The sequence below is a fragment of the Canis lupus genome, chromosome 22, assembly GCF_011100685.1.
Source record: "Canis lupus familiaris isolate Mischka breed German Shepherd chromosome 22, alternate assembly UU_Cfam_GSD_1.0, whole genome shotgun sequence".
Taxonomy (NCBI): domain Eukaryota; kingdom Metazoa; phylum Chordata; class Mammalia; order Carnivora; family Canidae; genus Canis; species Canis lupus.
The window spans coordinates 22799550-22943728 of NC_049243.1; the positions used below are offsets into that span (position 1 = coordinate 22799550).

A 144179-nucleotide genomic window follows, 5' to 3' on the forward strand; every position below is an offset into this window, starting at 1 on the left:
CTAAGTATAAGAAAATGTTTATACTTAAAAAGAATAACCTCTTTGGACACAAAAATGTAAAAATTCAGCACATGACACTGTAAACAAGGTTTATATGTTAAACTAAAAAAAATCACTGTTAGGCACTTGACAATAAATTTATATGCTTGGGTTCTAATATTTTGATAAGAAAATGAGGAATGCCAGAATAGAAAAATAAATGCCCCTGAGGGGGGCACTTGGTGGGATGAGCACTGGCTGTTATGCTATATGTTGGCAAATTGAACTCCAATAAAAAAAATTAAAAAAAAAAAGAAAAATAAATGCCCAATTCATAACAGATATAAATCAACAAATGCACGTCAGTGATAAAAACAAAACATTTTGGAGCACTTGCTTTGCGCCTAAAAATATGTTCAGCAAAATTTTTCTTGAGCAAAATATGCTCACTGCTTTTAATTCTCACCAAACCTCTCCATAAAGCAGACAGAGTCACACCAATTTTTCATATGAGGAAATTGAAGCAGACAAAAGTTAAATAATCTGACAAAAACTATACAACTGGTAAAGATTGTAAAAAAGAAGAAAAACCTATTTGACTTTGGCATTGGCAAATTAAATTACCATGCTTTGTTGAGAGTTAAGAGAAGTCTGTATTTTCAGATACTGTTGCTGGAAGGGTAAGTTATAAGAACACTTTTATGGTTAATATAATACCATATTAAGACATTATATTATATTAACATGTCATTACAATATTAACAATTTTATCAATACTTATATTTTTGATCCAATAATCTGACTTCTAAGATATCTTAACAAAATTAGAACTATAAAATATGTATAAAATGTAAGATTTAGCTTTATTAATAATATTTTAAAATTAAAAGTACGTTAAGATCACAATAATAAGTATTTTGATAAATGTGTTGTTGAATTAAAAGAGAGTTTCAATAATTTCTAATTATATGGAGAAATGTTTGTGATAAGGAGAATAATAGATGTGCATGGGTATAAGTGTGCATATGCATGCATGTATGCATATGTATGTTCACATATATATGATATACAACAAATGTATATATAAGACTATATATACAGTATAAAAATGATAGATATGGATATATAGTACATTCTCAATTTTTTATCATGTAATCACACATGTATAATTTTAAAAATTATTAAAATATTTGTAAGATTCTCATCAATGTGAGTATAGATTAATAAGAAATTTTTCATGTTTTTCATTTCTTGTAATCAGAAAATATAAAATTACTATAATCATGATTTATCCTTTTTCACTGATTAAGAAGGTAGCATGAGTTTAATAATTTATTTTGCTGAACTACAGGTATCTCTCAAAATTCATATAACTCACTATGTGGCATTAATTGTGCCAATTAAAGATCTTCCAACTCTCTTAATACTGTAACTTTTAGTGTCCTCTCATTTTGACTCTGGGCTTATCTATGTGAATCGTTTGGCCAACTGGTTATTATTAGCAAGCATGAAATATGCAAGGGCTTGCAAACTATATGCACTTACCCTGTTGCTGCTCATTGAATGAGTGGGGATGCTTCTTCTTGAACCTCTGCCATAACCATGAGAGTACAGCTAGAATGTTACAAGAATGTAAACACATGGAAAAGAGCCAAGTGTACCGACAGAAACCATTCTACCTGCCAGTGATAGTCAGTAGTCTACTGCCAATCAACCTTAAATGCATGAATAAGCCCAGCTAAATTCTACCCCAAGATGGCCCATATAATCACAACTCCTTACCCACCCATATTTCCCATGAGAAATAATAAACTATTTTTTTTTATTTTAAGTCACTACATTTGGGTTGTTATGCATCATTATGTTAGCAATAGATAATTGATCTTGTTTGCATGGGAAGTCTATTTTGGTCAATATAGTAGAGACAGGGGAAGGATTGGGTTATTTTGTTTATATAAAGCAGACAGAGAAACTGAAAATCTAGGATACTGGAGTTAAATAAATGGAAATATTCACTTCTAGAATATATGCAGATTCCAATATATACACATTGGAATCAATGTGTATTCCAAGAATGTGTAATCTTGCTAAATGGTCAAATAGCTGTATACTGTGAATATTTTTAATTTCCAAGATGTTTTCTATAGTTTATTATATATGTCTAACACTCTTAAGAGTAAATACCTTATTATTTGTGTGGTTGCTTTTTATTTTTCACAAAGAATTGGTTCTCTTAGCCCTAAATGTGATACTCTGTAGAATCAATTCCTTTTGTATCTCAGGTGGATATTTGACCCAAAGAATACTGCATCTATTTTGCACAAATTTATCTTAAGACAAAATTGTTGAGTAAGTCTAATTCCTAAAAAGATAAAATCCTGTGAAGTCATTTGAAGTCATTACTAAAATACAATATCTTGGTGAAAAATCAACATAACAAGAAGATGCTGTAAAAAGTTTTAAAAATAATACATGCCTGAAAGTAAAAGCTTTTAATTTATGTCTATACATTTCCAGACTTGCATTATTTGTCTGATAACTAACGCACACAGACTTGGGTTAATAATTCACCTTGTGGTTTTTAAAACAGTGTTTTAAACTGTATTTTAAATCACTGACCTATATCCATAGTAATAGGAGAAGTATTGCTAATTCATCAAAAACATTGGTTCATACAACACTAGGAGATATTTAATTCAGCTTAACTCTTGTTGTGCCTGGAGTCACACTGTTGGTGCTAGTTTAAAGCTCGGATTACTATTCAGGTCTCTTGGCTACTCATTTGGTGCGTCTTGCACTAATCTTTTCTCACTCATATTATTTACATTTCAGGGCTAACCTAAGGCAATTAAATAATATTTTAAGTGTATCCTCAACAAGAGGTATGGCTATATGTATATGTTAATAGACCACAAGTCAAACAAAAAAATTTTGTAGAGAAGTATAATTGGTATATATATATAGTTATGCTCACTTTATTATGATTGCTTAAGAAAAAAACTGTTTTTTGTTTTGTTTTGTTTTACCTCAAATGATCACAATGAAGAGTTTTCTCTTTATATTATCTAATGGGTAAAAAGAACAATCCTTCCAGAAAGACTACTTTCCTACTCCTCCCTTAGCCATCTGTGATTTATATAGATGTTTTTAATCTATTTGTCCCACATCATCTCCTATAGAGATAGAATGTAAAGTCCTTTCATGTCTTTGGATTGTGGATGATGATTCATGTATTAGAAGGCATGTGTTGAAGTGCTTACAAACTCTTAACTCATTTACTCCTCATAACAACCATATGAAGTAGGTATCGATTTTATCCTAATTTCACTTATGTGAAAACTGAGGTACAAAGAAAGTAAATAACTTGACTGATGTTATACAATTAAGAAATGGGAGAGAATGAGAAAGTCAGACTGTCTGTCTCCAAGGCTAAGCTCTTAACCTTTTTCTCTGTGACCACTGAAACGTTACTCATCTTACCTATCTTTGGCTTGTTTATATTTCTATAGAGCTTCACTTTGCATTTTACTGTGAGGGCTTCAGAATTTTAAGATTGTTTTTCAAAATTATTAAGTGAAGTAAATATTTTCATTTGATGCTGAGTTTGCAATGGTAGGGAAGAGCATGTGCTTAGTTTTCTGGTATTGCTATGTTATTGAGAATTATTATAATCTGTGCCAGATTTTTTTTGTCTCTAGTTGTCAGTATATAGGCAGTTTATTAGATAGTTCTGTTAGAACATTTGTAGAAGCTCAAAGATTAATAAAGGGTAACAGCTTCTTTAGATCATTAGAAACATATTGGTATCCCTGTGCAGATGATTAGTTTCATTGGTTGCAATAGACAAAACAGCCACAACAAACAAAAATCAACTTTCAGTTTAACTACTATAGGTAAACGCTCAGATTGCCATTGTCACCACCTGCGAACAAGCCTATATGAAGGCTGCCTCTAATATTCACTAATGTTACTATACAGCAAAAGGTGAATATAAATTTACTCATATCTCCTGAAAAGTTGTCTTTTTTAAATCATTTTACGTTTTTAGGAAGAGAGAGAGCAAGAGCAAGAAAGAAAGGGAAAAGAAACAGAGCTGATAAACCCTTCCATATTTATGAAGCAACTATAGTAGGTTGAAACTACATATTTTCAAAAAAATCTCACTCTAGTGTTGTAGAGTTTCTATATGAGAAATAGCACTGAGGTTATTTAGGAAAGAAGCTTCAGATGCTTAGCTAAAATAACTTGAGATTTCATTATGGATACTGCTGTAGGGAGACTAAGTTCTGTCAGAAGTTACTAGAAGTCAACTGTAGGGGAGGTGGGTAGGTGGACGGGGTAATTGGATGATGGGCATTAAGGAGGTTACTTGATATAATGAGCATTGGGTGTTATATGCAGCTGATGAATCACTAAATTTGAGCCTGAAATTAATAATACACTATATGTCAACTAACTTGAATTTAAATAAAACAAAACAAGAAGTTAACAACTGTATTGGATAGAGGTAAATTATCCTAAGAATATTGTAAATATGTTAATGAAAACAATGTAATGTTATTTTTATTTTACATCTACATAGAATATCAACAATATACTCAAATATATTTCACTGAATGTAAAGTTTGTTTGGGAAAGTTTGGGTAAATGTAAAAACTGGTATATTGAAACAATTTTGGAATTTTAAATGACTGTAAAGTCTTACTATAGAATTCTTGCAGGTCTATTAGGTTTAGCCAGTGAAAAATTTCTGTTAGAGTAGAAAGAGAGGGATAAGCAGAAAGACATAAGAATTAAAGAAAAACCATGGGGACAGCAGACTCTACGCTTTCTGATAAAGTAATTCATTATTTTTCTAATAAGGTAATCATAATATATGCCAAATATGTAATCGTATTTTGGGCACACACATATAACTTACATTAGTTGCTTTTTTATTTAAAAAATAATTTTATCTATTTTTGTGTTCAAAAAGGGTCAGTACTCTCATACTAAATCTTGATGCTTGATTGTTATTAGGTGAGGAAAGCATACAGTCACATTATTGACTTGGGAATCAGGGCTGTATTTAAAATAGTTTATCAGATTTAGATTACTAATTTAATTACAGTGCGCTCTGTGATAAATAATTACATTGTGTCCCATAAATTATCTCATGAATCATATTGATACCTTTGACATATGTGCAGAGCTCAAACTTCTCCAAGACACTGCTAATTTATAACTACAATATCTTTAAAAAATAAAACCAAAAAGAAGATTTTCTTCACAATCATTAGGATATTCTGGGACTAAGAAATAAAATATTAATATAGAAAGAGAAATTCAGTGTAATATAATCAGGTATGGAATAGGATGTATTATGCAATGACTTCGCCATTGACCTACCTGAGGAAGGTGTTAATTAAGGAAGAGGCCAAAGATTCTTTTTTATTAAGAGGACACAGCAAAGAAAGTATTAAGTGGACTTTATGAATAAGATTAAAATGAAATATATTTTTATTGCAATTTACACTTTAAAATTCTATCAACTTTTATGTCAAACTAAAATTCTTGCAAAACATGATAGAAATTCCTACCTTATCAAATTCTTTTTCCACCAAATTTAATTCCATAAATCCCAGGTGCTCCCAAAGAAAGCAATCTCAATCTCTATGAGATTAATATTTTTCTCAATTTCTACAAGATTAATATTTTTCTCACACTGCTTGAAGTAAGTTGAAAAGACATTAGGTTTGGGAATGAAACTGAAAACGGCTACTTTCCGACTTGTATTATTCAATTTTTTAAAAAAGATTTTATATATTTATTCATGAGACACACAGAGAGAGAGGCAGAGACATAGGCAGAGGGAGAAGCAGGCTCCCCAAGGGGAGCCCAAGGTAGGACTCCATCCTGCAACTCCAGGATCACACTGCTGAGCAGAAAGCAGAACTTAACCGCTGAGCCATCCAGGCATCCCTCAGACTTGTATTAGTTTCCTATTGGTATATATAACAAATTAACACAAATTTAGTACTTAAAAATGACACAAAATTATTATTTTATAGTTCTGGAGGCCAAAACTCTACAATCAGACTCACGGGACTCAAGTCAAGGTGTGGCTAGGATTGATTCCTTCCAGAGTTTTTTTCTTTTTCTTTTTTTTTTTTTTAAAGATTTTATTTATTTATTCATGAGAGACAGAGAGGGAGGCAAGACATAGGCAGAGGGAGAAGCAGACTCCTCAAAGAGAGAAAGAGAACCCAATGCACGATTTGATTCCGGGATCACTCCCTGAGCCAAAGACAGATGCTCAACCGCTGAACCACCCAGGTGTCCCCCTTCCAGAATTTCTTAAGGGTGAATCCATTTTCTATTTTCAGCTTCTAGGAGTTTCTTGAAAATATGTTTTCTCCTCATGTTATTTGAGCTCTCACTGGCAGGGATTTTAATATCCATATTTCTACAAACAGTCTATTTATTTACAATAATCTATTTTTCTCTTAGTAGCATACCTTCTGCTCATTATGTAATTCCAAAATCACTTCCACATTTTGAAGATATTCCTTACAACACTGTTCCATTTCTGATTTAGGATTTAGAACAGATGAATTGGACAAGTGGATTAACAGGATGAATAGGGATAGATAAGCTATTTTTATAATTATATGAATGGAATTGATAAGGCTCTAGCCTGATATCAATGATGAAATAGGATGTCAACGATAGATTGAATGTAAAATTAAGATAGTAATGCTGTCTAAACTTGTAAAAAATATAAATAAGATTAGAAATAATTTATAAAAAGTATCAGGTACTGAGAAGTATTTAATTAATTGTAGTTATAATAATCATTCTACATAGTCTGGAGCAAAATTTTCATTTCTACATAAATCTTAATTTTTAAAATGATAGTATCAGAATTATTATAATAATCATGTTTACATTTAATGAAATAAAAGCAATACCACTTGACTTTAGATTTGTGATTGTAGTTGAAGTCAAACTAGTTTCATTATTTTATAAAAGCTGACATTGGATACACTAAATATAAATCCTTCAAGAAAAGAATTATTACATGTAAGTTATTTAAATATCAGAAGCTGAATTACAATTTTTTTAGAATTTTTGTAGAGAAAAAGCATATTTTATTTAGTCTCCTCAGATTTATAGCAGAGAAGACAGCAAAAAAATGTGCAAGAGAAATTTCGATGTTTTTAAAAGTCTTGTGAATTTGAAACTCCTTAAGCTATTCAATAATGATACAATTAATAATATTTTAATGCGGGATCCCTGGGTGGCACAGCGGTTTGGCGCCTGCCTTTGGCTCAGGGCGCGATCCTGGAGACCTGGGATTGAATCCCACATCGGGCTCCCGGTGTGTGGAGCCTGCTTCTCCCTCTGCCTATGTCTCTGCCTCTCTCTCTCTCTCTGTGTGTGACTATCATAAATAAATAAAAATTTTTTTAAAAATAATATTTTAATGCATTTTACATTGATATGGTGCACAGTTCTGCTATTCCTCTAAAATGTAAATATTACATTACATTATATTACATTATTATGACTATTTCACATAAACTAGTTACAAAAAGGGCTCTAAACAAAAATTTTAAAAAAACTTTGCTTCATAACTAACTTGACATTATTTGAAAAGTTTTTAAATTGAAGGAATGCTTCAGATTAGAAGACTCAGTTTAAAAAGAAGAGAAAACAAAAGAAATGTTTTGCCTTTGCATGTATTCAAATTTTTAAGAAAAAAATATTTAGAATTGGTTCATTGCTTAATTTTTGTATGTATCTTTTCATTTATTTTTCACATTTAGTTTTTTTTTTTTTTTCCCTAGGCAAAGAACTTTATTAACCTTGTTTCAAACTTTATTCCCAGGCTTCTTCAGCTTAATTGGCTGCAAAGAATGAATTGTGTATAAGCAAAAATTGAAAAAAGCTGCAGCATCCAACAGACTTGGGCTTAAAAATATTAGAGATCTAGATTTTATCAGATCCATGAACACAATTTTAAAAAGCAGTCATAATATAAAATAGCAGCTCCCAGTAACTTCTTCAAGCTTTATCTTCTTCAGAAGTTGACTCAATTCAGTTTGCTTCATTCTTGGAAGCTTCATCAAAATTCTCCACAATATCTGGAACTTCATCATCATCATCCTCTCTGGTAGCAAGTGATGCTTTTCCATCCACAGACTGGGCAGAGCTTCAGCCAGTCTTCTTAAACTAGTCAGACTGTCTGCACCAAGCTGCTTTAAGATCCTGGGTAGCATTTCTGTCAGCTGCTTTGTCTCAGTATGGCCTGTAATGGTGAAAGTGTTCTCTGCCAACGATGCCTGAACTTTAGGGTTGTTAAAGTGGATCACTGTTCCTTGGTTTGTGAACATATTCACTTCTTCAATACCAGAAATAATTGTTTACCCTTAACTTCTTTAAGGAGAACTGAAGTTTTTTATCATCTGCTGAGCTGTTCTATGAACCACCTTCTTCTTTTTGGGGAGCAGTTCCTTTCCCACCAATGTGCACTTGTGCTTCAGTTTGGCAAGTTTCTCCTGGTTCATGATAATTTCTTTCATCTTGTTGGAGCGCAAATGGGAGCGCAAGGGACTAGGGTTGGCCCTCAGGGGGTCTCAGGGGGACCAGCTGAGATTAGGTGCACACACGTGGGGACACAAGATACACACATTTAGTTTTAGATTTTATTTTTTTAGAGTAGAGGTTTTTCTGATAGATCCTTTAGGGACCATATTACACTATAAGTGTACTACTGAGACTTAGTATTATACAACTTCACTCAAAAGTATAAGATACCTATATGATGTAACCCATTTACTTCCCATCCATGTGCTCATTTTTAATGGAAATTAACATTGTTTATATTTTAATATAACCCGCAATATGGCTGTTGCTTGCATTTGTCTTATGCTTTCAAAGAAATTAAGATGAAAATGATAATATCTTATACTTAACCCAATATTTACTATTTATTGTGCTGTATACTTGAGGTTCAATCACCTGTCAACTCCTTTTTAATTGAAGAAATTCCTTTAACATTTCCTGTAGTGTTGGACTGTTGCTGTTGAGTCTCTCAGCCTTTTTTTCAAAATATCTGAATTTCAGTCTCATATATAAGTCAGTTTTTTGTTGTTGGATGGAGGATTGGGGTTTACTTTTTTTTTTTTCAACACTTTCAAAAACTTGGTCAATTGTCATTTGACTTCCCTGTTCCTGTTAAAAATTCAGACATCTTTCTTATCACTGTTTTCATATATGTAATGCTGCATTTTTTCTCTAGCTGCTTTCAAGATCTCTTTTTCACCTGTAGTTATCATGAATTAGTTTGGCCCTTAAATGCCTAAATGTGTTAGTTCTTTCTTTCTTTCTTTTTTCTCTCTCTTTCTCTCTCTCTTCCTTCTCTCTCTTTCTTTCTTTTCATGCTACTTGGGGTCAGCTAAGCTTTTTGTACCTTAAGTTGTTGTTTGCCACCAAAATGGAGAAATTTCCCTCGTTATTCTTTAGGTATGTTTCCGCTGCATTTTTACTCTCTTCTCTTTGTGGGAGTCTAATGAACTATGATTAGATAAAGTGATATTGTCCCACAGAAGCATGATGCTATTTTTTTGGTTTTTTTAATCATTTTTTCTTCATTCCTCAGATTAAATAGTATCTTTAAGTCTATATTCAAATTCACTGAACCTTCTATTTTCCTTGGTGCAGTCATTTACTAATTTCAGTTTTCATTTTAGCTACTGTAATTTTTATTCTCAAAATTTCCATTTGTCAACAAAAACCTGCACATAAATATTTGTACTAATTTCATTCATAATTGTCAATAACAGCAAGCAACCAAGACGTCCTCCAATAGGTGAATGAATAAACTTGGTACATCCAGACGAATAAATATTATTCAGTGAGAAAAAGAAATGAGCTTTCAATGCACAAAAACACATAAAGGATCAAAAATGAATATTGTTAAGTGAAAGAAGCCAGTCTGGAATGACTACATAATATACGGTTCTATTTATATAACATTCTAGGAAAGGAAGAACTAATTAAAAGATTGGTGGTTGCCAGGAATTTGGAGGGAGAGGGACATATGAATAGGAGAAAGCAGGGAATGTTTGGTAAGTCATACTATTCTATATGAGACTATAATAGTGAATATATGAAATTATACATTGGTCAAAATCCATAGTACTGTATAACACAAAGAATGGACTCTAGTGTAAACTATGGACTTTGTTAATAGAAATGTATCAATATTGGTTCATCAATTTTAATAAGTGTACAATAGTAAACCAAGACATTAAAAATGGGGAAAACAGAGATGGGAGAATGGGTAGGCATATGGGAACTGTCTTTACTGTCTGCTCAAATTTTTCTGTAAACTTGAAACTGCTCTAAAAATAATCTATTAATGCGAAAATATATTCATTTTGTCTTTTTTTGGTGTTTTCATTGTTCTGTCGAGACTTTAAATATGTTAATTCATTACAAACATTATTTTCTTCAAGTCTTTGAGCATATTTATAATAGGTTCTTTAAATTCATAGATTTGGGGATCCCTGGGTGGCTCAGCGGTTTGGCGCCTGCCTTTGGCCCAGGGTGTGATCCTGGAGTCCAGGGATCGAGTCCCACATCGGGCTCCTGGCATGGAGCCTGCTTCTCCCTCCTCTTGTGTCTCTGCCTCTCTCTCTCTCTCTCTCTATGTCTATCATAAGTAAATAAATAAATATTTAGAAAAATAAATTCATAGTTTAAACATATGAATTATTATGCTGTCAGGTTGTTTTTTTTAACTCTTTTTCTTTGACTGTCAGTCCTAATTTTCATATGTCTAATATTTTATTTTATACTAGCTATTGTGAATGATACATTGCAGATACTGTGGCTTCTTCTATCTTCTGAAGAGTTTTGACTTTTGTTTTATCCAATAGTTAACTTGACCTAACTTACACTCCTAATTCCATTTTCCCTATGATGAGAAGCAGCTGAAACTGTTTACTTCTTTCAAAATTTTGGCTGTTACTCTTTTACTTGGAAGAGAGGAATCTATCCTATGCATGCCCACTTTTGCAGTTAACCAATGGCTAGGGGAATGTTTGAATGCAGATTCTGCAGTTCCTCTTCCCTACCTCAATTTCTTCCTTGATTTTTTTCTCTCACTTTCTAGATGCTGTGGGAATGCCAAATTCTATTCTCTGGATCTTCAAACAAGTCAAAAGGTATTGTTTTCTTGGCCTATCCATGTTGCGCTCCTTGATATGGAGAGTGTACAAGCAAAAGTTGTATAAGAATTTTATCCAGTGTAATTTTTTTTCACAGTAGACTTCTTTCTGATTTCCTCTGCATTTATTCACTCTTACTTCCTCAAAAGGTTGTTACTATATTCTATCCAGAATTTACAGTTGTTTTCTGTAGAAGGGTAAGTACAACACAAAATATATACCTATTATCGGGAGTGAAAATTTAACATCGGTTTAACTGTAGGAATTTATTCTATAAAAACTTTTATTAGTAGTAGTATTAATATCACCTTATTAGCAATTCTTAAAATTTGGAGTCCTGTGAGAAATAAAAAAAGACAGAAAAAGTCAATATATAAATAATTTGGAAATTAAAAGTCACAATCAAGATAAAAATGTGGTATATCAAATCTGCCTCAGAGTAATACATTTGAACTAAGATACAATTAGGTTGCAGCAACTTCACTCCCTAATAAAATATTTTAAAAATTGAATTTCATCCCACCATAAAGACAGGACATATCTGCTCAAAGGTTACAACATGAGAGATGCTGGTGATGAAACAATTAGAAGAGATGGGAAAGATGAGCACAAAACTACAGCCACTATTTTTTTGTTGTGAGAATTTGTTTCCTATTTTCCTTATGTAAGTTTTTGGTGTTTGGTTGGTACCTAAAGCCTCTAAATGAAAAGTTTGGGGAAAACATGACTGGCTTTAATACAGTTCTTCCATATGCTAGCTCTGTGACCTTTGAAATATTGACTCCTGTGAATCTCAATTTCTTCTGAATTCCTGTGAGGACAAAATATCATAACTTAAGTAAAACCCTATAAACATGCAATTAATCAGTGAAAAATGTTAACATTGTTAAATGTCTAGAGCAGTTTCTAACACATAGTGAAATTTCTTTTTCTCTTCCTTTCATCTCTCCAAAATGATGAGCAATTACAAGCAATCTTATAACTTGAAACTACAAACTGCATTTTTCTCTGTTAGCAATAAAATAGAGAAAATCTTCTCATCATAGTTTTTTTCTTGCATTTCTTTAGTAACTATCTTAATTCAAAAGTTCTGTATTTTAGTTGAGACTATGAGGATTAGGAGGAAAGGAAATAATTTCATCTTATTGCGCTGCCATCTTCCTTTTCCCTCTTATAGAGAATATAATCTCATTATGTCATTTTTATCCATATTTCATTTTAAATTTCCTTCCCACATGCCATTCTGTACCTGCTTTTTGACCTACACTTTCAGAGCACTGTCTGAGTCTCTAAAGTCATTCTTTGAAGTGGATCATTGAAGGGACGGAGTGCAATAGGGCAAGGCAGGTAAGGAAAACCAAGAAGATCTCTGTGTTAGTCCTTATCTATTCTGAATTCATATGGTAAACTTTGACAAATAATCTAACCCTAGTTTGACATCTTTGAAAGTTCCCACGTAAGGCTCCCTGCATGGAGCCTGCTTCTCCCTCTGCCTCTCTCTCTCTCTCTCTGTCTCTAATAAATAAATAAAAATCTAAAAAAAAATAAATGTATAAGAAAGTTGTCATAAAAATACTTGTCTCACAAGGTTTATTGCAATGAAAAATTACAAGCCTGTGATATTATTGGATCCTTTCTTCTGTGCATGCAGCAAATTACCAAGTATTTTGAGGAAATGCCAATTTATTATTATTTTTCTAATCTTACTGTTTTAATATGCTGTGAATAATACTGAATTCTATATAGGTAACATAACATGTTACAACTTTAACATAATTTTAGTTTTTAGGTTAGTCCCACATTATAGATGTGTCAAGATAAAGGAAATGCCACAGCATTAAAGTTAGAATTGTTTTAGCTTTATTCTGGACAGTTGTTATCAGAACAATTAATTATATATTTCATCTGGCAGGAATCAAATATTATGAAGGAAAAAAAAAATTAAAAAACATTTTAAAATAAAAAATCTTGTTAAGATATTATTGGATTGTCAACACATACTAAAACAACTTTTTATACCATAAAAGTCAAAGGTAATATTCAAAAATAGTAAAAATGACTGAATTATATTGTAATCCAATTAATTTATTTTGTTCATTATTATAATTTCCTCAAAAGATTGAGATATATATCACTCTAAAAATGTGCACATCAAATATAGGGGTTTGAACTTGGTTAAACCCAATAATTTCAGAAGACAAATACCATGCTTAATTGATTTTATTCTAATATACTTTGACTTCAGTGTGATGTTATGACCTTCAACTGTAGTCTTGTGGCTGTTCCCTATTATCAGTTGGAGGCACTAGATTAAAACATGACCTTTAACAATTACCAAAAGAGATCATCTGTGTTTTCTCTATTCAAAGAGTTATGGGTTCTTTTAACCTTTTGAAGAGAACTTTTATTCATCCAGTGTTATTTAAAAACCCAAATGACTTTTTGAGACCCTTTTAATTCTAAAGATGGGAGATATTTAAAGAAGGACAAGGTAAGTATTAAAATTAAACATTTGGTAATCAGTGTATAGACTCTTGCCTGTGATGTATTCAAAAGCATGGGAACATTCATTGTTACTGCAAATTGATGTCAACCCTACCGAGAGAACCAAAAGCCCTGCAAATCTGTTGAGTTTCTGAATATTATTGAAACCTCTGGTGAAATGTTTGAATTAGAGTTTGTCAGACAGTGTATAAAAGCAAAATACTTGGTTTTACTTCCCATATTAATATCCAGAGACTTTTATTTAACATTTCCAACAGACTAATAAATAGAATATGAGAAAATTTGAGCTATTTAGCACTTGGATTTCATCAGAAATTAACTGGTAAGTGGAGAGAGCTACCTAACTCTAGAAAGGAGCTGGTCTATATATTTGGTTAAATTTTATCATGACTGCAGTAAAGAAGAAACTATTAGCTATCCTAAATAACATGTAAAATAAGACAGTTAAAAATACATTAAAACAAAAAAAATACATTAAAACAAAATGAATAAAGTTTTAAAATATGTGGATGAGCACATAAATACCACATTCTGTGAATACAAAAAATATAACAATATCAGACATAGGAAATTTAAGAACACTAAATAGTACAGAAATAATATTATGTTGTGATAAGAAGTGCAGATTTTAAGAAAATTAGAATATATACCTATATATGCCAAAAATATATAAACCAATTATAGAAAGGAAAATGTTTAGAAATGCAAGATATTAGTAAATATTTCTAAGAATTTGAGAGACCTAGTATGCAAAAAGAAGGGATTGCATTAAGCGTACACTACTCTGGGTAATACAGACATTTTAATAATACTTGTTCTTCCAATGCATGAGTATGGAATGTTTTCCATTTCTTTGTGTCTTTTTCCAATTTCGTTCATAAGTGTTATACAGTTTTCAGAGGACAGATCTTTCACCTCTTTGTTAGGTTTATGCCTAGCTATCTTGTGGGTTTTGGTGTAATTATAAATGAGATTGATTCCTTTTTCTACTGCCTCATTATTGGTGTACAGAAACGCAACAGATTTCTGTACATTGATTTTATATTCTGTGACTTTGCTGAATTCCTGCATCAGTCCTCACAATTTTTTGATGGAGTCTTTTATTTTCTACATGGAGTATCGTGTCATCTGCAAATAGTGAAAGTATAATTTCTTCCTTGCCATTTGTGTGTGTTTTTTAAAGATTTTATCTATTTATTCATGAGAGACACACAGAGAAAGAGAGAGGCAGAGACCTAGGCAGAGAGGGAGAAGCAGACTCCATGCAGGTAACCTGACATGGGACTCGATCCTGGGACTCTGGGATCATGCCCTGAGCCGAAGGCAAACGCTCAACCACTGAGCCGCCCAGGCATTCCTCTTCCTTACCAGTTTGGATGTGTTTTACTTCTTCCTGTTCTCTGATTGCTGAGGTTAGGACTTCTGGTACTTTGTTAAAAACAGTGGTGAGAGTGGACATCCCTGGGTTGTTCCTGACCATAGAGGAAAAGTTCTATGAGGATATTACCTGTGGGTCTTTTATATATGGTTTTTATAATGAGGTATGGTCCCTGTATCCCTACTTTGTTGAGTGTTTTTATCTAGAATGGATACTGTACTTTGTCAAATGCTTTTTTCTGCATCTATTAAGGGGATCATATGGTTCTCATCCTTTTAAAAAATAAATTAATAAATCTGCATGGGAACATATGTTTTATTATTATTTAAAGGTATTTGAGTTTGGAATTACAGGATCATATATATGTTAAGTGTTTAACTTTATAACCAACTTTAAATTGTTTTCCAGAGTTTCTTGACATTTTATAGTCTCATTGTAATGTATTAAGTTCTCTTTGATCTGAATCCTATCAGCACTTGGTATTGTCAATGTTTTTCATTTTAGCCTTTTGTCTTCTTTGAATGGGGAATGGTATCTCATTTACAGCATTTATCAGAATAACTATTGATGATAATAAGCATCTTCTCATGTACTTACTTACCATTTGAGTATTTTCTTTTGTGAAGTGTAGGTTTTAATCTTTCACTCATTTTACTTTGTTGTCTACCTTCATAATTTTTAGTTGTTCTTTTTAATAAATTCTAGATATAAATCCATTGTGATAATATGCATTATGAATATTTTCTCAGTTTCTGGTTTCCTTCTCACTTTCCTTATGCTGTCCTCAGATTAATAAAACTGTTTAATTTTGATGAAAAAAATGATTGATTGATTGATTGATACATTGATTCATTGATTGATTTGCTTATACTGAACCACCCTGTAGCCCAGGAATAAATCCCATTGATCATGATGAATAATTCTTTGAGTGTACTGTTTGACTAGCTAGTATCTTGTCGAGAATTTTTGCATCCATGTTCATTAGGGATATTGGCCTATAATTGCCCTTTTTAGTGGGCTTCTTGTCTGGCTTGGGAATCAGGGTAATACTGGCCTCATAGAATGAATTTGGAAGTTTTCTTTACATTTCTATTGTTTTGAAACAGTTTGAGAATAGGTATTAACACTTCTTTAAAACTTTGGTAGAATTCCCCTCAGAAGCCATCCAGCCCTGAAATCTTGTTTCTTCGGAGATTTTTGATTACAGATTCAATTTCTTTCCTCGTTATGGGTCTGTCCAGATTTTCAACTTTTTCCTGATTCAGTTTTGGTAGTTTACATGTTTCTAGGAATTTATAATTTCTTCCAGATTGCCCATTTTTGGCGTATAATTGTTCATAATATTCTCTTATAATTGTTTGTATTTCTGTAGTGTTGTGATCTCTCCTCTTTCATTCCTGATTTTATTTATTTGGGTCCTTTCCCTTTTCTTTTTGATAAGTCTGACTAGGAGTTTATCAATTTTATTAATTCTTCCAAAGAACCAGTTCCTGATTTCATTGATCTGTTCTATTGGCTTTTTGTTTTGTTTTCCTATATTATTTATTTCTGTTCTAATCTTTATTATTATTTATTTCTGTTCTAATCTTTATTATTTCCCTTCTGTTGTCTGTAGGCTTCATCTGTTGTTCTTTCTCTAGTTCCTCAAATTGTAAGGTTAAGTTATGTATTTGAGATTTTTCTTGTTTCTTTAGGTAGGTACCTGTATTGCCATATACTTTCCTCTTATGACTGCTTCTGTTGCATCTCAAAGGTTTTGGGCTGTTGTGCTTTCATTATCATTTGTTTCCAAGGATTTTTAAATTTCTTCTTTAATTTCCTGGTTGATCCATTCATTTTTTTCAGCAAGATGTTCTTTAACTTGTGGTCTTTCCAGTTTTTCTTATGGTTGATTTTAAGATTCATAGTGTTGTGGTCTGAAAATATGCAGGTATGATTTCAATCATTTTGTACTAATCGAGGCCTGATTTGTGATCTGTTCTGGAGAATGTTTCTTGTGCACTCAAGAAGAATATGTATTCTGCTGCTTTAGGATGAAATGTTCTGAATATATCTGTTAAGTCCATTGGTCTAGTGTGTCATTCAAAGCCATTGTTTCCTTGTTGATATTCTCCTTATATGGTCTGTCCATTGTTGTAAGTAGGGTATTAAAGCCTTGTACTATTATTGCATTATTATTAGTGAGTTTCTCTATGTTTGTTATTGATTTATATATTTGTGTACTTCCATGTTGGGGGTTTAAATATTTATAATTGCTAGATATGGTTGTTGGATAGACTCCTTAATTATGATATAGTGCCCTTCTTCATCATTGTTATAATCTTTGGTCTCACTGCACTGTGGCTGGTGCTGGGTTTGTCCAAAATGGCCATCACACAACTATGCAGGGGCCTGAAGTTTACTACACTTGGTAAAGTGTAGTAAAAAGCTGGTGTTCAGGTTAATTGCACTCAGCAGGGGTCTTTGCTTTTATGCTAATGAATGGAGTAGGTCAATGGTGGCAGCCAGCTCTTTTGTCCCCAGGGAAGCAGTGCCATGTCTCTCAAATGCATTCCAAGAAGGGAGAATGTCTCTCCCATTGTGACCCAGGGGGTCCTCAGAGCATATTGTCTGTCCATTCTACCCTTCTCCTCCATGGGAGCACCTCTATGTCAGCCAGGCTCCACCCTGGCAATGGTGCAGAGTTCTAAAACTTCAGACTTTGAGCTTTGTTGCTTGTAGAAACTTGCAATTATCAGCCCTCTCATTTTTGACACCAATGATCTTGGAGAAGTGTTTTTCTTGTGTAATGCCCTGTGCCCTGCTTGCAAGCATGCTCTCTCTCTCTCTCTCTCTCCTTTCTCCATGAGAATCCCTTCTTTCCACAGAACCTATGATTCTTCTCTCTCCCAAATAATGTCTCTGCACCTCCTACCTTCCACAACATGGTCTTTTTCCCCTTTAGTTGTGCAGTTTGTTTTCTCCATCTTCAGACTGATTTTCTGGGTGTTCAGAATGATTTGATATTTACCTGGCTGTGTTCAAGAGACAAGGCAAGCATAAAGTCCTCCTAATACTCCACCCCTTAAGCTCCGCTCTATCTGATTTTCTTAATCCCTAAATGTATTAAGTGTTTATATGGATTAGTAAACACTGTATGTGTTTTTCTGATAAAACTTACATATAAATGTAGTTTGAAAAAGTGTATTTATGCATTAGGACTTAAAAAAGTAGTCTGACAAAAATGGGGCATGTCTTCTTCATTTTATGTCTGTATTGTGTCTTTCAGTATATTTTCAATAAGTGATGATCAATATTTAATGAAGTAAATGACACTGCCTTGAAACTTTCTTTTGTTGCTTACTGCCAATTTACCTGTGGCTTCACATCTTGTCTGTTATTAAATTTCCATTTTCAAAGAATTTATTTTGTTTATCTGAATTTCCTGACAATTTCACAAAATTTTAAAGTTAATACATTTTTATAGTTACATATTTTTATTTTACAAAAGCTTACAGAATTTTATTTTCTTAAAAATGTGTTTTATTTCAAGTCTCTGTACTAGTTTTGAAAAATATGTAAACTAGATACTTTGTTCTTTTTTTAACCAAGGCAGAAGAATATCAACTGATTAAATACAATTATTTTAACCTGAAATTATTCATTATAGATAATGGTAAATTAAAAATGTGTGGTTTTAATATTTATGTTAAAGAATAAAAATAAAACTTTCTCTAATATGAGGATTAACTAATTAGAATAATTAACTAGTAAGGAAGTCATAAATTATTCTATGACATATTTCATTACAGTACTACTTTGAATACACATATAAAATAGAGAAATTGCATATGAAGCATCTACCAAAAAAAAAAAAAAAGATTTTATAAGATAAGGTGGCAAAGAAATCTAAGGTAAAATAAGTTATTCCTGTTGGAAAGCTGACATCTTCAATTACTTTATTACATATTGATCCATTTAAGTCATAGAAAGTAGACTCGCAACCTAAATAAGCTATACATAAGGAATTACTTAATCAATTATATCAAAGGGATATGTCAAATTACCTAACAATTATTCTATTACAAATGCTTTTTGTAAAGTACTATCCTAAACTATTTGAGAGCAGGGATCATTTAAAAGTAAAGGAGAGGGACGTCTGGGTGGCTCAGTTGTTGAGCATCTGCCTTTGGCTCAGGTCATGATTCTGGGGTCCTGGAATCAAGTCCTGCATTAGACTCCCTGCAGAGAGCTTGCTTCTCCCTCTGCCTATGTCTCTGCCTCTCTCTGTGTCTCTCATGAATAAATAAAGAAAAAATCTTGTAAAGAAGTAAAGGAGAAAATAAGAAAAGATATAAAAGGAAAGATGCATTTCCTTTGTTGGTATTTAACATAACTACTATTTTTCTTATTCTTGACTTTTCACCCATTTCAACAGTTTTCCATGAGCTCCCTGAGAGCACAATTAAAAAAATTAGAACAGTTACTTTTCAGAACAAATTGTCTATTGCTGTCTTTCTAATCTTGATCCTACCCCTCATATATAAGCAGATAGTATGTGTTTATAGCAAGAATTTCTGTAAATATATTACTGAAGATTGAATTAGTTTCTTAAAGAAGGCAGTGAGGCACTTGCTTATATGCATTACTTTCTAGGTAATTTCATTGAAATTTGTATCAGTTACAAATTGTATTCATTTTAAAATATGTCCATGTACTTACAATTGCAAATTTATAAATTAACAAATATTTCAATATTAAAATGATAATATAATATTCAAATTAAAATTGTGAAGAAAACAAGTATTGCATTCAATCCATAATTATCCATATGTGAATCAAAACACATGAGAACAAATAGTAAGAATGCATAATGTCGGGATCCCTGGGTGGCGCAGCGGTTTGGCGCCTGCCTTTGGCCCAGGGCGTGATCCTGGAGACCCGGGATCGAATCCCATATCGGGCTCCCGATGCATGGAGCCTGCTTCTCCCTCTGCCTGTGTCTCTGCCTCTCTCTCTCTCTCTCTGACTATCATAAGTAAATAAATAAAAATTAAAAAAAAAAGAAAAAAAAAAAAAAAAAAAAGAATGCATAATGTCCTAAAATTATTTTGCACTATGCTGGAGTTTTACGATTTTTTTGGTGATCCTTTAAAATGATCTTCAATATTTAAAAACTATCAACTATTTCTGTAGAGTCAACAACACAAATGAAATTTAATGATTGAGTTCATGTTACTACTTAAAGTGCTATATTTATGTGCTTATATTTTAGAAATACTCTCAGGAGAGGTGTTAAAAATAGAATCTAGATATGTGGTAGATTGGTATTGTATTATTTTAAAATTACTTTTTAAAATTTAAAATTATTACCCTAAAATATTGGGAAAATTGTTATATATTTTGTAGAAATCAATGACATTTTTTGAAAATAAAACATACAGTAAATACAAATAAATGTGCTATTTGCCACAAAGTATTTACCATAAAAATATAATATTTTAGAATGAATGGGAAGCAGATTGAATACTTGATTTTATGTTTAGAAATCTTTATCAATGCCAAATTGTTTTTTGACAGAAAAACATCAACTATTTCTTAATAATCTCCTCATACTCAGAAGACACACCAAAAATTATATTACTGAGTATAACTGCTTCATCAAAATTTTTCTAGAACTTGACTAAATGATCTACTACTAACCCATACAAAACTAACCTGAATATTCTTCATTAAATACACTATTTACCCAGATAAATTGCCATCCTACAAAACCTACAAAAGGTTGGGTATACTTGAATGATTATAAGACTGAAAAAAAAAATCCTACCAAAAATAACTTAATAACTTAATAAAACTATATGTAACAGAAATTACATGATGGTCTATTAATATTGTTTTGAAAAGTGACTCAAAATAGAAAACTTTCATGAATACTATTAAAATACTATTGTTTTCACCATTTTAAATCAACTAATATAAACTTAACTTTAGTTTAAGTTCTTCTAAATATTACAAGATTTTTATAATTAGGGATCCCTGGGTGGCGCAGCGGTTTGGAGCCTGCCTTTGGCCCAGGGCGCGATCCTGGAGACCCAGGATCGAATCCCACGTCGGGCTCCCGGTGCATGGAGCCTGCTTCTCCCTCTGCCTGTGTCTCTGCCTCTCTCTCTCTCTCTCTCTCTCTGTGACTATCATAAATAAATAAAGAAAAAAATATTTTAAAAAAAAGATTTTTATAATTAGTGGAAATTCTCTGCTGAATGTTTAGCAATAAATGCAAACCAGAATATCTGTTGATAAATAACATTTATATTACCTTGTTAAAGTTTATGATGTGACTTAGAATTAGACATCTCTCTAATTCTATATGATAAATAAAGAAAATGATTTGATTTAATTTAACATATATGTTTTAAATGAGTATTTTTCTGAATATAAAATTATGTTAAATCAAAATGGCAACACATAAAGATTTCTATTCACTTTAAAGTGTTGGATCCCCTGAAATCACGCACATACATAAAATTATTCATACATGCACACATATGCATATATACACATACATTCACATATACATAGATATGTACACATATACCTATGCATATATACATATAAAGATAACATATAAAAAGTATGTATAAACATTAACTGATGTAGAAAGTAGAGTGCCACAAGTAGATGAAAAAGTTTAACTATTTCCCGCATAGTGGAAGCTAAAAAATGGGAATGACATTTTTTTCAGGGATGGAGGGTAAAGAGTCCATGGTACTGCACCAAAGAATGGAAGGAAAACTTGGTTACAACTAATATGATTATTAATTAGAAAGATCTATTTGGAGAGCTGTCCAAAATAAAAGTGTTTGGGACACTCTTGCTCCTTTTTTCTTAGAAGCTAGATATTCATATTAGTCGGAGCTAGAGCTCAGCCCTAGCTGGATATTGATCCCTTAGGGATCCTCTATACAAAAAAGATAAATTATTGTCAAGTTAAAAATGATTTACTTTTCAGTGAAGGCTTATATATTCTATATCAAAATGCCTTGCGGAGGTTAAAAATAAAAGCTTAAGGGAAAAATTCCTGGCAATTTACAACAGCAAAAAAAGAAAATGATCTAGAAAGGCTATTACATATTTATACAAGATAAAAAGCACTATAAAGACAAATGATTCTAAAAATAAAAATTTACCTAACTTCATGACTTAAAAGTATACAAAACAAGTACTGTTAATCGATGTAAGAAAACATTGACATCTACACAAGTCTAGTGGAATGATTTAACTTTTCTCTCTTACAAATGGATGGAAGAACTTGATGAAAAATTAATTAAGATATGAAGCACCGAATGACAAAAAATAACGAACTTGAGTTAATGGACATGTGAAACATCATTCCTAAGACAGTATAAAACATTTTATTTATATATTCAAGAAGTATTTAGAAGTTTTGATTGGGCATTAGGCATTAAGAAAAAAAATCACAGTTTAAAAAGTCTCAAAATATATATAAAAATCATTACTGTAGGGGATCCCTGGGTGGCGCAGCGGTTTGGCGCCTGCCTTTAGCCCAGGGCGCGATCCTGGAGACCCGGGATCGAATCCCACGTCGGGCTCCCGGTGCATGGAGCCTGCTTCTCCCTCTGCCTGTGTCTCTGCCTCTCTCTCTCTCTCTGTGTGACTATCATAAATAAATAAAAATTTAAAAAAAAAATCATTACTGTAGAAAGATATTCTGTCCAAACCTCCTATTGAAAATAATGGTAATAATAATAAATAATATAATTAGAACCACTAATTAATTAGAACATAAATGTAATAGATCTAATCAAAAAGAGAATTTGTTCTTTGATAAAACTGATAAAATTAACACAAATATGGAAAGATTGATCTAAAAAAGCACAGCTGATCAATATCAGCAATAAAAAATGAATTATACTTGCTATAAGCATTAATATAGTTAGAATAAAAAAATATGCAAATACATCTGAACGATTAAAGGAAAGGAATAAATTTCTAGAAAAAATATTTCTTGATAAATTAGGTACAAAAGAAATAGCAAAAATAACATAAAACTATATAAAAATATATTAACAATTAAAATATTCCGAAAAAGAGCCCCAGATCAGGATGACTTTTCAATGAATTATGTCAAATGTTTAAGACCAATAATTAAATAATTATCAATAATATTATTAATAACATAAAATTATATAATAATAAACAAATATCACATTGTTCCCAAAAATAGAAAAAGAAGGAAGTCTTCCACATAACATTATGAGTTTAAAAAAAATTTTTTTTTAATTTTAAGTGTTTAAAAAACATAACAAGGACAGTAGTAGTAAAATAATTAATAGGCCAATTTCAGAAGGGAAAGAAACTAGATGCAAATACCTTAAAATATTAGCAAATTAAATCCAGCTATATGAAAACTTCAGTTTATTCTTAATTAATAGAATTGAGCTTACTATAAATTAATCTTGGGTTCCCTACAAACTTGGTTTAAAAGCAATTAAAGTAATCAACTACATTAAGAAATTAAAAGAAGAAAAAAAAAAAAAACCCTACAAAATTATTGCCCCAGGAAGCCAACTCTGAGATGGAGTTGTGCTGCAATTCATGCCTAATGGCAGCCTTAATCAATTCCTTTAGAATTGTTCTGGATTATATCATTGCATCAATCCATTATTTGGTATGAGTTACCCTAAGAGGAATGTGCCCTTAGGGGAGTTGTTCTCTGAAGCTGAGGTATCCAGGAAGGAGCTGATAGCTGAAGATTGTCTGCTGACAGCCCTTCCAAACTTGGTTTTTCCATCAAAGCTGAGTAAACTCCACACAGAATCTTTTCCTATCACCTCTATTACCACTGTCTGCTGAAATTTAGGGCTCAAGCATTGAAGGTGCTTTCACTATTACCTGAGCCTGATAAAGAGTCCTTTCCTGCTCTGGACCTCACACAAAGCTAGCAGCAGCACCCAATATATGATATGGAGCAGTGTTCCCAAGTATGTAATATTATGTTATGCCTCCAGTACCTAAAGAGGCCTAGCCAGCATTGTGCTCCTTTTTCATAGTGACAAGTGCAAGATATGCTGTTTTTTCCTTTGGAAAAATGTCTCAACATGCTTCTACTGACCACTGGTCTCCTAAAAATTTTACTGATTTTGTAGTCAAATCTGTAATATCTCCCACTCTCAGAGGCTTGTGTCATAAGATCTCCAACTTGGTACTCCATTCTTCCTCAGCTGGTCTGATTAGCAAGAAGTCAACAATAGAGAGGGTCCAAGTGATATTCTGAGAGATGACCAAGCAATGCAGATCTTTTTTGGACTCAATTAATACAGAGGGTGAGTTAGAACCCCTTGGTGTTAACATGCAATATATACTGTAGTCCATTCCATGTGAATATGAACTGCTTCTTAGCATTTTTTTCAGACAAGAAAGAAGCAAACAAAAACACATTCAACAAACGAAAGGACACATATTATGTACCCATGGTTATGTTAATCTTCTCTTGCAAAAACATCACATCTCTCACACTGGTTGCACCTGGGATATTATTTGGTTATATTTGTGGTAATCTGTCATTCTTCAATAACTCTCTGGAGAATTAAATAAAGACATGACCTAAACTACAATCACTGGATATTTTATACTCAAAAGCAGTCATATATTCTATAATATCCTTAGGAAAAGATACTAGTTTTTATGTATTTGTTTTGTTTTTAAATGTACTCTCTTCACTACCGCTGGAGGAAGAAATTACAGAATCTTCCACCTTCCCATTGCCATAATGGCAGTTCTTACTTATCCCATAGGCTGAAGACCCTATACCAACTACCAATTATGTCTATTCTAGTTATGAATTCATGGGCCAGGAAAATGACCACTGAGTAGATTACAGAACTACTGGGGACAGTGAAAGCTAAATCTTGGACACAATTCCATTTATTACAAGTACTCTGTATGTGCCAAATCTAATAAGGGTGCTATTATAACTACATGTCCTTCGTTATTAAAGGAATTTATCTCTGTGTCCTAGAGTCCTAAAATTGCTTGAGCATTTCCCCTTTTCCAGCACATAGTTATGTAAGTTGTCCATGTGCTCTGGTATTGCAGGATCCTTCCTACTGAGATTCAAACTCTTAAATCACAGAATCCGAGTCCAAAAACAGTCTTAGTTTCAATAACTGGCAAAGAGATGCTAACTTTTGTTTAGGTGATATACCTTAGCTTCCAAGTAAGTCACTTTTTCTTTTACCGAATGTTAAAAAAATAAGTAGTATACATGCAGAGTCCCCAATTATTTTTCTCTGGGGTGTCATATTCTATAATCACAGATGCTTTTTCTAAGACTACCTTTAGGTTAGGCTCCAATGGTTGCTTTTTTGACCTTGCCATATAGCACAGTAATTGCATCCACTTGATTTGTCAATACTTAAGTACCATAAGTTCAGAGTCTTATCATGCTGATTGCTATCAGTAAGCCTACTTCCATAATGGACTCTCATATACTCAGGAGTGACCTATCTGGACAGACATCATCAAATTTTGCTGATGCTAGTGCCCTTCTCACAAACATATTCCTAAGGGACATGATAAATTGTGTACTAACTGTATCTTCAATATAATCGTCACACAAGTTTTAAGCCCTTATATAAAGTAGTCACTCTAGTAAACCCAATTTCTGGATATTTTTATCCTTCTTTTGCTGTATGAAATGTCAGTTTTGACTCTTCAGTGATACTCAGAGTATGCTACCACGACTTTTTTCATGTTTCTATGAAGTTATACTAGTAGCAAGCCTATACTTTGATTTTTTTTTCCAAAGGTATTAAATCCTATATTCCAGATCAGTTCCTAAATCTAAATTCTCCCCAGATTAAGGAACTTGAAAAGTCAATCACATATTCTCCTACTTGCTGGTGGTACATACTAGCTCAGTCTTGCAGATCCTTTAAGTTTCAGTCCTTTTCTCTTTCTTTTCTGATAAGGTCCAGCATATTTTCTGCAGGGTGTATTACAACTTAATACTAGGTATAGGCCTAATGGGAAGTGGGCACAGATCCTGATTAGGAAAGGAGTTATACACCCCTGCAGTAGAAGGAATTCTGCAATATTTTAGGGAAGAAAGGTGTGCTAGTGCAGAATGTGGAATAATGGCCCATTTCTGCAAGACCGGTAAGTTCAGAAGGACTGGGGTATATAAGATTTTCTAAGGAATCAAACCAGATATCTGTACCTCGTGTTAAGGTTCTAATTTCCTAATCAAGGCCTTGACCTTCATATAGAGACCAGCTTTGTTTGGAAGTTTAATTTCCTTTGGAGTTAAGCTATTCTAACAATTAAATCTTATGCACGAGCCTCAGTTTTTTCTGCTTTCCCACTGCAGGACATAAGAGCTTTGCATGCTGCCTATGAGGCTAGCATTAGCAGTTTAAAACCAAGATTCTAACTGGCCTGTTCTCTCAATCTGATAACAATGAAAATAAAAATAACAACAATTGGCATTTACCATATGCTGGATACTATCATAAGTGCTTGGAATGTGGAAAAAGTTAATTCTCACCAAAAAAAAAAAAAAAAAAAAGATTGTCCTGTTGCTAAGCTTCTGGCAAAGGTTCAGAGAATAATCCTGATTGTTCGGTTTATACCTTCTACCCATCCCTGGATTAACCAACTATCTCCAAAGGTCGCATGAGAATATGACTGTTCCGTAATCAGACTTTTATTTTTTTATTTTTTTAAAGATTTATTTATTTATTTATGATAGACATAGAGAGAGAGAGAGGCAGAGACAAAGGAGGAGGTGGAAGCAGGCTCCATGCCGGGATCCCAACGTGGGACTCGATCCCGGGACTCCAGGATCGCGCCCTGGGCCAAAGGGAGGCGCCAAACCGCTGGGCCACCCAGGGATCCCCGTAATCAGACTTTTAATTAGAGTATCAAGTGAAGAGGAAAAGCAGTCCTCAAAGGAGGAGATTGATGCTAGATACAGTTTTAGATGTCCAAGATTAATAAAGGACGATGCAAAGGGTAAGCAACATTGCAAAAAATTATACATTTTAACTACTCATTGTAAATATTTACCAATTTGAATCTTTTAAGAATGTAACTATTCAAACCAAAAAATAGATTCTATAACTCTATAACTATAGAAAAGAAATAGGTGGTTCCCAAAGGGGAAGGGGTGAGGAGGATAGGTGAAATAGGTGAAAGGGATTTAGAATACCCTTATCTTGATGAACACTGAGTAGTATATGGAATTGTTGAATCATTATATTGTGCACCTGAAACTAATATAACACTGTATGTTAACTACACTGGAATAAAAATAAAATTAAAATAAAAAAATTAAAAAGAGAAAAAAAATCTATTTAGACACAATAGGGCTAAATTATACTATAACAGAAATAGTTATATACATTCTAAGAGTATCTACATTTTTAATACTAGAAACTATTATTTTTTTGAAACTATTATTTTTAAAGCATCATGAGTGTTATGTAAATAACATAAATTCTTTAAAATATATTATCTAAAATATTTTAGTTGGTAGCTTTTGTTTTCAGTAAGGGAGCATCATGAATTATATATTTGCATTAATGAGTCTACAAAAATACGCACATATTAAGATACAGTTTTTCACAATTCTAAATTAGTCATCAATTCAAAATTGAGTGTTTAAGAGATTTTATTTTTACATATATTTACAACATATATTTACTTATAAATATAAATATATTTATTTATAAACCAAAGCATCAGAACACATAAATACTAAAGAATTCTGCATTAATTTTGGATGAGTTTGAATCTTTCTATTTCACTATTGATTAGAATATGTGAAACTGTTAAAGTTTTATCTTCTTTCTTTACTCTTCCCATTCATGCTTGTCATATGTAATATGGTCCTGATATTTACAATGAAACTTGGCTAGCAAATGCAGATGATTATCGGATGTGACTTCCATATTAAAAAGTAAACACACTGCTTTTTTTAACCCTTCTATCTACAAGCGTTCTTTAAGATTCTAATACCAATATCATGTCAATTAAAAAGAAAAAGAAAACTTGTAGCTATACATAGCCAAAATAATTGGAGTTTATTGTTGAGTTACTTTTTTTGAGGTATGAACTGCAAGTAACAGATACTAAATGGTAATGTATAACTCTGAATACTATTGATCAATTCGCTTGATATATGATAGACTAACACGTCTTTTTCTATGTGGATACAAATATATACAAAAACATACATGTACACAAATATACACACACAAGAATGTTGCATAAAAATATTTTTTACTGTATTATATGTATTCTAATTTCTTCAACTATATCAACTACTACCTTGAAAAGATTGAAGTTTAATTCATTTATTGTAAATCATGTTAGAATGCAAACAAGTCTATTATTCCTCATAAATATGGCTTATTTTTTATAACTTACTGTTTCTTCTTAGTTCCATGATAGAAAATATACATAAAATAAAACAGTTATTGTATAATTATGAACAACATTTTAGACAATAAAGAGTAGAGTATACAAATAAGCAAACAAAATTCAGTTTTGCTTCTGACCTGTGGATGCAATTAAAAAACCACAATCTTGAAAGCTAACAGAATTGGCAAATACATCAAAATGTGTAAAACATTTGATCATATCACCTAGAGCCCAATTTTTCTAAGCACCCAGCCTTCACCCCAAAGTGCTAAGGTGAGTTAGATAGAAATACCTGATGTCAGTCAAGGGGAATAGCTTGATTGCTCAGCCATCCTTTACAATCTCCCACTGAAACAGGTAGAGGTGAAATGGTGTGTATAGCAAAGTCATGAAGATTGATGGCACCCGCTGCTTCCAAATGTACCCTATCTGCATGCAAACCACTTGACACATGAACTGATGGAAAACAAAGAATGTTTGCCCAGGAAAAGTGCTTCAGCAAGCTTAATTTCCATAGCCATTTGCACAGCAAAAGCGAGATCTAATAGGTCCCAGAGAAATCAGAAAAGCCATGATAAGAATTCAAAGCCACAAACTAAATAAAAAGAGATTATTAGCTACATTGCAGTAGGCAAACAGTAAAGTCTTAAGTGATCAATACTTGACAAGAGACATGCCACAAACTTCATGTATAGGTCAGGCTCACACACCGTTTTTTAAATAAATCGACTGACTCCTGGACAAGGCACATAAAATGTCACTTTTTATCTTTCAGTTGATATTTTCCTCCAAGAGGAAAAAACCTATCTATTCACCTCCCTGAGAGATTTGATCGAAAAGATAGTCACTCCTGATATAAGGTTTAAAGGGGAAAACTGCAACCAAGTGGAAATTTTTGTCAGTACCTTAATCTCTGATTTGTAGAAGGTTTTGCTTTGGGATATTTGGTATGTCTGAGGATTGCCACCAAAGAGCCCTTCTGTTCTTTAATGGCTGCACTAAATCTTAACAAACGTGAGCATGAAAACTATTGTGCTGCACTTGTGAGGCATATATCAAAGTTATATTTTTTAAAGCTTGGGAAGGCGGTTGAATCATGCATGCTCTTTATGGAGCTCTGATCAGGCTGATAAAGGCAGTTCAGCTTCAATAAATGCTTTTTAAGTGAATGTTTTGGAAACTGAATAGGAAATTCAAAGCTCAAACTGTTGCCAAACTGCTCCCACAGCACTTTGATCACTTTGTTTCTGACATTTTGTTGAAAATGTCTTGTTTTTATTAAAATGTTGGCATCTAGAGACCAAGAAAGTTAACTGTAGTCACTGAAAATATAATATACAGTAAATCAGGGGATGACATGACTTATTAAGTACTTTGTACACATTCCTTAAAAAGAAAACTATTTCCCTATGGGGTCACACACAGCATTGCACTTGTCTGAGAAAAAGTTCATATTGTTAAAAGAAAGACAAGTACAGAAGATAAATCAAATACTAGCATTTTGCTTCAGGCAAAAAGTAAAAGAAGTTATACAGCTTCACTATTGAAAGGAATAGGACTACTGTAATACAAAAATTAATAAAATTAAAGAGATATGCTGAATTGAGAAGCATACATTTGTATGCTGCCTTTAAATTATGATCACAGGACATATCTTTAACTCCAAGGACAAAGAAGATGGAATATTATGGCCTTCTCCAATTTACATGCCAGGAGACTGCTTCTGTCATTAGTGATGCTGATTTCTCTGATCTCAGCATCTCGGTTTAAAATGTATGGCATCTGCAATTTAGGTGTTGAGTTTATCTGAAGACTAGGAGATTTGTGAAAACCAAAACCAGTGAGTTGAAAGTCACTCAAATAGAGACACACACATTAGTATGAAATCAAGCGGACAATTTCTTTATACATTCAGATATATGTAAAAGGTATAGAATAGCCTTTTATGTTTCTGTTGCCAGCAAAATAATAATGTTAATTTGAAGAATAAGCACTGTATAGCTTGCTTTCTTATTCTTGTTACAAATATAACCTCTCTAACATTTACTTAGATAACACTAGTTGCAATTTTTAATATCTTTCTTGAATTTTTCATCCCAGTAACTTAACCAATGATATCCCCTTGGCCACTATATTAATTTGTGATAATTTTCTTTTTTTTTAATATTTTTTTAAATTTTTATTTATTTATGATAGTCACAGAGAGAGAGAGAGAGAGAGGCAGAGACACAGGCAGAGGGAGAAGCAGGCTCCATGCACCGGGAGCCCGATGTGGGATTCGATCCCAGGTCTCCAGGATCGCGCCCTGGGCCAAAGGCAGGCGCCAAACCGCTGCGCCACCCAGGGATCCCCCAATTTGTGATAATTTTCATAGTTGTGCTCTGTTGTATCAGAGAACATGAAGAAAGATGATAGTCTGAAGAACTGAGGACAATTGGTATATAGAGATTAAACTCCAAATCAAACTAGCAAGGGCATACCAAAGATAGTATGTGTGAATGTGTGTGTGTGCGTGTGCGTGTGTGTGTGTGTGTGTGTACAGTTCCCATTAAGAACTGGGTATTTAGGATAATCCATTGACATGTGTCACTGTTATATGCAACTTAGATTAATTTTCTGATTAAATAATTATAAAACCAGAAATTTGATTGAAAACTCATAGTCAGTTCTCTCTTTTACAATGAGGAGTAAGTAATTTGAAACAAACCTCACTCAGAGGATTATAGCTTAACAATAACAACAATAATCTTCTTGAGTAATTGAAGACACTAGAGAGTTAAGAAGATATCGAAGAATTACCAAATGTGCTGGAAAGGAGAAAAACCAGGGAGATGAGCCTGGCAATAGAGACTGCTTTTCTCCTGAAGGAATTAAATCATGGAGGTGGTGGTTGGAAGTCAAGAGGCAGAGAGATGTTTTTGACAGCCTCCCAGAGACAGTGGGGAGGATTTAATTCTAAGTCTTACAAAGAAGGGGATGGACTGGGCAGCCCGGGTGGCTCAGCGGTTTAGCGCAGCCTTGGGCCCAGGGCGTGATCCTGGAGACCTGAGATCGAGTCCCACGTCAGACTACCTGCATGGAGCCTGCTTCTCCCTCTGCCTGTGTTTCTGCCTCTGTTTGTCTCTGTGTCTCTCATGAATAAATAAACAAAACTCTTAAAAAAAAAAAAAGAAGGGGATGGCCTGGTATACCCCTTCAACAATGAGTTGAGACACAACAGGCTGAGACTAAAAAAAGAATAAATCAGAATAATACAGACACTACAATGAATTTTCAAATCACATTAATTTCTGATATTGGTTTAAAATGATACTGGGTGATTGCTCTGTTTCCTTGGAATAAAGAAACACATTTTCCCTGGAGGATGATACCATTCTAGTCTTCAAAATATTTCTAGAACAATTTTCAAACTATAACATCTGGACACAAACATAGCCTACACACATGAGGACATAAGACAATTTATAGAAAATCAGTAGAACAAAATGACTCTACATGAATTGCATGTATCGAACTAAATATCAATATAGATTATAAGAAAATATGTAGAATGAATTACTAAAGGACAGGAAATTGAAAAATAATTAAGATATGGCAAGAGATATAAAACACAGTGAAATGATCTACATTATACACAATTAGAGATCCAAAAGGAGAGATGAGGATAGAAGAGATTATGATCAAGAATGTTAATTAAAGATGACCCACAGAGTCAAGATTTGCATACTTCAAACAGGATAAATAAGAAAGAAATCCACATGTAGACACATTATAATAAACTTTTCGATTAATCAAGATAAAAGGAAAATCTTAAAAGCAGTTTTAGAAATATATAGGTTACCTTACAAAAAGTAAAAGTCAGATTGACAATTGATGACTCAACACACACACACACACACACACACACACACACACATTCTCTCCGTCTCTCTAAGCCAGAATGCAAAGCTGCCAGCGTAGAATTCTAGGCTGAATGGAGTGGAAATAAAGACATCTGCAGACATGTCTAATGATTTCTATAGTCCAATAGTTTAAATATTATTCATATGCTGATTACCAAATACTTATCTCCAGCCCAAAACTATATCTAACTGTTTATGTGACATCTTGACTTGAATGATTCATAAACATCTCAAACACTACATCTCATATCAAAACTGAATTCCTGACCTTATTATCTAAACATCCCAAGTGCTTACAGTTGCATATGTCTTGACAATACTCTTTTCCTCATATCCATTAGCCAATCACCATCCATCATCCTATTTACCAAATATGCTCAGTAAACTGCTAAAACAGAAGCTAGAATGATCCTCTTTTAACTTCAGTCACATCACGTCACTTGTTTCCTAAAGCCTTTCAACAGCTTTCTATTTCACTCATTAAAGATATGGTTCCTTCCAGTAGCCTCCACTTCCTTCTCTGACCTCATCTCCTAATACCCCACAGCCACTTTTCACTCTAATTCCCACTGGATTCCCCACTGTTTCTCAAACACACTATACATTTAACAACTGTGCAGGGTCAGAGATTTTACCCTACTGTCAAGCTAACAAGTTAGCCTTCTAGAGTTCTATAGAAGCTGGCTAAAAATCCAAGACTCTTATGTCAGAAACAAACAAAAAAAGTTTATTACAGTGATAGCAATTGCCAAAATAACACATTTTCTTAACTCATTCCCCAAGCCACAAGCCCAGCAAGCAGCATGCCAAAACCAGATGATGCCTGCACATAGAAGGCATTGTGATCTGAAAAAGAAACTCCGAACTTAAAAGATCCTAATTTTTAAAAATGGCTATAAGCCAGATGCTTATTTTTTTTCCAGAGGGAGACACTGACATTATACTGCAAACAAACCTAGACATTTCTATCTTCCAAGGATGTCTGTCATACAAACACTATTGTAAATATAATTCAGAATAAAAATGACTTGCTTATGAGATGCACAAAAACATTGTTGAATCATGAAGAATTGTTTCCTAAAATAAGCATATTATTTTCTTTTGAAAAAGATTTTATTTACTTATGGGGAGGGAGAGCATGCACAAGTGGAGAAAGTGACAGAGGGACTAGCAGACTCCCTAGTGAGCAGGGAGCCTGACGTGGGGGGAGAGAGGACTTGACACAGGGCTTAATCCCTCAGGACCCTGAGATCCTAACTCGAGCCAAAGTTAGATCCTTAATCTACTTAGCCACCCAGGAACCCCTAGGGATTTTCTCTAGGGTGATGTCATCCAAAATGTCAGGGTAGGAAATTCAAGGGGTCTGTTCTTCCACCATAGCAACCAATAAGCTGGAAAGAGATTGGAATCAAATAATTCAGAACTCTGAATCAGACTTATTTGGTCACTTATAACAACTAGGGAAGTTAGGATGAATGGACAGAATGTTATTCCAAGGAAAGAATATGAACATGATCCTTTCATCCATGAACAAGTCACCATATCCCTCAGCCATGCAAAAGCTGGCAGGTAGGAGCTGACTGGGAGGAAGGGCAGGCAGAAGGGCCCTAATTCTCCAAAAATCTGGAGTTGTGTGCTTGTTAGCATAGCAGCACTTTGAGGGACTGGCACAGATGCTTGCCTTGGTTTCAACTCTCTGACCACAGTAGTTGGTAACTAGAGATATGGCTCAAAAAATTGTAAAGAGACAGTGCACTTTTTTTTTCCTTTTTTGGAACCAGACAATTAAAAAACTCTTAGTTAAGTCACTAGCAGACTGCAGAGGTAACAGAACAGAAGCATCAATGACTGCACACAGCAAATCATATATACTATGCAAAAATAGTTTGGAAAAGTCAAAAGTAGATAGCTCCAGTCTTTAACAAATGGAAATCAGAAATCCCTGAGGAGTTAAAAGACTTAGATTTCCAGAGTTACTATAATATCCTGAATATCCAATTCTCAATTCCCATATATATATGATATCATATATGTATGAAACTAGAAAATGTGGCCAACTCATGGAAAAACAGAAATGGCAGAAACCATATCTGAGGAAAGCTAAACATTTGAAATACTAGTCAAAGACATTAAAACAATTCAAATATCTTAAATATGCTCAATGAGCTCAAGAAAAATCACAGACAAAAAGAATTCCAGGGAAATGATGTATAAAAATGAAAATATCGGGATCCCTGGGTGGCGCAGCGGTTTGGCGCCTGCCTTTGGCCCAGGGCGTGATCCTGGAGACCTGGGATCGAATCCCACATCAGGCTCCCGGTGCATGGAGCCTGCTTCTCCCTCTGCCTGTGTCTCTGCCTCTCTCTCTCTCTCTCTCTCTCTCTGTGACTATCATAAATAAGTAAAAATTTAAAAAATGAAAATATCAATAAAGAGGTATAAGTTATAAAAAGGAACCAAACAGAAATTTTGAAACCACAAAGCACAATAACTGTAAAAAAAAAAAAAAAAAAAAAAAGATGTCTTGAGAGGGTTAAGTAGTAGATCTTAGCAGGTATAAAAAAAAAAAAATCAGTGGATTTGAAGACAAGGTAATTGAAATGATTAAGTCTGAGGATTTGAAATAAAAAAGAATGAAGAAAAATAGGCAGAGTTTAAGAGATCTATATGACATAAATATGTATAGCAATATATGTTTCATAAGAGTTCTAAAAGAAAAGAGAGAGGGACAGAATAAATATTTGAAGAAATAATGGCTGAAAAGTCCCCAAATCTGATGAAAAATGTGAATATATACACTCAAGAAACTAAAAGCAACAACAGCAAAGTCCAGTTAGTATGAATCCATTGAAGTGCACACTAAGAAAAACAGTCGAATTGTTAAAACCCAAAAGCAGAGGGATATTTCAGAGCAGCAACAAAAGAAATAATTCATCATATAAAAAGAATAGGTAATCAAATACCTCCTGGTAAACCAGACTTTCAGACCAAGCTGCTTCACTGATGAATTCTACCAAACAATAAAGAATTAACAATTCTTCCCAAACTCTTCTAAATAATTGAAGAGGAGGGGACATATATTAGCTCAGTCTATGTTGCCAGCATCACTTTGATATAAAAGCCAGATAAGGACATTACAAGAAAAGAAAATTGAAGGAAATATTCCTAATGAATATAGATGCAAAAATCCTCAATAAGATGATACCAAACCAGATCCAGCAGCATATTAAAATGATTATGCATGCGGCACCTGGGTGGCTCAGTCAGTTAAATGTCTGCTTTCAGCTCAGTTCATGATCCCAGGGTTCTGGGATCGAGCCCCACATTGGGCTTCCTGCTCACTGGGGAACCTGCTTCTACCTGTCCCTCTGACTGCTGCTCCCCCTGCTTGTACTCTCTCCCTGTCAAATAAAAAAAAAACTTTAAAAAATAAAAAAAGTAAAATGATTACATGATTATGCACCACGATGAAGAGTTTTTTATCCTAGACATTCAAGAGTTGTTCAACATACAAAAACCAATCAATGTAATAATACATTAATAGAATGAAGGGTTGGTATACCCTTAAAACATTTGGCAAAACACAAAACCTCTCCATGATTCAAAAATTCAACAACTAGGACTAGTAGAGAAATTACTCAGTGTGATGAAGGCCATATGTTAAAAACCCACAGCTAATATATAAATGGTGAAAGACTAATAGCATTCCTCTAAGATCAGGAACAAGGCAAGGATGCCCACTATTACCATTTTAATTTAACATAGTGCTCAAAGTTCTAACTAAAGAAGTTAAACAAGAAAAATACACAAAGACATCCAAACTGAAAACAAGTAAAATTTTCTGTCATGCAGATAACATGATCTTACATGTAGAAAATCCTAAAGTACCCACAAAAAAAAAAAAAATCCTGTTAGACCCAAGAAACTAATTCAGCAAAGTATAGAATACAAAATCGACACTCAAAAATCAGTTGTGTACACCAGCAATGAACAATTCAAAAAGAAAATTAAGAAAACAACTTCAGTTACAATAACATTTAGAAGAATAAAATATTTAGAAATAAAATTAGCCAAAGAAGTAAAAGACCTCTATACTTAAACTTATAAAATATTGTTGGAAAATTAAAGAAGGCACAAAGAAATTAGAAATAAAACCCATATTTATGGATTGAAAGACTTAATATTGTTAAGATCTCAATACTTCCCGCAGTGACCTACAAATTCAATGCAATCCCTATTAAAATCTCATTGACAAATTTTTGCAGAAGTAGAAAAATTGATGCTAAAATTTATATGCAGCTTAGTCACAGGCTGCTATACCAGGATAACATTCCTTGGTGATTTAAGCAACAAACATCTACTTCTTATGTCCTAGAAGCTGCAAGTCAGAGACCAACGTGCTGACATGATCAAATTTTTTGTGAGGACCCTCTTCCTGCCTATGTCCTGACACGGCTTTCCTTGGTGTGTGCACTTGGACAGAGCAAGCTTTCATGTCTTTTTTTTTTTTCTTTTTATAAGATCATTAATACTATCATGAGGGTCCCATCTTTATAATCTAATATAACTGTAATTATCTGCCAAAGACCTCACCTCTAACTGCCATCATACTGTGGAGTAGGGTTTCAACATATAAATTTTAAGATACAAAATTCAGTCCATAGCAGTACAAAATCAGAAGGGAGCACAGAAAGCAAATGAAGCAAAGCAAAACAAACAAAACAAACAAACATAAAAAAAATTGAAAAAGACAAAGTTGAAAGACAAATTTCCTAATTTCCCTGATTTCAAAACTAACTACAAAGCTACAGTAATCAAAACTGGCTGGTAGTAGCTTATACACCAATGGATAGAATAGAAACTATAGGAATAAACTCATACATATATCATCAATTGATTTTCAACAAAGATACAAGACTGAATAATTGTGGAAGGACAGACTTTTCAACAAATTAATCTGGATAAACTGCATATCCACATGCCAAAATAAATAAATATGATAAAGTTGGACTCTTATCTTAGAAAAAAGAATGAATTTGAATCCTCACATTATATACAAAAATTAAAATGGATCAAATAACTAAATTTCATAAAACTCTTAGAAGAAGAAGATAAATTTTTCATAATCTTGGCTTTGATGGTTATCTTGAATATGACATCAAAATCACAGACAACAAAAGATAAACTTTATCAAAATTAAAAACTGTGCATCAAGGAGATTATGAAGAGAGTAAAAAAGGTAAACCTACAAAATGGGAGAAAATATGTGCAAATCATATATCTGGTAAGGAATTCATATGCAGCTTTTTAAAAAACTTTTCAGAATTCAACAACAACAAAAAATCTAATTCAAAAATGGACAAAGTTCTTGCATAGATATTTCTCTAAATAAGATATATAAATGGCCAATAAGCACATGAAAAGATGTTAAACATTATGAGTCATCAGGGAACTGCAAATCAAAACCACAATGAGCAATTACTTCACATCCATTAGAATGATTTAAAAAAAAAAAGAAATTACGAAGTCAATTTCACTCCTAGTTATATTCCCCAAAGAACTGATAATGGGGACTCAGATATTTGTACAATAATGTTCAAGATAGAATTATTCAAAATAACCAGAATGTGGAAACAACCCAACTATCCTATCCAACAACAGATAAACAGATAAACAATGGTATATCATTCAACCATAAAAAAATGAAGATCTGATATATTCTGTAATAGGTGAACCTCATAAACATGCTATGTGAAAAAGGACAAATATCACACATCTCCATTTATAATCAAGTATTTAAAATGGGTAAATTCACAAAGACAAAGAGAAATTGAGTTTAACCGGGGCTTCAGATAAGGGTAATTGGAAATATTACTTAGTAGTGATTATAGAGTTTCTGTTTTGGATGATGAAACATTTTGGAAATAGTGGTAATGGCTACACAAAATTGTGAGTATATTTAATTCTTTGAATTTTACATTTAAAAATAATGTATATGGTAAACTTCATTTTGTGTATGTTTTACCACATTAAAAGAATAAGAACTTTGCTTTGGCTCTTTCTTCTATTTGGATTATTCTTTTCCCAATATTTACTTGGCTAACTCTCCTCCATGTCTTTGTTGAAACTATTTCCCACTAAAGCCTACCCTAACCACTCTATGTTTAATTTCAAACTCAAACATAACTACTCCTTTTACTTCCTTATACTCCTTTCCCTATTCCCCCCTTTTAGAGAAATTATTTTCTAATATACATTGTTATCTCATTTTTTTGTTTACTATTTGTGTTAGTTAACTCCACTAGAAATTAAATTTCCACAAATTATCTTTGTTTTATTCAAATGTAAACAACAATGCCTATCACATAGATCATAATCAATAAATATTTGTTGAAAGACTGAATGAATGATTTAAATCTTACACCGAAAGCACTATTTAGAGGAAATATATGAATGATAGTTTTCATTTGGAAATCAAACATGATTGATCGAACTATGGTAATACGATAAAATGTTGGTGTTTTGTGATTATTCATAGTGAAATAAGAGTTTGTTTATACTTAGCTATTTTTAGCTATTGCTTGTGTTACAATTAAATGGCTGAATAATATATGTAAGTCCTGAAGTTCATACTGTGGTTTCATTTACTGGGGATACCCTTGGGAACATAGTATATGAACATATAAAACTGAGAACATTTATTCTTCACTGTTTTTCTTGTCCTATATCATCTGTTATCCTTGCCACATAGGTTGAAAAACACAAATATTGATCTATGTATCTGTAGAGTAATCACACTTCTTCCACACAGTCATTGGCTTTTGGAAAATGTCTTATGATACATCATAGAAGAACAATATTGTGTGAAGGCTAACCTTAAGAAAAGAGACTTACTTGTTTACTGAATCAAAATTAGTCTCTGTGGGTATTGAATTGAAATCAAATTTCTGTTAAATAGAGCCCCACGAAATCAATTGTAACCAGCAGTTAATGACCAGTTTGCTAACAGCTTGAGGCAAGGCCAAGGGCAGTTAACACTCCAACAAATTAGTTGTTAACTGTGCTAATGACTGATTTTGCAGGGATTATTGCTATTATAAACAGTCATCAATCTAATTTTACCACTGAGTCTAGATAAGTTTGCATCCAAAAAATATTTTCATGCCCTCAGTTTGATACTCTGAATTCTAGTTAATATGATAATCCCAAATCATATAATGTTAGATTTCTTGCTTTTACAGGAGTAAAAGTAATAAAAGCTCCTTTTCATTTTCCTTATTTGTAGTATAGATGGATGAATATATAAATTTCTGATAGTTTCTTACAATCAATAGAGAAATATGATAATAGGATAAAGTAAATGTTTTCACATTTGAAATATATATTCATCATCAATTTATTAAAATATGTGTGTTAAGACCATTGGGCACCATAAAAATGATGCTGATTTACCATTTGTAGCAAAATTTCCAATAAAAAAAAAGAAGAACAGGAAGAATAAATTAATAGGATTTATATAGGAACAAACTAAGTTTTGGGAAATTAAGTCCTAAAGCATTTTAAGAACAAAATATATAAGCTTTTGGAAATCAATATTAATCTTAAATTGTGAGTGTTATTTTAAAGTAAATTCCTTTTTTGCTTACCAATAAAACTAAATGAGATTATCTTTATATTCTGAATTTTAAACCAAAAACAAAATATTAGACTTATCTCTCATTTTGTTTTACAGTATTTTGAAATGATTAACTTTAATCAAGCAACTTTTTTTTTTAAAGTGAAACCTTTAATTTTTTTTAAGATTTTATTTATTCATGAGAAAGAGAGAGAGACAGAGAGAGAAAGAGAGGCAGAGACACAGGCAGAGGGAGAGGCAGGCTCAAAGCAGGGAGCCTGATGCGAGACTTGATCCCAGGACCCCAGGGTCATGCACTGGGCTGAAGGTGGCGCTAAACCGCTGAGCCACTTGGGCTGCCCAATCAATCAACTTTTAAGTCTAATTAATTGCTCATATCACTGTTTTTTTAAATATATATTTTTACCATATGGTGGAATAATGTGGTTAAGCAGTCATACTTTTAATTGTTGAATTTCAAGTACAGTTACAGAAATGTCATTATTTAAATGTTTCAACATAGCTTCCTTTAAATATTTCACAAGTACAGATATATCCTCTGGGAATGATAATAATAAGATGTTTTTATTGTTATAAATATATTTTAATTAGAGGTCCATAATAATAAATAAATTATTAGTGCTTTCACTATACTCTCCATAGCCGGGTCTCTGCAGTTAAAATTGCATTTCAAGCTAAGTAATTATTGTAAAATTAAAATGCACATTCTTTGTTTTTCTTATACTACAATGAAAGAAAACTATGGTTACTTTTGAACATACATCCTGCATTTCAAAATATAGTTTTCTATTGAACAAAAATATATATTCTAATTTGGTTATATAAAGACAATGCCTATTAAAATAACGGAATTTTAAAAAGTTATGCTTAAGACCCACATAATTAAGGATAATTATAGAGTATATTTAAGCAATTATTTTACTCTAATTTTTATATGGGCATAAGGAATAAGGAAAATAATGTTCACCTGGAATGAATCTATTTGATTCTCTGCTTTTCAATCTCCTTGAATCTTCTCTGTAATAAAATTAAACCAAAATTTGAAAAGTCATTTGAAAGGTTTTTACAAAATTTCCATTTACTTCAACACTGTTTCATGGATTATGTATTTTTAATATTTTAAGCAATCTTTGTGAACTTTAATAGAAAATACATAATTATTGCCCTAAACCCTTAATTTAGAGTCTCAGCATATTTCTAACTACTTCCATTTAAACTTATTTTCAATTAAACATATTATCCTCGAAGAGAACAACTTTATTCATTTTATACTCTCAACAAAAAACATAATCTTCTTTACACATGATCAATTTTCTTCCCAGGTTTACTGAGATATAATTGGCCTACAATATTATGTAAGTTTAAGGTGTACCAATGGGATGACTTGATGAATGTATATATTAGGAAAAGTTTACCACAATTAAGTTAGTTATCACATTCTTCATCTCACAAAGTTACCATTTGTTGTTGTTGTCATGTTGTTATGGTGAGAACATTGAATATATCCCTTAATACCAACTTTCAAATATACAATACAGTATTGTTAACTACAGTCACCATCCTGTGCATCAGATTCCCAGTGATTTATCATTTTATAACTCAAAGTTTGTACCCTTGATCATACTATATTTATCTTTCTCTGTTGGACTTATTTCACTTAGCATAATGCTCTCAAGTTTCATTCATGTTGTCACAAATGGTAGGATCTCCTTCTTTTACACCTGAATATTTCATTGTATAAATATATATCAAGTCTTATTTGTCCATTTATTTGTAGATGGATACTTAGATTGTTTCCAGTTCTTAGCTATTGTGAATAGTGCCATAAGGAACATGAGAGTGCAGATATCTCTTCAAAATAGTGAGTTCAGGTGAAATAGGACTCTGGACTTACCTCATCCCATGAATACAACTAGATAACTATCAAATCATCCTATATATCCAAGAAATCAAGCTGAAGACTGGCAGAACAAACTCCACAACTAAAGGTAGAGAAGAGGCAGCACTGAAGAAGGTAGGGAGTGCAGAAATTTGGTTTGGGAAAGAAACAGATAGTGGCTACTGCAGTGGGGAGGGAGCTGCGATCATAGAGAAGGATGAGGGAGAGATAGAACAAAATAAGCACACAGGGAAAATGAAACCCCATAGCAATTGGCTTGGAACACAAAAGGGCCTAAATTCCATGAGGTCTTGCAACCTGTAGGACTTAAAGTCTAGAGTTTTAAAGACTCTAAGGGAGTCTTTAAAGGTCAGTGGGATAAATAATAAGTAAGTAAGTAAGTAAATAAATAAATAAATAAGTCAGTGGGCTTGGCTCTAGAAGAGCTCAGAGGACACTGGAGTTGCTCTTGGAAAAAAGGTAGGGCAAATATACTGTGACCATACAGCCTGAAAACAGCAATCTGAAGATCTGGGGAAACATACTGGGGCACACAGTGGGGAGGTTAGTTGCTCATCTTGGATATGTCCCAGAGAGTCAGCATTCTCAGAAGAGATCCCTCAGGCTACAAAGGAACTGGAAGGTACCATTTCCCTCCCCTTCACCTCAGCATAAACACAAGGCTCCCTGCAGAAAACCCACACAGTGCTGACACTCGCTACCTACCTTGCTTACCACAAGCCTGACACCCCAAACTCTGGAATAACTGCCCTTCCCAGTCATACTTCCTTAAGACCCAGCATGGTGGGCTTAGAAGACCAGCCCAAACCCCTACCAACTCTGTATCTCCCAACCTGGGAGTTTTGCAAAGCCTTGGTTCCAATGGTGGCTGCACAGGTCACAAACAGACCAGAGCACACCTAGTTAAAACTCACCACATTCAGGCCTGGGACAAAATACTGCCCACAATAGGCAAAGAGAGCCTCCATAGGCAACTATCTTGAATAATAAAGAGGTAAGGGCCCAACAGCAGAACATGTACACACACACACAGATATACTCCCAGAAGTGCCAGGCCCTGAGGAACAGGGGACACTATATGGCAGTGCACCTCAGGACCTCTTCTTTATAAGGTTGTTACCCTGGAGTACAGGACACATAATGATTTCCTAATACAGAGAAATAGGCACAGAGACTTAAATAAAATGAGAAGACAGGAATTTGTCCCAAATGAAAGAATAGAACAAAGCCATGGCCAGAGATCTAAGTGAGACAGATATAAGTAACATGCCTAATGGATAATTTAAAGCAATGATCATAAGGATACTCACTAGACTAGAGAAAAAAGTGGAGGACATCAGTGAGACCATTAATACAGAGATAAGGTATATTACAGCAGAGACAAAGGGCTCAATAAAATGAGAAACATACTTGATGTAATGAACAGCAGGATGAATCAAAGGAACAATTAATAACCTAAAAGACAAAGTAATGGAAAGTAATTAAGCTGAACAAAAGAGAGAAAAAAGAATTATGCAAAACAAGAACAGACTTAAGGAAATGAACAACTCCATCAAATGTAATAACATTCGTATTATAGAAGTCTCAGAAGAACAAGAGAGAAAAGGGGGCAGATGATTTATTTTAAGTAATAGAACTAAAAATTTCCCAGTCTGGGGAAGGAAACAAATATCCAGATCTAGGAGGTATAGAGAACTTCCAAAAAATTGAACAAAAGCGGATCCACACCAAGACATATTGTAATTAAAATGGCAAATAAATAATTAAATAAATAAGGCACAATGTATTGATGAAGAAAAATATTAAAAGACAGTTGCATACAAAGGAGCCCCGTAAGGCAGATTTTTCAGCAGAAACTATCCAAGTCAAAAAGAAGTGGCATGATATATTCAAAGTGCTGAAAGGGAAAACCTGCAGCCATGACTATTCTATCTAGCAAGGCTATCATTCAAAATAGAAGGAAAGACAAAGAATTTCCCAGAGACAACGTTTTTCCATAAAAACTAAGGAACTTCATGACCACTAAACCAGACATGAAAGAAATATTAAAGGGGACTCTGGGTGGAAAGAAAAGACCAAAAATGATAGTATCAAGGGAGGAAACACAAAAGCAGTAAAAATAAATATTTCTGTTAAAAAAATAAATCAAGGGACTCACAAAATAAAAGGATATACAACATGACAACATATACCTAAAATGTGATGACTAGAGAAGTAAAGAATGGGTTCAAACTTAACCAATAACTTAATATAGTCTGCTCTATGCAGAAGATGTTATATACAAACCTAATGGTAACTGCAAATCAAAAACCACTAATAAATATGCAAAGAATAAAAATAAAGAAATTCAAATATATCATTAAATAAAACTAGCAAACATGAAAAAGAGAATGACAGGAAAGACTCAAGGAAAATATTCAGAAACAACCACAAAACAAATAATAAAATGGCAAAAAATACATATATATCAATGATTACTTTGAATGTAAATGAACTAAATGCTCCAATCAAAAGACATAGATGTCAAATGGATTACGGAACCCAAAAGGACACCAGGGTGGCCCAGTGGTTGAGCATCTGCCTTTGGCCCAAGTCATGATCCTGGAGTCCCGGGATCAAATCGCACATTGGGCTCCCCATGGGGAGCCTGCTTCTCCTTCTGCCTCTCTCTCTCTGTTTCTCATGAGTAAATAAATAAAATCCTTTAAAAAAACCTGAAATCCATCTATATGTTGTCTACAAGAGACTCATTTTTAGACCTAAAGACACGTATACAATTGAAAGTGGCAAGATGGAAAAACATTTATCATGCAAATGCATGTCAAAAGAAGGCCAAAATAGCAATACTTACATCAGACAAAATAAGACTTTAAAACCAAAACTAAGAAAAGGCAAGAAAAAAAAGACACTATATAATAATAAAGGGAACAATCCAACAAGAAAATATAGCAATTATAAATATTCATGCATCTAACAAGGGAGTGCTCAAATACATAAAAAGGTTAGTAACAAACATAAAGGAACTAATCAATAATAATGCAATAGTAGGTGTCTTGAACACCCCACTTACATCAATCAACAGATCATCTAAAGAGAAAATCAACAAAGAAACAATGGCTTTTAATGACACACTGGACAGGATGGCTTTAACAGATATATTCAGAATATTCCAACCTTAAACAGCAAAATACATTCTTTTTCAAGGGCATATGGAACGTTCTCCAAAATAAACAACATATTAAGCCACAAAACAAACCTCAACAAATTAAAAAAGATTGGAATTCATACCCTGCATCTTTTCTGACCACGACAACCGTGAAACTAAAAATCAACTGCAAGAAAAAGTCTGGAAAGACCACAAATACATGGAGGTTAAATAACATGCCATTAACCAATGATGCATCAATCAAGAAATAAAAAAATAAATTAAAAAAATACATGGGAACAAATGAAAACACAATGATATAAAACTATTGAGATGAAGAAAAAGTGGTTCAAAGAAGGAAATTTATAGCAATACAGATCCGCCTCAAGAAGAAAGAAAAATCTCAAATGAATAACCTAACCTAGAGATGGTTCTTTGAAAAAACTAATAAAATTGATAAACCTCTAACCAAACTTAACAAGAATAAAAAGAGAAAGGACCTAAATAAATAAAATCACAAATTAGAGAGGGGAAAAACCCACAAAACACACAGAAATACAAGCAATTATAAGAGAATGTTATGAAACACTATATGAAAAAACAATATGCCAACAGATTAGATAACCTAGAAGAAATAGATAAATTCTTAGACACATAAACTACCAAAACCGAAACAGGAAGAAATGGAAAATTTGAACAGACCCACAATTATGGCAAAGAAATCGAATTAGTAATCAAGGAACTACCAGAAAAAAAAAAAAGAGAAAAAAAAATGCAAAGCCAGATAGCTTCACAGGCAAATTCTACCAATCATTTAAGAGGAGTTAATACCTGTTCTCCTCAAACTATTGTAAAAAAATAGAAAGGGATGAATAACTTCCAAATTCATTCTACAAGGCCAGCATTAGCTTGACACCACAACCAGATAAAGACACCAACAAACCAACAGACAGACAAACAAAATCAAAACAAAAGATCTACAAGTCAATACCTCTGATGATCATAAATGCAAATATAGTCAATAAAATACTAGCAAACCAAATCCAACAACACATTTTAAAAAATCAATCATCATGATGATGTGGCATTTGTTTCTGGGGTTGGGAAGTGGTTTAATATTTGCAAGTAAATCCACAAAATCTCACAGTAAGAGAAAGGATTAGAACCATATGATCATTTCAATAGACACAGAAGAAGCATTTGAAAAGTAAAGCATCCTTTTGTGATAAAACCTTCAAGAAAGCAGGTTTAGGGGGAATTTTTTAAAAAGATTTTATTTATTCATGAGAGACATACACAGAGACGCAGAGACACAGGCAGAGGAGAAGTAGGCTCCCCGCAGGGAACCCAGGACCCCAGAATCTTTACCTGAGCCACCCAGGCTCCCCTGGCTTAGGGGGAATATACCTCAACAAAACAAAGGTTGCATATGAAAACCCACAACTAACATCATCCTTAATCAGGAAAAACTAAGATCCTTTCCCCCTAAGATCAGAAACAAGACAATGATATCCATTCTTACCACTTTTATTCAACATAGTAGTGGAAGTTCTAGCCACAGAAATCAGAGAACAAAAAGATATAAGGCATCCAAATCTGTAAGGAAGTAGTAAAACTTTCACTATTTGCAGATGACATGATACTATATATACAGAACCCTAAAAACTCCACCAAAAAATTGCTAGAATTGATACACAAATTCAGTGGTCACAAAATACAAAATCAAACTGCAAAGATCTGTTGCATTTTGATACCTAAAGATAAAGCAGAAGAAGGAGAAATTAAGAAAACATTCTCATTTACAATTGCACCAAAAATAATAAGATATCTAGGAATATGTCTAATCAAAGAGGTGAAAGACCTGTACTCTGCAAACTATAAAACTGATGAAAAAAATTGAAATGACACAAAGAAATGGGAAAAGCATTCCATGCTCAAGCATTGGAAGAACAAATATTGTTAAAATGTCTATCATACTACCCAAAGCAATGTACACATTTAATGTAATCCTTATTAAAATACCACCAGTGGGGTATGGCTCAGGTGGTTAAGCCACTGACTCTTAATTTTGGCTCAATTCATGATTTCAGGGTCTTGAGCTAGAGCCCCACATTGGGCTCCATGCTCAGTGGGGAGTCTGCTTGAGATTCTCTCTCTTCTTCTCCCTTTGCTCTTCCCCCCTTGTTATCTCTCTCTCTCTAAAATAAATAAATATATTTTTAAAATTCTACAAAAAAAAATACCACCAGGATTTTCCATAGATCTAGAACAAACAATCCTAACATTTGTATGGAACTACAAAACCCTGAATAGCCAAAACAATGTTGAAAAAGAAAAGCAAAGCTGGAGGCATCACAATTCCAGACTTCAAGTTATAGTAATATATATAAAAAAAAAGCTATAGTAATCAAAACACTATGGTACTGGCACAAAACATAACCACATAGATCAGTAGAAAAGAATATAAAATCTAGAAAAAAATCCACAATTCTATGGTCGATTAATCTTTGCAAAAGTAGGAGAGAATATCCAATGGAAAAAGACATTCTCTTCAACAAACAGTGGGGAAAATTGGACAGGAACTTGCAAAAAAATGAAACTAGACCATTTTCTTATACAATACACAAAAATAAATTCAAAATATATTAAACACACAAATATGAGACCTGAAACCACCTAAGTCCTAGAAGACAGCATAGGCAGTAATTTCTCTGACACTGGCCTTAACAACTTTTTCCAAATAGGTCTTCTGAGGCAAGGGCAACAAAAGGAAAAATAAACTATTGGGACTTCATCAAAATAAAATTTTCCTTTAGAGTAAAGGAAATAATAAACAAAAGACAATCTATGGAATTGGAGAAGATATTTGCAAATGACAAATCTGATAAAGGGTTACTATACAATACATGTAAAGACCCAACACCCATAAAACAAAGAATTTAACAATGGGCAGAAGATATGAACAGACATTTCTCCAAAGAAGACACACAGATGGTCAAAAGGCACATGAAAAGCTCCTCATCATCACTTACGTCACTCAAATCAAAACTACAATGAGATACCACCTCACAATTGTCAGAATGGGTATAATCAACAACACAAGAAACAACAGATTTCGGTAAGGATGCAGAGAAAGGGGAAACCTCTTACACTGTTGGTGGGAATGCAAACTAGTGAAGCCACTGTGGAAAACAGTAACAAAGTTCCTCAAAAAGTTAAAAACAAAATTACCCTATATCCAGTAATCATACTGCTGGGTATTTACCAAAGGATACAAAAATATTAATTCAAAGGGACACATGCACTCTGATGTTTACAGTAGCATTATCAACAATAACCAAACTATGGAAAGAGCCCAAATGTGCAAGAGCTGATGAATAGATAAAGAAGATGTGGTTGGTATACACGTATAGTGGAATATTACGCAGCCACAAAAAAAATCTTGACACTTGCAATAACATGGATAGAGCTGCAGAGCATAATGCTAATAGCAATGCCAGTCAGAGAAAGACAAATACCATATAATTTCACTCATGTGGAGTTTAAGAAACAAAATAAATCAGCAAAGGGGGAAAGAAAGGGAGAGAGGTGGGTGGGAGGATGGGTGAAATAGGGGATGGGGTTTAAGGAATGTGCTTTTTGTGATGAGCACCAGGTATTAAAATAAAAACTTAAAATAATACATTTTATACAAAGTGACGGTAAAATACTAAAATGGATAACGACAATAAAAAAGTGATTTCATTTTCTTCAGATATATAGCCTGATACAGGATTGCTGGATCATATGATTGTTCTATTTTTAATTTTTTGAGGAAACTCCATTCTGTTTCAGATAGTGGCTATACCAATTTCTATTCCTACCAATACTGCACAAGAGTTCCCTTTTCTCTACAACCATGCCAGTATTACTTTTTTTTATATACAGGTGGGAGATGATATCTCATTCTTTTGATTTGCATTTCCTTGATGACTGGTGATGTTGAGCATTTTTCCATGAATTTGTTGATTATTTGTATGTCTTCCTTGGAAAAATGTCTTTTTAGTTCCTCTGCCTATTTTATAATTAGATTGTTCTTTAGCCATTAAGTCATATGAGTCTCTTATATATTTTGGATATTAATCTCTTATCAGATATATGGTTTGGAAATATTTTCTCCCATTCCTTGTGTTGCCTTTCCATTTTGTTGGTTGTTTCTTTTTCTTTGTAGAGATTTTTAGTTTGATATAGTCCCAATGGTGATTTTTGCTTCTGTTGCTTGTACTTTTGGTGTCACGTCCAAAAAAATCATTGCCAAGATTACATAAAGAGGCATTTTCCAAATGTCTTCTAGGAGTTTTATGATTTAGGTCAAAACATGTAATTCTTTAATCCATTTTGAGTTATTTTTTATGAGTGGCGTAATAACAGGTTTCCAATTTCACTTTTTTTTTGTATGTGAGTATCCTACTTTCACAAGACAATTTATTAAAGTAACTATCCTTTCCCTATTGAGTATTTTTGGCTCCTTTGTGAAGCATTAGTTGGCCATATGTGTGTGGGTTTATTTCTGTTCCATTGGTCTATGTATTTGTTTTTATGCCAGTTTTATACTGTTTTGATTTTCTACAGATTTGTATTATTATAGTTTGAAATTGGGAAATGTGATGGCTCCGGCTTTGTTCTTTGTCAATGTTGCCTTTGCTTTTTGGTATCTTTTGTGGTTTCATATGAATTTTAGCATTGTTTTTTCTATTTCTTAAAAATTCTGTTGGTATTTTGTAGAGATTCACTGAATCTATAGATAGCTTTGGGTAGTGTGAAAATTTTAATAAAATTAACTCAACTGATCCATGTGCATGGATGTCTTTCCATTTATCTGTTCTTTGATTTCTTTCATCAAAGTTTTGTACTTTTCAATGTAGACATCTTTCACTTCCTTGGTTAAATTTATTCTTAAGTATTCTACTCTTTTTTAATGCTATTGCAAATATTAATGTTTCTTTATGACTTTTTCAGATAGTTCATTGCTAGTGAATAGAAATCCAACTGATTTTTGTATGCTTATTTTGTATTCTTTACTAAAGGATTCCTTTATTAGGTCTAACAGTTTTTAGGCGAATCTTTAGGATTTTCTATATACAAGATTATGTCATCACAAACAGAGACAATTTTCCTTCTTCCTTCTCAATTTGGATATATTTAGTTTATCTTTATTGCCTGATTGCCCTGGGTAGGACTTCTAATACTATGTTGAACAGGAGTGATGAGAATGGAAACTTTGTCTTGTTACTCAAAGTGAGTAACAAGATTGAAGAAGCTTTTGATTTCTCACCATTTAGTATATCATCTATGGGCTTTTCATATGTGGCTTTTACTAAATAAGGTATATTCCTTCAATACACAATTTGTTGTGCTTTTACCGTGAAAGGATGTTGAATTTACTTATCTGCAGATGAAACATCCCAGCGATAAATTCCACTTGATATGGTGTGTGATCCTTTCATTGCACTCTTGAATTCATTTTGCTAGTATTTTGTTGAAAATTTTTGCATTTACATTCATCGGGGATATTTGCCTATGGTTTGCTTTCCTTATGGCATCATATGTGGCTTTGGCATCAGAGAAATTCTGGCCTTGTAAAATGAATTTGGGAGCATTCACTCCTCTGCAATTTTTTGGAAGAGCTTGAGAAGAATTGGCATTATTTCTTTTAAAAATTTGGACAGAATATACCTATGGAGAAAAGACATTCACCTGTGAGTTGGGATATGCTTGAGTGTGCTGTGACTCTGAGTTGATTGTTTAAGGTACCAATTGTGAGGGTGTGAAGTGGCTCTGGGTCCAGGGAGTGTGGTAGCACATCAGCTCAGGTGTCACTGGGTAATGAGAGCATTGACAACTGTGACAACTTCTATACAGGCATTGAAATCAGGCACTCATTTTTCATGTATCCATCAGTAATCTAATTTTTATCAAAATTTTTATCAAAAGTTCTCAAGGGGCACCTGGGAGGCTCAGTAAGTTAAACATCCAACTTTTGATTTCAGCTCAGTGTTGTGAGATTGAACCCTGTATTGAGCTCCATGCTCAGCTGTGACTGAGATTTTCTCTCTCCCTCTCCCTCTGTCCACTACTCTCTCCCTCTTAAATAAATAAATAAATAAATAAATAAATAAATAAATAAATAAATCTATAAAAACAGCTCTCAAGATTCAGTTGGGGAAAAAGATGACATACATCATTATCTTATTTATTATACATATATTAAAGTAATAATGTTACCTTTTCATTGTTATGTCATTTAATTATACAAAAAGGGTCTTGCCTTTTGTGTGTTATATTTGTCCCATTATTAAGTACTTATTCATGATACTTTTCTTGAATTGTCACTTCAGAGACTAAAGCATAGATTTGGGCATCTAGCATCACATCTTGAAAGTAGCACTACTAAAATATTAGGGCAGATCGTCACTATAGAAAAATGGATTATCTATCCAGGTAATAGTGTCATTCATCTAGATTTGAGGTATGTTCAGGTGTTCATGAAATAAAAACTAATTTTTTCTCTCTGAGACATCAAACATCTAGATTAAAATGAGATAAAAAATGGCCACTGATTCAGATGCATTTAAAGGTAGATGTTTATAAACATTTTACAAACTGCAATATTCCCCCTTTAACCAGAATATTTAAATTTCTAAATAATAACTTTATGTTTAGATTTACTCAGAGTTTATAATTCTATTGAACATTTGCGAATTTTAAGGAATTCAAATATTTAAATTAAGCAGAGATAATGGACTTACCTGAGAATAATTGAAATCGTAGTGAAGCATATGCTCTTGTAAATGTTTTCAGTACTATTGTGTCATCATAATAAAAACACATACCATTTCAATCTTAGATTAGAACAAATTGCCAGAGATATGCCAAATTTTGTGTTGATCCTCCCACATGCATTAGCAATTACTATGTCAATAACTGATTTAGATGAGATAGAATGAAAATATGATTACATAACATTTATCTTTACAATTCATGGAGTAGTGGCTAGTCCTAACTTTATAAGAACTAATAATGTGGACTAAAGAGATTTTGCTACCTGATAATCTCTAAATTTACAGTAATTTTTGTCCTGTATTTTAACACGTATCAAAATATAGTATACATTTCATATCTTTTATACAGTTTTTTCCTACTACTCAAAATGTCAATCATCTCCTCCCTTACCCAAATTTAATCCTCACAGATATTCAACCTGTAATCCCCAGAAACTGAATATTTTATCTTACATAGTTAAGGAGAATTAAGGTTGTGTAGAGAATTAAAGTTGCTAATCAGCTGTGCTTTTAACCAGGAGATTACTTTGGGTTACCTATTATTGGATCAATGTAATCAAAGGGTCCTAAAAGTGGAAGTACGAGGCAAAGAGGAAGTGAGAGGGATGTGATGTGAGAAATCAACTCACTGTTTCTGGCTTTGAAGATGAAGGCAAGTGTTATAGAATGTGTGTGACCTCTAGAGCCTGGAAAGGGTGAGGAAACAGATTCTTTCCTTCAGCCTCCAAAGGGAAAGAATACATGCAGCCTTGCTGAAACCTTAGCCCAGTAATACCCGCCTCAAACTTCTGACCTACAGAATTGTAAGATAATAAATTTGTGTTCTTTTAAGCCACAATATTTTGGGTAATGTTACAGCAGCAATAGGACAGTAATATAGTATTTTAATATATAATTGGTAAACTGTGATATTGTTTTCTTATTGCTTTAGATATGTGAATATCTTTTCTCTATGATGTGCTAATCTCTAACAGATTTTTTTCTTCAAAGTTTTTATTTAAATTCAAGTTGGTTAACATATAGTGTAGTATTGGTTTTAGGAGTAGAATTTAGTGATTCATCAATTACATATACCATCCAGTGCTCATCACAAGTTCCCTCCTTAATGGCCATCAACTATTTAGCCCATCCTTCCACCCACCTACCTAAATCAATCCTCAGTTTCTTCTCTATAATTAAGAGCCTTTTATGGCTTGCCTCTCCATCTGTTTTATTTTTCCTTCCCTTCTCCTATGTTCATCTATTTTGTTTCTTAAATTCCACATATGAGTTAAATTACAAGGTATTTGTCTTTCTCTGACTGACTCATTTCACTTAGCATAATACACTCTATCTATATCAATCTTATTATAAATGGCAAGATTTCATTATTTTTGATAGGTAATATTCCATCCAATATATATACCATATCTTCTTTCTACACTCATCAACCGACTTATATTTGTACTCTTTCCATTGTTTGCCTATTGTCGATAATGTTGCTTATAAATATTGAAGTACATGTGCCCCTTCAAATCAGTATTTTTGTATACATTTGGTAAATACCTAGTAGTGCAATTACTGGATTGTAGGGTAGTTCTATTTTAACTTTTTTGGGGAACTTCCGTACTGTTTTCCAGAATGGCTGTACCATTTTGCATTCCTACCAACACTGTAAGCGGGTTCCCCTTTCTCCACATGCTCACCAACATCTGTTGTTTCTTGTGTTGTTAATTTTAGCTATTCTTACAGGTGTAAGGTGGTATTTCATTGTGGTTTTGATTTGTATTTCCCTGATGCTATATGGTATTGAGCATTTTTTCACGTATCTTTTAGCCATTTGTATGTCTTCCTTGGAAAAATGTCTGTTCAGGTTTTCTGTCCATTTCCTTATTGGATTATTTGTTTTTGGTGTGTTGAGTTTGATAAGTTCTTCATAAATATTGGATAGTAACCCTTTATTCAATATGTCATTTGCAAATATCTTCTCCCATTCCTTTTTAGTTTTGTTGATTGTTTCCTTCACTGTGCAGACACCTTTTATCTTGATGATGTCCCAATAGTTCATTTTTGCTTTTGTTTTCCTTGTCTCTGGTGACATATCTAGTAAGAAGTTCGTATGGCCAAGTTCAAAGAGATTACTGCCTGTGTACTCTAGGACTTTGATGGTTTCCTGTATCACATTTAGGTCTTTCATCTACTTTGAATATTTTCATGTATGGTGTAAGAAAGTGGTCCTCGTTTCATTCTTTTGCATGTTGCTGTCCAGTTTTTCCAACATCACTTGATGAAGAGACTGTCTTCTCTCCATTGGATATTCTTTCTGCTTTGTCAAATATTAGTTGACCTTATATGGTTGTGAGCCCATCTCTGGGTTTTCCATTCAGTTCCATTCATCTGTGTGTCTGTGCCAGTACTATACTTTCTTGATGAATACAGCTTAGTAATATAGCTTGAATTTTGGAATTGTGATGCCTCCACTTTACTTTTTTTTTTCAACATTGCTTTGGCTATTCAGGGTATTTGTAGTTCCATATAAATTTTATAATTATTTGTTTTAACTCTGTGAAAAATGCTGGAATTGCATCGAATATATAGATTACTTTGGGTAGTATGGATATTTTAACAATATTTGCTCTTCAAATCCCTGATCATGGAATGTTTTTCAATTTTGTTGTGTCTTCTTCAATTTCTTTCATATGTGTTCTAGAGTTTTCAGAGTACAAATCTTTTACTTCTGTGGTTAACTTTATTTCTAGGTATCTTATGAGTTTAGATGTAATTGTAAGTGGGGCCAATTCCTTGATTTCTCTTTCTGCTGTTTCATTACTGGTGTAGAAATGCAACGGATTTATGCATGTTGATTTTATATCCTGTGACTTTGTTAAATTTATGTATCAATTCTTGCAATTTTTTGGTTCAGTCTTTCAGGTTTCCTATATAGTGTATCATGTTGTTTGTGAACAAAGAAAGTTTGACTTCTTCCTTGCTGATTTGTATGCCTTTTATTTTGTTGTTGTTGTTATTGTTGTTGTTGTCTGATCGCTGAGGCTAGGACTTCCAGTACTATGTTGAACAGCAGTGAGAGTACACATCTCTGTCATGTTCCTGAATTTGGGGGAAGTTCTCAACTTTTCCTCACCGAAGATGACATTAGTTGTGGGTTTTTCATATATTGCCTTTATGATTTTGAGGTATGTTTGTTCTATTCCTACTTTGTTGAGGATTTTATCAATAAAGGATGCTGAATTTTGTCAAATGCTTTTTCTGTATCTATTGAGAGGATCTTATGGTTCTTTTCTTTTATTAATGTGGTGTACCATGTTTATTGATTTGTGGATATTGAATCAGTCGACAACCCAGGATAAATCCCACTTGATCATGGTGAACAATTCTTTTGATGTACTGTTGGATTCAATTAGCTAGTGTCTTGTTGAGAATTTTTGCAACCATGTTAATCAAGAATATTGACTTGCAATTCTCTTTAGTGAAGTCTTTGTTGATTTTAGAAGGTAATGCTGCCCTGAGCATGAGTTTGAAAGTTTTCCTTACATTTTTCTTTTTGAAATAGCTTGAGAAGAATAGATATTAACTCTTAAAGTGTTTTATAGAGTTCCCATGGAAGCCATCCAGCCCTGGACACATTTGTTGGAAGATTTTTGATTACTGATTCAATTTCTTTGCTGGTTATGGGTCTGTTAAAATTTTCTATTTCTTCTTGTATCAGTTTTGGTAGTTTATGTGTTTCTAGGAATTTATCATTTCTTCTAGATTGCTAATTTGTTGGAATGTAATTGCTCATAATATTCTCTTATAATTGTATTTCTGTGGTATTAGCTATGATCTTTTTCATTTGTGGCTTTATTTATTTCAGTCCTTTCTCTTTTATTTTTGGTAAGTATGGCTAAGGGGTTATCAATTTTGTTAATTATTTCAAAGAACCAGCTCCTAATTTTGTTGATCTGTTATACTGTTTTTTTTTAATATTTTATTTATTTATTCATGAGAGACATAGAAAGAGAGAGGCAGAGAGAGAGAGGCAGAGGGAGAAGCAGACCCCATGCAGGGAACCTGATGCAGGGTTCGATCCCAGTACTCCAGGATCATGCACTTAGCCAAAGGCAGACATGCTTAACCACTGAGCCACCCAGGCATCCCTATTATACTTTTTTTAAAATTTCTATGTCATTTATTTCTTCTCTAATCTTTATTATTTCCCTTATTCTGCTGGCTTTAGGCTTAATTTGTTGTTCTTTTTCTAGTTCCTTTAGGGATAAGATTAGATTGTATATTTGAGATTTTTCTAGCTTCATTAGGCAGGAGCCTATAATGCTATATTCTTCCTTGTTAGGACCACCTTTGCTGCATCCCAAAGGTTTTAGACTGTCATATTTTCATTTTCATTTGCTTCCATCTATTTTTTTATTTCCTGCTTAACCCATCATTCTTTAGTAAAACATACTTTAACTTCCATGCATTTGTGGTCTTTCCAAAGTTTTTCTGTAGTTGACTCTAAGTTTCATAGCCTTGTGGTATAAAAATATGCATGTTATGATCTCAATCTTTTTGTAGTAGTTGAGGCCTGTTTCGTGACCAGTATGTGTTCTATTCTGGAGAATGTTCCATGTACACTCAAAAAGAATGTGTATTCTGCTGGTTTAGGATACAATGTTCTGCATACATCTGTTAAGTGAATCTAATGTAGTGTATTAGTCAAAGCCCTTGTTTCCTTATTGATCTTCTGCTTACATAATCTGTCCTTTTTTGTGAGTGGGATGTTAAAGTTCCCTACTATTACTGTATTGTTATCAATAAGCTTTTAAATGTATTTTCTATAAATTGATTTATAAATTTGGGTGCTCCCATGTTGGAGGCATAAATATTTACAATTATTATATCTTCTTGTTGGATAGACACCTTTATTATGATATAGTGTCCTTCATCTCTTTTTCACAATCTTTGGATTAAAGTCTAGCTTGTCTGATATAAGTATGGCTGCTCTGGCCTTCTTTTGATGTTCATTATTGATAGATGTTCTCCATCCCTTCATTTTCTATCTTGAGAGTGTCTTTAGATCAAAATGAGTCTCTTTTACATAGCATGTAAATGGGTCTTGTGTTTTTATCCATTCCAATATCCTGTGTCCTTTGATTGGGGCATTTAGTTCATTCACTTTCAGAATAATTATTGATAGATATGAATTTAGTGCCATTGTATTACCTGCAAAGTCAGTATTTCTGGAGATTTTGTCTGTTCTTTTCTAGTCTTTGTTGCTTTTGGTTTCTCCTTCCCAAAGTGTCCCCTTTAATATTCCTTGCAGAGCTGGTTTAGTGGTCAGGAACTCCTTTAGTTTTTGCTTACGTTGGAAACTCCTTATCCTTCCTTTTATTCTGAATGACAACCTGGCTGGATAAAGTATTTTAGGTGCATATTTTTTCCCATTTCACATGCTGAATATATCATGTTACTCTCTTCAGGCCTGCCCCCTTTTTTTAATTTTTATTTATTTATTATAGTCACAGAGAGAGAGAGAGAGAGAGAGAGAGAGAGGCAGAGACATAGGCAGAGGGAGAAGCAGGCTCCATGCACCGGGAGCCCGACGTGGGATTCGATGCCGGGTCTCCAGGATCGCGCCCTGGGCCAAAGGCAGGCGCCAAACCGCTGCGCCACTCAGGGATCCCTGCACATCTTTAGTAGAATAAGAATACAGTTATTCTTGATGACTTTTACTTCCTGCCTACATTCATGATATTGTAAAATTGTATACAGTATTAGGAGAAGCATGTGTTAGTATTCCAACATACATTTTTTTTTCAGTTCATCCTCTTGAGGTCGGTTGCGTTTCTCCCTAAGTTTATGTGCATAAACATAACTTACTTTTGGCTTAATTGATTTTGCCTCTGCCCAGAAGATAGGCTTTTATGTTGGCCACATGGAAAAAGCTGTTAATGCTAATTAATATCACCAAAATCCTGTATAAATTCTTATTAATCACAATATATAGAACCAGAAAAATAAAATTACAAGAACCCTTTTGGGCTATATGGTCCCTCCTTACTTTATCATTACTTCTCCTTCAATACCTTCCTTCTTTCTTTATAGCTTCTATTTCATCCTAAATATATTACCTCTTTGTGGGATACTTTTCCTATTTTCTGCTGCAAAGTTTTAAGTATATTTAGTCAATTGCACAATGACAGTTATTTCATCTTTTATCTTTCTTATGAAATTATGTCATGATGATATTTACTCTGTCTCTTTAGAGAAGAATTCTATATTCCTTTTTAGAAGAAACTCAATGAGCTCAATTTGGATATTACTGTGTTGCATTGCCTTCTAGAGTAAGGCAAATTTCTAAAAATGTATTTATATACACACTCATGTAGTCTTTCAGGAACTGCTGAGAACATGGAAGTGTTGATCACAAACTCATCAGACCTGAGAACACAAATTGTTTTATAACATCGCCTTCCCTTTTTTATATAAATATTAAAGGAGTCAGTTCTGTTAACTCTTTCATATAAATTTTCATAACCAAAGTTTAGTATATGTATGGAATGAAATTTAAGATTTTTAATCCAAAATACCTCATTATATATTTAGATTAGGCATTTTACTAGTTGTTCCTGTCTTAAAGACATCTACCAAATGTTACTGAGAATACAAATTTCCACTTCAATTGTTTTGATAATAATTGTCATAATAATGGCAGCTTCCATTTTGAGTGTTTTCTATGTTCAACTTTACTTGCATTATGTCATAAGTACATGGACTGTAGTGGCTCTGAGAGACCACGGTTTCTGAGCTTGAACTGTCTGTATTTAGTGGGTTTAAATGCTCCTTCATTTACTTAATATCTACTTCAAATACCTCACTTATAACACAGAGTTAGTAGTGGTTGAATCATCATTATGTAACTTTTACATACCTCTCATCTGCCTTCTGACCACCAAATAACAAAATTCCTTCAGCACAATTCACAATTCTTAAAGACATGGTTGTTTAATCCCAGAGTATACTAAAGTTTTATCTCACCACTATCAACTTCCTCAAATCCCTACTCAATCCTACTAGGTCTAATTATTGGGACTCCTCATGAATTGCCTCCTTCAAATTGGGTAGCATGCCTTCTGCCAAGATGGTATGCCAAAATGTAATTTTTTCACAACCCTTTGTTGTCGTGTAATTTCATAAGGCAGGTTGCTCTACTTGTCTTCATATGGCCCCACAGCTCAGAATTTTAAAACCAAAGAGCTGGCTTCATAGGCATGCAACCTGTGTAATCACAACATTCTTAGTTTAATGCTCTGTCATTACTATTTTGAATTTCTTTTTTTTTAAATAAATTTATTTTTTATTGGTGTTCAATTTACCAACATACAGAATAACACCCAGTGCTCATCCCGTCAAGTGTCCCCTTCAGTGCCCGTCACCCATTCACCCCCACCCCCTGCCCTCCTCCCCTTCCACCACCCCTAGTTCGTTTCCCAGAGTTAGGAGTCTTTATGTTCTGTCTCCCTTTCTGATATTTCCCACACATTTCTTCTCCCTTCCCTTATATTCCCTTTCACTATTGTTTATATTCCCCAAATGAATGAGAACATACACTGTTTGTCCTTCTCCGATTGACTTACTTCACTCAGCATAATACCCTCCAGTTCCATCCACGTCGAAGCAAATGGTGGGTATTTGTCATTTCTAATGGCTGAGGAATATTCCATTGTATACATAAACCACATCTTCTTTATCCCTTCATCTTAGGATGGACACCGAGGCTCCTTCCACAGTTTGGCTATTGTGGCCATTGCTGCTATAAACATCGGGGTGCAGGTGTCCTGGCGTTTCATTGTATCTGAATCTTTGGGGTAAATCCCCAACAGTGCAATAGCTGGGTCGTAGGGCAGGTTTATTTTTAACTGTTTGAGGAACCTCCACACAGTTTTCCAGAGTGGCTGCACCAGGTCACATTCCCACCAACAGTGTAAGAGGGTTCCCTTTTCTACACATCCTCTCCATTTGTGGTTTCCTGCCTTGTTAATTTTCCCCATTCTCACTGGTGTGAGGTGGTATCTCATTGTGGTTTTGATTTGTATTTCCCTGATGGCAAGTGCTGCAGAGCATTTTCTCATGTGCATGTTGGCCATGACTATGTCTTCCTCTGTGAGATTTCTCTTCATGTCTTTTGCCCATTCCATGATTGGATTGTTTGTTTCTTTGCTGTTGAGTTTATTTTTTATTTATTTTTATTTTATTTTATTTTTTTATTTTTTTAAGTTTATTTTATTTTTTATTTTTTTATGCTGTTGAGTTTAAGAAGTTCTTTATAGATCTTGGAAACTAGCCCTTTATCTGATACGTCATTTGCAAATATCTTCTCCCATTCTGTAGGTTGTCTTTTAGTTTTGTTGACTGTATCCTTTGCTGTGCAAAAGCTTCTTATCTTGATGAAGTCTCAATAGTTCAATTTTGCTTTTGTTTCTTTTGCCTTCGTGGATGTATCTTGCAAGAAGTTACTGTGGCCAACTTCAAAAAGGGTGTTGCCTGTGTTCTTCTCTAGGATTTTGATGGAATCTTGTCTCACATATAGATCTTTCATCCATTTTGAGTTTATCTTTGTGTATGGTGAAAGAGAGTGGTCTAGTTTCATTCTTCTGCATGTGGATGTCCAATTTTCCCAGCACCAACTATTGAAGAGACTGTCTTTCTTCCAGTGGATAGTCTTTCCTCCTTTATCGAATATTAGTTGACCATAAAGTTCAGGGTCCACTTCTGGGTTCTCTATTCTGTTCCATTGATCTATGTGTCTGTTTTTGTGCCAGTACCACACTGTCTTGATGACCACAGCTTTGTAGTACAACCTGAAATCTGGCATTGTGATGCCCCCAGATATGGTTTTCTTTTTTAAAATTCCCCTGGCTATTCGGGGTCTTTTCTGATTCCACACAAATCTTAAAATAATTTGTTCTAACTCTCTGAAGAAAGTCCATGGTGTTTTGATAGGGATTGCATTAAACGTGTACATTGCCCTGGGTAACATTGACATTTTCACAATATTAATCTGCCAATCCATGAGCATGGAATATTTTTCCATCTCTTTGTGTCTTCCTCAATTTCTTTCAGAAGTGTTCTATAGTTTTTAGGGTATAAATCCTTTACCTCTTTGGTTAGGTTTATTCCTAGGTATCTTATGCTTCTCAGTGCAATTATAAATGGGATTGACTCCTTAATTTCTCTTTCTTCAGTCTCATTGTTAGTGTATAGAAATGCCACTGATTTCTGGGCATTGATTTTGTATCCTGCCACGCCGCCAAATTGCTGTATGAGTTCTAGCAATCTTGGGGTGGAGGCTTTTGGGTTTTCTATGTAGAGTATCATGTCATCGGCGAAGAGGGAGAGTTTGACTTCTTTGCCAATTTGAATGCCTTTAATGTATTTTTGTCATCTGATTGCTGAGGCTAGGACTTCCAGTACTATGTTGAATAGCAGTGGTGAGAGTGGATATCACTGTCTTGTTCCTGATCTTAGAGGAAAGGCTCCCAGTGCTTCCCCTTTGAGAATGATATTTGCTGTGGGCTTTTCGTAGATGTCTTTTAAGATGTTGAGGAATGTTCCCTCTATTCCTATACTCTGAAGAGTTTTGATTAGGAATGGATGCTGTATTTTGTCAAATGCTTTCTCTGCATCTGATGAGAGGATCATATGGTTCTTGGTTTTTCTCTTGCTGATATGATGAATCACATTGATTGTTTTACGAGTGTTGAACCAGCCTTGTGTCCCAGGGATAAATCCTACTTGGTCATGGTGAATAATTTTCTTAATGTACTGTTGGATCCTATTGGCTAGTATCTTGTTGAGAATTTTTGCATCCATGTTTATCAGGGATATTGGTCTGTAATTCTCCTTTTCGGTGGGGTCTTTGTCTGGTTTTGGAATTAAGGTGATGCTGGCCTCATAGAATGAATTTGGAAGTACTCCATCTCTTTCTATCTTTCCAAACAGCTTTAGTAGGATAGGTATGGTTTCCTCTTTAAACTTTAGATAGAATTCCCCTGGGAAGCCATCTGGCCCTGGACTTTTGTGTCTTGGGAGGTTTTTGATGACTGCTTCAATTTCCTCCCTGGTTATTGGCTTGTTCAGGTTTTCTATTTCTTCCTGTTCCAGTTTTGGTAGTTTGTGGCTTTCCAGGAATGCGTCCATTTCTTCTAGATTGCCTAATTTATTGGCGTATAGCTGTTCATAATATGTTTTTAAAATCGTTTGTATTTCCTTGGTGTTGGTAGTGATCTCTCCTTTCTCATTCATGATTTTATTAATTTGAGTCTTCTCTCTCTTTTTAATAAGGCTGGCTAATGGTTTATCTGTCTTATTAATTCTTTCAAAGAACCAACTCCTGGTTCTGTTGATCTGTTCCACAGTTCTTCTGGTCTCAATTTCGTTGAGTTCTGCTCGAATCTTAATTAACTCTCTTCTTCTGCTGGGTGTAGGATCCATTTGCTGTTTTTTCTCTAGCTCCTTTATGTGTAAGGTTAGCTTTTGTATATGAGTTCTTTCCAGTTTTTGAATGGATGCTTGTATTGTGATGTATTTCCCCCTTAGGACTGCTTTTGCTGCATCCCAAAGATTTTTAACAGTTGTATCTTCATTCTCATTAGTTTCCATGAATCTTTTTAATTCTTCCTTAATTTCCGGGTTGACCCTTTCATCTTTTAGCAGGATGGTCCTTAACCTCCACGTGTTTGAGGTCCTTCCAAACTTCTTGTTGTGATTTAGTTGTAATTTCAAGGCATTATGGTCTGAGAATATGCAGGGGACGATCCCAATCTTTTGGTATCGGTTCAGACCCGATTTGTGACCCAGTATGTGGTCTATTCTGGAGAAAGTTCCATGTGCACTTGAGAAGAATGTGTATTCAGTTGAGTTTGGATGTAAAGTTCTGTAGATATCTGTGAAATCCATCTGGTCCAGTGTATCATTTAAAGCTCTTGTTTCTTTGGAGATGTTGTGCTTAGAAGACCTATCAAGTATAGAAAGAGCTAGATTGAAGTCACCAAGTATAAGTGTATTATTATCTAAGTATTTCTTCACTTTGGTTATTAATTGGTTTAAATATTTGGCAGCTCCCACATTCGGGGCATATATATTGAAGATTGGTAAGTCCTCTTGTTGGATAGATCCTTTAAGTATGAGATAGTGTCCCTCTTCATCTCTCACTACAGTCTTCGGTGTACATTTTAGTTTCTCTGATATAAGGATGGTTACCCCCGCTTTCTTTTGAGGACCATTTGAATGGTAAATTGTTCTCCAACCTTTTATTTTCAGGTTGTAGGTGTCCTTCTGTCTAAAATGAGTCTCTTGTAGACAGCAAATAGATGGGTCCTGCTTTTTTAACCAGTCTGAAACCCTGCGCCTTTTGATGGGGTCATTAAGCCCATTCACATTCAGAGTTACTATTGAAAGATATGAGTTTAGTGTCATCATGATATCTATTCAGTCCTTGTTTTTGTGGATTGTTCCACTGGACTTCTTCTTAAAGGGAAATTTTGTGAGTCCCCCTTAAAATTTCTTGCAGAGTTGGTTTGGAGGTCACATATTCTTTCAGTTCCTGCCTGTCTTGGAAGTTCTTTATCTCTCCTTCCATTTTGAATGAGAGTCCTGCTGGATAAAGTATTCTTGGTTGCATGTTCTTCTCATTTAGGACCCTGAATATATCCTGCCAGCCCTTTCTGGCCTGCCAGGTCTCTGTGGAGAGGTCTGCTGTTACCCTAATATTCCTCCCCATAAAAGTCAGGGCTTTCTTGTCTTTTGCTGCTTTAAGGATCTTCTCTTTATCTTTGGAATTTGCAAGCTTCACTATTAGATGTCGAGGTGTTGAACGGTTTTTATTGATTTTAGGGGGATCTCTCTATTTCCTGGATCTGAATGCCTGTTTCCCTTCCCAGATTAGGAAAGTTTTCAGCTAGGATTTGTTCAAATACATATTCTGGCCCTCTGTCCATTTCAGCGCCCTCAGGAACCCCAATTAAACATAGGTTTTTCTTCCTCAGGCTGTTGTTTATTTCCCTTAATCTGTCTTCATGGTGTTTTAATTGTCTGTCTCTTTTTTCCTCAGTTTCCCTCTTTGCCATCAACTTGTCTTCTATGTCACTGGTTCTTCCACCTCGTTAACCCTCCTCGTTAGGACTTCTAGTTTGGATTGCATCTCATTCAACTGATTTTTAATTTCTGCCTGATTGGATCTAAATTCTGCAGTCATGAAGTCTCTTGAGTCCTTTATGCTTTTTTTCTAGAGCCACCAGTAGTTGTATGATAGTGCTTCTGAATTGGCTTTCTGACATTGAATTGTAATCCAGATTTTGTAACTCTGTGGGAGAGAGGACTGTTGCTGATTCTTTCTTTTGAGGTGAGGTTTTCCTTCTAGTCATTTTGCTCAGTGCAGAGTGGCCAAAAACAAGTTGTATTGGGAAAAGGAGAAAAAGAGAGGAGAGAAAAAGGAAAAAAAAGAGAAAAAGAAAAAAGAAAAAAAGAGAAGAAAAAGAGAAAGAAAAAGAAAGGTGAAAAAAAAAAAAAGGGTGGGAGAAGCAATCAGAAATCAAAAAGAAAAAAACAAAAAATCCACGGGGGAGTATCTTCTGATTCTGTGTACTTTAAGTCACTTGACTTCCCCTGGATCTTGTCCGTTTAGCTGGTCTTCTGGGGGAGGGGCCTGTTATGATTTTCAGGTGTCAGCACTTGGGGGAGCTGCTCAGGCCCCTGCCTGGTGCAGGGCTCAGTGGGGGTTGTTTACCCCGTGAGGCCGCAGGAGGAACAGCCCCAGTGGCGGGGCCAGCTCTACAGCCCTGGAGTCAGCCCCCGCAGTAGCTCCGGAGCTCTCCGTCTGCAGGGCCTGGAGGCTCCGGGGCGGGGCCGCTGATCTGCTCAGCTCCGGGCAGGAGCGTCCTCGCTGTCCTGGGCCCTCCCGGCCTCTGCCTGTCCCGGGGGAGGCCGGATCCTGGGCTGTGTCCCCGCGCCCTGTGCTCCGGGGCCTGCGCTGGTGGATTCGCGCTCCCGCCCCGCAGCCCCCTCCGCGGAGCCGCCCCCGAGCCCCCCAGAGCTGCTCCGGGTCCCGCCGTGCGCGCTGCAGCCCCTTAGGGAGCTCGGCCGCGGGGTGTGGGGCTCTCCCGGGGCGCAGGTGTCTGTTAGTGTCCCCGGGAGCCCGAGGGCATCCCCGCCCTCCTGGGTCCTGCTCCAGCTCCCTGCGAGCCCCTTTCCGCCCGGGAAGGTCGGTGCAGCTCCTGCTCCTCCGGGACGGGGCTCTCCTGTCCTGGGGACACTCGCCCCGGCCTCAGCCCGGCTCCTCCTGGGCCCCTCCCCCTTGGAGGCCTTTGTTTCTTTATTTCTTTTTTCCCGTCTTTCTACCTTGATAGAAGCGCGAACTCTTCTCACTGTAGCGTTCCAGCTGTTCTCTCTTTAAATCTCAGGCCGAATTTGTAGATTTTTCAGGATAATTTGAAGGTTTTCTAGGTAATTTGGTGGAGACAGGTGATTTGGGGACCCTACTCTTTCGCCATCTTGCCCCTCCTCCTATTTTGAATTTCTTAATTCAATTTCAATTCAATGTCCTAATTTCTTTTTTTTTAACCCTTTATTTTTTTATTATTTTTTAAATAATAAATTTATTTTTTATTGGTGTTCAATTGCCAACATACAGAATAACACCCAGTGCTCATCATGTCAAGTGCCCCCCTCAGTGCCCATCACCCATTCACTCCCACCCCCACCCCCCACCCCCCTGCCCTCCTCCCCTTCCACCACCCCTAGTTCGTTTCCCAGAGTTAGGAGTCTTTATGTTCTGTCTCTCTTTCCGATATTTCCTACCCATTTCTTCTCCCTTCCCTTATATTCCCCAAATGAATGAGAACATACATACAGTCCTTCTCCGATTGACTTACTTCACTCAGCATAATACCCTCCAGTTCCATCCACATGGAAGCAAATGGTGGGTATTTGTCGTTTCTAATGGCTGAGAAATATTCCCTTGTATACATATTCCATGCTCATGGATTGGCAGAATTAATATTGTGAAAATGTCAATGCTACCCAGGGCAATGTACACGTTTAATGCAATCCCTATCAAAACACCATGGACTTTCTTCAGAGAGTTAGAACAAATTATTTTAAGATTTGTGTGGAATCAGAAAAGACCCCGAATAGCCAGGGGAATTTTAAAAAAGAAAACCATATCTGGAGGCATCACAATGCCAGATTTCAGGTTGTACTACAAAGCTGTGGTCATCAAGACAGTGTGGTACTGGCACAAAAACAGACACATAGATCAATGGAACAGAATAGAGAACCCAGAAGTGGACCCTGAACTTTATGGTCAACTAATATTCGATAAAGGAGGAAAGACTATCCACTGGAAGAAAGACAGTCTCTTCAATAGTTGGTGCTGGGAAAATTGGACATCCACATGCAGAAGAATGAAACTAGACCACTCTCTTTCACCATACACAAAGATAAACCAAAATGGATGAAAGATCTATATGTGAGACAAAAGTCCATCTAAATCCTAGAGGAGAATGTCTTAATTTCTTAAATGTTTTGTATACAGACAATGGACCATGTGCACGAGCAGAGGAGATACATGTAACATGCATGGCTGCCATTTAATGTGTGGAAATTCAGCAAAACTGAAAGGCAGTACGAGGTCAAAAGAGACTATACTTTTCATTTATACCATAACTTGCTTCAACCAGAGGAAGCAATGGCATTCTAACAAACATGAAGCACCAAGAAATCCTGTCATATCCTTTGTTACTTCCCTGTATTAGCCAAGTACTTATCCAGAATTAAAGACATAAAGGAAAGAGAAAGAGAGGGCAAGCCATAATTACTTTGTTTTTTTTTTCCCCAATCCTTCCTTAATCTTCAGTGAGCTTGAAGTAGAGAGCTGATATACTCTATGATCTATGCATAGATCATGAAGCAAAATGAGAACAGTTCAGTTAATTTACTATAGCATTTTCACTGTTCTGGTAACAATAAAAAACATACGTATATACGAGTTATCATACATAGATGATATATTTTTGGCGATTTTGCATATAAATTAAGTGCTTTTCTATTTGCCTTTTAAAATCACATTTCACAATATAAAAATGAATAGGTAATTATTTTTTTCCTTAGAACAATATTAAGTCACAAATTAAAGACATTCTGACAAATCAAGGAAAAAACACAGAAAAAAGGCAAAAAATATATTTTAATATCCTTAGAAACAGTTTTTTTCCATGCTTGAACAAGGTAACTCCATTTTCAATTTGTTTTGTGCTCTTCAAATTACATAGTTGACCCTGAATGGCAATGTACTCTCACAAATGGAGTTTGATTTTAGAAATATTTAGCCTTAGGTTTGATTTATAGCTTGTGCCTACGGCTGTGGGTACATGGATAAGTTACTGAATCTGAATTTCTGGGTTTCATTTTATTATTCTTGAAGTAGAGACAAGAGCATTTTCTTCTAAGAGTTTTTGTAATGATACAGTAAGATGAGTATATCCCCTAATACAGTGCAGAACAGGTCCTCATTAACTGATATGTTCCATTTCCTCTATTTTGTCTTGCCTTCACTTAAAAACTGACTGAACATAATCAAGTTTTATTCTAATTATATAGTAGACACCTTACCACAAGCAATGATGTGGGAATGATACTTGGGAATAGTCTCATCAACCCAACTTATTTACTCTTTACTCTTAAAAGCAAGAGAGTGCAACTCCTTCTATCATAAAACAAAAACAAGAATAAAAGAGCCAGGTTTTTATTGGGTCTCAAGACTCTTGCTGTATTTGAAAATTTCCATCAGTCCTTTGTAATAAACAAAAATTGTGACGTTTCTCTGTTCTATGCTCCTGGCATTTGATATGGGTAGATGCTAGGGTAAAACTTTTAAGGGCAATGCTTGAGTTTGAAACTTTAAAACCAATTGCACTTAGCCTTGAATAATATGAGGGTTAGAAGCACAAATACCCAATGCAATGAAAAATCCATGCGTCACTTTTGACCCATCAAATCCTAACCAGGACACTATAAAATCATACATGGAATAGTCCAACAAGAAGATATAACAATTCCAAATATTTGACCAAATTCAGAGTGCCCAAATACATAAAACAGCTAATAAAAAACATAAAAGAAGCAATTGATAGTAATACAATAATAGCAAGGAACTTTAACACCTAATTTACGTTAATGGATAGATGACACAATCAGAAATTCAGCAGGGAAGCAATGGTTTTTAATGACACGTTGGACCAGAAATATCTAACAGATATACTAGAACATTCCATCCTAAACAGCGAAATACACATTCTTTTCAAATGCTCATGGAACATTCTCCAGAATAGAGCACATTTTAGGCCCCAAAACAAGCATCAACAAATTAAAAATGACTGAAGTCATACCATGCATCGTTTCCAACTGCAACATTATGAATCAGAAATCAACCACAAGAAAAAGTCTGGAAAGACCACAAATACATGGAGGTTACATAACAGGCACTAAACAGTGAATGGATCAATCAAGGAATCAAAGATGAAGTAAAAACATTTATGGAGGCAAATGAAAATGAAAACAGAAAGTTCTAAAAATCTTTGGAATGTAGCAAAAGTGAATCTAAGATATAAGTTTGTCGCAAAACTGGTCTATCTCAAAAAGCAAGAAAAATCTGAAATAACCTATCTAACCTTACATCTAAAGTAGCTAGAATAGGAAGAACAAACAAAACTCAAAACCAGTAGAAAGAAGGTAATAATAAAGATCAGAGCAGAAATAAATGAGAGAGAAAGGAAAAAATAATAAAACAGGTCAATGAAACCAGAAGCTGGTTCTTCAAAAAGATCAACAAAATTGATAAAACTTTAGGCAGACTCATCAAAAGTGGGGGAGGGGGGTGTTCAGATAAACAAAATCAGAAATAAGAGAATATTATGAAAAATTATATGCCAACAAATTGGACAACCTAGAAGAAATGGATAACTTCCTAATAATATATAACCTCCTAAAACTGAATCAGGAATAAATAGAAAATTTGAACAGACCAATTATCAGCAATGAAATGGAATCAGCAATCAAAAAACTCCCAATAAACAAAAGCCCGGAGTAGAAGGCTTCATAGTGAATTCTACCAAAAATTTAAAGAAGAGTTAATACCTATTTTTCTCAAACCTTAAAAAAAAAAAAAAAAACAGTAGAGGAAGGAAAGTATCTAAATTCATTCTTGAGGCCAGCATTATCTTGATAACAAAACCAGATAAAGGCACCACAAAAGAGAGAGAGAGAGAGAGAGAGACACACACAACTACAGGCCAATATCTCTATCAATAGAAATATAAAAATCCTCAACAAAATATTAGCAAACCAAATCCAAAAATACATTAAAAGAATCATTCACCACAATCAAGAATGGTTCAATATTCACAAATCAATGTGATATAGCACATCAACAAGAGAAAGTATAAAAATCCTATGGTCATCTCAATAAGTGCAGCTAAGGAACTTAACCAAGTACAACATCCACTCATGATTAAAAACCCTTAACAAAGTGTGTTTAGTGGAGATATATCTCAACATTATAAAGGCCATATATGAGAAATACAGCTAACATAACATTAAATGATGAAAAACCATTTTCCTCTATGATCAAGAGCTGAATAAGGACATCTTTCACTACTTTTATTCAACATAGTACTGGAAGTGCCAGCTACAGCATTCAGACAAGACAAAGAAATAAAGGCATCCAAGCTGGTGAGGAAGAAGTAAAATATATTCACTATTTGCAGATGACATAATGCTATCTATACAAAACCCTGAAGACGGGATCCCTGGGTGGCGCAGCGGTTTGGCCCAGGGCGCGATCCTGGAGACCTGGGATCGAATCCCACGTCGGGCTCCCGGTGCATGGAGCCTGCTTCTCCCTCTGCCTGTGTCTCTGCCCCTCTCTCTCTCTCTCTCTCTCTCTCTCTCTCTGAGATTATCATAAATAAAAATTAAAAAAAAAACTCTGAAGATTCTGACAAAAATTACTAGAACTAGGAAATGAATTCGGTAGGGTCACAGGATACAAAATCAATATGCAGAAATCTCCTGCATTTCTATACACTAATAATAAAATAGCAAATAGAAAGATTAAGACAACAGTCCAATTTACAATTACACCAAAAAGAATAAAATATCTAGGAATAATCTTAACCAAAGAGGTGAAAAATCTGTACTATAATGATCTGGAAACTACAAAATATTGATTAAATTAAAGATGACATAAACAAGTGGAAAGATATTCTATGCTTATGGATTAGAAGAAGAAATATTGTTAAAATGTCCATACTACCCAAAGCAATCTACAGATTTAATACGATCCCTATCAAACACCAATAGTATTTTTTCACAGTACTAGAACAAATAATGTTAAAGTTTGTATGGAACCACAAGCAACCATAAATTCCCAAAGCACTCTTGAAAAAGGAGAACAAAACTGGAGGTATCACAATCCCAGAATTCAAGTTATATTATAAAGCTGTAGTAATAAAAATATTATGGTATTGGCACAACAACAGACACATATATCAATAGAATAGAATAGAGAGCCCAGAAGTAAACTCATAATTAAATGATGATGAATCACTGACAAAACAGGAAAGAGTATGCAATAGAAAAAATACAGTCTCTTCAACAAATGGTGTTACAAAACTGGACAGCTACATAAAAAAGAATGAAACTGGGTCACTTTCTTACACCATACACAAAAATAAACTCAAAATGTGTTAACGACCTAAATGTGAGACCTAAAACCATAAAAATCTAGAAGACAGCACAGGCAATAATTTCTCTGACATTAGGTGTAGCAATATTTTTCTAGATATTTCTCTTGAGGCAAGGGGAAAAAGGGTGAAAATAATCCGTCAAGACTACATCAAAATAAAACTTTTCTGTGCAGTAAAGGAAACAACAAAAGTAAAGGATTAGCTAGTGAATGGGTGAAGATATTTGCATATGACATATCCAATAAAGGTTAATATCCAAAATATATAAAGCACTTATACAACTTTACACCAAAAAACCAAATAACCAAAATAAAAAATGAGTAGAAGACATGAACAAACATTTCTCCAAAGCAGACACCCAGATGGCCAACAGACATATGAAGAGATGCTCAACATCACTAATCCTCAGATAAGGGCAAATCAAAACCATGATATCATCTCACACCTATCAAAATGACCAAAATAAAAAACAAAAACAAAAACAAAAAACAATGAATGTTGGAAAGGATGTGGATAAAAAGAAATCCTGCACTCTGTTGATGGGAATGCAAACTGGTCCAGGCACTGAAGAAAAGAATATGGAGGTCCCTCAAAAAATTAGAAATAAAATAAAATCACCACATGATCCAGTAATCCCACTACTAAGTATTTACTGAAATAATATGAAAACACTAATTCAAAAAGTTATATGTGCCCCAATGTTTACTATAGCATTGTTTACAATAGCCAAAATATGGAAGCAACCCAAGTATATCAATAAATAAATAGATAAAGATGTGATATCTGTCTATGGATAGATAGATTTCATATTCCATCAAATATTTTATTGTGTCTGTGTGTGTGTGTGTATATATATATATATATATATATATATATAGTGTGTGTGTGTGTATGTATATATTCCATTGTGTGCAATATATATAGTTTCTGTCATAAAAGAAATGAAATCCTTGCCATTCACAACAATATGGATGGATCTAGTGGGCATAGTAACAAGTGAAATAAGTCAGTCAGAGGAAGAAAAATACTATATGACTTCACTCATATGTGTAATTTAAGAAGCAAAAGAAAGGAACAAAAAAAAGTGACAAACAAACAAAAAACAGACTTTTAAGCATATAGAAACTAATGACCAGAGGCAGGTGGGGTGATGTTTGAAATAGTTGACAGAGACTAAAAGTACACGTATGATGACGAGCACTGAGTAGTGAATAGAATTGCTGAATCACTATATTGTACACCTGAAACTAATATAGCATCATATGTAATTACAGTGGAATTAAAATTCTTAAAATAAAATAACACTATTTAAAGATACATTATGCAAAAATCGATAGAATTCCAGGAAGAAATAATCAATTTAGCAGTAATAGTGGAGATTTCAAAGTCCTACTTTTATGTTTTCCATATTCCACTAACATATATAAAATACTCTACCCAACAGGGGAATATACATTCTTATCAAGAGTTCACTGAATATTTTCTGGAGTAAACTATGCCATCATAACAGTGGCCTGATAAATATAAAAGGATTACAATCATACAAAGTATATTCTGAAACCAGATATATTGGAAATCGATAGAAAGAAGTTTAGGATTCATAATGAATGAAATTATGTCAAAATATACCAAAACTTAGTTGCAGCTAAAGCATCAATAGCAAAATAACTTTATGTCTGTGAATTCATAAACTTAAAAAAAAAAGAAATATTTCACATGCATATTCTCATATTCCACTTTAAGAGCCTGGACAAGTAGAGTACAATAAACCCAAAGCAGCGAATGGAATGAGATATTAAAGATGATAGTGGAAATAAACTGAAAAGAGAAAAATCAATAAAACCAAAGATGTTTCACTGTAAAGATCAGGGAAACTGATAAAACTTCAGATTGACCAAGAAAACTGAAGAAAATTCAAATTATCAAAAGCAATAATGAAGGACAGGAATATCTCTACTGATCTTAGAAAAAGGCTTATAAGGCAAAACTATGAATAATGCAAGGCTAAAAAATTAGATAAATGAAATGAACACAGTTAAAGAAAGACAGAAACCCTTGGAAAGAATTCAGAAAGAAATACAAGATATGAAGGACCTGAAAGATATAAAAAGGTCGAATTAGTCATTTAAAACCTACCCAGAAAGAACCCAGGACAATGTTGTTTCATTGGTGCATTTTATCAAAACTTTAAAGAGTAAATACCAATTGTTCACAAAATTTTCCAAAAAACGGAAGAAGGGCAGCCAGGGTGGCTCAGCGGTTAAGCACTGCCTTCAGCCCAGGGCCTGATCCTGGAGACCTGGGATCCAGTCCAATGTCAGGATCCCTGCGTGGAGACTGCTTCTCCCTCTACCCCTCCCTCTGTCTCTTTCTCTCTCTCTTTCTCTCTGTCTGTCTCTCGGTGTCTCTCATGAATAAATAAATACAATTAAAAAAAAAATACGAAAGAAAACAATTCCCAATTCTTTTAAGAGGCCAGTATTACCCTGATATCTGAATAATAAAAAAGGCTTTCTAAGAAAACTATCAATATCACTATCAATCATAAATACAGATGCAAAATTCTTTAAAAAAAAAGACAGTAAATTGAATCCAGCAACATATACATAAGATTATACATCATGACCAGGTGGGTTTTATCCTGGGGATGTAAGGTTAGCTTAACATCCAAAGTCAGTTAGTATAATGTATCATATCAATTGGATAAAGGGGAAAAGAAACCCTACATGCTCTTGTAAATAGATGCAGAAAATTCATTTGACAATTTCAACATATATTTATGATAAAAGCACTCAATAAAATAGGGAATAGAAGGGAGCTTCCTTAATATAATAAAGTAAATCCACCAAGAAACCCCCCCCCCTCAAAAAAATAAACGGCAAATATACCTAATGGTGAAAGACTGAATGCTTTTTCACTAACACTGGGAACAAGGTCTGTTCTTGCCACTTCTATTCAACACTGAATGAGAGGTCCTAGTCTGGGACATTAGGCAAGATAATTAAATAAAATACATCCAGAGTAGAAATGAAGAAACAAAACTATCTTTATATGCAGATGATTTTATATATATATATTTTATATTTATAAATTTATAAACTATATATTTATTTACTATATAAACTATATATTTATAAACTAATACATAAATATATATTTATAAACCATATATATTTTAACTGTATAATTTAAAATTTATAAATATATATATGTATATATATTACTGAGAGATCCATAAAAATATCAAGAACTAATAACCTAGTTCAACATGGTTACATGCTACAAGATCAATATGCAAACATTAATTGTATTTCTATAAAATAGCAATGAACAATCCAAGAACTAAATTAAGGAAAAAATCCCACTGGCAATAAAAAAGAGTTAACTATCTAGGAATAAATTTAAGCAAGGAAATTTATATATACTACAAAACATTTTGAAAGAAATTAAAGATCTACATAATGAAAAGTCTTTTTATACATATGAATCGGAAGATTTAATATTGTTAATATTGAATCTATAGATTTAAGGAAATTTCTATAAAGATATAAGCTGACATCTTTCTACAAAATGATAGACATATCCTCAAATTCACAGATACTCATAGAACCCAGAATAATTTAAAAAATGTTGAATGGAACAAAGTTGGAGAATGCACTTATTTGATTTCTAAACTTACTCATCAAGTCAGTATGGTATTGATTAAGAATAGACAGATCAATGGAATAGAATAGAATTTCCAGATGTAAATTCTCATATCTATGGTTAACTTATTTTCTTGACAAAGATGACAACACATTCCCATGGGGAAAGAATAGTTAATTCTAACTATTTTAAGAATAGTTAAAATTTTTGAGGAGATCCTATCCTGTATGCTCCTTTTGGCAACTGCAGGGCGGCTCATTTTCACAGCTGCCATAATTATAAGGCTGTTGCTATTCCAGGCTATTGTGGATTTGGTTAGAAGCAGATGTGAATAGAGCAAGTTAAAAAGCCATAAGTTCTGTTGTTCTTACAAGGTTCAGCAGTTCTTCTTGGGTAAGTACTTCTTAGATTATCACAGGCTCTTGGTTAATTTCCTAGACTTCTTAAAAACACAATTTTGAATATTTTTCCAGAATTTTTATTGCTTTTATGAATGGATATCCTTACTCTGTTATCACAAAAATATAAGTCAATTCCTAAAAAGTATATAAATAGCATGCAATTAAAATACAGGAGTTCCATTCTACAAAGTGCTGTAGTGACAGCCTTGATGTGTTAGTGATGACTGTTATAACTCAAATGGATTCAGGTTCGACGTCAAGGAATATGATGATCTTGATAACATTAGTCTAAAGATTAAATAAAGATTATATAAAAAATGGTTAGTACCCAAAAGTATATGTTTAAAGGTTCTCCAGAAAAGAGAAGAAGCTGCTATAAAGTGAAAATCAGACTTGAGCCAGTTGAGTAGCTGTGAAAATTTTGGCAAAGTCATATTAACAATCTAGTAGTTTTTCAAATGTGTTTGGGAAGTCTCAGGTTTGTCTCCTTTAGGTGGGGGAATGGAGAATAAAACAATAGTTTTTACATTTATTATTTCATCCAATAAACATTAAACACATAATGTATGTTAGGCATTATGTTAAGAGCTATATATTCAACAAATATCAGATCTTTTTGTTTTGAAGTCTTAATATCCATTGGATATTATTAGTATCAATTGCATATTGAATATTTGGATGACCTATAATTAAGTCTCAAATCTACTAAAATTTTCTCCCCAAAACTCACTTCTTCTCCTGCAATCTCTATATCTTCTTTAGCTACCGTCTATTCCGTTGTTACATTCACAAACCACATATACTCTCTGGACTCACCTAATTAATCATGAAATATATTTAAATACTTCATTCCAATATGTCCCAATATTGTTCATGTCTTCATCTTTAGCTCATCTTCTTTAGCTCAGGCACTAAAGTCTCTGAATTGGATTCCTTATCTGATGCATTAAATATAGTCTTGCCTATGTCAATTCAAACATACTATCACAGTCAAAGTGGTATAATAGAACAGAAGTATAATTATGTCAAACTTTTTACTCTGTTCTGTTCAAGGTTTCTCAAAAGCCGCTTTATTGACTTTTAGGACTAGATCATCATTCTTTGTGTGTCCTATCTGTTGTAAGATGTTAGCGGCATTCCTGGTTTCTATCTGCTTAATATCAGTAGCACAGTCATCCCAACTGTCTTGAAAAAAAGATCTCTGGATATTGCCCTGCTATAGGCAAAATTGCCCCTCATTAAAAATCACTCCTCCAGAAAATCAGGAAAAATTATTTCATATCCTTGAATATGGTATATATGAGTCTTCTTAATTAGGTGGCATTTGCCAATTAGAGAATTTACTACCTTTCCCTCCTCATTTACTGCATGATTGCTTGTTTGATTTAATGTCCTTAAGGAAAGGGACAATTGGATGACTCACTTATCATAATGTTCCAAATATATAACTTGTGTAGAAATAATCCCAAATCAATCTAGAACTGATTCTCTAGCAAAACAAATAATCTCAGTCTCCATCCATTGGGATGAAACTCCGAATGATTCCCTCCTTCCCATTAAGGAGATCCTCATGCACTGAAAAGCTATGATTTATAGACGTAAAGAGTTTCAACAAGAATGCGAGGCTGATGTCAAACACTTTTCTTAAAGGAGAGGGCAGGTTTACACAGACAATAGATAATACTGAATTAAAATTTTATATCATGGGGCGCCTGGATGGCTCAGTCATTTGAGCCTCTGACTCTTGATTTCAGCTCAGGTCATTAGCTCAGGGTCATGGAATTGAGCTGTTTTAGGGCTCCACACTTAGTGGGGAGTCTGCTTGAGATTCTCTCTCCCTCTCTCTCTGCCCCCTCCAGCCCCTCTCAAATAAAATAAATACATCTTATAAAAGTTTTATATCATATAAGAACAAATTAGTACCTAAAAATATCGGGTAAATTGCTCTATGTCCCGAAATTTTTATTGGACTGTTTGAGGCCCTGTTTATTCAAACAGTAACCTATTACTGTTCAATTAAAACCATTACTATTTCAACTAAATCAAAAAATGTTTTGAGACAATACAGAAATAGTAATTGGGAACTTCTCAATAAAGGAAAATATCTCTGCATGGCTTAAGAGGTCCCCCAAGTTATACTGCATTATAGTGCAACCTGGTAAACCATGGTTTATTCATTAGGAAAGATAAAATAATTTTAAAGTATACTCTGTTTAAAGCAGATAATATTATTTAGAACATTTTGTGTAAAATACTGAGACACCTGGGTGGCTCAGCAGTTAAGTGCCTGCCTTTGGCTCAGGGCATGGTCCTGGAATCCCAGAACTGAGTCCCACATCAGGCTTCCTGCATGGAGCCTGCTTCTCCCCCTGCCTGTGTCTCTACCTTTCTCTCTGTGTGTCTCTCATGAATAAATAAATAAAATCTTAAAAAAAAGAAGAACATTTTGTGTAAAATACTCAATAAATACAAAATGATTTGGCCCTTTTCAGAAAATTAGAAATCAACTTTTATGGAAACTGGCACAAAAACAGACACATAGATCAGTGGAACAGAATAGAGAATCCAGAAGTGGACCCTGAACTTTATGGGCAACTAATATTCGATAAAGGAGGAAAGACTATCCATTGGAAATAGCATCTATAGAGATAATAAGTTTTTCTTTGAGCAAAGGATAAAAAACAAAATTTCATTTACTCCATTGTTAAAATGAACAAGTCTGATTGAGAGTCAACTTTTGGAAATATAAATTATTTAAGTTATGAATTGTGAAAGGAAATAAAGCTTCATATCATAATATAGTAACTTGGAGTAAGTTTATATTGTACATATATACATCTTAAACCATTAAGTATATGTTAAAAATTATAATCTATCTATCATGTAAAATAAGATCTAGTTTTACACAAGTAAATTTATAATACCAGTAGTTATATGAATGCTTGGTTTTAAAAGACAGTACTGACAAAATAGCAAAGTCCTTGCTGAGGCTAATTTATGGATACAAGGTAGGAGGTGTTAAAACTATAAAGCATTTGGAGACTCATGATGCCATGGCAACTCATTTTTTAAAAAATTCACAATAGACCTAATAAAATACTATCCTCACAGGAATTTAGTTGTCTGAAAATTAGGGATCTTTAATTTTAACACTTCTTAACATTCCAATAGGACCCTGCTAATTTTTGCTAATCTCTTTATGAATAATTTCTTAAAATCATAAAGTGATAAATGGTAGTAATTACAATAAAATATCAGTGCTATTTTTTTCAGTTATACCAAGCAATGTTATTTTAACATTTTAAAAATTTCATGTATTAATATTGTGTGTTTTTAGTGTTACATATTAATAGCAGGAACTTATTTTTTGAAAGAATAAAAGATTATATAAATTATTTAATTAACAAACAAACACCACTTAATTAAAAATGTATTTAGGGCAGGCACTGTGCTACGTACTTACAGCGGACATTTGTTGACAAATCTTCTTTGGTACCTGGTGAGTGCTTTATATTAATTATTGTACCCAGTCCTCAGAATAACAGTCTAAGGTGAGTTTAATCATCCTCCTTTTTTTTTCTGAATAAAAAATTGAAATGAGAACCTCAAAAAGACTAAATGATTCCTTACGATTACACAACCTATAAGAAATAAATTAGGATGCAAATTCTATTTTTCCTTCTTCATGACTACTGTATCAGTCTTTTCTACTATAATACATTGTTTCTGAGTGAATAAATGAAAAAATGAATCAATCAATATTCTTGACCTATTAAGGAATACACTTCTAGAACGTCCTTATGTATGAATTAATTAACTTCCTAATTTAGTATGGTAGATAGAATAATGTCCCTCCCCTCCAAAGATGTCTGTGTTTTAATTTTCAGAATCTGTGAATATAATATGTTATATAGATAGGAGAATGGATGCAGATGGAAGTAAGATTACTAATCACCTGAGTTTAAAATAGGGATAATCTTGAATTATCCAGAGAAGACTAATGTAAACAGGTTTCCTTAAAAGTGGAAGAGCTAATTAGAATGTGAGAAGTAATGCAATGTGATAAGAAATCACTCACTGTTGCTGGCTTTGAAGATTGAGGCAAGAGGTGACAAATCAAGGAATGGGTGTGACCTCTAAAAGCTCAAAAAGATCAGGAAGTGGATTCTACTCTAGAACCTTCAGAAAGAATACAGTCTTCCTGACACCTTCATTTTAACCCAATGAGTCCCATGTTCCCTACGGATCTCCCAAGAAAATGAGTTTTTTGCTGTTTTAAACATTCAAATAATTTGTAACAGCAGTAACAGGAGATGAATATAGTTAAGCTTTGTAGATATTAGTTGTTTTGCTTTGATAATGTACATGTTTATTTCTAAAATGAATAAAAACATGTTCTCTCTTTTGTTTAGCTTATTGTCTTTAAAAAAAGCTGGCATATAGTCTAACTTGGTGATTATAAAGCCTGAAAAACAGATAAGAGTTCTGACTCTTTAAAGGGGTCTGGCAGTCCCAGTGATGCTTTTATACCTCAGTTGAACTGATTCTAAGGAAAAAAAAAAGATTATACTCAATGAAAGTATTTATCATTGAATGAGAAGTCCTGAAGTTTCAGACTTGTCTAAGTATGGTACTAAAAAAGATAAAAGCTTGACTTTTATAAGAATATAGAATAAACATATGCCAAATCTGTTTTACAAGTCAGTAATAAGGATCAAAAGCATTTTAAGGGAGTAGAAAATATATGCTTTTAGAAAGAAATATTAGAGTCAGATTACTAGGTTATGTACAAAATTATTGGTAATATCCTACAGAGCAATAAACCTGAAACCTTGGGAGGAGGAGTTAGGTAAGATTGCAGAGCAATTGGGGGACCTTATGCTTACCTCATCTTTTGCAACTAGGTAAATATCAAATCATTCTGAACACCCAAGAAATTGATCTGAATGATGAGAGAATTAACTGCAGAGCTAGAGGGAGAAAAGAAGCCACATCATAGAAGGTAGGAGGTACAGAGACATGATTCCAGGGAGTAAAGAATTGTGGGTGCTGTACACCTACAATTCATTGTACATTGTAGGTGCTGTATTGGAGGGGAAGTAGCTTTGACCTGGGAGCGAGGAGACAGAGAGAGAGACAGAGAGAGAGAGAGAAACATAAAGCTGTGTGTAGGAGATTGCACAAGAGAAACACTTCCCCAAAACCACAGAGTGGAAAAACTAGAGTGGCTGATTATCTCAAGTTTTACAAGCAGTGGAACTCAAAGTTTGAAGTTTCAAAAGTCCACACCTCTGCTAGGTGGCACCTGGGAGGTATAGCAGTGCTCCTGTGGGGAGGAGGGCAGAGGCTTAGGAGCAAACAAAATGGTGTGAAGATCCCCTGGGTGGCCCTGGAGGAAACAATTTCCCTTCTTGGAGTGTATTTGAGGTGGCATGGCCTCTCTGGGGCAAAAGAACTTGTGGGTGCCAACATGCTATCCTGTTTATTAGTAAAGGAACAGATATACCTGCTGAGGGTGGAAAATCTTAGTGTCCACTTTTTGCTGTGCCTTACCATAAACTCTGAACCACTGCGTGGTATGTATAACTGTTTTTCTGAGACAAACTGGCACCAGCCACAGCACAACAAGACCCAGGCTCAGAGGATCAGCATGGTCTACACTGTGTTAGGTCCCTAAAATTTGAGTTTTAAAACCCAGCCATGTGCCTGAGAAAAAAAATACGAGTACTGTGCTGCTGGTAGGCAGACAGCTTAAATGCAGACAGGGTGAGAGCAAGGATCTGATGGAAACCAGAGACATATGAGGGGAGAGATTTTTTGCTCTTCTCTGAGGGCTTCCTGAAGAGTAGTGGGCACAGATTCCCCATTCTGGAGATAAGAGTGTGGAGTGACACCATTTTCCTCCTGCACATATGACTGACCAACTTCAGTGAGCAACACAGTGACCTTAAGTGGAGCCACTTACATGAAGCCCTACCTGCCTGCAGGTGCATCCTTACTTGGGCAAGTCCACCTTAGAACCAGTGCAGCAGGCCTCTTTCCAATAAAACAAGCACAAACGATTCCCATGCACCAGGTTTAATGATCATACAACGCAAAAAAAAAAAAAAAAAAAAAAAAAAAGACAAAGAAAAGAAAGAAAAGAAAGAAAAGAAAAGAAAAGAAAAGAAAAGAAAAAAGGTCATACAATGCTCTAAACCTTCACCTCAAGGTGAAACAAAACAGAGCTTCTTTAATATGCAGACCAAAACACACATAGTTAAAACTTGCTGCACAGTGGACAAGTTCCAATCACTTTCCACTCCATGGAAAGAGAAGTCTAGAGGACTGACCTGAGGGAAGGACCAGCCAAGATGCAACAACAGAGTACACACTCTGAAACTCTTCCTGAAGCACCAAACCCAAGACTGTTTAGGACACTTTCTTAATATAGCCATTACTCTGGGGAGCAGGGTTTTAACAGGCTTTCCTAACACACACACACACACACACACACACACACACACAGAGTGATCTAGACAAAGTGACAAGATGGAGGAATTAACTCCTAAAGAAAGTACAGGAAGAGATCATTGTTAGAGATTTCATCAACACAGATGTAAGTAAGATGCCTGAACCAGAATTTAAAACAACAATCACAGGGATACTAGCTGGGCTTGACAAAAGGACAGAAGATACTAGAGAATCCCTTATTGCAGAGATAAGAGAACTAAAAACTATTCAGGCAGGAAAAAAAAAGGCATAAAACCAAGATGCAAAACTGACTGGATATAATGTCAAGGATGGATGAAACAGAGGAATGAATAAGTGAGATGGAAGACAAAATTATAGAAATAGTGAAGTTGAAAAGAAGAGGAAAAGAAAAGTACTGGATCTCGAAGGTAAACTTAGGGAACCTACTGACTAAATAAAGCATAATAGCATTTGTATCATAGGAGTACCAAAAGAAAAAGAGAGGGAAAGGGGGGCAGAAGGTTTATTTGAGCAAATTTTATAGCTGAAAACTCCCCTAACCTGAGGAAAGAAACAGTTATCCAAATCCAAGAGGCATAGAGAATTCCCACCAAATTCAACAAAAGCTGGTCATCACCAATATATATTGTAGTAAAATTTGCAAAATACAGTGATAAGGCAAGAATCCTGAAAGCAACAAGAGAAAAGAAATTCCTAACCTATAAGGGAAGACAAATCAGGTTAGCAGTAGATCTATCCACAAAAACCTGACAGGCCAGAAGAGAGTGGCATGATATATTCAACAAGCTGAAGGGGAAAAATATGCATCTGAGAATACTTTATCCAGCAACTGTCATTCATAATAGAATGAAAGATAACAAATTTCCTAGACAAACAAAAACTAAAAGAGGTCATGACCACTAAACTAGCCCCATAAGAAATATTAAAGAAGCACCTTTGAGTGGGAAAGAAGACCAAAAGCAACAAAGACTAGAAAGGAACAGAGAAAATCTCCAGAAACACTGACTTTGCAGGTAACACAATGGCACTAAATTCATATCTATCAATAATCACTACAAATGTAAATGGACTAAGGCTCAGATATCAGAATGGATAAAAACCAAAACCCATATATATGCTGCCTGTAAGAGACTCATTTTAGATCCAAAGACATTTCCAGATTGAAAGTGAGGAGATGGAGAAAAATCTATCTATATCAGACAAGCTAGACTTTAAACCAAAGATTGTGAAAAGAGTTGAAGAATGGCACTATATCATAATAAAGGTCTATCCAACAAGAAGATGTAATAATTGTAAACATTTATGCCCCCAACATGGGAGCACCCGAATTTATAAATCAATTAATAGCAAATACATAAAGAAACTCATTGATAGTAATGCAAAAATAGTAGGAGGCATTAACATCCCACTAACCAAAAAAGACAGATGTCTAAGCAGAAGATCAACAAGAAAATAAGGGCTTTGATTGACAAACTACATTAGATCCATTTAGCAGATGTATGCAGAACATTACATCCTAAAATCAGCAGAATATACATTCTTTTTGAGTGTATATGGAACATTCTCCAGAATAGATCATATACTGGTCACAAATCAAGCCTCAACTGATACAAAAAGATGGAGATCATAACATGCATATTATTTTCAGACAACAAGGCTATGAAACTTGAAGTCAACCACAGAAAAACTGTGAAAAGACCACAGATACATGGAGGTTACAGAACATTTTACTAAAGAATGAATGGATTAAGAGGAAATTAAACAAATAAAAAAATTAAATCAAATGAAAATGAAAACATGACAGTCTAAAACCTTTGGGATGCAGTAAAGACAGTTATAAGAGGGAAATATAACGCAATACAGGCCCTCAAGAAGTAAGAAAAATCTCCAACAATACACAACCTAACCTTACATCTAAAGGAGCTAGAAAAGGAACAAGTAAAGCCTAAATCTAGTAGAAAAGAAATAATAAAGATTAGAGCAGAAATAAATGTTATCAAAACAAAAGAGTAGAACAGATCACTGAAACTGAGTTTTTTTTAAACAATTAATAAAATGATAAATCCCTAAACAGACTTTTTAAAGAAAGTGAAAGGACCCAAATATGTAAAATTACCAATGAAAGAAGATATCACAACCAACACCACAGAAATATAAACAATTATGAGAATATTATGATCAATTATACACCAACAAATTGGGCCATCTGAAAGAAATGAATAAATTCCTAGAAACATATAAACTACCAAACTACTGAAACAGCAAGAAATAGAAAATTTGAACAGACTCATAACCAGCAAAGAAATTGAATCAGTAATCAATAAACCTTCCCCAAACAGAAGTCCAGGGCCAGAGGGCTTCCCAGGGGGAATGCTACCAAAATTTAAAGAAGGACTAATGCCTATTTTTCTCAAACTGTTCCAAAAAATAGAAATGGAAGGAAAACATTCAAACTCATTCTATGAGGTCAGCATTACCTTGATCCCAAAACCAGAGAAAGATCTGACTTTAAAAAGAATTATAGACCAATATCCCTGATGAACATGGATGCAAAAATTCTCAACAAGATACTAGTTAATTGAATCCAACAGTACCTTAAAAGAATTATTTACTACTATCAAGTGTGATTTATTCTTGGGATGCAGCAGTGGTTCTATAACCACAAATCAATCACATGATACACCACATTAATAAAAGGAAGGATAAGAATCATATGATCCTTTCAACAGATAAAGTAAAAGCATCCACTCTTGACAAAGTACAGCATCTATTCTTGACAGAAGTTCTCAACAAAGTAGGGATAGAGGAAACATAACTCAACATCATGAAGGCCATATAGGAAAGACCCACAGCTAATATCATCCTCAATAGGGAAAAACTGAGAGCTTTTCCTCTAAAGTCAGGAACAAGATAAGGATATGCACTCTCATCATTGTTATTTAACATAGCATTGGAAGTTTTAGCTCAGCAATCAGATCACAAAAAGAATAAAAAGCATCCAAATCGGCAAGGATGAAGTAAACTTTGACTCTTTGTAGACAACATGATATTCTATGTAGAAAACCATAAAAATCAGTAGAACTAATACATGAATTCAGCAAAGTCACAGGATAAAATCAATGTACAGAAATCCATTGCTTTTCTTACACCAATAATGAAGCAGCAGCAAATCAAAGAATTGATCTCATTCACAATTGCACCAAAATCCATAAAATACCTAGGGATAAACCTAACCAAAGAGATAGATGATCTGTCGTCTGAAAACTATTGAACACTTATGAAAGAAATGGAAGAAGACACAAAGAAATAGAGAAAAATTGTATACTCATGGATTGTAAGAACAAACATTGATAAAATATACTACCCAAAGCAATCTATCCATTTAATGCAATCTCCACCAAAATATCACCAGCATTTTTCACAGAGCTAGCACAAATGATCCTAAAATTTCTATAAAACCACAAAAGAAAAAAAAAAATCCACAAAAGAATCCAACGAGCCAAGCAGTCTTGTAAAAAGAAAAGCTAAGCTGGAGGCATCACGATTCCGGATTTCAAGCTATATTACAAAGCTGTAGTAATCAAGACAGTGTGGTACTAGCACAAAAACAGACACATAGATCAATGGAACAGTATAGAAAGCCCAGACGTGGACCCACAGCTGTATGGTCAACCAATCCTCCACAAAGCAGGAAAGAACATCCAATGGAAAAAAAAGAGTATTTTCAACAAATGGTACTGGTAAAACTAGGCAGAAACATGCAAAAGAAACTAAATGGACCACTTTCTTACACTACACAAAAATAAATTCAAAATGGATGAAAGACCTAAATGTGAGACAGGAAGCCATCAAAATTCTGGAGAACACAGGCATCCATAGCAACTTCTTACTACACATATCTCAAGAGACAAGGGAAACACAGCAAAAATGAACTATTGGGACTTCATCAAGATAAAAATCTTCTGCGCAGTGAAGGAAACAACAAAACTAAAAGGCAACATATGGACAGGGGAGCTATCAACATTAAAAAAAACCCACTTGTAGTGCATGTTTTACAGGGTCTGACATTTAATAAGAACTTTACTGTTAGCTATTATTAATTCTATATCTTAAAAAGGGTGCATGAAGTTAAGATATCCTGAAACATGGAAAATAAGCATTTGAGACTAGAAGTTTTGTGGTGTTTTGTCTGAATGACACCTTCAGTTTTAAAAAAGGCAAATTACTGAAGAAAAAATTTCACAAGCTTTGTTAAGATGGTGTCAGAAGAAAGGGTCTATACATGTACATATGCATCTATATTGGGGGAAAAGTAACAGGGACTGATGAGAGTAGGGAAAAAATTGGTGAGCAAGTGACTCAACAATAAAAATTGAAATAAAAACTCATGTAATAGCTAAGCTTAAGCAAAATTATCTGTGCATTTTTTTCAGAAGTAGTAAGAAGAGAGTAAGAGAATGGGATATTGTGTCAAACACTACTAAAAGATTAAAAAAAAAAAATGGGCCCAGGGATCTACTGCAAAGAAGAAAACAGAAGGCAAGAAATCAGATTGAACCTCTGCAGACTTTAAACTCAGATTTCAAAAATACCACAGACGCTGTACCCCAGCATATTGACATCATGTTCTTAGGGACTTCTGAAATATTTAATCTCCTTAATCTTCCACTTTGTATGGACATCCCTATCCATTTCCTCGACTAAACAGGTACTCAAATTTCTCCAAGGATTCTGTGTTAACTCTTCATAGGACATAACATTTCTCTACTAAAAAACAACAGGTGGTTGGCTACTACAAATTCCTGGATATTAATAATTATCATCAATGACTTCTCATATTCTTTCAAAAGTACTTATTTATGCCACTCTCTCGATTGATCTCTTTCACCAGCTGCCAGGGCACTGCAAAATCTTGCATGAAGGCTTTTTGTTATCATTTCACTTTCTAACCTTGCTCATAGACTTCAGTTTTCTCACTGTTCACCTGTACCAAAAATGGTTTTGTAATTCCTTGAACTCTTATTTAAGTAATTTTTACATTCTCCACATTTTACTTACATGCCTACACAAGGACCGTCTAGTTTACCTCTTCAATAAAAATATGGCTGTTCTAAAATGCAGTGCACATCTGATGTCTGCAGAGTTCAAAGCAAAAACATGCAGACTTGAAATTTTGTTGTAACTCTATAGGTTTTCTATAAGAACAACACAGCATGCCTTTGTTTTACATCATTAAAGCACTCATAAAGGCTTTCCTCATCCTCTCTCTATCCGGCATCAAGGACATATAAGCTCTTGTTTAAAAGGAGTATATAAAGAATCTGTTTAAAGTAAAAATTCTTATCTATTAGTAACAAGTTATAAATTATTAAAAAAAACTACATAGAAAAAATAAGTGCTTTCTCATAGTCAGTCATCCCTTTCTTGGGAATGTGACATTTTTATTTTCTTTCCTGCCTTACTGATTTTCTTCATGTAGGACCATCATTACTTGTGGTTTCAATTACTATAATTTTTAATGAGTCTGACTTTAATTCCTCTATTTTCTAATATGCTTTGAATACCAAAACTTTTGTGACTTCTTACAGTAACTATGATACTATAATTTTCTTGCTAAAATGTTTATAAAAATAATCTTATGTTTATATCATTTATTCATCCAATAACTATTTGATGCTCATTACAGTCTATTTCCTACTCTTCATCACATGAAAACAATAATATATAAGGCATAAAATTAAAAACTTAAAATTTTAGTTTTAAAAAGTAGAGAGTAATATGTAGAGTGATAGTGTAAATGAAGGCATTTCTATAAAGGTGGTCAAGAAAAGGGCTTTTAAGCTGTTACCATTCTAGTTAATTTATCTAAAAGAGACAGCCAAGAAGCAGAATATTCTCGACAAAGTGTAAAAAACAGTGTAGAGACTCCAGGGCAAAAACAAACTTTGGGGCTGTGGAAAGTAAAGATGATCTGTTTTGTCACAAAGAGTGGGGAGGAGACTGGAAGGAGATGAGGTGAGAAAGGAATACAGGACCAGATGGTGTTGGGATACCATAAAAAAAATTTTTGTATTTCATCCTTTTTTTAAGATTTATTTATTTATTCATGAGAGATACAGAGAAAGAGAGGCAGAGACATAGGCAGAGGGAGAAGTAGGCTCTCCACAGGGAGCCCGATCTGGACTCGATCCTAGATCCTGGGATCAGGCCCTGAGCCAAAGGCAGAGGCTCAACCGCTGAGCCACCCAAGCATCCCTTGTATTTCATTCTAAGTACAAGGTGATACTTTTGGAGGTAGGATTCTTCTGATTCCAAGTTAATGAAGGGCAATTTAAACAACTGCTAGGGAAAGACCCCAGGAAATTTAATGAGAGAATATTGGGGTATCTCATAAATGCAACTCTAGCAATAGAGCTGGTCTCAGGAACAGTGTCAGAGATTGGAGATCTGCTATCAAGAGATGATGTAATCTCTCTCCATTTTGCTTCTTTCAATGTGTCTGCTTCATCGTTCTTTCTTTGGAATATGTTTTTTGCTCCTTGTGGAATATGGCCATCAAAAACTCACAGGTGGGGGTGGCCCGGGTGGCCCAGCGGTTTAGTGCTGCCTTCAGCCCAGGGCCTGATCCTGGAGACCCGGGAGGGAGTCCTACATCGGGCTCCCTGCATGGAGCCTGCTTCTCCCTCTGCCTGTGTCTCTGCCTCTCTCTCTCTCTCTCGTGAATTAAAAACAAAACAAAACAAAACAAAACTCACAAGTGCCATAATAACAATACTGGATTTTCCTCTACTTTCTGCCTCTTCCTCTCTTTCTCTCGATCTCTTTTTCTGTTAGTTCTAAAATTTGTAAAAAGAAGTACTACTGTGTTGCACATCCAGCAACTCCTGAAAATGAGGTAGACAAAAAGGCAAATACTTACATATTTTTATTAAAGCAAGTATTTTACCCTTGCATTTAAAGGATTCCATAATATTTTCCCAAACCATTCCTATGTGAACCTTCCAAGAAATTTTTAATGAGTTACTCAGAGGTTCTTTTTTTTTTTTTTTTTTCTCTTTTTTACTCAGAGGTTCTTGAAGGGAAACTGTATTCTACATCTCTACCAAGACTAATTCCATTAGGTCTTGTATTCCTGTTTACTTTAAGGATTACTTAAAGTATAAGTCTCCTTGATAATCAATTGTTATCCACATATGATTCAGTATTGCCATTAACCTCAAAATGCTTGCCCATATACTTGCTGTATACAAACTTCCAGTTCTTTCCTCAGAATTCTCCCTTAGTGAATAGAAAATTCCAAGATCTCCTCATGCAATTCTCATACCTTCTCCTAACACCTTTGTTTAACTGTATGTGGTTACTCTTTGATGATTTTTTCAGTGACACACAAAATTAGAAGACATTTACTTCTCTGACACCATATACTTTTGGGAGGAGAGGAAATGAGAGCTGCCATCTTTCTAAGATATATTTATGGTTTGTAGTCTTCCTATATACTTCTATCACCATTCTTGGTGAATTCAACATCCAGGTTAATGAGCCCCTCGAAACATATTTGCATCCATCTTCCTGTTCAACCACTATGTCTAAGTGACTATTACTATTAGCCATTAAATTAGATTTTCTACTGCCTTATTTTCCCTTCTTCAGTTCATCTATTCATCACAGATCATCTTGAGTATTCCTTTTATATCCCAAACAGATCATACAAATACCTCTCAAATTTTTTACAGGAGTCTTTATATTATGTAGAACAATATTTAATTTTGTGCCGTATTTTAGCCAGGCCTTACAAGATCTGGCAATTCCAAACTCTCAAACTCACCTGGTGTCTCTTAGAGGTCTCTCCATTCTCTTGATTTTTCTTGTCTTAAAAGCCCTCTGGCATTCCTTGGATCATGCCATGTTTTCTTCTTGCTTTAAGGTCTTTACAATAATTTTTCATTCTCATGCTGTCTCTGAAATACAGAATATAGTTCCCAATTTTTCCAATATATAGATAGTGATAAAGTTATACTGCTCATCCTTCAACTTAAATATGAGCCTTTAGAAAAAACTTCACTCATCACCCTGGTAAGTCCTTCTACTCAATGTTTTTATTGCACTCTGTTAATTTATTGTTTTATTCTGTTGTAAACTGCCATAAGACAAAGAGGCACTATATTACTGTTTTTTCATAAATATCTGATCCTTTAATAGTTGGAGGGGATTTTGAAAATATATAATATATACATAAGATATATAAATGTATATGATATATTATATATTTATATATATGTAAGATATATATAAATATAAATATATATAAAATCTCCTAACTTCATGTGCTACAATGAAAATAAGCCACCCAAGTGTCCCTCTACCTGGTATTCTATCATATGGCTATAATTAGCAAAACCCAAACAAATAAACTCAAAATAATTTAGCATTCACTTACAAGACTCTGTAATTTAAAATTGCTCATTGCATAGAAGGTGCACCAGAATCATATTAAACAGTATACTATTTGCGATGACCAATTAACCATACAATAAAGGTAATTATCAATAATATTCTATTCAGTGGCAAATGCATTACTATTTCAGGTTTAAATGTTAAGCTTCAGCTGAAAGAATATAAATAACTAGATTCATCAAATCCTAATATTACTCTTCAGGTAAGGATAGATGTTTCTGTTCAATACTTCCAACTAAAAGGCTTATTTTAAACACCACTCACTTCATTGACAATAATTAATTTCTAACATTGATTATGTTCATCAATAAAATACATTGTGTTGATAATAAATATAGCTGGTGATGTTGGTTCTTGTCTCACGGAGTTGAAAAATGAATCTCGCAGAGAGTGAGCAAAGTGATAGAAGTTTATTAAGCAGAGATACAGAGAAAGCTCTCAGAAGTGAGAGGGGTCCTGACAGAGTTGCCACTGAGGACTTTTATGGTCTTTTACAGGAAGCTTACCAGGGTACTTGGTAAATTTCTAATCAATATCAGGGTAGATATTTAGGAGAAACATGGTTGGCTTATAACTGTCATAATAACAAACAAGATGTTTTTATAAATACCATGAGCCTAAACAAGGGGTTCCCTTCTCTCTGGTTAATATCTCCTCCATAATATTTCTCTACATCTAAGATTTCTGTGATTACTTAGTAGCCATTAAAGGGGGATATTCCCTAATATTTTGGAGCTAGGTAACCAGGTATATTTTGTGTTTTTTACTGTCTTATCTCTGTGTTCTTGGGATGGGTAGGAGCCTGACTCTGCGGCCTTTCCCTTATGTTTCCTTGCCTAGCCCCGTCTGTTCCTAACTTGTTCCTACATCACTGGGACACCTGGGTGGCTCAGTGGTTGAGTATCTGCCTTCTGCTCGGGTTGAGACCTGCATTGAGCTCCCCGTGGGGAGCCTGTTTCTCCCTCTGCTTATGTCTCTGCCTCCCTCTGTGTGTTTCTCATGAATAAATAAATAAAATCTTTTTAAAAAGAGAAATAAATGTAGCTGAATGAAAATATTGTTGTGGTTTCTTCTGGAGTGTTTTGAAGACACTAATAAACAAGGCAGAATGTAATTCTGATCAGGATATTGAACAATTTGGTGTATATTAGACAAAAGTGTGTGTATGTGTGCATATTGCACATATATATACACAAACAGAAACCATTAATATCAGTATGACACAACATACCCTTATATTACCCTTATACCCTGGTACAGATTTTTTTTTTTTTTTTTAGATTTTATTTACTTGAGAGAAAACAAGTGAGAGAGAGCACAAGCTAGGTGGGAGTGGGGCAGAGGGAGAAGGAGAAGCAGACTCCCCACTGAGCAAAGAACCTGACTCCAGGCTCAATCCCAGGATCCTGGGATCATGATCAGAGCTGAAGGCAGACACTTAAGTGACTGAACCACCCAGGTGCCTCTCTACCTGGTATAGAATTGATAGTTGAATAATATTTGGGAAATGAATGCAGACTTAAGTTATTTCTATCTCTTTCATTATACTACCTTCCAGATTTTCTTGTATAATCCAAATTTTATTGTACAATGTTCAAAGTCTACTTGATTCAGAAAGTCTTTCTGGCTTCTACATTCAGAATTTCTTTTATTGAAAAAAAATTCTTTTATTGTTCTACTACATATTGTGGCATTAATTTACCACATGATACATTTTTGTGTTACTATGCTTGCAAGCATGGCATTTATTTAAACAATTATCTATATTAGGAGATTGTTGAGACCAACATTGTCTTTTACACTTCTTGACCTTTACAGCCACAGCGCAGCTTCCATCTCCATGCAATCCTTCAAGAATTTTTGCAATCCCGAGGATCCAAATATTATTTTTTAGAATTTAATTACTGATATTTCATCTTCATTTCCTGCTTGTGATTTGCTCCATCACAATTTCTAATATAAAAACAGTTGAATATATGTATCTTAATTAAATATATCTCTAAATAAATTTCATCTAGTTAACTCAGTTACAGTATCCAGATAATTATCAAGTACTTATGCTCCCAGATATTATTATAGGTGCTCTTGACTTGACATTTATGCTAGGAATGGTTATGAGTGTCAGAAAAATTATTCAAAGTTCATAAATAGACAAAAGAGAATGCTGGATGTATTGTCAGCAGAGTGCTGGGGTTGAAGTGTTAATTGTCTATTACACAACTGTATACAGAAAGAAGTTAACTTGCATATTGTTGTCCAGTAGAGATGGAAGTATTTACTATCCATTGGGACCAATAACAATAAAGATAGTAATTTTTGGCTCTGTCGGACATTAACCAGTTTTATAAATAATCCAAAAATATCTTTCTAATATTTCTTTGTTAAACTAAGTTTTTAAATATTCTTTGGACTGGTTTTCACATCTTATAGGTTCCTTCATTAATTGAGTTAAATAAAATCACTGACATGTCTTTATACACTTGAATTAAAGTCACAATATTACCTTTTTGAAAATTATACTATGAAATTAGGACACTTTTAATGGATACTGGGGTTTTATCAAAGTATATAATCATTTTATAAGCAAGATAAAATACAGACTGCGCAGTAACCTAATTTAACAATGGTGTTAAAGATACCTTCCTCATGCAAGTTGTAAGAATAAGAGAAAGAAAATACTGCTATTTAAAAGGCTCTAGCTGTATGAGACAGAATTCTAAGAAGATTGTGCAATTCATCGTAGGGAGTAAAGAGCTCATTGTTTGGGAAAGCTTTGTTAAAATCTTTTGATTAAACAGAGACAGACAAAATGCAGTTCTTTTAGAAGTGTTTCAGGTGCTTCTCTAGTTTTCCAAACTTTTTTTTTTTTTTTAATTTTTAAAAGATTTTGTTTTGAGAGAGAGAACATGAGCTGGGGGAAGGGCAGAGGCTGAGGGAGAGAGAAAATCTCCTACAGACTCCACTCTGAGTGTGGAGCCTGACTTGGATCTGGAACTCACTACCCTGAGATCATGACCTCATTCAAAAACAAGAGTCAGACACTTAACTAACTGAGCCAGCCAGGCACTCCTCCAAATTTTATATGCAGAAATTCAGCTTGGTATTGTTTGTAAAATCCAGATTCTTGGGTTATGTATTGGAAAAACCCATAGCTCTCTTCCTATATGTCTCCTTTGCTTTCACATAGAACATTTCACTTCGGTCACTTCTGGTGTTTGTGTTTTTTTTCTCTTCCACAACAGGCAATTCTCTGCAATATTACCTGGATGCCCTACAATTTAACCCAACTCTGACACTATCTTCCTCGAGATAAGGGCTCAGTCCCACAAAACTACTCCCTACTTCAGATGCCATGATAACTGGTAGGTCCTGAGGTTACTCAGAACTTCTGTCTGACTTTGCTATTAATTGAAGGTTCCCATGACCTCCTCCCTTTTTGACTTTCTCAGAGTGAATTACAGAACTGAGGTAAACACTTATGTTTACCAATTTATTAAAGGATATAATAAAAGATACTAATGAACAGCTAGATGAAGAAATACATAGGGTGAGGACGGAAAGATTCCCAAACATAGGAGCTTCTGTTGGCATAGCATTTAGGTGCATCACTCTTCCAGTACAGGTATGTGTTCACACATCTGGAAGCTCACTGAACCCCATACTACTGGAATTGTATGGCTGTCTCCTTATGCAGGCATGATCATTTTTTTTCAGGTGGTAACCAAATGGTTATACATTTCCTTTCTTTTTTTTAAGTAGACACACAATATTATTATTTTCAGGTGCACAGCATAGCAATTTGATAATTCTATGCATTACTCAATGCTTACCATGATAAATGTAGTCACCATTTGTTATCATAAAACATTGTTATGATATTATTGATTATATTCCCTATACTGTTTTTCATCTTGATGACTTTTTATAAGTGGAAATTGGTACTTTTTGTCCCCATCACCTATTTCACTCATTTCTCCACAACCCTCCCCTCTGGTAACCACTAGTTTGTTTTGTCTGTTTCTGTTCCTGTTTTTGTTGTTGTTACTTATTTTTTTAAAGATTCTACATGTAAGTAAAATCAGATTGTATTTGTCTGACTTGTTTCACTTAGTATGTTGCAGAAATATATAAATATATATATATATATATATATATATATATATATATATATATAGCATATATTTATTGATTCATCCTGTGGTTCTAAAAATAGCTACACCCCTCTATAACTATAGCTACTAGAAACGGTTTCTGGCTGTTACTAATCCCTGAGTAACTTGAAACCTCCTATGAAATCACTTAATTCCATCCATAACACTATAAATAGTTACTTCAATTAAGGCTTTTAAAAATACAAGATGAATATGCTATCTTTTGAGGTAACCATGACTGATATAAAGAATTGAGTTTCAGGTGACCCTTTCATTTCCTAGGATATGCACTGAGATACCTCTGTATACTTCAGCCAATTTAAAGAGTTCTCTTTTCTCATATCCTTATGCTAGAATGCATAGCCAAGTCATTTTAATTATGGCATCTCCACAATAATGAAATTACTTTAGAGATTACTGGTTCTAAGACTATTGTTGATTTATTATCTTTCATAAGATGATAATCGTATATATTTTACATTATGCACACACACACACATACACACATACACACACACAGAATTTTGCATGAAAGTCTGAAGACGTCAGGTATCTCAGATTAAATAGAAGAACTCTTGCCTAGGATATAGAAATTCAGTCCAGCAGAAAAACAAAAAACAAAAAACAGCAAAGAAACAGCAATCCAGTCATGAAATGGGCAAAAGACATGAACAGAAATCTCACAGAGGAAGACATAGACATGGCCAACATGCATATGAGAAAATGCTCTGCATCACTTGCCATCAGGGAAATACAAATCAAAACCACAATGAGATACCACCTCACACCAGTGAGAATGGGGAAAATTAACAAGGCAGGAAACAACAAATGTTGGAGAGGATGCGGAGAAAAGGGAACCCTCTTACACTGTTGTTGGGAATGTGAACTGGTGCAGCCACTCTGGAAAACTGTGTGGAGGTTCCTCAAACAGTTAAAAAATAGACCTGCCCTACGACCCAGCAATTGCACTGTTGGGGATTTACCCCAAAGATTTAGATACAATGAAACGCCGGGACACCTGCACCCCCATGTTTATAGCAGCAATGTCCACAATAGCCAAACTGTGGAAGGAGCCTCGGTGTCCATCAAAAGATGAATGGATAAAGAAGATGTGGTTTATGTAGACAATGGAATATTCCTCAGCCATTAGAAACGACAAATACCCACCATTTGCTTCGACGTGGATGGAACTGGAGGGTATTATGCTGAGTGAAATAAGTCAATCGGAGAAGGACAAACATTACATGGTCTCATTCATTTGGGAAATATAAAAAATAGTGAAAGGGAATAAAGGGGAAAGGAGAAAAAAATGGGTAGGAAATATCAGAAAGGGAGACAGAACATGAAGACTCCTAACTCTGGGAAACGAACTAGGGGTGGTGGAAGGGGAAGTGGGCGGGGGCTGGGGGTGACTGGGTGATGGGCACTGAGGGGGGCACTTGTGGGATGAACACTGGGTGTTATTCTATATGTTGGCAAATTGAACACCAATAAAAAATAAATCTATAAAAAGAAAAAAAGTGTATACAGATTAATGAAACTTTAAATCCATTTGTGTGTGTATGTAAACTTTAATAATATAAGTTTCATTAAATACATTTAGATAAATATGTTAAGACAAAGATTTTTTATCCACACATATAATAAGCATCTAAGAAATGTCTAGATAAATTGAAAGAGAGGTCATGGTACACTTCTTATCAAATCAGAGACTTCTTTTCTAATAAGAATTTTATGTATCAATTCCTCAAAGTTGCAATTCTAATTACATTAATATAATATTATTATATTTCTTAAGTTCCTCTTTTAAGATAATAAAGTGGTGTAGGAGTTTATTTTTTATTTTTAAATTTTTAATTCCAGTATAGTTAACATACAGTGTGATATTTATTTCAGGTGTACAATATAGTGATTCAACACTTCCATATTTTACTCAATGTTCATCAAGATAAGTGTACTCTTAATCCCCTCCATCTATTTAACCCATTCCCCCACTTACCTCCCCTTTGGTAACCATTCGTTTGTTCTCTATAGTTAAGAGTCTAGTTTTTGGTTTTTCTTTTTTCTTTTTCTGTTTTTGTTTCTTAAATTCCACACATGAGTGAAATCATATGATACTCTCTAGATCCAACTATGTTGTTGCGAATGGCAAAGGTTTCATTCTTTTTTATGGCTAATATTCCAAATATTCCAGTGTGTGTGTGTGTATGTATGTATGTATGTATCATCTCTTCTTTATCCATTCATCTATCAATGGACACTTAGGTTGCTTACATAAGGGGTGCATGTATCCCTTTGAATTAGTGTTTTTGTTTTCTTTGGGCAAATATCCAGTAGTGTCATTACTGGATCATAGGGTAATTCCAATTTTATTTTTTTGAGGAACCTCCATATTTTCTCCTATTGTGGTTGTACTACTTTGTATTCCCACCAACAGTGCATGAGGGTTTCCATTCTCAGTGCAGGAGCATACGGTATAGATATTTTCTCTTTCCTCCTGAACTACCAAATCTGTATTTTATCATATTGATATAATAGAAATCAAGAGAACAATATTTTTCTTAAAAGATTTATTTGAGAGAGAGAGAAAGAGAGAGAGAGAGAGTAGGGGGGTGAGAGACAGAGGGAGAGGGAGAGAGAGAATCTCAAGCAACTTCTCCACTGAGCATGCCCAAATGTGGGTCTTGATCTCACAACCCTGAGATCATAGCTGAGCTGAAATCAAGAGTTGGCTACTTAACTGACAGAACCACTCAGGTGCCTCTCTTTTTTTTTTTTATAAAGATTTTATTTATTTATTCATGAGAGACACAAAGAGAGAGAGAGAGGCAGAGACACAGGCAGAGGGAGAAGCAGGCTCCATGCAGGGAGCCCCAGGTGGGACTCTATCCCAGGTCTCCAGGATTATGCCCTGGGCTGAAGGCAGCACTAAACCGCTGAGCCACGTGGACTATCCTCTTTTTTATGTTTTTAAACAAAACATAATAGTACCTATTAGTTCCCATGTATTCTTTGCTTTTAGGGGAATGTCTTTGGTGTAATCTTGGCTGGAATATCAGCTGTACACACACACACACACACACACACACAAACAAAAACAAACAAACAAAAAAGCCAACAAAACAAAACAACAACATGGCATCCACAATCCTCTTGTCCCTGCAACTTCTGATAAATTCATTAGCAACAATTTGAATTAGTAAATCTCTCTTAATATCCTAACTCTGTTAATATAAATATAAAAGTCATTTAGAAAATATTACTAAAGTGTGAGGTGAGACTGATATAATCTTGCATATTGCAAAATAGTCTCAACTGGGAAAGGATGAGATTGGGGATCTAGGTAGCAAATTAGATTGATGTGCTGTCCTCGACATAATGGCATTTTCATTTCTGAGCCCTACCAAGACCAAAACAAAACCATTTTTTATGGTTGCTCAAAATCCCAGGAGAAATGAGTTCAGGTGGTCTCGACTTAGTTTCTCATGTACAAAGGGACACATCAAAACGCTGTCATACACTGATAGTAATTTATCACTTTCACTTTTAAGAAGCTATGGGATTACAAGCATGAAGCAAATAACAGCAAAAAGAATTATTTCTAGAAGCATTTTTTTTCCTTTTGCCTCAGCTTGGAGTTTCTATTTTATTAGAAGAACGGTCTTATAAAACAAAAATTACATTTGTCATGATGTAGTCATTGAAATTTTCTTTAAATGTTCAATTATTAACACTTATAATATGAAAATTATGTCACTTGTAACCATTGCTCATAATAAATAGAGCAGCCACTAAAGTTATCTTTCATCTTTAAAGTCATTATAAATCAGATAGCAAACAAAACTTAAATCAAATTTTCTTATGCATTTTTATCACTCAGATAAAAAACAGTAGGCCTCTTAAGTATACAAAATTTATAGGTTTAAATGTTCTGAGGAATTCAAAAGTCTGTTATGTTTCAAAGAAAACAAGTGGTTTAAAATAATTATAGTTAATATAAATAATTAAGTAAAACCTTATAGAGTTTGATGCCTTCAGAAGTGCAATAATGTGACATTACAATGTGGATACATTATTTTAGATGTTTGCTGGGGATATTCAACTCTTCGTTCACCCTAAATATTTCCTTGACATATTGGTCTCATGGAAATCTGAAATGTCAACAGTGTGACAGTCAAGAGAAGCATATCAGTATTTGAATCATTACAGAGATGTGGGTCACAAGAAGAGGACACGGTATAATTTATTAAAATATTATTAGGGGCCTTTCTCAGATATTGACTAAGAATATTAAATCAGATAAGAAGTTAGATGAATTTTTGATAATATAAAATCTAAAAGTTCGTATGTATATGATAGTGCATTTCAATTTTGAATACAAGAAATAGAGAACTATATTTAGGTGTCCTTTAAAACAAATTAAAAGAAAGATGGAGAATGTCAGAGCTTATTAAGAAGCAATAGCTATTCTATCCCATTGAAAATGTCATAAAAAAGATAATACAAAAATTAACTCTTGTTAGCTGATATTGAAATAGAGATTTTCAGTAGAAATTCATTATGATTATCAGGCTGATGAGAGTAAATTTTTTTGATCACATAAACATGTTTTCTTATTATGAAAGATGTATGCTAGAGGTAAACTTACAAACATTTATCATATTTTACTCTTACAAAGTTTCAAAAGAGCATGAGGTTGAATAGCTGAACTCCTGTAAAATAAAATGTAGCATTAATACATCTAAATACATCATTTAATAAATGTACATTACAAAGAATGTAGTAATGTTTCATACATTATGGAATTTTTAAAATTCTTTAATTAAATTTTATCAACTTTGCTAAGCAGTTTTATTATTCTTTACAAATAAATAACTCTCACACTTTTTAATTGAGAAATGAGCCATCATTATATTCACAAGAGAATGAGAAAGAAAAGAACCTTATGAAGAAAAAGAATAGGTGATAAGCAGATCTAATGTTTCATTTAAAAATTAGATTTAAAAAAATTTTCACTTCAATCAGTATCCATAAAAATCAGGAAAACTCAAATAAGAGGCAATAAAATGACTTTTTAATTATTTTAATATCCTCCAAATGAGGTAAAAGAATCCCTTTTTCCATTACAGTGGTATAGAACTAAGATAATAAACTTCCACTAATAAATCAGTAATTGTGAAAAGAATCTCTTCATGAATCCTAGAGAACTACGCATTGTTATTGCTCACTGGAAAAGCTAATTTTTAAAATTCAGTAGAGTCCTCTTCATTTTTAAGATTTTTAAAGACTAACACAAAAATGTAAACAAACACATTATTAAATTTAATATTTTATTTAAATTATTTCTCAAAAACTCTTAAGGTATTTCATTGTCTTCACAACTGTCTTTATTTTTTTCACATCTGTTTTTAGATATAATTAACCTCATGACTCAAACATCCTATGATTACTTTCAAAGCTCAATATCCTACTGTATCATTTTTAGTCCCATTCTTTTAGTCTTAGTATTAAATTCAAGTTTATTTGTCCTGTTGCCTCAATTAAACTCAAGAAAGAAATTTAATTGTAAGAATAATTTTAATATAAAAGATAACAAAGGGTATTTACCACAAATCTACATTACTTCACTATTGAGATCAGGAAGTAACATGATTCACATAGTCTCCATCCATCAACACTATAATAATAACTATTTGCAGGGATCCCTGGGTGGCTCAGTGGTTTAGCGCCTGCCTTCAGCCCAGGGTGTGATCCTGGACACCCGGGATCAAGTCCCATGTCAGGTTCCCTGCATGGAGCCTGCTTCTCCCTCTGCCTGTGTCTCTGCCTCTCTCTCTCTCTCTCTCTCTCTCTCTCTCTCTCTCTCTATATATATATATATATATATATATATATATATATATATATATTCTCATGAATAAATAAGTAAAATCTTAAAAAAATAACTATTTGCTCCAGGAAAATCCAGGAAAGTCCAGGACAACAGACTGCCATAGTCACTATCTTTGCTCTTTGCTTCAGGAAATGCTTATAATTTTTCTGGGTTAAAAGTTTGCTCATTAGGGCAAGTTGTTTTATCAAAACAATTTCTCAACTGTATGAAAAGCTCAATTATCAGAACACAGTTTTCTTTACCATATTTAAGACCTGCATCTTTCCATGTAAACCAGTATTCACCTACTGTGTTACAAACTTCACCAAACAGTCACCTGCCTTGGATGATCTATGTTAAATCCATTGAACTCATACCCCAAAACATCATTAATATTTTTCCTAACTTCCCTATTTTGAATCATTACTAAGATTCTGCCAAGGTATATTTCTCCCTTGAGCATAAATTTATACTTTTAGACCATTTGATGAGTAGGCTTTCTTTTCTTTTCTTTCTTTCTTTCTTTCTTTCTTTCTTTCTTTCTTTCTTTCTTTCTTTCTTCTTTCTTTCTTTCTCTTTCTTTCTTTCTTTCTTTGCTAATTTAACTACTCAGCAGTAGACAGCTTGAAGGTCTTGCTAAAACTGGCTATTAAGATTTGATGCTCTTATGGAAAACTGCCCTTAAGTTCCCGTGAGTCTCCTGCTTGGAGTGTCTTTCTGATAATGAGGGTGAAATAGGGTCCCACTTTGAGTCTGAGCCCCTATTTCTTTAAGATCCCAAATTCTGTGATAATTTTGTCTCTTAGAAATAAAAGAAACATTTTTTAAAGTAATCTTCTTATTTCATCAGTTTTAAAAACCTTTTCCTTGGACTCAGGTCAGTAAAAATCTGTCCTTTTACCACAGCATCATTTATCTCTTGGATTGTCCTTTTCATTTTCTGTTGTGAGTTTATAAGAGAAAGTTCATAGACAAGAAGATAAAAATAGACACAATAAATCTGTCTCTTGACTCAGTACTAAGGGCCAACAAGTCCCAAAAGCCTTGTCAGACTGGCATCTTTATAGGACACGGTTTGCCTTTGGCCAACAATCTTTCTAAATTTCAAATTTTCAAAATTACAGTGGCCACTTGGGGAAACTTTTGATGTGAACGCAATGATTCATTTGAGAAGTGTCTCAGCACACAAAAAAATGGACAAAATTTAAAATATCAAAAGGTTTGCCTTATAAAATTTTTTTGAGGAGACCTCCAAAAGAAATCAAAATTACTTTATAAATATACTTCTTAAAGAATAATTTGACAAAGAAGATTTTTTTAAAGTATGAAATTTAATAGTCTTACTCTTTTAGATCCTGTGATAGTTAATTTAATATGTCAACTTGGCTGGGCTATGGAGCCCAGATATGTGGTCAAATATTGTTCTGGATGTTTCTGTTAGGGTGTATTTGGATGATATTACCATTTTAAATTGGTGGATTTTAAGTAAAACAGATTGTTTTGCATAATATGGATGGGCCTCATTCTATCAGTTGAAGGCCTGAACAAAACAAAAAGATTGACTCCTCTGAGCAAGAGCAAATTCTGCAGCAAATGGCTTTTCTACAGAGCTGTGACACTGGCTCTTCCCTGGGTTTTCAGCCTGCTAGCCACTCTGCAGATTTTGAACTTGTCAGCCTCTATAATCACATGAGCTAACTCCTTTAAAAAAATCCATCTTTCTCTCCCTCTTCACACACACACACACACACACACACACACACACACGCCCCTGTTGGTTCTGGTTCTCTGGAGAACTTTGTCTGATGCAGATCCCCACAATTCTGCAGTTGTTCTATGCTAGCCAAGAAATTGAAAAACAAAAAAATAATGTGGGTAAATGATGCAGGTACTCTGAAAAAGAACTAAGCACTTAATCTAGTTTTCTCTTAAACTCCTCAGAATAACTTTGTCTAAATATTAAAGAACAATCAGAGTAAAGATTTTATTGATATCATGTGTTATAATATAATTAACCTTAAATTTTGCCACTATCACAAAATCTCACCCCAGGAAAGAATGACTACTCTGAAAGTAGACATTGTTATAACAAACTTCAGATGTTACCCATTCATTAGCCAATAAAATCTTACCAGTGTGCTTCTAACCAATGAATATTTTTTCTCTTGTGAAACCATGCTTGATGACTTAATAGGCATGAGTTTATGTTGTGAATGTAACTATCTATTGAAATGGAGACCTCTTTCTGGAGATAAACCAAGGACTCTGTTATTCACAATCAAGTCATAGGTAATTTGAATATTGACCTACTAGCTTGCTTGTTTTAAATGAAGCTCCAATTGAAGATATCCAGAAGTTCATGGGCTTTGTATGGTGCAAATATTCTTCTGATATTAATAGACTTATCGATATTGAATATATTAAAGTTTAGATTGTCTCATACATACTTTTACACAACTCACACATTTTCCCCTAAAATGAAAGGCAAAGAAGGATACAACCAATCATTGAAAGCCTAGTAGAAAAAAGACTTACCATATTTGTACCAATCATTGTAATACTTTCATTCTCTAAGTCACAAAACACCCAGAAAAAGATACTGATTTGTTCAGTCCTTCAGGGCCATAAAAAGAAAATAGTAATCTCTTGTTTTTCATGATACCGAACCCAAGTAATATTTCATCTACAGAGCCACCTAAGCCTACACATTTTACAATTGTATACCTGCACTTTTCTTTTTTTTAGTGGCCTCCTCATTAAGTTAATTAAGTAGCTGGCCTTTTCCTGGGAAGGTCTAAAATATACCTGCAGTATTATGTCTTAGCAGTTTACTAAGACACCATTTTTCACAACTAAAACCTTAATCATCTTAAATATTCCTAAGATTCTTTTATCCTGTACATGGATCACCTCTTACTATGTTTTATTGATAATATAATGCCTAAAATTCATTCCATATCTTTCATAAGCTCAAAAAGAACATAATGCTTTTAAGGAAAATTACACTTTGTCAAAACAAAGGACACAACTTATCCCAGGATATATTCCAAGAATCAAATCTTTCAATTATGACCGAATTGACACCATTAAAATTTTTTCATTTTGGTCAAGAGATAATTAGAAGATGCATTGGTCTCATTCATCAGTGCAAGCAAAGGGTTCATTACTTTTCTCAGACCACTATGTATATCTATAATTTAATCAGGTTTTCAATGATTAAACCCCTAAGCAGAAGTAAACATTTTATGATTTAAAATGAGGCCTTCAATAATTTCCCATCCATTCATGAATAAGTGATCTAAACAAGTCTTATATTCTGACTCAACTTCATGGGAATCATCAGACACCAAACATTAACATTTATTTTTATTCTGTGGCAAAAGCCTGCACTGTGTGTCACATCAATAAAAGCTTTAGTTCAAATGATGGAAGATTCTAGGCATTGGGACTTAGATTTTCCTTTAAACTTGATGGTTCCTCACACTGAGCAATCTTTGTTGTTATTTTAAAAATTCAGTATTTATAAACAAGTGGGTTTACTTGCTTGTTAATGAGTCTTATCTTAGGATCAGACAGGAAGTTTTCAGGATTTATTGAAACAGAATCCAACTTATCCATAGAATATGACCCTTTTTACTAGAGACCAAATCCGCCCAGATGGCAGAACACATTGCATACCCTAGATCTTGGCAAACGGGTAGAGATAAGAGAGCTAACATTTATTGTAGTAGCAGACATGTTTTGCATATAGTATGTGATTTTTGTTATGCTTTGGAAACAGCAAGCATTTTCAATAACACCAGGAATTCCAATTCAGAATATCCAATAGATTAAAGAACTCTTTCTGCCCTGATACTTTTGAAGTATAGTCATTATAAATTAGAAGTCTGCACACAAAAGGATAACTTGAAGGCAAAGGGAAATGTCTTAGGTAATCATTATGAAAAATAGGAGCTTTAATTAAGATCTTGGCCCCTTAACACTACAAGCCAATTCTTTAAAGAAGTTTAAAGAAGCTATTGTGGAATACCAGGGATTGATACCAAAATTTAAAAAAAAAAAAAGAAATACTAGGAGAAATCTGGCTTTATATTACATGAAAATAATCTATGGCACTTTCAGATCAGTCACTTGCTTCCCCCCAAAACTTGCAATACTACAGTAAACTAATATTGGACCAGGGGCGTTTACTAAAATTGCTGAGGAATATCTGCTTTGTGTCCCATCTGTCATCACCATTATCCTGGTAAACACATAAAGATGGGGTATGGACAAGAAGCCCAGGCTCAGGGTAACTTCAGACACATTCAGAAGAGTTTCATAAAGTATTCCCTACAAAGAATTTTAAATATGTCTGTTCACTGTTTGCTTACTACCACAATCTTACTTGATAGAGGGTTACTGATTAAATTTTAGCAAAAATATTTGCTTCATTCCCAATCTAGGGAAAAAGAGCATCAATTTAGAGTGAATAATATTAAAAAAATTACAAAACCTTGCTACTTAGAAATATTACTGTTCAAACTATAGTCATCTTCAGAAAAGTTAGGAAGAAGAAATATAATTCTGAAACTAACCTTTGCAAAGCACTTAATGACCTGATATTGTGGGAGAGAAATCAAAGAGCCTGAAACTCCAATGGGAGGGACATTGCCAGTAACTGAGCAAAACTCAAACAGGTTGGTTTTTATAATCACAACTATTTATTTAGGAGACACAAGCCATCCTCCTACTAGTAAAAGGATGTTTTGGCTGGAGACTTTAAATTGTGAATTCTTGGAAATTCTCCAGAAGCAGACACCTTCATGCTCATGTAAGTCATGATGTAAAGCTGAACTTTTTGGCTGAGACCCAGAGAACAAGATACAGATGACTGAAATAACAGACTATCATGTTTTTATGAATGTTAATATTCTTTATTTTTATAACCATTTTATTTTATTTTTACTGGTTTAAGATTTTGGCTACAATAGATCATACTAGCTCTTAACTAGTATAGATAGATATAGATAGATATAGATACAGATATAGATATAGATCATCTAGCCCCATTATAATGAAACAAATAACTTCAAGTTTAATATTATCAACCAGTAAACACAATTTTGAAGCAAATATCACAAAAAGATAGCTAAACACATAAAACTCCATTTAACATCTCACATAGGACTTTTTGTAGGAGCTCTGTTTTGTAAGCAAAGTTTCATAAATGTAGAGCTTGGGAAGACACTATCATGACTGATACTCTTACTTTTATAGACTTTAAAAGGAAGGTTCACCTTTAGGTAAATTTTCTGACTCTGATCTTTAACAGATGATCTCTTATTATCTGGCACCTGACTGCTTTGTTGAATGACATTGAAAATGTAAAATACTAGTCAGCTACCTATGGTATTTTTGCTACACAACCAGAGAGTTAGGTAGCCCTCAACAAGTGATATTTGATTTGTAGCATCAAAGTCTATAGGTTTCTGTAGGCAAAATGGGGCAAGGACTTATCCTGATGGACTATTGCCAGTCTTTCTGATAGTCTTATTTTCAAATAGACCCAGGGTCCATTTGGATACTGATTTCTCCTACCAAAAAAATAAATAAATAAATAAAAGGAGGGAGAGAGATTATTTGATAACATAATTCAAGAAGAAAAGTCACCCTTGGCCTGTGACTCCAAAACTAACAAAAAAGGAATTCCGGATTGTCTTCAACTCTTTGTTTTGCACTTTGTAAGAAGCCCAGAAAATGGGGACAAATTCTTTATTGTGTGATTCAGATCATAACTAAGAAGTCAAAAAAGATCATTAGAGGCTGGATAATTACCTGCCTTAAGGTTAGAAACTTTCAGCTATAAGAAGAATAATGTCTGAGGATCTAGTATATAATATGGTGTCTATACTTAATTATATTGAATCATACAATTGAAATTTTCTCAGAGAGTAGGGCTTAAGTGTTCTCACAAGAACACAAAAAAGTAGATATATGATAGCTGTGTTGATTAATTTGAAGGGGAAATCTTTTTATAATGTTTATGCACATCAAAACATGTTGTATCCTTTAAATATATATGACAATTTTAATTATACCTCTAAAGCTTTAAAAAGGAGAAATTTAATTTAATTCTAGATTGGAATTAGAGCTGATATAAAAACCTTATATTGCCCTAGCAACTGAAACAAGGTGGATAGTGATACCATTAATAAAGGTAAAGCTTATACAATGAACATGTAAATGTTGTGGGGAAATTCTTTCACTTTTGAGATTCTCTGCTTGGAAATATCTGTACTGTGTGCAGTTGGTTTGTCCAGTGGATTGGATGGGTATTGCAAGTTGAGAGTGATCAGTAAAAAAGATGATTATAATGGTAAAGAAAATGAAAAGAGAAGAGAGAAAACACTGTATTCCTCTGGGAACAACAGATTGGTGACTAGGTAGTAGAGGAGAATATTAAAAAAAAAATACTATGCAGGAAAGACTAGTGCAATGAAGTTATAGTCGACTTTGAATGCCAATCAGACTAGTGCCACAGAAACACAGAATTTGAGAAAAAAACTGGTGAGACTTTAATTTGAGCATATAATTGAGTTTAGGGAAAACTAAGCATGCACATGTCCAAGGCAGAAGAAAGAGTGAGAGAAACAAAGACAGGAATTTAGGATGGGAAGCATGCTAGGTATGGGGAAGCAATAATGCAAGGCTACTCTAGAGCAGTAGTCTATGGAAAACAAAGGAGAGATTTGAGTCAGGTTGTTCAATATAGGAACAAGGTTAGATTCTGATGTACTTACTTTACCTGTACAGCCTGTATTCTGCTCCACATTTTCTTAATTCCATTTTCCTGTTTCTCCACTACATTTAGTTGATTTACATTCTTCTTCACATGTTAAGCTTTCATTTAGAGATGAAATAGGTCATTGCCTATGATCTGTTATACTGTAAGCAATAAAACCTCATATAAACATTAACAAATATAAAATACTAATCTTTAATAAAATTATTCATTTACTAGTGAAATATATAATAAGAGAATGAATTTAAATATATTCCTGTATTTTTTAAAAGATTTATCTATTTCTTTTAGAGAGAGAGCAGGGGAAAGGGCAGAAGGAGAGAATCTCCAAGCATAAGTCCCCACTGAGCTGGGAGCCTGATGCAGGCTCTATCCCCTGACCCATGAGATCATAACCATTTTGAAGCAGAAAGAGAATCACATGGATTTGTACCCCTCATTTCTTTTGCTCTGCACCGAGACATGTTAGATACATATCTTTAAAACAGCCAGCAGGTCACCATCTTGGCTAGGAGGCACACCAGGTAGGGCCAGAGTTCTGAAAATATAAGAATTCTGCATGATTCATTCAAACATTGGGGTAAATTCTATAAAGATGCTAAAGGAAGTATTAGCCTAAACTAAAATTATTGATTAGGTCCAAGTATTATTTTGTCTTTTTTTTACTACCTTATTTACTGAAATTCATTAAGGAAAAACAGATTAACAAATAGAAAATCAAATTTTAAGAAAATAATTCTTTGTAATCTGACTGAATTATAAATCCTGCTCTATATTTTTCTTCTTTTGCTTTCATTATAATCCATGCACTTGGTGGAAGGCAGTAGAGATCCCAGTACTTCACTGTTAGAATTACTGTACCAAGGTAGTAAATTGGAAGTAGTAACTGAGCAAAAGAAAGTCTTATTTTTACCCAGTTTCAAGTAGCATTCAATATTGTAATTGTGACCAAATTCATGTTTTTGGCATATTAATATCTCTCTGAAAAGCAGATATAGTGATGGTTCCATCCTTATAAAATTATCTATTCAAGACTGTGCTTTGAAGTTCACAATCTGGGAAAAGGCTAAGGGATAGAAAAAAATGTGAATTTGAATGGCTGTTTTCTTTCTGCTTCAAAAAGAGTAATCTATATGGAACAGTTTAGCTAAGCCAGGTTTTAATCCATTATTGGTAAAGAAGAAACTGTTCATATTTTATTTAACATATCATGAATCATTTGGGTATAAAGTTAATCTGCTTTCTTTGCAAATCTTCAACATCACGAATATCATTCTATTTTATCACTGTCATCTGAGGGAACAATATGATGGGAAGTTACATTTGGCTCTAGAAATTTTTATTAATTTTTAAAATAATGGTATATTTTTGCTCGTTCTAAAAGGTTATTGTTTTTCAAAAGAATAAGGTCTTGTTAGACATTTTAGAGGCATCTTCTGCATGAAAGTAATAAACTGAGATGCATCCAATGTTTACCATTATTTAGATAATGCTTTGGCATACATTTAAAAATTATGGGGTGCCTGGGTGGGTCAGTCAGCTAAATGTCTGACTTTGGTTCAGGTTATGATCCCAGGGTCCTGAGATTGAGCCCTGTGTCAGGCTTTCCACTCAGCAGGGAGTCTGCTTGTCCCTCCCCCTCTGCCCCTCTCCCTGCTGTATTTCTTTGTCTCTCTCAAACAAATAAAATCTTTAAGAAAATTTTAAAAATCATTCTTAGAATGCTATGTGTGTCTAATGGATAATACTTAAACTGTCTCTATACATTTAGTGTTATTTTGTGGCTATTTTTTCCACAAGTTGCTCCAAGCTGACGTTTTGTACAGCTATGTAGAGGAGAAAATATAGAATAGTCTTTCTTAAAGTATCATTTGGGATGACTAAAAAGGTTTTTATAATTCTATAATTTTTGTATTAGAGTACAGCTTCCTGAGAGGAAGCCATGCTCCTTTACATGAGACAAAAATTGAACGTTACCAAGACATCTTCCTCTGAAGCCATATCCCTTTATTTGTATGCTTATCTTAAAATGCCAATTGCCAGAAACTCCAATGATAGATTCAAGTGAAATATGGATGCTTTATTAGCCATGGAAAAATAAATTGTTGTGTTTGAAGGCAAAGATGTAAGGAAAATAATAAAAAAAAAAAAGATGTAAGGAAAATAGTTGAATGGAACATTTGGCAATGCTAATGAAGAAAATCTGGGAATAATGTTATGACTGATATAAATATCATCAATTCCCCATTGTATTGTTGACTTTTTGTGAGCATTGGGTAGTGGAGGGCAGAGTCTCAACAGGTAGTGGAGAACAGAGTCTCAAGACTCTGCAAGACTGAGTCTCCAACTTTGGTCATGTCACAATACCGAATTTGTTTCTAGTGTTAACTAAGCTGTTAACACTCTATCTTTTACAAAATCCTTCAGCTCTGAGATGATAAGATACTATGTATTTTCGTTTTGTTATTTCATTATGTAACTCTTGCCTCACTTTCAAAAATGTTCAAGTGATAGTAAAAGAAAAATTTTAAATGAACCTTAAGATAGCAACATGAAATTTCAAAACTAGGACATATGATTCTGATACTTTTTATTATATTTTTCTTTGAAATGTCTTCCTTGTGTGAACTAGAATTGCTGTTAGAGGCATTCTTTTAATGCCTATTTCATTCATTTTTGCGGAAATAAATGTGACTGTGTGTGTTTGTGTGAGTGTGTTCTACCTTGGTCTAGAAAGTATTTCAGGCAATTTGGTAAGACATAAAGCATTTCAAGAGGAAGACACTAGCTGTGAATAAAGTAGTTCAGGTGTTATTTCAACTCAAATATCCTAACTATTTTAATTTTTTTTTTTTATGATAGTCACAGAGAGAGAGAGAGAGAGAGAGGCAGAGACACAGACAGAGGGAGAAGCAGGCTCCATGCACTGGGAACCTGACGTGGGAATCGATCCCGGGTCTCCAGGATCGCGCCCTGGGCCAAAGGCAGGCGCTAAACCGCTGCGCCACCCAGGGATCCCTATTTTAATTTTTTCCTGCTAGATAAAAGTTAATGTCATTGTCAGTCATATTGGGATAAAATATTGATTGAACCAGTGTATACTTCTTTTCTGCAGTGACTAGATTTAGAGATTTGCAAATAATCAAGAGATTATTAGATCCATTTTATTTCAGATAAGCACAAAAAAGGTCAGCCATTTATAAGAATGCACTGTCAAATTTCCAAACCTTAACATTTATCTGGCTTTAACTTTATTTTAAAAATATTTCTCTTGAAATAACAATTTGTAATGTGCCAAACTGTAAAAATTTGCTAAGTTGTGAGAGAGAGACTATTTGTAGAAATAAATAATGAAATTCATGTCTACCAGGAGCATATAACGTCAATCTGTATGTTTCAGGGTCATATACTTTCTATATACATGTATGTTGTAAGAATTAACAAGGATTCTCTCTCTTTCACGACAAAGATATATATTTATTTATATATGCACATATTATATACATTATATACATATACATGCATATTCATTTATAATATTCAAATATTCGTTTATAATATTCAAATTATGGTCTTTGGTGACCTTAAAAGTTTCAAGTGAAAGCTAGTCAAGACCTATTCAGTCTAGAAGATCTAAAAATCTTTTGAATTTACTTTTAAAATATTAAGCTAAAAGCAAAAAAGAGGAAAGGTAAAGGAAGAAAAGATTTAAGTTCACCTTAAATAATATTTTCCCTTTGCTAATTGCAAATCCTAAGGTATAAAATCAGAACCTATGGCTTATAATAATGAAAGTAAGAACTGACTTTAATTGAGTTCCTACTAGTTACTAATAAGGTTGTGTTAAATTAGGAATGTGAAATGACTCACAATCCTTTAGAGTGCCAACCAAAATAAGCAAAATAGCAAACAGAGATTTAAAGATCAACTTTTTTTTGATAGGAATAGATTAGAGAACAGACTAGAGTACAATGACACAACCAAGATCCCTAACAGTCCTCTGAAATCTTGACTCTTAGATGGAATACCTGATGGGACACTTGTGACTACAACCTCCTGAACGGTCTCTTACACATATTTCTCACATGGGGATGGTTAGAGAATTGGCCTCTAGAGCCCCCCGTAGAATGTTTAGGGTCTGACCACATATCCGTAAAAATGAAACAAGGTCTGAGAATATCATTCCACTCTTTAAATAGGCAGACACAATACAGAGAACATAATTACTTGAGGCATCTGTGCTTTGCTATTTTTCTCCAATTTCCCAAACAGGTAAGTCATTTTTAATTCCATGTGAATAAGAATTTGGAAATTTGAAAAAAAAAACAATTTGGAAATTTGTAATTCTATTTGAAAATTTTGAAAAAAATTACAGAGAGCTGTTGGCTCTTCACAAAAACTCCACTTTAATAGAGTTAAGCACGTACCAAGTAAGAGGTAAGAGGTGATTTACCTTAATACTTTTTTTTTGGTGACAAGATATGAATCTTGGAGGTTTCTACTGAAGTGTTCAAATACCAGATATTGAGTATTAAAGTGGTATGTGTACCAATACAACTTTATTAACACAAACAGGTAGTAGGTTGCATTTGGCTGGCGAACATTACTTTTCTGATTCCTGATCTAGAAAAAAGGAAAATAGCTGGCTAGATGTTTTAGAAATGGAGCTAAGGAAAGTGTCACTGTTTGGGAGTTATCTTTCTTTCCTATAGTTTTTTGGATCAAGATTGAGCCTAAGTAGTGAGATACCACATGAGGGGAAAGCCAACTTGATTCATTTTACATCCTACCAAAGGAACCACTTAAGGGATATGGAATCCAAAAAGACAAAGAATTAGTATTGACTTGATCTCAGGAAAAACCAGTAGCTGAGAAGGTAATAGCCAGCTAGAGGGAAATGCATCATCAGCATTTATAGAAAAAGCAAAATTTATTAAAATATCATAAGAGCATGAGTCTGTTTTAAACGCTTGTCATCTTAAGACAGTACCACCAGAGTAAAATTTTTTGTCACCCTTACTTCTCCCTCTGGCTCTGGCGGAGTCAGAATAACTATTAGCAACATGGAGGTGGAGGAAAAATACTAGTCTGTGAATGAGAGAAAAATCATGTAGCGCATTTGAAAATTCCACTATACAGTGTTAGAGTTACAGTCAGTTCCAATTACTTGGAAATGTTTCTGAATAAACAATAGAACTTTCAAATAAAACTCATTATTGATAGTTTTAATTCTATGGAACTTACTAATAAAATAAGTCCTCAGGCATTTACTCACAGCTTTTTCTTTTTTTTTTCTTTTTAAAGATTTATTTATTTATTCATGAAAGACAGAGAGAGAGAGAGAGAGAGAGAGAGAGAGAGAGAGGCAGAGACATAGCAGAGGGAGAAGCAGGCTCCTTGGAGGGAGTCCGATGCAGGACTCAATCCCGGATCCCGGGATCACACCCTGAGCCAAAGGCAGATGCTCAACTGCTGAGACACCCAGGTGTCCCAACTCACAGCTTTTTCACTTTGTATTTTGTCCATGCCAACAACTTTTACTATAAGGATTTCTTGCCTAGTATAGATTAAAAGTAGGCAATTTAAGGAGGAAGGGAGTAGGAAGTGGGACTGCTAAGAATGAATAATAAATATTCACAGTTTAGCACTTTGGAAGAAGGAAACCCTCAAGCAAGCCAAGTGCCCCCCTCACCTCAGTGCCCATCACTCAGTCACCCCAACCTGCCCCCCCCCCCCGCCCACCTCCCCTACCACTACCCCTTGTTCATTTCCCAGAGTTAGGTGCCAGAAGACAACCTATTAAGATACATTTCAATATTGATTTATTCTGTCAAATATTTTTTTACTTGTTGATATGGTATTTTAGGTAAAGCGCATAACAAAACCTATTTTTCAAGTGTTCTGTAATGAAAGACTAATTTATATCTAATTGAAATATTGACTTACAGTAAAAAACTCAAGTTTTAAATGTCCCTGATTATATATATATATATATATATATATATATATATATATATATATATCCTTTTGCTTAGGATGATAACCATAACTTGTTTTCTTTCCTGCCTTCCTTCCTTCCCTCCCTCCTTCCTTCCTTCTTTCTTTCCCTCCTCCCTCTATTCCTTCCCCTGTCCCTCCCCTCTCCTTTTCTTTTATTCTCAGACTGAAAAAAAAAGTATGTTAGAAGTCAACTGACTACTTGCAAAAAGAACAGTTTTTATGAGAGCTAGGATTACTTAGAAGTTCCCTTTACATCTTGGGGTTACATCAAGGTAAGTAACTGGGACTAATAGAAGATTTTGTCATCCCTTTGTTGTCAATTGGCCACATAGGAGACAGACAATATGACCCTAGATGTTTGCCTCAAATGCCTGCCTCAAAAATGTCCAATAATCTTATTCTTATCAAGAATTATGTGGCTCTTGGACACACTACTATATAATATTCTCCCAAATTAGTTCTTTATCAAATATTTATTTTTATCTTAAAACTGGGCAAGGATGTATGGAAAATTTGCCAAGAAGGCCAAAAGCAATCTCCAATAACTGTGGTGGCAATCATACCCTTTCTCCCTCCCCCCTAGGAGGTTTCCTCCTGTTTTATACTCCGAGGTCTTGTCTAAACTGCAATCTTATCTATCTGTCAACTAGGAAAACTTGGGTTTTACTAGGAATCTTGAAGTTTGTCCTATATAGCTATAGCTAGATAAATACTAAAATTTGATTAAGTCTACATAAAGAAATTTGGGAATCATTCAAAGACAAAAAAATGCAGCTATTTCTTAGTAATTCAATTTAATGGAAAAGGCACTGTTTATAATATTGCCTCATTCAGAATGAATAGTCTGATCCTGGAACAGCTTCAACTTTAGACCCCTAATGCCTAAGTAGCAAGGCCACATTATGTCTGTTATTTTAACTGTGCCTATTCTAAAAAAGCAACTTCTCAAGCCCACAAAAGCAGTAACATTAAGGTAAAGGTAGATCAAATCCTCTCCAATTCTTCCTTTTTTTTTTTTTTTTTCACTATGCCACATTTCCATCTGGATTGGTGACCAATTTTGTAAGCAAAACTTTTATGGAGACCTTAATATATAAACTTATGAAAACAATAATTTAAAACATTCATTTTGTACATTCAAATTTATGTCATTTCTCTAATAAAGTCAATGAGAGAAAAGCTACAACTGTACATACATATACATATGCATATATATGCTACATTGTTTGTAGACTATATTGTTTGTATTGTAAAAGACTACCTTGTTTATATTTGGTAGATGTAAAACTGACTATTACTCACTGAAAAGAATAAGCAATAAGCTTATGCCTCAGCTTTATTTACTATTTAATTGGGTGCACTAGGTGAATACTTCAATAAAGAACTTGCTGGTTAATTTTAAAGGTGTTAAAATGCTCACACAAGAATTAAAAACATTAAAGGATTAGGGCAGAGCTTCAACTTCACTAATCAGTACACATTATAAGACCTTCAAATATATTCACAGAGATAGTAGGGGTAACTTTATTGAGGAATGCACAAAAGTAAATTAACCTTGCAGTTTAAGTTACACATTAGTGGTCTCTGCTGTGTTAAATTTGACCGCACACTTGAGTATTTTTTATCTCCACCACACTACCAAATATTAGCATTATAAGCAATGTTTTAGAACCTCGAATCATTTCAGTGGTATCCAAATCTCCAGGAAAAAAGGTTTGGAAAGTACTGCATTACAGTCTTTTGCTGGTGGGCTTAAAGAAAGCCCTGTGCAAATTGCCCCCGAATTATTTCAGTGAGAGGCAAGAGAAAAAAGGCCAGCTTGGGACAGAGACATATGATGGAAGAGCCAAATATGGATAACTATGTTTATCTTATATGAATATTCATTGGGCATTTCTCTGACATTTTCTAAGATTTTCAGTGTTTATATAATAGAATCTTGATCTGAAAGTGTTGGAGAAACAAATTAGAGATAAAACTAGGTGCCCAGGGAACTTGGAATAACCTTGTAATACTAGGTCAAAGAGGTTTCTTAGACATTTGCCCTTTGAAAAATCCTTCCTTCTTCTGAACATAAGGGATTAATAGACCTTTACTCTAAAAGCATGGTTTAATAAGGCTCAAATTGTTTTATTCCCATGCAATAATTTTTATAATTATAATAAGGGAACAACAAACCTGTGAGCTTTTTCATACTTTTGATGTTGCAATATATCTTGATAATTTTGCATTTTTCCATTTTGTAGTATTTCTGTTAGCAGGTGGAGAAAGTCATCTCCTCAGTATCCCAAAAGAGAAAAACAAAAGAATAATTCAGTGTTTTCACTGTCATTCAGGTAAAGCACAAAAGAAGGCTGGTCACTTAGGGGGAGAAAACAAACAACAAACCAGCAGTGAGTGTCATTTCTACTAAGCTTGATTGCAGATGAAATTGTACTTTTTTCCTCTTCTAAAATAGGGAAGAGTTTCTAATTTTGTTTCCATCAGTTAAAAATGAGAAATCTCACAACCAGACAGTAATGGTTAATTATTTATTATTTTAAGTAGAATGCTAAGGTATTTTAAAGAAAAAAAATTGTCTGCCAACCTCTTAGAACACAGACTTGTTCACCACTGTATTATAAAAGAACCAGAGTTAATTTGGGGTTGGGAAATAAGGAGTTTCTTCTGAGTTTTGGCTAAAAATTCTTTGAAGGTACTCTGTTATTGTGATATCAGGAAATTATCCTGATATATATAAATCCCCATACCTAGCAATTGGCATTATAATGATTATATTATTGAATTGAGACTTTTAGGGAGCAAATTCTTCAGAATCAGATTGTCTGAGTTTTCTGACAAAATTAAAATCCTATGTTCATATATGAGTTCCAACAAGGCTCCAGGTAGAATTCACACTGGAGTAATGTTGTTGATGTTATCAAAAGCCAATTTGCCTCTTTGTTAAGGGTGCATACTAGGGTAGCCAAGGGTGTGCCCAGATACAATGGACGTGGAGAGAATCCACTTTTACATAGGTATGGGCCCAATGTCCTCCTATAGCAATCACCATACAACCTGGGGCAGCACACTGTGGAATACTGTGGCAGAGTGAGGGTAAAACAAGTTGTTTTTTAGGTCTTCTCTTTCCCTTTCCATCACACTCCTATGCCTAAAGAGCAATCATATATTCTTTCAGCAGTAAATTCATATTTGGATTAAGGCACTGATTCCTGATAAAAGCAGCCACTGCTGCAAATACCACTAGAGGTCTTATTCAGGAAGTTGTTTAGAGATGTAGCAAGTCTGTTCTCTAATAACTTATTAGTTATATATATATATATATATATATATATATATATAAAACTAATTTGCATATATATGCAAATTAACCTTGATATATATATATATATATATATATATATATATCACTCCAAGTAACAGGTGTACTAGGGTCAAAGTGTGTTCTAAATATCAATGAATAAACTGTAATTTCATCTTGGATCATTTAAACGTTCAATACTAATGGCATTTGTAAGATTTATTCAGTCACAAATTTCCATGGTATACCAGTACAAAGGAGAAGGAAAGAAAAAAAAAAAGGTGATCTGGTTCTCAAATGTGTTTGGCTCTGATGAAGAAACCTGATGATTACAAGTTAATCTTGAATTTTAGTTTGAGTCAATAAAGGAAAAAAATAGGGAGCACAGTTGGCTTTTATGTTAGATTAGTATAAAGATACAGAAATCATTGAAAAAAGAAACCTAATTGGGTAAAAAGAAAACAGATTTTTACAATTCTATCTCTGAGATATTTAATGACTTTAAGTAAAATAAACCAAAATATCAGTGATAATATGATTTATATTTTTCAAAAGTGTTCTGTATTCCAATCAAATCAGTGTTTGAAATACATCTGTGACATAAATAGAATAGTGACCTGAAGGCATATCAATATTACTTGGCCAGTTCTATTTTCATTGCATGACATCAGCTGTCAAAAGAAAACTAAAGAAAAAGTAGAACACATATACTTGAATTCAAGTGTTTGCAATTTAATTATATATATACAACAAAACTTTAAATATGTCACTGTAGAACTTGAGTATCTTCTAAGGTGGCTAAAGAAAGAAAGAGTTCAAAGACATGGTGTTAATCTTAGCTTCTCTGAAGGTTAGGTAATATGCTTGTGTCACACTGTCTCCATCTTAAAAATGGTAATAATCATATCCACCTGCTGTAGTTCCATGTGAAAAATGCCTGGGAAAATATAAGACAAAATAAAACTTAGTGAAATAGTCTAATATGGCAATAGGCTGTTTTCAGTGATGACAGTAATGGGATGGTAGATAAATATTACATAAAATATATAGAGAATTATATTAAAATAAAAATGAATCATTAAAATAAAAATGAATTAAGACTGATCAGTTTAACCAAGAGTAATTATAGCCCAAAGTAATTGCTTGACGGACTTGTTGATTAGAAACACAGTTCTGGGAAGAATAGTGTCTCTTCAAGAACACTAAATCTATATGAAATAAAGACCGTTGGTAGATAACTTTGACTATTTTTAACATAAATAATTTAATGCCTATTATTTTAGGGAATAATTAATGTTGGCAAGCTTTATTGCTAGATTAATTGGAAAATGTACTTTTTATTATCATTTTAGAACAATTTTTATCATTTAGAAAATAAAACTTATATGAAAGTTTCAACACCCAAGAATGAAGTTTTACCAACATTATTATATTTTTAATTCTTAATTTTTTAGAATTTCTTTCAGTCTAATGCTTTACATTTATTATTTATTTATTTATTTATTTATTTATTTATATTTTTTTAAATTTATTTTTTATTGGTGTTCAATTTACTAACATACAGAATAACCCCCAGTGCCCGTCACCCATTCACTCCCACCCCCCGCCCTCCTCCCCTTCTACCACCCCTAGTTCGTTTCCCAGAGTTAGCAGTCTTTACGTTCTGTCTCCCTTTCTGATATTTCCCACACATTTCTTCTCCCTTCCCTTATATTCCCTTTCACTATTATTTATATTCCCCAAATGAATAAGAACATATAATGTTTGTCCTTCTCCGACTGACTTACTTCACTCAGCATAATACCCTCCAGTTCCATCCACGTTGAAGCAAATGGTGGGTATTTGTCGTTTCTAATGGCTGAGGAATATTCCATTGTATACATAAACCACATCTTCTTTATCCATTCATCTTTCGTTAGACACCGAGGCTCCTTCCACAGTTTGGCTATCGTGGCCATTGCTGCTATAAACATCGGGGTGCAGGTATCCCGGCGTTTCATTGCATTTGTATCTTTGGGGTAAATCCCCAACAGTGCAATTGCTGGGTCGTAGGGCAGGTCTATTTTTAACTGTTTGAGGAACCTCCACACAGTTTTCCAGAGTGGCTGCACCAGTTCACATTCCCACCAACAGTGTAAGAGGGTTCCCTTTTCTCCGCATCCTCTCCAACATTTGTTGTTTCCTGCCTTGTTAATTTTCCCCATTCTCACTGGTGTGAGGTGGTATCTCATTGTGGTTTTGATTTGTATTTCCCTGATGGCAAGTGATGCAGAGCATTTTCTCATGTGCATGTTGGCCATGTCTATGTCTTCCTCTGTGAGATTTCTGTTCATGTCTTTTGCCCATTTCATGATTGGATTGTTTGTTTCTTTGGTGTTGAGTTTAAGAAGTTCTTTATAGATCTTGGAAACTAGCCCTTTATCTGATATGTCATTTGCAAATATCTTCTCCCATTCTGTAGGTTCTCTTTTAGTTTTGTTGACTGTATCCTTTGCTGTGCAAAAGCTTCTTATCTTGGTGAAGTCTCAATAGTTCATTTTTGCTTTTGTTTCTTTTGCCTTCGTGGATGTATCTTGCAAGAAGTTACTATGGCCGAGTTCAAAAAGGGTGTTGCCTGTGTTCTTCTCTAGGATTTTGATGGAATCTTGTCTCACATTTAGATCTTTCATCCATTTTGAGTTTATCTTTGTGTATGGTGAAAGAGAGTGGTCTAGTTCATTCTTCTGCATGTGGATGTCCAATTTTCCCAGCACCAACTATTGAAGAGACTGTCTTTCTTCCAATGGATAGTCTTTCCTCCTTTATCGAATATTAGTTGCACATAAAGTTCAGGGTCCACTTCTGGATTCTCTATTCTGTTCCACTGATCTATGTGTCTGTTTTTGTGCCAGTACCACACTGTCTTGATGACCACAGCTTTGTAGTACAACCTGAAATCTGGCATTGTGATGCCCCCAGATATGGTTTTCTTTTTTAAAATTCCCCTGGCTATTCGGGGTCTTTTCTGATTCCACACAAATCTTAAAATAATTTGTTCTAACTCTCTGAAGAAAGTCCATGGTATTTTGATAGGGATTGCATTAAACGTGTATATTGCCCTGGGTAACATTGACATTTTCACAATATTAATTCTTCCAATCCATGAGCATGGAATATTTTTCCATCTCTTTGTGTCTTCCTCAATTTCTTTCAGAAGTGTTCTATAGTTTTGAGGGTATAGATCCTTTACATCTTTGGTTAGGTTTATTCCTAGGTATCTTATGCTTTTGGGTGGAATTGTAAATGGGATGGACTCCTTAATTTCTCTTTCTTCAGTCTCATTGTTAGTGTATAGAAATGCCACTGATTTCTGGGCATTGATTTTGTATCCTGCCACGCTACCGAATTGCTGTATGAGTTCTAGCAATCTTGGGGTGGAGACTTTTGGGTTTTCTATGTAGAGTATCATGTCATCAGCGAAGAGGGAGAGTTTGACTTCTTCTTTGCCAATTTGAATGCCTTTAATGTCTTTTTGTCTTATTGCTGAGGCTAGGACTTCCAGTACTATGTTGAACAGCAGTGGTGAGAGTGGATATCCCTGTCTTGTTCCTGATCTTAGGGGAAAGGCTCCTAGCGCTTCCCCATTGAGAATGATATTTGCTGTGGGCTTTTCATAGATGGCTTTTAAGATGTCAAGGAATGTTCCCTCTATCCCTACACTCTGAAGAGTTTTGATCAGGAATGGATGCTGTATTTTGTCAAATGCTTTCTCTGCATCTAATGAGAGGATCATATGGTTCTTGGTTTTTCTCTTGCTGATATGATGAATCACATTGATTGTTTTACGGGTGTTGAACCAGCCTTGTGTCCCAGGGATAAATCCTACTTGGTCATGGTGAATAATTTTCTTAATGTACTGTTGGATCCTATTGGCCAGTATCTTGTTGAGAATTTTTGCATCCATGTTCATCAGGGATATTGGTCTGTAATTCTCCTTTTTGGTGGGGTCTTTGTCTGGTTTTGGAATTAAGGTGATGCTGGCCTCATAGAACGAATTTGGAAGTACTCCATCTCTTTCTATCTTTCCAAACAGCTTTAGGAGAATAGGTATGGTTTCTTCTTTAAACGTTTGATAAAATTCCCCTGGGAAGCCATCTGGCCCTGGACTCTTGTGTCTTGGGAGGTTTTTGATGACTGCTTCAATTTCCTCCCTGGTTATTGGCCTGTTAAGGTTTTCTATTTCTTCCTGTTCCAGTTTTGGTAGTTTGTGGTTTTCCAGGAATACGTCCATTTCTCCTAGATTGCCTAATTTATTGGCGTATAGCTGTTCATAATATGTTTTTAAAATCGTTTGTATTTCCTTGGTGTTGGTAGTGATCTCTCCTTTCTCATTCATGATTTTATTCATTTGAGTCTTCTCTCTCTTCTTTTTAATAAGGCTGCCTAATGGTTTATCTATCTTATTAATTCTTTCAAAGAACCAACTCCTGGTTCTGTTGATCTGTTCCACAGTTCTTCTGTTCTCAATTTCGTTGAGTTCTGCTCGAATCTTTATTAACTCCCTTCTTCTCTTGGGTGTAGGATCTATTTGCTGTTTTTTCTCCAGCTCCTTTATGTGTAAGGTTAGCTTTTGTATTTGAGTTCTTTCCAGTTTTTGAATGGATGCTTGTATTGCGATGTATTTCCCCCTTAGGACTGCTTTTGCTGCATCCCAAAGATTTTGGATGGTTGTATCTTCATTCTCATGAGTTTCCATGAATCTTTTTAAATCTTCCTTAATTTCCTGGTTGACCCTTTCACCTGTTAGCAGGATGGTCCTTAACCTCCACGTCTTTGAGGTCCTTCCAAACTTCTTGTTGTGATTTAGTTCTAATTTCAAGGCATTATGGTCTGAGAATCTGCAGGGGACAATCCCAATCTTTTGGTATCGGTTCAGACCCGATTTGTGACCCAGTATGTGGTCTATTCTGGAGAAAGTTCCATGTGCACTTGAGAAGAATGTGTATTCAGTTGAGTTTGGATGTAAAGTTCTGTAGATATCTGTGAAATCCATCTGGTCCAGTGTATCATTTAAAGCTCTCGTTTCTTTGGAGATGTTGTGCTTAGAAGACCTATCGAGTATAGAAAGAGCTAGATTGAAGTCACCAAGTATAAGTGTATTATTATCTAAGTATTTCTTCACTTTGGTTAATAATTGATTTATATATTTGGCAGCTCCCACATTCGGGGCATATATATTGAGGATTGTTAAGTCCTCTTGTTGAATAGATCCTTTAAGTATGATATAGTGTCCCTCTTCATCTCTCACTACAGTCTTTGGGGTAAATTTTAGTTTATCTGATACAAGGATGGCTACCCCTGCTTTCTTTTGAGGACCATTCGAATGGTAAATGGTTCTCCAACCTTTTATTTTCAGGCTGTAGGTGTCCTTCTGTCTAAAATGAGTCTCTTGTAGACAGCAAATAGATGGGTCCTGCTTTTTTATCCAGTCTGAAACCCTGCGCCTTTTGATGGGGTCATTAAGGCCGTTCACATTCAGAGTTACTATTGAGAGATATGAATTTAGTGTCATCATGATAACTATTCAGTCCTTGTTTTTGTGGAATGTTCCACTGAACTTCTTCTTAAAGGGGAATTTTAAGAGTCCCCCTTAAAATTTCTTGCAGAGCTGGTTTGGAGGTCACATATTCTTTCAGTTCCTGTCTGTCTTGGAAGCTCTTTATCTCTCCTTCCATTTTGAATGAGAGCCTTGCTGGATAAAGTATTCTTGGTTGCATGTTCTTCTCATTTAGGACCCTGAATATATCCTGCCAGCCCTTTCTGGCCTGCCAGGTCTCTGTGGAGAGGTCTGCTGTTACCCTAATACTCCTCCCCATAAAAGTCAGGGGTTTCTTGTCTCTTGCTGCTTTAAGGATCTTCTCTTTATCTTTGGAATTTGCAAGCTTCACTATTAGATGTCGAGGTGTTGAACGGTTTTTATTGATTTTAGGGGGGGATCTCTCTATTTCCTGGATCTGAATGCCTGTTTCCCTTCCCAGATTAGGAAAGTTTTCAGCTAGGATTTGTTCAAATACATATCCTGGCCCTCGTTCCCTTTCAGCACCCTCGGGAACACCAATTAAACGTAGGTTTTTCTTCCTCAGGCTGTCGTTTATTTCCCTTAATCTATCTTCATGGTCTTTTAATTGTTTGTCTCTTTTTTCCTCAGTTTCCCTCTTTGCTATCAACTTGTCTTCTATGTCACTCACTCGTTCTTCCATCTCGTTAACCCTCGTCGTTAGGACTTCTAGTTTGGATTGCATCTCATTCAATTGATTTTTAATTTCTGCCTGATTAGCTCTAAATTCTGCAGTCATGAAGTCTCTTGAGTCCTTTATGCTTTTTTCTAGAGCCACCAGTAGCTGTATAATAGTGCTTCTGAATTGGCTTTCTGACATTGAATTGTAATCGAGATTTTGTAACTCTGTGGGAGAGAGGACTGTTTCTGATTCTTTCTTTGGAGGTGAGGTTTTCCTTCTAGTCATTTTGCTCAGTGCAGAGTGGCCAAAAGCAAGTTGTACTGGGAAAAGGAGAAAAAGAGAGGAGAGAAAGGAAAGAAAAGAGAAAGAGAAAAAAAAGGAAGAAAAAAACGAAAAAAAAAAGAAGAAAAAGAGAAAGAAAAAGAAAGAATGGAGAAAAAAGGGGGTTGGGGGAAGGAAACAAATCAAAAAGCAAAAAAAAAAAAAAAAAAAAAAAGAAAAGAAAAGAAAAAAAAAAAAAAGAACCACGGGGGAGTATCTTCTGATTCTGTGTACTTTAAGTCCCTTGGCTTCTCCTGGAAGTTGTCCCTCAGTCTAGCTGGTGTTCTGGGGGAGGGGCCTGTTGTGCTGATTTTCAGGTGTTAGCACTTGGGGGAGCTGCTCTGCCCCAGCCTGGTGCAGGGCTCAGTGGGGGTTGTTTACCCCGTGAGGCCGCAGGAGGAACAGCCCCAGTGGCGGGGCAGCTCTGCAGCCGTGGATTCAGCTCCGGCAGGAACTCCGTCTGCAGGGCCTGGAGGCTCCGGGGCGGGGCCGCTGATCTGCTCAGCTCGGGGCAGGAGCGTCCTCACTGTCCTGGGCCCTCCCGGCCTCTGCCTGTCCCGAGGAGGCCGGATCCTGGGCTGTGTCCCGGAGCCCTGTGCTCCCGGGCCGCGCAGCCCCCTCCGGGGAGCCGCCGTCCGAGCCTCCCCGAGCTGCTCCTGGAACCGGGCAGCCCCCTCCGCACGGAGCCTCTTCCTCTGCCCGAGCCCCTCCGAGCTGCTCCCGGGGCCGCGCAGCCCCCTCTTCGGAGCCGCCGCCCGAGCCCCCCCCCCCCCCCCGGCTGCTCCCGCCCCGCAGCCCCCTCCGCGGAGCCGCCCCCGAGCCCCCCCGAGCTGCTCCCGCCCCGCAGCCCCCTCCGTGGAGCAGCCCCCGAGCCCCCCGAGCTGCTCCCGCCCCGCAGCCCCCTCCGCGGAGCCGTCCCCGAGCCCCCCCGAGCTGCTCCGGGTCCCGCCGTGCGCGCTGCAGCCCTTAGGGAGCTCGGCCGCGGGGTGTGGGGCTCTCCCGGGGCGCAGGTGTCTGTTAGTGTCCCCGGGAGCCCGAGGGCATCCCCGCCCTCCTGGGTCCTGCTCCAGCTCCCCGCGAGCCCCTTTCCCCCGGGAAGGTCGGTGCAGCTCCTGCTCCTCCGGGACGGGGCTCTCCTGTCCTGGGGACACTCGCCCCGGCCTCAGCCCGGCTCCTCGCGGGCCCCTCCCCCTTGGAGGCCTTTGTGTCTTTATTTCTTTTTCCCCGTCTTCCTACCGTGATAGAAGCGCGAACTCTTCTCACTGTAGCATTCCAGGTGTTCTCTCTTTAATTCTCACGCCGAATTCATAGATTTTCAGGATAATTTGAAGGTTTTCTAGGTAATTTGGTGGAGACAGGTGATTTGGGGACCCTACTCTTCCAACATCTTGCCCCTCCCCCAATGCTTTACATTTAAAAGTACAATGTTTCATATTTAGAAGTTTAGTTTAAAAAGAAATAGAAAATAGCTTATTAGATGAATTCCTCAATATACCAGTTTTTGCAATACTCATTTTTAGTTATTCTATCACTTTCTACCTTGCCTTTGAGAACACAAAAGAGATAAATGTGATTGCACTGCATAGAGACACTGCGTGACTATCTCAGATATAGTGATATAATCCCCCTTCTGGCTATTTTTATGTAGTCTGGTATTACAAAATGTGAAAATCTTTGGATATCCAGTCACCTAGTTTTCTTATATTAGTCGTTATTATATTTTTTATTTTATTTCTTCCTAAAATTGAGACATAATGGACATATATTAGTTTCAAGTATACAACATAATGATATTTTATATATTGCAAAATAGTCACTACAATAAGTCATCATATATAGTAACAAAATTTTGTGTGTGTCTGTGAGTGTGTGTATGATGAGAACTTTTAAGATTTATTCTCTTAGTATTATTCAAACATACAATAATATAGTATCATTAACTATAGCCACCATGTGGCACATTAATTCTTTATTAATTCTAGTATAATAGCAATAAGAGTAATAATGAGTAAGGTCCAAACAGTGAAAAGATGCTCAACATCACTCATCATCAGGGAAATATAAATCAAAACCATGATGAGATACCACCTCATACCTGTCAGAATGGCTAAAATTAACAACACAGAAAACAACAGATATTGGTGAAGTTGTAGAGAAATGGGAACCCTCTTGCATTGCTGGGAGGAATGCAAACTGGTGCTCTTGCTCTGTAAAACAGGAAGGAAGTTTCCTCAGAAAGTTAAAAACAGAACTACCTATGCCCTGGCAATTGCACTACTAGGTATTTACCCAAAGGATACAAAAATGCTGATTTGAAGGACACATACATTCTCAGGTTTACTATCAACAATAGCCAAACTATGGAAAGAGCTCGAGTCCATTAACTGATTAATGGATAAAGAAAGTGTTGTATATATATATATATATATATATATACACAAGAATATTACTCAGCCATCAAAAAGAATGAAATCTTGTCATTTGTAACAACATGGATAGAACTGGAGTGTATTATGCTAAGTGAAATAAATCAGTCAGAGAAAGACAAATGCCATATGATTTCACTCGTATGTGAAAAATAGGAACAAAATATATAAACATATGGAGAGGGAAAAGAAAGAGAGGAAAGCAAAACATAAGAGGCTCTTAATGATGGAGAACAAACAGAGTTGATAGAGGGGAGGTGGGAGGGCTAAATGGGTGATGGGTACTAGGGAGAGCACTTGTTATGATGAGCACTGGTGTCATATGTAAGTGATAAATCATTGACTTCCATCTCTGAAACCAATATTACAATATATGTTAAGTAATCAGAATTTAAGAAAAAAACAGGAAGAAAAAAACCCCTACAACTTCCTTTACAGCTACAGTTTTGGGAGGCATATTAAAATAAGATGCCTAGAATTTGCCACAGAAATTCTGATATAATTAGTCTCAATGTGGTCTGGGCACTGGAATTTTAAAATAAAGGATGCAGTCAGTGTTGTCAGCCAATGGGTTAGATGCACCAAGGGTAAGTAGCTTTCCCATAGCCCAGAAACCACAGCAAGAGTTAAAACTAGAAGGGGGCTAGTGAATGGGAACTGGGGCCATGAAGGCAATGAATCCACTACTGAAAGCACCACAAGAGGCTAGGATACAAAGAGGAATACTTTGCCTTCTTCCTTTCTTTCCATCCTCAAATATTCTACCAGTGGAACCTAATGACTTAAACAATCTGGAAACCAGAAAGCAAGGGAGCATGGGAAATGTAGTTTCCTATAGCAATGAGGAAAGGAAGTAAAAACATTTGAGATTAAAAAAAAAAAATTGATCACTAGCCAGAATTGAATATATTATTTGAAATTGGCTTCTGATTTATTCTGCTTTTGATATCAATTATTTTAGTACTCTGGTTCCATTAAATGGTTAAAAATAATACCTTTCAATTTTGTATTTATATATGCATAAAGACTTATAATGTAAAAATAACGTCTAAATGTAATCAATTCACACATTTCCCTTTTCTTTCTTTTCTTTTCCTGTACATTTTATTCCTGAAGAAACATTTATCATGTTTTTATATTCAATCAACTAAAAAGATTTAAATAATATGAGTATTTATCACGTCACATAACAGGGAGACCAAAAACGGGCAGATTCTAGGGTTAACTTGTTTCATTGATATTTTCTTCCCATCCTCCTCCTCTGCTCTTATTTTACCAGTGATGTCACTTTCTCCTCTAATTGTTACAACATCAACATGGCTGCAGCAGTTTCTGGTGTCACATCAACAAACAATTCCTGAAAAAAGGTGAGCACTTCCTCCCATGAACCTCTTCTTAACAGAGAAGAAAATAATTTCAAAAAGTGCCATCTTAAATTTCCCTTTATTATCTGAGATTGGGTCATGTGCCTCGACTTTAGCCATAATGGTTGGTGAGAAAATTAGTATACAGCAGTTTCAGCTACTAAATTGAAGAATGAAATGTTGAGCGGACAACAAAGAGAATGGACTACGCTATCTTTAGTTTCCACCACATCTCCATTCAAACCTCTCCAAGGCCAACTCCAACATAATCCATGTTAGCAATCTAGATAACTCCCTTCAATAAATGTGTTTCTCTATTAGTCATATGCTCCTATACTGAAACACACACACACACACACACACACACACACACTTATACACATAAGTTGATACTCTCATTTAACACAATTTAGTGGAAATTCTCCCAGGGTGACTGGTAGAGCTCTAATCCATTCCCTTTAATAATGTGACTTAAAGTTATTAGATAATAAATTGTTATTCAACATAATATTTGATCTGATTGACTTGACATAATACTATTCAATTATTACCTTTACCTAACTTCTTTTTTTCCAATATAAACAATGCTGTAATAAATATGTATAGGAAACTACATAATATAGATATACATATACATATATATATACACATACATGGTTTATACATGTATATAAAAATATATATATATCTTTATACATGGTTTATTCCTAAGCACAGATTTATCAAAAGAGATTGCTTGGTCAAAGAGTATGTTTGCATGGTTTACAGATGGTAGCTACACTGATGATGAGTATAGCATAATGTATAAACTTATCAGATCAGTAGATTTATACCTGAAACTAAAGTAACATTGCATCAGTTATACTCAAATGAAAAAGAAAATTAAATAATTAGGAAAAAAAGGCATATGATTTGATTATTTATAGATATTGTTACGTGTCTTTATTTTTTTATATTTCTGTCACTGATAAAAGTTCCTGGCAGAATTAGAATCTAATGTTTTTCTAAATTTTTATAAATTTTGTTTAATTAATGTGCTAAATATTGGTAAAGTTGAGCATCTTTTTTTGCATTCACTGACAATATCTATAAATGTTGAACACACATGTGTTTAGCATTATAAATATTTTCCTAAATTCTATGGTATCTCTGATGACTTTTTTTTTAAGATATATTTATGATAGACACAGAGAGAGAGAGAGAGAGAGAGAGAGGCAGAGACACAGGAGGAGGGAGAAGCAGGCTCCATGCCGGGAGCTTGACATGGGACTCGATCCAGGGACTCCAGGATCGCGCCCTGGGCCAAAGGCAGGCGCCAAACTGCTGAGCCTCCCAGGGATCCCTCTGGTGATTTTCTTTAAAGTATATTTTATGATGCAAACATGCAATTATATATTTTAATATAAATATGTTTGTCTCTCATAATATCTGGGATCCTAATCTTAGTTGAAAAGGTTTCCTCTCCTATATTGTAAGAGCAATCTCCTCAATTTCCTGGTAAATGTTCTTGTTTTTTTTGTTTTTTTTTTTTAACATTTTAGTTTTACTCATTAGTACTATATCTTATGTTATGTGACATATGTCTTTCAGATAGACAATCAAATGTATCAACACAATTATTCAATGATTCATATTTTTCTTACTGAAGTGGACATTCACATATTTTATTTATTAAATAAACATTTAGATTGTAGAATTTATTCCCAAAAATAACTATTCAGATTCACCAATCTCTTTGGCAATTTCCAGACTGTGGCCATAACTTTATTTTCAGCTCCTATATATCACTTTTAAATTTAAAAATAAAAATCGGAAAAAAAAATAAAATAAAAAAAATAAAAATAAAAATAAAAATCGGGTCAGCCCGTATGGCTCAGCGGTTTAGCGCCACCTTTAGTCCAGGTCCTGATCCTGGAGACCAGGAATCGAGTCCCACGAGGGGCTCCCTGCATAGAGCCTGCTTCTCCCTCTGCCTGTGTCTCTGCCTCTCATGAATAAATAAATACAATCTTAAAAAACAACAATAACAACAACAACAACACCACCAGTTATAGGCCTCACCCTAGATCAGCTAAATCAGAATCTTTGTGGGGAGGGGGACGAACGATTCAAAATAAGATTGCAGTCCAGATACAGTTTTCACCAGTAACATGTTCTAGTTACCTAAAGTTGAAACCTTTAAAATAGTATCACTTTCTTACTTTTCTCTTTAAATCTGTCTTTTCAACTGAGAACTGAGACTTTTGAAAAAATTGTCATTTATTCACCATTCCTATTCATAAATACTCTGTTACTCTGTATTTAATTTAAAGAGATAATGCTAATATGTTACCACGTTTTTTGTTCTTAGACTTTTTTTTTTTTTTTTTTTTTTTTTTGCATTTAACCTCTTTGAAATTGGAATGAATCTTACAATTGATGATATATGTCATGGTTTAAATGGAAAGAGTTATTCTTTCTTAGGATTAATTACACAAAATAATAATGTGTCTTACGCTAAGTACTTTTTAGCTTTGATTTAAAAAATTATAGTATTAGAATTTCGCATGTACTATTTGCCTTCCATGTCAAGATATCTCATTTGGTACTCATGTTCCATTTATTCAATTACTCTATTATTTGAAGTCAAATATATTTGTGTGTGTGTGTGTGTGTGAAATATGACAGATATAGAAATATGACCATCTGTCTTGCCAGCGCCATCCATCAGACCTGAGTGAGCCCCAGTGAGTCAATGAAGGAAAGCTAAAAATCTCCTAAGTGACTCCAGTCTTTCACAATTAGAATAAATACAAACCCAGTAAAATAAAACTAGGGATACACACACAAAAAAAAACCCCACTTGAAATAGAGTAATGATAACAGTAATATCACTTGGGAAGGTATAGAACTCTGATGGTCAGGCCTTCCAGCACCTGCTGCCTTCCATCTTTTTTTTTTTTTTTTTTTTTTTTTTTTAAGATTTGGTTTATTTATCCACAAGAGACACACGGTGGGGGGGCGGGGGGCGTTGCAGAGACACAGGCAGAGGGACAAGCAGGTTCCATGCAGGGAGCCTGACATGGGACTTGATCCTGGGTCTCCAGGATCACCACCTGGGTTGAAGGCGGCGCTAAACCGCTGAGCCACCCAGACTGCTCTGCTTTCCATCTTTTAATTCTTGGATCAGCACACTGACTAGACCATTACACTGGCATAAAATCATCAGAACCCAAATTCTCCAATACGTAAGGCTGCCTAAAGACTAAAATCACCAGAACCCAAGTTCTCTGATACGTGAGGCTGCCTAAGGACCCTTGAAGTCCTTTGAATCAGGAATGAAAAATGGATTGAAGGGAGAAGTGGAGGTAGAGAAAAGCACGACTAGGTTACCATGTTCCCAGAATTCTGTCTTAGCCTGATCTTTTGAAGCAACACCTATTAAGTACTTAAATTTTTTCTGGCATAGGTAAATTCCTTAATAAAATTAGTTTTCTAGTGGGAAACTAGACAGACTCTGGAGTAAGTCTTCTATGTTCATTTCCTGCCTCTCCAAATAACGGTTGTTTGACACTGGGACAGTTCTGCTTATTATTTCAATATTTGCAAATTGGAGAAAATAATAGTACCTATCTATGGAGTTGTTATGAAAATTAGACATACAAATGTATACACACACAAATCAGTTTCTGTAAAATATTCAGGACTGTGAAAATATTACTGTTATTACCAAGTTATTCTCAATACATACATAGTAATTATAGGTAGTACCATTTCGTTGTTGTTGTTATTGTTGTTGCTGTGGTTCCAATAAGAAAACTGAGTATCAGGGAGATGATGTAACTAGTCCAAGTTTAAATAATTATATCAGGGCAGCCTTGGTGGCCTAGCAGTTTAGCACCTGCCTTCGGCCCAGGGCGTGATCCTGGGGACCCGGAATCGAGTTCCACATCGGGCTCCCTGCATGGAGCCTGCTTCTCCCTCTGCCTGTGTCTCTGCCTCTCTCTCCATCTATGTCTCTCATGAATAAATAAACAAAATCTTTAAAAATAAATAAATAAATAATTATATCATGTAAAGCCTAAGTTTGAAACCAGAATATTGGAATCTACAACCTTTGGTCATGAATTTAAGCTATAAAACAATCCCCTGTCACTTGCTATACACTAAAATAATTCACTTAAACATTTGGTCAAATTACATTTTGGTATAGGAGTGAACACATTTCACAGGAAGAAATATGTGGAAAATATAATGTATTTGTTGTTACTTTAAATATTTAAGAAACAGACAGAACAAAATAATCTGAGAGACCTTCATAACACAAATTAAAGTTTTAGTTCCTCTTCTACCTTCACATGTGAGACTCCAAACATTTGCTTCATCAGTATTGACTAACCTTCAGCTGAATTTGTGACTCACTTTCCATAGTATTTCTTGCAAAATCAATTGGAACCTTTTTTGGCTTTCCCCTTGACTATGATGCCGAATTCATAAAACTTATTTTTTTTTTCAAAGAAATTGAACTAAGGCCATTGCCCTAAAATTCCTTGAAATTGCTTTACTTAATTTGAGAAAGTATAAAAGTGGTTGTTTTCCATATCTTCTCTGATCTTACAGCTTGAATTGTTCTCAATGCCTTTATCCAGCTCTAATCCACATATTGTTCTTGATGAAGAAAAGTAAAAATTGTACCATGACTACACCTTATATATTTAGTCTTTTAGGGAAAATTCCCTATATAAAAATAATCATCCACTGGTCCTACTTACTGATATGTAGGTAGATATGTAAAAAGTATTCTGAACATATTAAAGAGGATGCATATTAAAATATTCATGTCTTTGGAAAATTATTTAGCTATACTACATTTATAAATGTTTGCCAACTAAAACAAAACATTGGTAGGGCTAGATGGGAAAATAATGGAAGAAAAGCACTAAAGCACTCTTGTAGCATGAAAAAAGTATATGAAAAAACTTACTATAGTGCAGCCCAGGTGGCTTAGTGGTTTAGCACCTCCTTCAGCCCATGGCCTGATCCTGGAGACCCAGGTTTGAGTCCCACATCAGGCTCCCTGCATGGAGCCTGCTTCTCCTTCTGCCTGCATCTTTGCCTCTCTCTCTCTCTCTCTCTCTGTGTGTCTCATGAAGAAAAAACTTACTATGTAACTACTTGGTAAATCTAATTTTCCCACCCATATATTTGTTAAATCATATGATGAATTTATTTATGGAGCATTTATTATTAAGCACTCCAAAGTTTATTTATAACTATAAATATTTTTAAAATTACATAATAGATTTTCCATAGTAAATGAGAATAACTTTATATAAAATGAATATGGCCAAAAATTTGTTTAAAATGAGAATGAACTTTAACAATTTTGATCAATTAAGAACTCACGCTCATTATTTTAAAATCCAGAGGTTATTTTTCAACTAAAATTTTTGCTTTTTGTTTTTATTCTACCATTGAAGCTTAACTGAAAACATGTTCCTAGATCTACTCATCAGATACACATTCAGAGGTCACAGCAATGAATTTATAAAGTAAGAATGAAAGAGAAGTAGAATTCTAAGTAGAATTTAGTAGTAAATTTGAGGGCAAATAGAATAGAAAATGAGTATGTAATAGAAATCATGTTTCTCTGCTACCAATAAGGAAGTGTTAAAAAAAAAATCCTGAGAGTAAAAAAATCCAAAAAGTGTCAATTATTTTTCTAGGAAACTTTTCTTTTTAGATTTAACCATCAATCTGTCATTAAAGCTATGCTTATATCATTTTTATTTATTCTATTGTCTTGTCATATGACTATTAAATGTCTTTTAAAAACAAGTAATTATTCTAGAAATATAATCACTTTTATTTGCTAATGATTTTAATAGAAAAATAACATATAGCCTGAGCATCACATTAAAAATTATAATTTTCATTCCTTTTAGTTCAGGTTTCTGGAAGTCTTTTCTAAGGCTGGGCATATATGAGAATGTTGATTTTACTTGAATACTAAAATTGATAAAGTATTGGAGCTCCCGGGTGGCTCAGTCTGTCAAGCCTCAGACTTTGGCTCAGATCATGATCTCAGGGTACTGGAATCCAGCCCTGAATTGGGCTCCACACTCAACATGGAGTCTGTTTCTCCCTCTCCCTGTCCCCCTTCCTCACTTGTGCACTCATGCTTTATCTCTCTCAAATAAATAAAATCTTTATAAATAAATAAATAAATAAATAAATAAATAAATAAATAAATAAATAATTTTGCTATAGTATCAACAAAATAAAATTCATGTTTTATTCTTTGGTGAAAAAGTTGTCTCCATTTTAAGTCTAAATATGTGCTAGTCTCAATCAGAGAAAATCAGCAAATACACATTAATATACTTTCAGGACAAATTAGATTAAGTATACTACAATGAGTGTTTCCATAATGCTGATCGGCTTGTATATAAATGGTGAACAAGGAACAAAGTTAAGGTAATGCAAATATCATTTTGGATCACATACTGCTCATCCCCATTCATTAGTATTTGGTACCACCATGTAGCAATGAAGAAATGAAGAAGACCATACCATATACACATAGGACATTCACGTCATGCTCTTCCTAGAAGTTCTGTTTGGCCTCCTTGGACTTCAGAATGTTTATTCTGAAGATTTTGGTCCTCTTTGAATATTTTGCCTTGGTTTCCACAACTCAGCAGCCTACATTCTTCATGATAGCTTCTTATCTTTTTAAACGTGTAAGTTTTATGTTTACTGAATATTTTTGTGTCCACTAGAAAGTTAACATGTTTTAACTATGCTAGTATTTGTTTTAGGATAATTATTGTTTTTCTTAATGTTATGGTTATATAATCACATAGTTTTTGAGTGAAGTGCTCCAAACCCATTTTAGGCATTAGCCCTGATATTTTTAGACTAAATTTGCAGAACACAAAATTTTTCAGTAATTTTGTTGTACATTGAGTTGTAGCAGAAATGCCTGTATCAGACATTATAGGATATATGAGGAGGAGTAATTGTGACTCTACTTTCAACATTAAGTGCTTCTTTGTAACTTTTTTAGTGAAGCCACTATATTGTATAGTGTATATAGTATTATATAGTATATATTATACATACACATTGTATTGTATAGTACATGTAGCCTACAAAATATATACATACAATATGTATGTATTGTATAGATAATCCTATAGTACACTTTTCATGTAGTTTATCACATAAGATTATGGAGGAATTAAATTTACATGCTTGTTTATAAAATGTTAACATAATAATTTTAGTTAGTCAAGAGCTTTTTAGGTTTTATTTGTTCATTCACCCAACAAATATTTATTGAGTCCTATTTCAATATAGTACTTCATATGATTGCCTTTCCAGAAGAGCATAGTCAGCTTCTGTTTGTGGATTATGGAGTCTGTTTCCTGTAATGTGGCTATCAGAAGACCCGGTCTCTCTCTTTTACACATTAACATGTAATCTTAGGATCTAATTCCAACCACAGTACTTCATATCCAAGTTCTAATAATATTTAAGACAAACACATATTTGGCTAATTAGGTCTTACAGAATATTCTGACAAGGTCAGAACTTGTATGAACAATTCTAATTTTGTCTTATCTCCAGGATATTCCTGTAGAAGAATATGCTATTTAAAACAATCTTAGGGGAGGAGTTAAAGGCAGAGAAGTAGGGAGACCCTGGGCTTTCCTTGTTCGTGAACACAGCTGTATTCTGTGTTAATTTGGAACACCCAGGAAATCATTCTGTGGATTGGGAGAAGGATCTCCATGGTTGGAAGAAGACAGTGTAGCAGGTATGAGGCACATGGAAGTGAATTGGCAGGGGAGAAAAAACTGCGGGGCCACAGAGGGAAGAGAGACATATTTTCATGGAAAAAAAAGGGGAGAAAGAGATAGTTGTTGAAAGAGTGTGGCATCAGGTTCGCACAAGAAAAAATAACCTCTCTGGACCATCGACTGGGGAGCTGGGAGTACTGAGTGTTCAAGCTTTTTTGCAAAGAGCATGTGCAGTGCAAAACAGGTTTTGGAAGTATAGAACTTTGCCAAATTGGCATTGTGGCATGTGATCCTGGGGAGGAGGTTGCTGACAGAGGATCACACAACATGGTATAGGGATCTTCTGGATAGCACTGGGAGAGAACATTCCTCTTTGGAAGATGGTATATATTGCCTCTATAAGGACAAATACCCTTTAGGCACCAGCAAATATCCTTTCATTGGCAGGGTACAGAGGCATGGGCAGAGGGTGGATAACCTGATTGCTGCTTTTTGCTGTGCTACACCATAGATTCTGCACACCATGCAGACTGTACACCATGAGACTATTTATCTAGGACAAAGGACACCAGATACAGCTGGTGGGGAAGCTCTACTTCAGAGGAGGGAGTAGATTCACATGGTTTGGGGGTCCTTTAAAATTTGGAGTTTTGAATCCCAGCGCACACCAAAATTAAAATGCAGGGTATGTGTCGTACAGAGCAGGCTGATGGTCCCTGCTATTCTGTGAGAGCTTCCTAAACAGCAGGGGTGTGAGATTCCCCTGTCAGGATGAGAATAGGGTAGTGTAGTTTTCTTCCTTGCCACCATCTTGATGGGACTTCAAAGGCCAACTTAAGGGCCCTCAGTGGAAGCAGGAGCCCCTTATGCCAAACTCTGCATCCCTGTGCCTGGCCAAGTGCATATTTACTAGAGTAGGCCTGACTCTGAATTACCACAGTGGGTCTCTCCTCCAGAAGAAGAGCAGAGGCAGTACCCCATGTGTATTAAGTCTACTGATCACAGAGTGCTTCAAAGTGTCACTTGCAGTTCTGGTCTACATAGGAGCATGCTTTATTTTTTCCTCCCTCCCTTTTCTTTAGAATCAGACTTATAGTTTTTGTTTTTAATTTCCTTTATCTTTCTTTTGGATCAGGTTTTTCTTTTCTTTGTTTTTCCTTCAGAATCAGGCTTATAGTTTTTGATTCCCTACTTGTTTTTTTCTCATTCCTTTTCCTTATTTTAATGAATAAATCAAAGCATACCTAGTTAAACATCCAAACAGTACCTCATGCAAGAACGAAGGAACTCTGCAGAAGACTGAATAGTAGGAAAGATCAGCCCAAATGCAACAGTACACTGCACACAGCATACACCAGAAACACTTCCTAAAGTGCCAACCCCTAGACATTTGTATGACTACTTTTTAATATAGCATTATTCTCAGGTGCAGGAAACATAGTAAGCTTTGAAAACACACAAAAGACAGAAACTTAGCCAAATGACAAGATGGAGAAATTCTCCTCAAAAGAATGGTCAAGAAGAAATCACAGCCAGGGATTTATTCAAACAGATATAAGCAATATTCTGAACAAAATTTAGAACAGCAGTCATAAGTTGAACATGAAAAAGCATATAAGATGCTGGAGAAACCCTTATGGCAGAGAAAAAAACACCTAAAAAGTAGTTAGGCTGAAATAAAAAATGCTATAACTGAGATGCAAAACCAATTGGATGTAATCACAATGAGAAGGAAGAAGAAGAGGAAAAAATTGGTGATATAGAAGACTAAACTATGGAAAATAATAAAGCTAAAAAGAAGAGGGAAAGAAAACTATTATATCAGGAAGGTAGACTTAGGGAACTAAGTGATTTCAGAAAGTGAAATAATATCCATATCATAGGTGTCCCAGAAGAAGAAGAGCGGGAAAGAGGGGCATAAGGTTTATTTGAACAAATTATAGCTGAGAACTTCCCTAATCTGGAGAAGGAAACAGTCATTCAAGTCTAAGAGGCACAGAGAACTCCTCTCAAAATCAACAAAAATAGGTCAACAGCATGCCATATCATAGTGAAACTTGCAAAATACAAAGATAAAGAGAATTCTGAAAGCAACTAGGGACAAAAGGTCCTTAACCTATAAAGGTCATAAAGAGTTCCCAAGACAAGCAAAAACTAGACAGATTGTGATGACTAAACCAGTTTTTCAAAAGATATTAAAGGGGACCCTCTGAGCAGGAATGAGAAACCAAAAACCTTCTGCACAGCAAAGGAACAGTCAATAAAACCAAAGACAACCAACAGAATGGGAGAAAATATTTGCAGATATAAATTTGTAAATATAAAATCTTAGTATCTAAAATCTATAAAGAACTTATCAAACTCAAAAGCTCCCAAACAAATGATCTATTTAAGAAACGGCATGAACAAATATTTCCAAAGAAGATATCCAGCTGGCTCACAGACACATGCAAAGATGTTCAGCACCACTCAGCATCAGGGAAATACAAATCAAAACTACAATGAAATATCACCTCATACCAGTCAGAATGGCTAAAATTAATAAGACAGGAAACAACAGTTGTTGGTGAGGATGCAGAAAAAGGGGAACTCTCTTAAACTGTTGATGCAAATGCAAGTTAGTGCAGCCACTCTGGAAAACAGTGGCTGGGAACAATGAAGGTTCCCAAAAAAAGTTGAAAATTGAGCTACTTTGTGAATCAGCATTTGCACTTCTATTTACCCCCAAAATACAAATGTAGTGATTTGAAGAGACAGCTGTACCCCAATGTTTATAGCAGTAATCTTCACAATAGCCAAACTATGGAAAGAGCCCAGATATCCATCAATAGATGGATGAGTAAAGATGTGATATATAAAATGGAATATTACTCAGTCATCAAAAAATGAAATCTTCCCATTTGCAACAATGTGGATGAAACCAGAGTATTATCTTAAGTCGAATAAGTCAATCAGAGAAAGACAAATACCATATGATCTCACTCATATGTAGAATTTAAGAAACAAAACAGGATCATGAGGAAGAGAGAGAAAAATAAAACCAGATTAAATTAGAAAGGGAGACAAACCATAAGAGACTCCTAATCAAAGAAACAAACAGGGTTTCTGGAGGGGAAGGGAGTGGGAAGGTGGGGTAACTGAATGATGGACCGTAAAGAGGGCATGTGATGTAATGAGCAGTTGGTATTATAGAAGACTGATGAATCACTGATCTCTACCTCTGAAACCAGTAATACACTATATATTAATTATATGAATTTAAATTTAAAAAAAAAAACAACAACCAAACAAACAAAAAAGATTGTATGAGAAAACTCACCATTCTTCCTGTACTCAGGAAATGATGTAGCAGATTTGGTCGTTAGGAATGTTGCCAAGCTACGATCCTGAAAGTAGTTGTCTCAACTTGCAACTATTGAGAAGACTGCATTGTTTTCCTCCTATTATTACCTTTGTGTGGTTACTATGTAAGCAGATTTTCTGACTTGAAATTATACCAGCATTCCTGGAATAAGGTGTATTTGTCTGTGATGTATTGTTTTTAGAATATTACTTTGATATTTATTTTTTTCTTTTTCTTTTTTTACTTTGATATTTAATACAGTCTTTTTTTGAGAATTATGGTAAAATAATGGAAAACATAAAACTGTTCTTGGATTTATAATAGATATTGGCCAATAATATCATTTTTCATGTCAAAAAAATATTAGGACATAAATAAATAAAATTACTATTAAAGAAGAGTCAATACCTATTGTTCTCAAACTGTTCCAAAAAATAGAAGTGGAAGGAAAACTCCCAAACTCATTCTATGAGGACAGAATTACTTTGATTCCAAAACCAAAGATCCCACTAAAAAGGAGAAGTATAGGCCAATATCCCTGATGAACATGGATGCAAAAATTCTCAAAAAGAAGCTAGCTAATTGAATCCAACAGTACATTAAAAGAATCATTCACCACAATCAAGTGGAATTTATTACTGTGCTGCAGAGGTGGTTCAATAACTGCAAATCAATCAATGTGATATTCCACATTAATAAACAAAAGGACAAGAATCATATGATCCTCTCAATAGATGGAGAAAAAGCATTTGACAAAATACAGCATCATTTCTTGATAAAAACTCAAAGAAAGTAGAGACAGAAGGAACATACTTCAATATCATAAAAGCCATATATGAAAAACCCACAGTGAATATCATACTAAACAAGGAAAAACTAAAAGCTTTTCTCTAAGATCAGGAACATGAGAAGTATGTTTACTCTTACCTCTGTTGTTCAATATAGTCGAAGTCCTAGCTTCAGGATTTAAACAACAAAAAGAGATAAAAGGCATCCAAATCAGTAACGAAGAAGTCAAACTTTTACTCTTCAGAGACAACATGATACTCTATATAGAAAACCCAAAAGACTCCACCAAAAAATTGTCAGAATTGATACACAAATTCAACAAATTTACAGTATATAAATTCAGCGTACATGTATCTGTTGCATTTCCATATACCAATAATGAAGCAGTAGAAAGAGAAATCAAAGAATCGGTTCCATTTATAATTGCACTAAAAACATAAAATACTTAGAAATAAACTTAACCAAAGAGGTAAGAAACCTGTACTCTGAAAATTCTAGAACACTTGTGAAAGAAATTGAGTAACACACAAAGAAAAGAAAAAACATTCCATGTTCATTGATTGGAAAAACATCTACTGTTAAAATGTCTACCCTATCCAAAGCAATCGACATATTCAATGCAATACTTATCGAATTACCACAAGCATCTTTCACACATCTAGAACAAAAGATTTTACAATTTGTATGGAACCACAAAAGACCCCAACTATTCAAAGCAATCCAGAAAAAGAAAACCAAAACTAGAGGCATCATAATTCTGGACTCAACTGTATAACAAAGCTGTAGTGATCAATACAGTGTGGTACTAGCACAAATACAGACACACAGATCAATGGAACAGAATAGAGAATACAGAAATGGACTCACAACTATATGGTCAACTAATATTCAACAAAATAGGAAAGAATAACCAATGGAAAAAAAGACAGTCTCTTCAACAAATGGTGTTGGAAAAACTGGACAACAATATGTGGAAGAATGAAAATGGACCGCTTTCTTACACCATTACAAAAATAAATTAAAAGTGGGTGAAATACCTAAATGTGATATAGGAAACCATCAAAATCCTAGAGGAGAACACAGGCAGCAATCTCTTTGACTTCGTCTGTAGTATTTTCTTACTAGATATGTCTCTGGAGGCAAGGGAAACAAAAGCAAAACTGTACTACTGGAACTTCAACATGATTAAAAGCTTCTGCACAATGAAACTAAAAGACTACCTTTGGAATGGGAGAAGATATTTGCAAATGACATTGGATAAAGCACTATTATGCAAAATTATAAAAACTTACTAAATTGAACACCCCAAAAATAAGAAATCCAGTTAAGAAGCAGGCAGAAGACATGAACATACATTTCTCCAAATAGGACATACAAAAGGCTAGCAGACACATGAAAAAATGCTCAACATCACTCATCATCAGGGAAATACAAATTGACACCACAATGAGACACTGTTCACACAGTATGAGTGGCTAGAATTAACAACTCAGGAAACACTTGATGTTGGGGAGAAAGCAGAACTCTCTTACACTGTTGGTGGGAATGCAAAGTGATTCCACCACTCTGGAAACAGGAAGGGAGTTCCCCCAAAAATTAAAATTAGAACTACCCCATGATCCAGCAATTGCACTACTCGGTATTAACCCAAAGGATACAAAAGTACTGATTCAAAAGGGCCTATGCACCCCAATGTTTATAACAGCAGAGTCAATATTGAGCCTAAGTGGCCATCGACTGATGAATGGACAAAGAACAGGTGGGTATATATACACAAGGGAATATTAGTCATCAAAAAGCATGAAATCTTGCTATTTGCAATGACATAGATGGAGCTAGATTTTACTATGCTAAGAGAAAAAACTCAATCAGAGAAAGATATGACTCAACTCACATGTGGATTTTAAGAAACAAAACATGAACTTAGAAAAGGGCAAATATAAAATAAGATAAAAACAGAGAGGGAGATAAACCTTAAGAGACTCTTAACTATAGGAAACAAACTAAGGGTTGCTGGAAGGAGGTGGGTGGGGGGATGGGATAAATGGGTTATGGGCAATAAGGAGGGCGTTTTTGGTAATGAGCTTTGCATGTTACATGCAATTTATGAATCACTAATTGTACCCCTGAAAGTAATACTACACACACTGTTAACTAACTTGAATTTAAATAAAATCTTGAAAGAAAAAGAAATAAACAGGACTACATCAAACTGAAAACCTTCTGCACAGGAAGAGAAGAAATAAAATAAATAAAACAAAAAGGCAACCTATGAAATAGAACAAAATACTTGCAAACTACACATTGGATAAGTGGTTAATATCCAAAATATGTTAAGAAACACACAACTCTATAGCAAAAATAAAAATAATCAAGTTTTAAAATAGGAAAAGTCCCTCAATAGACATTTTTTTTTCTAAAAGATATTCAAGTAGCCAATAGTTACATGACAAGATGCTTGACATCAACAATCATTAGGGAATTACAAATCAAAACCACAGTGAGATATTAACTCACACCTGTTAACATAGCTATCATCAAAAAGACAAGAGATGCAGTGCCTGGGTGGCTCAGTTGGTTAAGTGTCTGCCTTTGGCTCAGGTCATGATCCCAGGGTCCTGGGATTGAGGCCTTGGGCTCCCTGCTCAGCAGGGAGTCTGCTTCTCTCTTTCCCTCTGACCCTACCACTCCGCTCGTTGCTTAACTCCCCCCCCCCAAATAAATAAAATCCTTTTAATGCTGGCAAGGATATGGAGAAGAGTGTTTGTGTACTGTTGGTGAGAATGTAGTGCCACAGTGACTATGAAAAACATTATGGACCCTCCCCAAAAAATTAAAGATAGAGCTACCATATGATCTAGCAATTCCACGTCAGGACATATATCCAAATGTAAAGAAATCATTATCCTGAGTAGAAGAAAAAATCTTACAAAAGATCAGACTTGATAATACTTTGTAAGCCTCTGGTAAGTGCTCCATGATTGGAAGAGAATATTTGTATGTCCTTCATATGCCATGACTAGTCAGATACAAATAGGAATAAAGCTTTTCTAATAAAAGTATTTTAATATATGATAGTTGCCTTCAACAAAAAGTTGCCTTCTGTATACTTGGTATTTTTAAGCCAACAAAATTATCCTAAGAGCATAGGGAAGCATACTTATTGGTAGATTGAGCAAATTATTCTTTAACATAAACAGTTTTTCATAATTACCATGCATTAATTTTGTATATCATATCTATAGTTAATAGGTATTTCTCTTATTGAATTGAATTGGGCTTCACAGGTCAATTACTTTTACTTTATTTCAATGCATAGTTACAAAAAAATGATGTATCTGTTATGTTCAAATGGCTGAACTTCACATTTGAATCCTCTAGACTGTTGTGGGAAAACAGTTTTTAAATTGAGCATTTTAAGATTGTCTAACATATTTTAAAATATTGCATTTTTGTAGAGCATCAGAGGAAAGGAAGTAGAACAAATTATCCAGTTACCTAAGATTTCAAGTTCATTTTAGGTTCAATCACTGAAGTCAATTGCATTTGGAATTTTTAGATGTAATTCTTTCCGCAAATTTTAGATCCCAGGTGGTATCAAATATAGTATTATAGATCCAAAGCTTTTTGTTATAGAAGACTTGCAGCATTAATAGGCTGACACTGTTTGGATAACCTCAATCATTCATAAGCCTTTTAAAATACATATATATTTTATCATTCAGAGTCTAATAAACTAGCATAATTCAATTTTTATATTACTTGGCTCTTTGAATCTCTTATCAGAATTCTGACATCCATTAGCCATTGTCTGAATTAGGTGACTGCTCTGGTAAAAAAAATAAGCCATAACAAATTATCTTCTTACAAATATAATATACACAACAGCTGGAGCTTTTCTTGCTCTTATTCTCATTCTGACAAAAGCTACTAGCTGTAGTTTCCCATTTTCTCAATAAGGTGTTTGGCAGGTTTAGAAATCTATGTACTTTACTAAAAGTTTTCTATGATGCAAAGAAATAGAAACCAACAGGTTCTTTTGATTTAAGTTTCTTTCATTTTTTCCCTGTTTTGGCTCATGATAATCAATTATTTATTTTAATGTCTATGTATGATGTTTCTGTGCTTTTGCTTATGCTTCGCTTATTTTACTTTTAGAAAATGTCAATAACAAAATTGCTTAGTGCCAAAAATAACTTTTATGACTTTAAATGACTTCATATAACACAATATAAAGTTCTTAAAAATTCTTAAAACATTAAGACTTGAATAAAGCTGAATTAAACAATATTTGAGTGAAGCAACAGGATAATCTAAGATGAAAATTATTTATCTCTTATTTTAGGATGTAGAGAGTATTCTTAAAACCTCTAGAAGATTAATATATATATATTATATATATATATTTGGTTACATCACTATACACATAATAACTGTTCTCTATCTTTCAGTTAGCACCCTCAAAAAGGGAGCATGATTTCAACACTGTTTATATATTGGATATACCTTCATATGTTTTCTTTCTAAGCAATTCTGTCAAGCAGAAACAAACATGCGTGACCTATTTAAAAATTATCAGGTGTTCACTGTTTGTAGAAATACCAAATTATACAGTAAGTGCAAGTATCATTGCTCCTTCTCCTCCATCTCTCTCTCCCTCCTGTCTTTCTCTCCCTTCCAATGATGCTCATGATACAATGATCCATGCCTGGAGGGAGTGTCTCACTGACTTAACTAAGAAACGTTAGATATAATCAAGCCACAGAAGACTTAAGACTGTCATCCCAGCTTTTCTCTGTAATTGATCCCTCTATACACAATTCAGCCTCAGGAAGAAGCATGACATAAGCAGAGGCAAAAGAAATCTGTAAGGATTATCAACTGTGGGAATTAGTGTGCTTTTTTATTTTCTCAAAATTTTCGCCAATTATTAGGGGTGAGAAAGGAGTAAAAATAGATATTTTATTCTTAAATGTATAATGACTAGGAAGGAAAAAAAGATGGAAAATAGTCACACCGAATAGCACAACAGAAACTGAAAAAACTGAATATCAACTTATTACCTTTTACATTTCTCTATCAATGATTACTTCTTTCCTTTTTGAAATTTTTTGTTTTTCATATGATAATTTACCAAGATAATTTATACATTATTCCCTCTGAATTGTTTTATTACAATTACTCTTTATTTATACTATTTTATTATGTATAAAATGTTTCTATTAAAATTTTACATTATTTTTAAGCCTTCACATTTTAGAATAATTTAATTACATATAAATGTTATACGTGTTTGTGTATAGCATTGTAAGTGATATAGTATAGCAGATGACTATACTAACAGAATTGAATCTTGTGATTTTTCTGTTCAGTCATTTTAACTAGAGAATGACAGAGATTCACCTGTTTTTCCAATCTAATTATTCTAGAGCATGGCAGCTGAAAACATATTTCTGAATCTCAAACTTCTTTTAGTTCTTGATTGCATTAATTCTTATATTTATTTGAGTGCTAAGCACTGTGTGAGGTTTTAGGAACACATTAGTGAAAAAATGATGTGACCCCCCCTTCCTTCAAGTTGCTTTAAATATAGTTGTACATTCCATTTCATCTGCTACAAAGTCAAGCTTAGTTCTATGGCCACTGACATAATTGAGTCTATGCTTGGTCCCTCGCAAGAAATGTCCAAGTAACTCCCAGAGAGAAGGAAAAGAAATTAACTTAGCTCTTTTTTCAATTTCATCACCATCTGTTTGTTTTGTCTTCCTTTCACATTCTTGCAGAATGTAGTAACACACACACACACACTATTCATGCTATTGCATATTACAAGTAATTTAACAGCTCTTCAAAATAAGGATTTTATTTCCTTTGTAAGAGACCTAATGATTTCTTTCACCCATAATTTATGGTGACTACTAATAATATTTATTTTTATACATATGTATACAGACATTACAGTATTCCAATATCCCATAAGGCCTACAAACTACTACTATAACTTAAACAATATTTATACAAAAACAAGTTCCTTTGTAATTCACATATTCTTCCTATATTTTTTCAGTTTGCACTGGGCTTTTTTAATTTTTTGTACCCTGTAATGTGCAGGGTACTCTGCACATTGTTAATTTTTTCTCTTAAATCCATAGTTACACATGAGAAT

General features: G+C 34.4%; 1 long non-coding RNA gene and 1 pseudogene across 1 annotated transcript; both read right to left on the minus strand.

The window, feature by feature from the left end:
- Positions 1-7921: 7921 nt before the first annotated feature.
- LOC100683102 lies at positions 7922-8543 on the minus strand (annotated as a pseudogene).
- Positions 8544-41008: 32465 nt separating this feature from the next.
- Positions 41009-106607, minus strand: LOC111091787. The gene is made up of 3 exons (XR_005376022.1): positions 106471-106607; positions 89032-89164; positions 41009-41058 (listed from the first exon to the last, which is right to left on the minus strand). It is a non-coding gene; the product is annotated as an uncharacterized LOC111091787 (long non-coding RNA).
- Positions 106608-144179: the final 37572 nt, after the last annotated feature.